The 144179-nt window shown below is 39.6% G+C and overlaps 2 protein-coding genes across 4 annotated transcripts; both read right to left on the reverse strand.

Annotated features, from left to right (window-relative positions):
• Positions 1 to 8518: 8518 nt before the first annotated feature.
• Positions 8519 to 37856, reverse strand: CLPTM1L (CLPTM1 like). The gene is made up of 17 exons (XM_065628393.1): positions 37593 to 37856; positions 36772 to 36872; positions 34694 to 34883; positions 33449 to 33591; positions 31355 to 31433; positions 28723 to 28840; positions 25951 to 26045; positions 24430 to 24514; positions 22625 to 22728; positions 19701 to 19766; positions 18534 to 18584; positions 17690 to 17772; positions 15854 to 15888; positions 15475 to 15530; positions 15349 to 15393; positions 11932 to 12047; positions 8519 to 10640 (listed from the first exon to the last, which is right to left on the reverse strand). Exons 1-17 carry the CDS (start codon positions 37776 to 37778, stop codon positions 10556 to 10558), a joined length of 1638 nt encoding a protein of 545 aa, XP_065484465.1. The 5' UTR covers positions 37779 to 37856; the 3' UTR covers positions 8519 to 10555.
• Positions 37857 to 41883: 4027 nt separating this feature from the next.
• On the reverse strand, positions 41884 to 106955 carry LPCAT1 (lysophosphatidylcholine acyltransferase 1). Of its 3 annotated transcripts, XM_065629520.1 has the most exons (15): positions 106719 to 106905; positions 99987 to 100129; positions 98267 to 98481; positions 90889 to 91001; positions 89289 to 89349; positions 86763 to 86821; positions 81240 to 81274; positions 78560 to 78614; positions 74722 to 74804; positions 64648 to 64773; positions 58202 to 58355; positions 57217 to 57315; positions 53883 to 54021; positions 48208 to 48419; positions 41884 to 46574 (listed from the first exon to the last, which is right to left on the reverse strand). In XM_065629520.1, exons 1-14 carry the CDS (start codon positions 106833 to 106835, stop codon positions 48235 to 48237), a joined length of 1584 nt encoding a protein of 527 aa, XP_065485592.1. In that variant the 5' UTR covers positions 106836 to 106905; the 3' UTR covers positions 41884 to 46574; positions 48208 to 48234. The 3 variants fall into 3 exon arrangements, with proteins under 3 accessions (XP_065485592.1, XP_065485594.1, XP_065485593.1); XM_065629522.1 differs by lacking the exon at positions 41884 to 46574 and having other exon boundaries at positions 47542 to 48419; positions 106719 to 106955; XM_065629521.1 differs by lacking the exons at positions 41884 to 46574; positions 74722 to 74804; positions 78560 to 78614 and having other exon boundaries at positions 47542 to 48419.
• Between the last annotated feature and the right edge of the window lie 37224 nt (positions 106956 to 144179).

Consider the following 144179-nt stretch of genomic DNA (forward strand, 5'->3'; position numbering starts at 1 on the left):
GAGATCCCCCAGTAGAGAGGTAACTAAAATAAAACTTGCTCTTTGCAATGCATTCGTGGCCTCTGGCTCTTCTTGCGACATGCCTGCGTTTGTGCACACACCTTCCAAGGAACCCCTTTTAGGATCAGGACTCCATATATCAGAGGTGTCAAACTCATTTTCACTGAGGCCTCATCAGCCTCCTGGTTGCCTTCAAAGGGCCAAATGTGATTTTAGGACTATATGAATGTAACTACTCCTACCTATGCTTCCCCCTGTTTCTCCAAAGGTGATGGCACCCCAAGATATAATCCAATGGTGATGTCTGATGCAGCTAGGCATGTGGCAAACACAAGGCTCACCATTTCTTGTGAGGAAGGAAGGCAGGAAGGAAGGAAGGAAGCAAGGAAGGAAGGAAGGAAGAAAGACGAGGAGGAAGAGAAAGAGCTTAGTCTTGAAAATTACAACCCAACCGTTGACTGCCACAATGGAGTCCTCCTCAGCAGCCAGTGGGTTAACACTGGAGAAGGAAATGGCATGAAGGTGAGGAGGAATGACCATCTGTGAGATCTTGATGTTTAGGGTCTCCTTGAAGAGGTGGACTTTGTTCTATGCCTTTCTATCAGTGGGTCTTCCTTCGGAGGTGCAGCCCCAGGACGAGTGTGCAAGAAAGCAATTGGATTGCGGTGGTAGTGAAGGACATTCCCACAGCTGAGAACATGCTCGTTGCAGTTGAGGTTGCAACTACTTGGCCTTAGCTCTACCGGTGGCAGATCTGTGTTCTCAAAGCTGGTTGACATTCTCGTTGCAGATGGCTGGGCTGTTGCTGCAGGCTGAATTTTGGAAAAGGTCTCTGGACCCTTTCTACCAGCCGTTGGTGAGCCTCTCACAAAGTCCCTACCTGTGCCTCTTGCTGATGTCTTCTTGATGGCAATGACCACAGCAATGGTGGAGAGGGACAGGAGGACTGCTGGGACCAAGCTGAAGGGGTCTCTTTCCTTCTGCTTCTTTGCACAGGTGCCACATGATTTTCTGTGTGTCTACCATTGGGCTGGGGAGAGAATTTAGCAGGGAGAGGGGGAATGAAGCGACATGGAAAAGGAGTAAAGCTTTTTCTTTTAGGAGGATGAATAAGGAAAATGATAGAATCATGGAGTCATAGAACAGCTGAGGCTGGAAGAGATCTATGGAGGTGTCTGTGGACTCCGTGAAAGCAAGGTCACTTAAAGCAGATTTCTCAGTGCCGTGTCTAACCAGGTTTTGAATATCCCCCAGGATGGAGACTTCGCAACCTTTCTTGGCAACCTGCTCCAGTTTTTTGTCACCCTCACAGTAAAAAGGTTTTTTGGGTTTAAGTGGAATTTCCTGCATTTTAATTTGTGCCCACTGTCTCTTGTCCTGTCACTGGATACTATTGAGAAGAGTTTGGATCCATCTTGCTTACATCAGCTATGTATACACTTTGATACAATCCACACTGAGCCTTTCCTTCTTGGAGCTAAACAGTCCCAGCTGCCTCAGCATCTCCTCATATGTCAGATGCTCCAGCTCCTTAATCATCTTAGTGTCCCTTAGCGGCAAGTTCACTGGGCTCATTCCATTATATCCATGTCATTATTATACTGGAAACCCAGGTCTGGACAAATAATGAAGTCACACTTCTCCTCAACAAAATTTCTCCTTCAATGCAGACTTAATCTTATCCCCATCCTGCTTTTTTTCCCTTCTCCACCTTTTAACTGCGTTTTCTGGGCCACTGTGTGTCCCTCGCACTGTGTGATGGTTCCTGCATGACGTGTCTCTCTTCTTACACCAGCCCCAGCCTTTCTATTTGATTCAGCTTCTCCCTACTTGCCTGTTGCTCCTTAAGACAGAGGCTCAGCCCTTCCTTCTCATACTACGTTTATCTCCTCAGAGTCATAGTCTTGATTGCATCAGACACACCCCGCGCTGGTCAAACTTTGAACTTTTCTCTTCAGTTCTGTTTAATCAATGTTCAGCACTGCTTTGCACGTGTCAGTCCCAATATTTCCTTCAAAACTCTTTGATCCTTTTCTCAGCCTCTTGGCTGACAGCCAGCCATGCCTAAGTGTGTCATACTTTGCTCTTCCTCAGGCACACTCTTCCTCGCGTTTCACACTGCCTTTCGGTATTGGAGAATTTGAGGGGAGATTAATTTTCCATGTATGCTGGTTTCAACTGGGATAGAGTTACATTCCTTCATAGTAGCTTGTATGGGTCTATGTTTTGAATTTGTGCCGAAAATAGCATGGATATCACACTAATGTTTGCATTACTACTGAGCAGGACTTACACAGTGTCAAGGCCTTTTCTGCTCCTCAGACTACCCCAACAGTGAGTAGGCTGGGGGTGCACAAGGCGTTGGAGGGGACACAGTCAGGACAGCTGATCCCAACTGACCAAAGGGATATTCCACACCGTATGATGTCATGCTCAGCAATAAAACTGGGAGGGACGTTGGTCAGGGGGCTGCTGCTCAGGAACTGGCTGGGCATCAGTCAGTTGATGGTGACCAATTGTTTTCATTTGCATCTCTTGTCTTTCTTGGGTTTTATTTTCCTCTCTCTTTGTTATTGTTTTTTTTCCTTACAGCTTTATTTTTTAAAAATTATTATTTCTTTTTAATTATTAACTCGTTTTTATCTCAACCTACAAGTTTCTTTTCATTTTTACCCTTTTCCCCGTCCCACTGGGGAGGGGGAGTGAGTGAGTGGCTGTGTGATGCTTAGTTGCCAGCCGGGGTTAAACCATGGCACTGTGGGTTCAGTCCATACTGAATTACTACTTTCTGCAAGCTCACGCTGTGTTGACATGCCTCTGTTCATGCAGATGAGACTCTTAGGTTTTGAGACCTCCATGCAAACTCATTCCCTTTGGCACAGATCTCTTCATGGCCCAGGTGTGGTCTGTCCAGTTGCTTTTGGACTCTGAGTGCTACTTCAGTGCTGAAGATGCCTGCATCATCCACCAGTTTGCATCGAAATTTACTCTGCCCAACTGCAGCATGAGAAAGGTAGAGCAGAAGATGTGTGCACAGTTGGCTTCTTAAAATTATATTTACTCAATACTTTACACCTCACTGGGTTATTTTTTTACTATGTGATTGCAGAGTCTGCAGTGGCAAAAGGTTCATAAAAAAGCAGCGCTCTTCCTGTACTGAAGGGGTGGGGAATCTGCTGGCAGTGAAGAGGTGGTGTTCATCAGACATGGTGTCCTTAGGTGGGGTTAATGCTGGAGCATTCTCTCCCTCTTCTTGTAGAGGGCTCTTTGACCGTCTTTCATGCCTTGTAATCCTCTACATTTTCACCATATATTGGAGGTTTTTCAAATGGGTTCTTTGTTTCATTTTTGTGTGCAGAACCTTGTTCTACCTGGTGTCTTGGATGGCATTCCCCACTGACCATTAATGGACTATTTGCATTTCATGTATCTGTTCTTGGGTGGTGGGAGCTCTGCTCCCAGTCCTGTGCTTGCACCCCCAGAGGGAGCCTACTATGCAAGAAATAGTAAGTGTGACTCAGCTTTAGTATCTTAACCCTGTACACTTAAATGCAAGCTTACAAACCTGTAGTATGGTGTTGCAATGAAAGAAAAGACATGTCTCGCTATATGTGGGTACGTGAGGAAAGGAGAAAGAAAACCAGCATTTCCCTGCAGACGCTGCTTGGTATCTGCCATCTACCAGGAGCACTAGCAAAAAAAATGACTTCTCAGTATCACATTTGTATGTGTGGAGTAAATGCTGCACAAGTGCTCCAGGTCTTCTTAGCTCATGTTTGTGGGTCATTGTGCCAGAAGGCAGAAGCACAGGCTGCTCGACAGCACAGTGTAAAGCACATCCTGCCCCTGTGGCAATGGGATGAGAGTCCATGTGCACTAAACCTCAGTAGAGTCCAGAAATTGTCCAGTGGTAGAAAAGCTCTGCGTGCTGAAAAATCTTATTCTTCTCATATAAACAAAGCACTTTTCTTAGCATTTACTCTTGGCCTTGGCAAACCTAGGTGTTACTATCTCACTTCAAAGATGGTTGATTATGATGCTAAATTTTCAGCTTGAGCCTAAGAAAGAGCTGGTAGTTGGCAACTTTATTAGAGAAGGGGGTATCCATTCACTTCTCTGCTGAGTCCTTCAGAGCTCTGCACCAGTACTGTGATGCCAGGATATAGTCCCAAGAAAGAACTATGAAACTACATTTAACCTGGGAAAAAGATGCTGGGGAGGAGTAATTTGAAAGAAGAAAAATATATGATCCTGCTGGTAGATGAATGGAAGAGCTGGTCAAATCTTCAGCAGAATGAAATACCTGTTTTGTGTATGAACTAAGTTAGCCTTTGTCACTGGGAGACTTTTTGTGAAAGTCTGTGCTGCCTTTAGAAACGCAGAGGCTGGCAGAAAAGAGCAGCTTTTTAAAAAAATATTGTTGCAGACCGAGAATGGCTATAGCTGATGCCAATCCTTTCTGAAATCCTGGGACAAAAAGCCAGGAAGTCTAAGGGGCTTGTTTGGCACTCCGGCTAGAGGTATTTATAACCAATCATTTAAAATCACGGCATAACCAAAGAACACTTTCTTCCTTTCCCCTTCCTTGTCCCCCCAATGGGTGAATGTGTCTCTGCTTCCTCTTTGTAAGCTACTTCTTGAAATTCTAATTCTGTAAAGTGATCAGATGAAGAAAGCAGTAGTGAAGGACATGGATGCATGCAGAGCCTTGTGTCTTCAAGTCTGCTTTTTGTTTTTCGTTCAGTGGAAGCTTTGATAATAAGCAAACCGATCCATATTGTAATGCTGATCTGTGCACATTTGGCATAGCTCAAGAGGATCAGAGGTAGCCTATATGAGGCTGCAGGGCAATGCTTACTGTGTTCCAAGGATAATGGAGTCAAGGTCTGTGGCTGGGATTTTTTCCAGATCGCCTGGTCCTCTGACACTAATCTTCTGAGACCCCCAAGTTTATGAAATCAGAGTTGGCTTGAAACTACACAAATTCCTGGTTCAAGTTATTTTTTTTTTCCCCTCATATGTATCTTTGCAACAACTTCTGGGATGGCAGAGAGGGCGAGGCTAAGCAGTTCTTTCTCAAGCAAGCTGATGAAGGGTTTGGCAGTTTTCTGAAATGAAACAGTGCTTATTCCTTTCTGTTCTCCTGGTCAGCACTAGGCAAATCACAGAATCACAGAATGTTAGGGATTGGAAGGGACCTCGAATGATCATCTGGTCCAATCCCCCCGACAGAGCAGGAGCACCTAGATGAGGTTACACAGGAAGGTGTCCAGGCGGGTTTTGAATGTCTCCAGAGAAGGAGACTCCACAACCTCCCTGGGCAGCCTGTGCCAGTGCTCTGGCACCCTCACTGGGAAGAAGTTTCTCCGCATATTTAAGTGATACCTCGTGTGTTCCAGTTTGTACCCGTTGCCCCTTGTCCTATCATTGGTTGTTACCGAGAAGAGCCTGGCTCCATCCTCGTGACACTCACCCTTTACATATTTATAAACATTAATGAGGTCGCCCCTCAGTCTCCTCCAAGCTAAAGAGACCCAGCTCCCTCAGCCTTTCCTCATAAGGGAGATGCTCCACTCCCTTCATCATCTTTGCTGCCCTGCGCTGGACTCTCTCCAGCAGTTCCCTGTCCTTCTTGAACTGAGGGGCCCAGAACTGGACACAATATTCCAGATGCGGTCTCAATGAAACACCTGCTTATGATAGAGACTAAACAGCAGGTGTAGGAAGAGCTGAGAACTTCAGTATGGGAAATGTAAATTGCTAAGTCCAGTTGGAAAAGTAGAGGCTATACTTCAGTAGATCCTGTGGAAGTCAGTCCAAACTAGGTACCTATGACAACTCTTTATGCTGAAGCTTGCAAGTGATACAGATAGGAGGCTGCAGGGCAGCAAGGAAGCAAAGTGTGCCAGACAGCCGCTGCTGGCTGGCCCTGAGCCAGACATTGAGCGTTATGTACCACTAAGCTGGAGCTGTGCCAAGCCTAGAGTCCTGAACAGAATCATAGAATCATTTTGATTGAAAAACACCCTCAAGATCATCAAGTCCAACCATAACCTAGCACTGTCACTAAACCATGTCCCTAAGAGCCTCATCTACATATCTTTTAAACACCTCCAGGGACGGTGACTCCACCACTTCCCTGGGCAGCCTGTTCCAATGCCTGACGACCCTTTCCATGAAGAAATTTTTCCTCATATCCAATCCAAACCTCCCCTGGCACAACTTGAGGCCATTCCCCTTGTCCTGTCACTTGCTACTTGGGAGAAGAGACCAACACCCTCCATGCTACAACCTCCTTTCAGGTATTTGTAGACAACGATCAGGTCTCCCCTCAGCAATGGGAGTGAAGAGCACAGCTGCAATTCCCAAGTACATGCTCACAGGCTCTTGCTTCAGCAGCTGGAGCAGAGCTTGCAGATGAACTGTGGCAGAGAAACATCTACCTGTCCCTTAGGCTGCTCAACACAGACTAACCTGTGGCTAGAGACTGCTAGAGGCAATTAATGCCTAATAAAAATGTTCATGGTGAACTCTTCAAAGTCCAAAATAAAAGTAAGATAGCCCACGAGTCTTTGCAGAAGTGCAAGACTAGGAGGAGGACAAATCATCATAAAAGCAATCATCAAAGAGCTCTGTCTTAAGTTAATAAGGATTGTGGAGCTGTGGATGACTACGGAGAATATTAGGGGCCAGAAACTGAGAGGCTGGTACATTTTATACCCAAAACAGTTTGTAAGAAGTTTTGTGGCTACCACACAGCAAGGAGTAAAAAGGACAGAGTACTGCTGAACAGAAAGCCGGGAGGAGAAGGGGAGAAGCTATGCGATCCTTTGAACTGGACACAGGAAGACAATATGAGACAGAATTCCCTTCCCAGTGTTCAAGTGTTTGTCTTTTGAATCTATAAAGTATTTTCGTCCCTTTTGATGTAGGTATACTCATCAGGGTGTGTGGGGGAGTAGGATAAAAAAACCCAAACAAACAAACAGGATTTTTAGGGACCCAACATTAAAAGGAGCACTAAGAAATAGAATTGCATAAAGGAAAAGCTCGAGTGAACTGATTAGCTCCAAATATCCTTAAGAAGCAGCAGTGGTATTTAACATAGATGGATGAAAACATGGGAGACATCACCGTTTCACCCTGTACTAAGAGAAATTCTTAAATGTGTCTGCAACCACTGGAAAACTGCCTTAAACCTCACAGACACAGGATCAAACCTCTCCTAGTGTGAGAGGGGAAGAAGTCAGAGACAGTCATTGGGCATCTGGGAAAGTCAGACTCTTTCTGGCTGTATTTCTCAACATCTATAGCTACATTTATTCACCTGGAGGGTTTTACACACGACTCTCAGGAAAGCCTGGTTAGTCTGTAAGAGGGGGAAGATGCTGTGCTGGTACTGGACAACCTCCCGAGGTCCCTTCCCACCTACACTGGTTTAGATCTTACAACATTGCAAAGCTGTAACATAAAGAGGACCAGCATGACTAATAAATTATCATGTTTCATTTCTTCAACATGAGATTTATCTTCTGCTGGAAAAACTGGAAAACGTGATGCGCACAGGCAAACTACAGAATTATCCGTCTAAACGCTTCTGGCACTGAGCTGTAGCTGACAACCACTGGAGTGTAATGCCATATGAAAAGGGAACGTACACCAGTGCTGAGTCTATGCATTAGTGGCATATACAGCACCTGCCCTAGCAGTGACAGAGGCAGAGCACAGCAGACTTCCTCAGCCCATTTTGTAACTCAGTGAGCCCCACGGCTCCAGGGAAAAAGTCGTAAGGGCAGAAGGTCACCTCTTGGAGAACGCAGTCAGCAGGTGAAGATGAGCAGGAAATTGCATTTTGTATTCCCTTCTGTCCATAGAGAATCATGATGGCTGTTATTATGCACTATTAAGTGCTGTGTAAGAGTATCTTCCAGAAGCATGTGATGATTTTCCCAATTAACTCTAAAACAGCCCCACCCAAAACTCACTGTAATCTTTTAACTTCCACAGTCACTACAAGCCTAATGAAGAATGAGAAAAGGTCACCTACTCGCTTACCACAGTTACTCCTATTAGAAGTGAGGAAGTTTTAAAGTTACTCTTGAACTCTGAAACAGATCACAGATACTGATAATCCAGCACAACCTGCAGTACATTCAATGAAATTTTATATGTCAGAAGCTTTCCTTCTGCATTAATCACATACAGAACCACACTTTCGTTTTAAGCTGATGTCATTTCCACAACTAGAAAGTTAAAACGTGTCATTTAATATCTCCAAAGTTACACTACTTACATAGTTTTTCATCACCTTTCCAACAATAAAAGGTAACTATCCTGTATGCCAAGTCTTTTATTTGGAAATGGAATGCATAAAACAATGACTTGAACAGGAAAGTCTCATTCATTGTAAAGATTTAAGATGTTCTAATTTTATATTCTTTATGTCTACAGAATAGGATATTATGAGGTCAGTGTTATCAGAAATTCAAGACAGAAGACCAATAAACTCACAGTATGTAAAGGTGCAAGAGATTTTTTTCAACAGCTACAAACAAAAATTAATGATGAAACATTAGAAACATCTCAATATAGTATTCTGGACTTTCAGAAGCTACTCTACAAGAACCAGTGACTGGATTGTTTTGAAATGGCACAAAAAGGGAATGTGCTATATGCATTATTTATATCAGGAAAAATTTTCACACATCTACATTTAGCTATTATGATGAAATAGGAGTCCCAAGTTAGTTTGCTTAACACCAAAGAGCTCCTTCCAAACAAATCCAAACCAGCTACAAGATAGAGCAAATGCAACCCCAGTTTTGCATAGATTTATTTATGTGTGTTTAATGCTAAAAAAATCAACAGTCCTCCTTAGTTACAATTAACAGTGTGAAGAGACCGTAACATGAACATGAGTAAAATACTCACTTCAAGTCTCTTTTCCATTGCCAGCAGCATGTAAGAAGGACTTCAGTATAAGAAAGACTAGTCTGTAACAAAAGAAGTTAGGCACATTTCTGTATTTTTTGGGGACTCGAGTATTTATATGTTCAGACTTCTGCAGTATCAGAACTAGATAAAATCTTCTTCATAAAGTATTACAGACTATAGGAGTAGATCTGTGTTCTTTGAGGTTATTTAATTAATATTTTCAATCAATGACAAATTGAAGTTAAAAACAGCCTTGCACAAACAGCATGGAATTTAATAAAGAAACTTAAGAATCATTAGGGTTAATTTGCAAACTTACTGACCAAAGGAAAACTGGAATTAGAAACTACAGTTCTGCCTTTTGGATTTTTTTAATTGTGTTTTTGTGCTGCTGAAAGGAATGCACTCTGTATTACACTTACCAAGAAACTTGCTTTTAAAAATCTAGAACCATGGTTTCTAGATAGAGCTGTGAAGTTTGAATTTTGGTATAATAATTCAACCTGATTATTATTACTAGTTTGAAAGAAACAGATCAAAATACTTCCCTTAATGAACTATTCCCATGGAATATGGATTTTAAATTCTGTGAAAGAAAGATACCTATTCTTCACCAGGCTGTTTTTTTTGCTCTTTATCCAGGTAGTTTGTTGAACCTGTATTGTATTCAAGAAAAATCATTCCAGTTGAATGATGTGTGTTTCATCTTATTTATAAGAATGGGGCAGGGAGGGAGAAGTGAAAGACCAAGGAATTATTCCTTTTGAAACATGAGAGAATTGGTCTAGGAGGTCACTGAGGTACCACATGGTGCAGAATTTAAGATGTGTTGAGAGACTTTCCTAGCACATAACAATGATTTGCATTATATGAATATCTGCTATGCCATGAAATCAGGTGGTTTGTCAACAATGCAGAAGGATTTATATAAACTTGGATACATATTGAAATAAATCATGTTACAGTTTTTTCACATCTTCATTCAGTTTACGACAACGGAAACCCTCTGCCATGTTGTGGGCAGAATCTGAATTTTCACAACCCCATCTGTCTCATCTGATATTTCCAATACTTTTTTTTAAGCTATGAACTTACATGCCCACATACAACTTACAACTTCAATCACAATTTCTAGAATTTCCATTATCTCCATTATCAAACAAGAACGATCTGTAATTAGCACATAATCCAATATTACACGTTTTATTTTTGACAGCCTCCAGTTTGGCAATAATGCTCAATTCTGCTGTAACACACTGGCTTGTTTTTTCAGTTTTCATAGCCTAGTGGCACAGGCACCACACTTTCAGTTGGTGAGTTGTCCTAAAAACATAGATTTGGATATTAATTACAATGGGCAGGTCACTTAGGTCTTCAGTGAAGTTTAATGTAGGAAATTTATTTAATGACATCTGGCAGACTGTGGACCTTGTGAGGACAAAAGAGGATATTGAAATAGGAGGATATCAAAACTAGATTTTGGCAATATAGATGTATTGTCCATGTAGTTCTGTCATAAGCTTTAAAAATACTCTTATTAAATAAGTTTTTCCTTCCTTAAGAACAGATAATACATGAAGCCAGTAAGAGTCCAGGGGTCAGAAACTTCTTCAATTCTGAGTTATTCTCTATGAGCTTTTTTTTTTGGCTTTTCTTCGTAAGATTCTCCATACTCATTCACTCTGCTTTTATCCACGGGATAAAGCCTGGCAGAAAAAAACCAAAAGATTAGTTACAACATTGTCTGCTACCAGAACAAATTAAGCAGTTCTGTACCACTTAATTTTAAAAGTTAATTTCTTTCTCATCATATTTTTTTATTCCCATTTGTGGCAGAAACCACAACAGTTTTAAAGATTAGCTACAGACACATGAGTTTCTTCACACTGAGACTTAACCAGTTGTCTCATAACAAGGCCTCTTAAGAGCTGTATTATCTCCCCTAAAGCTTGGCTGGAGTGTTTCCCAAGCAATCCAGGATTCCTCTCAAACTTGAAACCAGTGCCCAGCCCCTATCAGAAGTTGTTGAGCTCTTACCTTTTAGAAAAATACCTTGGAATGGGACCTATTTTACTACACTTATGTGTGATTATATAAAGCCAAAACTGAAGTCCACATTTAGTATTAATGATCAGTTAGATATACGTACCCATATATTCTGATATAATATGAACTTGGCTTAAAATTCTTGCTTGTTCATATACATATCCATTCTTCAGAACAGGAGCACACTTTCTGTAGCTTCACTTACGAGCAGTATTTCAGTGATTACTGCATATGGCCGCCTTCCCCATCTGATTTTAGTTACGTAAAGAATCTGAAACTCGCCAGATACTCAGCTTACAAGAGAAACTGATAACTGGTGTTTGAAAAAAAGATAAAGAAGCAAGCAGAGCAGGGCCATCCCTCATCAGAAAACATCCTTCACAAGTGCCTTGCAGAGCAGCTCAGATACTGAGCATATGTAGGCAAGTAGCCCCTCAGCAAGGTCTAGAAGCCCAGAACTCCTAAGTGGGTTTGTGAATACAAGATTAAGAATCGCTCTCCTTCACCCAACTTCAGGTATTCATGCCTCAGGTTATTCTTTCTGTTGTTGATGTAACTTGCAAATGTGAAACTACCTGCTGAAAAGGAGGACTGCTGTTCTGAGGAGGGAGAAGGGTTAACTGACAAAAATTATGAGAGTGCTGCTGTGAGGAGAGGAATTTCTTGACTACTCTCTTAGAATGCTAAAATGGGTCGAGGGATACTGTCGGCTACAGGAAAGCACTTTTCCTCCTATTTGTACTGAGATCTTCTTTTCAGGATCCCCTGCTCACCATTCCCTTCACTAGGCATATACACAACTACCATCTTCCAGACCATACTATATATTACCATGGTATAAAAATTCTGCTTGAACACTACCCCAAACTATTTTATAGTTCTTTATAGCAACGAGAATGCAACCACCTACAGTGTTGTAAAAACTCTGATAGATATTAAAGAAAGACATACCATCTTTGGTAAAGATAGACCAGGAACACGACATCATCTCTAAAGCACGCCAGCCTATGAGATGTTGGCATAGTGATGATAAAAGCAAATATATCATCAATAAAGGTGTTGAATGCCTACAAATAAGAGAAAAGTACACTTCAGTTGGCTGTAAAGAAAGGAAGTCATCTATCACACCAAACTACAGGAAACAGGCTTCCTAGAACTATATTTTTTCAGTAGGAACTCAGACTACATCCATATTTGTAACAATACTTAAGGGCTATGCTGAAAAACTAATTAATGCACATTTTAAAGTGTTTTCTTTTAAAGAAGACCATGCTGTCTACTACAGACCACACTATTATAGTTACAAGTAAAAAGGAAACAGGATTGCTTCAGGTAAGTGAGAGTATTGTCACGCAAGGGGAAAAACGTACATACGACTTCAGTAAAATCTTTAAAAGAAACTGGAAAATAACTTCTACTCATTCACTACTCAAATGATTTAAGATTTCCAAAATGTCAGTTCACTTTCATTTTCTGTGGGAATTTGAAATTTGTGTAAAAACTTGTTAATTTGTTGCTCTTAAGAATATCAACTTGACAGTCTTGAAGAGATTTTAAAATATTTTCAGTGTTCTCCTGGAAGTGATCATCCATCCCTTATTTGAGACATAATTTTCTACACCATTGCCACACAACTAGGCATATTATAGGTTCTGTTTCTAAAATAGTAATGAAATATTTTCTCATTACTTTTTCCTGAGTGAGGAAGTTTAAACTCCCAGACATCTGCTGGGAAAGCAACGCAAACAGTTTCTAAGCATGCAAAGGCAACAACATCTTGTCAGAGAAGGTAAAGAAAGTAAAAAGAAGGGCAACTGCTCTGGATCTGGCTCTAGCCAACAGGGAGGACTAGAAATCAACAGTGAACCCGCTCTAGTACTCACTTGGTGCAATTAACTGTTTCAGCTCACTAAAGACAGCAGGAAACAAATCCAGCAAAGAATATTCACTGCTGGGTTAAACTGAGTCAGTAGCATGGCTTCTCCTTTCAATATTAGCAAGCTGTACATTAATCCATACCATAAAAATGGGAAAAATTATGATTATTTAAGCATAAAAGGGCTCACTCTTCAAAATGAACCCATGAAACGAAGCATCAGCAGAAGATGGAGGTGTTGGAGAGGAGAGAGTTCTGATTAATTACAACAGGAAAGCTCTTTCTGGCAAGTCAAAACAAATTCATCAAACTGAAATGATCAAAGAATACGAATGGCACTTCTCAAGTCCGTGCAAAGAAGGTTTGTCATGGAACAAAAACCACCTTGCCAAGTTGGAAAAGGAGGCCATTCCAAGTCAACACCCAAGTGAGTGATCCTACAATGATGAAAGGAAGAAAAAGCTAAATGCTCCATCCTTCAGGCACTTCGGCAGTCCTCACAAGCCGCTGAAACTGAGTGCGTCAAGGCAGCCCGTTTAATAGTAGTCTAGCTAGTTTTCTTTTGAGATTAGCTCATTTGAAAGTACTCCTCATAAAAGTGTAAAGGGCATAAACGTAAAGACTACAGAAACTAGAAAGTTAGAATAATCTTCATTTTTGCCAAGGTCTTCCAAAACAGGAAAGACTTCAAATTAAGGAAAACGACAAAGCTCTTTAAACCAACAATCACAGATGAGACCTCAGACTATTCTTTTCACTCTTCAAAATGCAAAAGAGAGAAAGCAACTTTAAACATCCTCTAGGGAAAAAGTAAATTACCTCCTCCAAAGCCCAATAAGTTAAACATAATTGAAAACATCATATACTTCTTTCTACATTCACACAAGCCTTTGTTGTGGGTAACCTCTGGCATCTTAACAGGAGCCATAAATGCTCTGAAGAAAAGAGAATTCTACTGCTTTAAAGGTTACTTGCTTGAATACTTTCCCCTTGTTGTCTACTTAAGTGCTGATGTCTCTGCTCTGCTACTGTATTTTGTTGCTGAAGTAAAATTGTGAAATTACTTCACAAATTTACCTTTCAGTTCCCCCTATTAAGAAACACGCTGGTTTGCCTAGTATTGCCTGAAACACCAGATGTTTATTTTTTACTTTATTTCCATATCAAACATTGTTCAGTTGCTATTCTGCTATCAGCTACATTTCAGTCTGTTTTCCTAGATGTCGCCTGATTCCTTAAAAATATTAAGGCAGCAGAAAGTTGGGCAACTGCTGTAGGCTCACAGAATTGGAAAAGCTATGAAAAACACCTCAGGTTTTAAAATTGTAGTTCTATTCTCCCAGCTCATCTGTTCAGAATTAGATATCATGTCTTGAGCAGTTTTTAACACTGTTTCTTTTGAAGTACCGATGTACTGGAGAATTGTAATACATCGGCACAAAGGAAGAATAAATGAAAGCATTTATGAGTGGAATCAGCAGAAAAAAGGGCACATGTTGATGGCATCAAGGTCCTGATGATCCCAGCACATCCAGCCAGGGTTTCTAGGGACACAATGATCAAGAAAACAAAAGGACAATACAAAAATCCTAATGACTCAGAGAGGCTGGAAAGGATGGAGTCAAAACACTATCTTCAGGTGTACAAGAAAAAAGCGTAGTTGCAGATTGAGGAAGAATGTAGGAGACACAGGAACTCAACAGTAGGTGTCCCTTGCCCTCCATATCAGCACAAGGAACCCTGGCTGGGATAACTGGTTACATCCGTCTTGGTGCCCGAATGCTACACAAACCACTTGGGCACACAAGTGGGTGCTTGTGGGTATGCAGGTATCAAACAGTTACCAAGTTGATTTTGTTTTGAAATAAGCTCATCTTCCCCTCCTCCAAAGTCTGGTGTTAAAGCTTTGTTACGGCATCGCATTATTTCCTACAAGGGCAGCCGAGGCAGTGGGAACACCACAGTGCAGCCCCTTCCACCATCGAACAACCCACCACACAGTTGTCACTACATTGACCAGAAGCCCAGAATTACCACCCCAGCACAGAACAGTGTGTACATTACTTCAGTCTCTGGTAGCTCCTGGAACCTGCCAAAATAAGGTCTCTTAGTGGTCCTACCTGTTGCTTGAGAACTCTCCTTTGTTAATATAATCTCTCTTCCTAAAATAATGCATTAAATTGAGACTGATTATTTGCAGGACCAACATTTGCACCCACACAAGACAGCTGACAGTACAAAAAGAAGTATTATCATCAAAACTAGAACGCAGGTATTCTCATCATACGCAAGTCATTATGAAAAATGGAAATCTATGTTTTTTCTCTTTTTTGTTTGTTTTGCTTTTTTTTTTTAAAGGACAGTTGCAAACAAGTTTCATTCTTAAATAAAAACATCACTGTCAGCCTTAATCTATGTATTACTAAGGTGTTTCTTACAGAAAATTATTTCCAAAATGACTGTACTAATCTTTAAATTAGAGCTTTACTTACTTTGTATGTGAAAGCCTTCCATGGTAAGTGTGCAACAGATTTCATCTAGGAATAAAAATATCGATTTGTAATAAAGTCTGGAAGAAGAGACTAGCAAAATAGTCTTTTACCACTTTTCAATCTTACCTTGTAGTTTACAAACAGCTGGGGCAGCATAAACAGGAATCCAAAAGCATATACTCCTGAAGACAAAATAGGGAAAACTTACAGACAAATACATAACAGAAGTGCATCACACAACTATACTTTCACAAGTAGAGATTTACACTAATTTTCTTAATGGGAAAAGGTCCATGTAGTACTTTTGTTTACTTCGAGTTGATTCCGCTCCCTTTCTCAATCACTGTGATAATTTTGGAAAGTACAATCAAGTTATTCCTCTATATTACACTGATCCAGCTGATAGCAGTTAATTTTCTACTATTGACTCTCGGCCTCCATTTGAAGAAATACGAACAGAAAACCAAACCAAAGCAAACCAAACAAAACATAAGAAGGGACTCACCATTGACGAAACTGTTAATCAACCAGGAGTACCAGCTACAAACAGAGAAGACAGTCCAGTTATTTTTTCACTTCAGCCAAAAACATATATCTGTAATACATCCTCTACATGACTGTACACTGACCACTCCAAGAAACGGCTTTGTTGTGAATTACTTTAGGCAAGAACTAAATACCTCACATCTTCCTTTAACTAGGAAGGGCTTCAGAGGAGGTAGTTAAGCAAAGGATGCTTATCAGTCCACACAAGAAGCATGGAGAGCTACATCCGCTGCTTTTACACTTTTTTGGAACAATCTAAGACTTTGGCACCCAAAGTCACATCAGACAACACTGTGCACTGAACCCTGACTGTAATATGGCTTGCAAAGGTAACACTGTATTCTAAATATTAAAGAGACACTTAATACGGCACTGTAAGGACTTATAAAATTTCAAATAACAAATACCATTCCATGCAAACCACTATAGTAGGTACTTTAAAAAAAATACAAGGAATCTACATTTTTCCCTCCTTACATCTAACAACCCTTCCCAGATCTTCATTGGAGCATAATCACAGCAAAATAACAGTAGTGCTACAGATAGTGATGAAATTCCCTACTTTTAATTGTGATAGTAAGAACAGCTAATAACTGTGACGCTCAGGTTGCACTAACTTGCACTGCTGTGTTAGTGACACGTTAATAAAAACATTAGAGCTGTAGCAGCACTTCATTAATCCACAAGCATCTAAAAAAATGCACCAGAAAATGCCTGCAAGATTAAAGGATAATCCACTGTTACGATTACTGGCTCTGCCACATTTCCGTACAAACAGATTAAACAACGATAAAAATTCTATGATATGAGTTGTTTTCACTTTCTTAAGCTACAGCTCATAGAACACCTGGCATATAGTATTTTGCAGTACTGAATGAATTCAATAGTTTTGTAAGAAGAGCAGAATATTTAAATGCTGCGTATTTGTTAGCTTCTTCTTAAGACAAGAACCTTTTGAAAAAACTGTTTTTCTAATAGCCCAGAAATTGCTCCAGTTTCTAGTACAACTGCTATGGCTCATGTGTGCAGCAATAGTTCTTTCTGATGTTCTTTTAGCGACTGCTTGCTCTCCCTCTCATCCATTCTGGGCCTAAAGACTATGAAAAAAGGTATCTACATGACTGTCGCCATGCTTGTATTTGCAGATTTTTTTCTACAATGAAGTCTCATGGCTGCATACTTGCTTGCATGTCTCCAATAGAAACTGAACTAGATGTATTATTTTGAGTGAAAATTGATAAGAGTTTCACCTTTTCATGCAATACTGAGTTTTCAGCTCTTGCTGAAGTATCAATATGTTGCAGTAAGTCCGTGGCTCTAAAGGAATACAGGAGTCCTTTCTTAAAAATGCCTTTGTTTGCTTGCCACCCTAGCTATCATATTTAGGAACAGAAGAACCTTGTGGTCAGACCAAATAATTTTGGAACAGCTTTTGCTTCTCTCTGTTATTGGACTTGTTCAGCTGCTGAATTCCTCTCGTCTCTCTTGTCACCTTTCCTTCTTCCTCCTCTTCTGATTGTTAGCTTATTCATGCAGGCAAACTACTAAATTCTATATTATAGTAATAGCAGGTTACTTGCAAAATACAACAGCCTGTAGCTTACAGGCTGTTAAAAAAACCAGCTAGACTCTTCAGGTTTAGACCCTATAGAAGGAGGAAGTTTCCAATTCCTGGCTTATGAATGAAACAAACTAAAATACCCAATTTCCATAACCCATCATCTCCAATTAATTCATATAGAAAAAATTGGGAATTTTTCAATTCTGTATAAGATCATTTATGGATTTACAGTACCTTTTGTATTTGACATTCAGCAAGGAGTAACCTGCACCTCCAATACACAGTGGATAGAGCAAATATGACAAGTATTTCATAGCCTAATAGACAAGGAAAACAGTTTGTTAATTCACATTTTTCATGCAGCAGACTTTTCATGGCATTAACTAGAAGACAGTCACATGCAGTCACATGATTTTTTTTCCTATTTTTCTATTTTCTATTTTCGATTTTTCTATTCCCAAATGTCTGCTATTATTTCCAGTATGCTTTCAGTTCTAGAGAACGTGGTGAAAATTCCAGTGGCCAGTTCAGACAATCAAGCACCGTGGAGCACAGGCACCAAGAGGCAGCACGAAGATCATAGAATCATAGAATTGGTTTAGTTGGAAGAGACCCTCAGGATCATCGAGTCCAACCATAACCTAACTCTAGCACTAAAATCAGATCAGAGTTTAAGAGTAGCTCTCTACTTGACAACAATGTTGCCACCTGTATTCAACTCCTTTAAGTAATATGAAGCACACAAACAACCCTCCAATATAAATAACAAGTAGAAATATCAATTTTCAGATTTGTGAATGGCAACCCTTTAAGATATTTCTCTTCAGATAAGTCACTTGCAATATTCTGCTTCTCAGACAAATATCTCAAGCAGATCCAAAACAACAAAACAACGCTTTCACTGTTTCTTTTCATAAGTTATCAGAATGAATCTTCACTATCAGGTCATCTACATGATGGTGATCCACTTCACAACTATGAGAACATGGAAAATACACTTGTAGCAATAAAAACAGTGAATCAAGTCAGGCCATATATATAGACTTTCTAGATCAGAAGTTATAGGATTCTCTCTTACCTGGGCATCATACTCCTCAGTTTTCTTTTCAGAGTCATTGTATGTACCAAACTGCAATACATGTAAAAAGTATAATCAAGTCAGAACTGGGGAGAAAACATTTGCTGTCCGACTCCCTAAACTGAGATTTAAACTGCAAATTAAACTGCCGAGACATAAAGCCAGGTAATAGTTTGAAGTTCTTATAAGCTTCTGTACAACAGAGTCGTACAAAAGTCCTTATAACCTGCTAAATACAGGGTAGGCAAAAAGGTTTTTTTTCCCCTTCATATTTCACATCAAACATCCAGGACTTCTTTACTTTGGAAAATGCTGTTGAGACAGCAGCGTTGACAAAGCAAAAGCAAAGTCAAGTGGCTAAGAATTTGGCAGACACAAGAAGCCATTATTAAAAAACATAACCATTTTCATGCATTAAAAGGTCAGTTATGGATTATCTCCACGTCTAGAAATTGTGACTGCTTAAACACAGTTCCTTGAATGCTGAAAAAGGAACAACCAGAGCCAGCAGCCACTCAAGATGCATAAGCTTAAAGCGGCATAACCTCCCAGTACTTCTTGTGAAGTGAACACTGAAGATTAGACAACTGTTTCTCCTACCAATAAGATAAACTTTTAATGTAGATTGTACTTTAAAAGGATTACACTCATGTCAAAGTTAATTTGAATCCCTGCTGCCACTGCATGTCCCGCAAACAGTCTCAAGATTTAATTTTTACCCAAAGGTTTAGTCAAAGACTGTCCCTAGAACATGTCACCATCTACTAGTTCTGCAAGGGAGAAGTTATACCTACAGTTTCACGAAAAATTCAGTTTCTTACTTCAAATCACAATGCCAGTTAAGACTGCCTTTCCAACACAGTGGCATGAGTACAGTCCCACCTGTTAAGATTTATTATAGTGGGACTAACAGAGGAATTCTGAAATTTCTGACACCATAAATACATACAAATAGCTGCTGCTTCTACAGAACTCAAAGAAATTAAGTTTGAAAATGCTCATCCAACTTTTGAACTAAGCCATCTATAAAGAGAAGGTAAACATAGGAAACTTTTTTTTTTTTTTTTTTTTTAATCTCCGTTTCACTAAAAGCCAAGTTGCACAGTAACCTGTAAACAGATGAACAACTCAGGAGTGCAATTGTTAACAGGCCAATGTCTACTATACCTGAATTTTGGGTCTCAAGCCTTGCCACTTGATTGTCATTTTCAAAGCTTTCTTCACTTTCCAGAGCTGTGATAAGCAAAACCAAAATGTGCGCACAAAAGATTAGCCAAAGGAATGTCTTATGCAGGATTCAAGACCCCGGCATATCTATTTTAAGCACCCATTGCATAAAGCATTAACAGCCTGACTGCAGCACACTGCCTGCACCTCTACACAAACCACATGCCTTGTCACCAGACAAGCACGATACAAATGCTGCACTATTAAATCTCCTTATCAGAGGATGTACTTTAAGAGAAATAATGTAGTCCTTCCAGGACACCTGGATTGCAGCGCTTGGGTGGGGATTAGCTGCTCTCACCACCAGCACGCAGCCCAGGTCAGGCATTTAGAGAATTCTCCAGTAACCACCTGCCAGGCAAGTTTTTACGTGCCTTTGAGGTCTGCTGGCATCTGCAAGATGAAGGTGCCTCAGAACTCCTAACAGTCAGTTGAGTGGGCACTGACCTGGTCAGTACATTTCAGCAGGGGGCTACAAGCAGAAGTCAGTGAACCACTGAACTGTTTGGCTACTTAAAGTACAGCTCTAACAGCCTGACCCTAATGTAACCAAAGGTTCAGTTCACCTGAAAATTTACTCATGTACCCACCCTGCTATACAGACTCAACAACTTCAGCAATGCAGTAAGCTCACCAGGAGAGCTATGCCCCATGAAGCTTTTTGTGGACAAGGTTTGTTTGTTTAACTTTAGATACACCAATATTCCCTTTGCACCTATCACATCTTCCAAACAAAAACGGGCAATATGGCAAAGATGATACTTCACTGTCATCTTCCATGCAAGTGATAAAATTACTTATTCCAGAAGCAATGTCACTATTGGTACTGCATGAGAAACAGGTGTTAAGAACAAGTTGTGAAAAAGCCCTTCCCAGCAGACAAATTCCTTTGAGATGTATAGTCCATATGTTCATTCTCACCTTGAGACAACCACGTTCTCTCACCATCACTTGAGGTGAGAGATATGTTACTTCAACAGAACCTACAGAACATTTCCCCTCAGTTTAAGGGTCCCACAGTGTTCCTACATAATCCTTTCAACCCAGTTTCCCCAGCCTGCAGCTGGGGCCAAAAGCAGCATATTGGAAAATTGCTGCAGCCCCCAAAAGCAGCATATTGGAAAATAAGGTGCATGAGAAAGACAACAGGAGCCAAACAGTCACAGGAACTACAGATCTTGGAGAGATCTATTTAAAAGATCTTTGGGCAGCTCCAAGAAGAATCTCAGACAGACACAACAAACAAATGAGATCTGAAGCTGCCTGCTCTTGGGTAATGGCAACTGAGAAATCCACCTTTGTTCTAGAAGAGAAATGCATAATTTTCACAGTTTTAATTGCACTTAAATCCTATAGCATAGCTGATCATTCCTGTTACCCTACCACCATACATGCCTGATCTGTTTTCCACTGAAACTTCTGAAAAAAAGTTGACTTAGAGACCAGGGCTATTTCTTCTTCCCCACTACAAACAAACGCAAGCATCACTCTTCTTGACCTGATTCCCTTTGAAATTATTTGACACCTTGGAATTTCTGAAGTCTCTAGATTAATTTTTTAATTCAGTTATTTAGATTTCAAGGATCAAAATAAATAATATTCTACAAAAGAAGTAGCATATGTGTGGGGATACATATTTATCCCTGAAACTTAGTTCCAATTTCAGACAGTTCAAGAAAGTTTGAAATATAAGACTTAATTGCTATTTATAGGAACAAGGAAAATCTGATACAGAAATACATCAGACTTAAAAATATTAATTTATGAAAAAGAATGTTACAGTCAATGAAATGGTACTATTTAGGGGATCACTGCTCATTGTTTTCACAAGAGCTTAATCTGTTTTATACAATAAGCTGAAATTGAAGGACCGCTTTGTGACTTTCAACAATTTAATCACTAACTGAAAATTCTGAACTCTTTTGTTTCCACAAGGATTATCTGCAACTTTAACAGATGTGTGGATGGTGGATGGGTGAGAGTGGATGTTAAGAGCATGGGACCAGGCTCCTTTCAGTGGTGCCCAATGATAGGATGAGGGGCAACAGGCACAGACTGAAGCATAGGAGGTTCCATCTGAATATGAGGAAAAACTTCTTTACTTTGAGGGTGCCAGAGCACTGGAACAGGCTGCCCAGAGAGTTTGTGGGGTCTCCTTCTCTGGAGATATTCAAGACCTGCCTGGACACATTCCTGTGTGATCTGCTCTGGGTGAAACTGCTTTAGCAGGTGGGTTGGACTAGATGATCTCCAGAGGTTCCTTTTAACCCCTGTGATTCTGTGTAACTAGATCTGCAAGCAATGCTAGGTAGAGAGATCTCCCTGTCCCATTACTGCTGATTATGTGCTTTTTTACACATGAAGCGGGCTTCTAAGCAGTACCTGCAACCCACTGACTGGACTTCTGGAATCATGAACACAGCCAGCAGTCTCCTCCTTTCCCTCCTTCCCCAAGAACCTCAGTCATGGCCAGGAAAAAAGCTGCAGACCTGCGGCACCGTTTGACAGCGCACAGCCTGCTCTTTGATAAATGGTTCCGTGAAGGCTTGTTGACATGGTTATACATGCCTGGTCAGGAGTGACGCCTGACAGATGATGCGATAGGAAGGAACCTTAGCATAGTTTTATGTTCAGTTTCCGCAACACCAGCTGGCCCATCCCAAAAAAATCTGATACTTCCAGTTTAGTTATTTGATAAAGGGATACAATCTCCTCTACCACTGAAAGCCACTTAAACAATGCTGCTAAGATAGAATACTACTAGCAGTATTTTTCCAGTAACTAGGTTGTTTTTCTTTTACTATGATAAACTATGGATGTTGCTGTGAATACTGGTATTTGGTTCTGGAGCTTTAAGAACTCACCTCAATCACTGCGCCAATGCCTGCTGGGATCAGTACCAATAAACTTGTTTGTTCGTCCAGAAGGAAAAGAAATATTACCACTGTACTAAAGCACCGCCAAAGCACTAGACAGAAAAAATGAAAATGAAAGCCTTATTAATATTTAAATGAACAGCTGAGATGACAGAAGACTGTTGGCCTATTTACTATCATTCTGTCTTATACAATTTAAGCATGAATTTCTCCTACATACATCTTGATATATGAAATAGTCCTAGGAACAGCCAGCCTCCAGGCAAATAAGGAACAAAAACATTTTATGAAATCCTTGTCACAAAAGATGAAAGGAAATTAGAATATTTAAGGAAGACCGTGCAATTCAGCCATGTATCAGTACTATTATGAACCACGTTCATGATTCTTGTCTCGAGGAAGCTGTAATGTTGGTCTTTGAAACTCGTGCAACGAATTTAATGTTTGTAAATGTTAAGTAGTATATTTCAGGGTTATTTTTCAGGTTTTGCAAAACCTTGGATACTTATAAGTGTCTCCCAACTAATTCTTAGATTTGAATATCCACCCCCCTAAGCAGGGACAGAAAGCGAGAAGAGCTACAACACACTCAGACATCAAGGATTACACCGTGCCATTCCAAAGCAATCGCCTGCTGCACTTCTCCCTCAGGGCAAGAAGGAGATACAGGCAGAAAGGTGACTAAGGGTTGCTAAAGAGAGGATGGAACCATCAGCTACTGCAGACTGAAGATTAATACTTTGATAGTAAGGTTAAAAAACCCTTTGTCACTCAGTCTTTCCAATTTGACTCTACTCACTTTTTAAACTGGTAATTAACATTTAATTCTGAAATTCCATGGACCGTTTTCAATTTTTACTAACTTTTTGGTGTACATATGCCAACAGCAGTATAAATGCCTCACAAAACCAAATGTCCTCTGATACAGACAATAAACAGATTCTCCACATGAGAAAAACATGTTGCTGTACATCATCATCATTTAAAATGCCAATTGTTTTTTTTCCTGGTATTCCTCACGTGTTTTAATCAATCTGTAAATATGATAGAATTTGGGATAGTCTCAGAGGTCAAGTGAATCCAGGTTTACCATTTTAGTTTATAGAAAAACAAGCAGTAATTATTAGCACAATAAACAAGGCTGGGGAGTAGTGTGTTAAACATCAAGCATCCAGGGCTGGCAACTACCTTCATCTGTCACCAGGAAGGCTCGACAAGATGTCAGACCACTATGCTTCTCTCATTTTTCCTACATCCAAGTCAACTCAACTCAACCCTCCCATGCTCTTTCATCCCTTCACCCTCCACCCCAGGAGCTTCTACTGCTCCTGTTTACATCAAAGCCCAAATCGAACAACAGTGTTACACTACAGCGTCTTCCCCCGCAATATTTTCCAACCTGTAGTTACGTACAAAGGACTCACAGGACAGCATTACCCACGGCAGCATATTTTCTCCACCCACAGGATTTTTTTTCTGGTCCTCATTCTTTTCTCAAAGTATTTTCCTGTTCCTTCAGCAAGCGAAATATGGTAACTGACTTAATATTAAACTAATTCTCAATTGCAAGACAGTCAAACCTTGGAAGTGACGTGAGTGCTTAAAAGCAAGTGACACTTGAGCACAATGCTAATGAAGTTAGAACCAGCCTTTTAGCTGTCTTATTTTCATACACAAAACCATCTCATTTTGCCATCTTGGTCAATCTACAAAGCATCAACTCAGAGAAGGACTAAAAACACACAGCATATATTACACAGCACATGCACAGCACTTTGCATTCTAGCCCATACCTGCTTTTGTAGACATCCCAATCATGCTCCTCTTTTTCTTCCAAAAACTGATGTCATTTTTAAATGCAAGGAAATCAAAGAGAAGCTGCAAATAGCAAGAAATACACTCATTTACTTGAAAGGTGCAATAATTAGGGACTGGCAGCTGAACTGTTAAAAATGCATTTAAGATGGAATTCAACAAAAACCTGGTTTAGAAGCTTCAGAAAAAAAAATAAGTATCACAAAGAAAAGTTAAAAAAAACCCCCAAAACTATTTTAGAAGCCCAAGCTCTAAATGAAGTGCAAAATGACAGGATGAATTCCAAATACTACTACGACTACATTGCTGCAAAATGCAATGTCCTGTAAAGAAAGTTAATGACCCAATACAGGGTAACACATGGTAGAAGAATGATGACCCTAAGGAATTGCTCACCTCCTTGAGACACCAGGGAAAGACACACTAAATTAGATCCGAAGTACTTTGTATTGGACTGATAGTCAATAGCACCAAAGCATTTTAAAAAAATCCTACAATATAGTAAGTCAGGTTTCCTCTCTATTCCATCACTAAGAAGTTGACCTGAACTTCAGGGACATTTTAGCATTAAATTTATTTACAGTGAGTATTTTTTTCAGTATACTTTTCAGTATTTCCTTGAAGCATTCACTGTCTTAAAAAAAGCCCAGACTCAATAAATTCTTGGCCAGATAATTTTAATGAAGAAGTGTATATATATATATATATATATTTTAATTTGGACAAATGATGCACTAAATAAAAAAGTATCAGAAGAGCTAGTCCTAGTTTATAGATACCTTACAACGTGAATAACAAAATGGAAAAAATAAATTAATATGGCTGGGAAGTCTAAGGCTTTCCAACCGAATGAATTGCATGTAATGCAAGTATAAAGAAACGTAACATGAGTAGCGAGTTTTTATATCTCCCAGAATATGGGTATTGTATTGAGGCAACAAAAAAATTGTTCATTAAAAAAAGATTCATATTTAAACCAACACACACACAATGCTAAGAGAGAGACACAACAACAGATAAACATGCCTAGAACCCTAAGCTCTGCACTTCACAGCAACAATTTTTGAAGCAATTTAGATCAGCTGATCTAAATTTCTCCAAGGATTAAAAGACAGAGACTAAAACTATTATTGGTGCCTCAGCTATACCACTGCAGCAGTTCACCTTGTGACAAACCAACAAAATTTGAACCAATGTTGACCAGTGTAGGGGCTGTGGTTCAGCTACAACTAAAAAAAAAAGCGGCCGTGAAGTTAAATGTTTTATCTTTCAGTCAAGATGGTTAGTTTCTATCTAGTTATCTCGAATTTCTTATTTGTTACTTTTATATTAACTCTGTATTGGAAATACAGCTGACTTGTGCAAAAAACATTTCCACTGCTTTCCTGAAATTACTATTTCCAAGAACAGCTCTTAATAAAGGAAAGAGTTGAAATTCAGGCCCCCCTTTTTTCATTTCATATGCTGTAATTCCTGACAACCGAAGTTTCTCCACTTACATGGAATGCTGCTACGAAGAATGTCAAAGCCAGAAAGTACAGGTTAGTATCAACAAAAATTCCTTTTACTTCATCTGCATCCTTTTCTGAAAACCCTAAGAGAAAGAACAAGAAATTATGCAAGTACTAGACAGGTAATTGCTGTTATGCTGGAGTCCAGTATGACAGGAATCTTATGTCATGGCACCTGTGCATGTTTTGTTAAGGAATCATAAATCCAAAAGACAATGGCAGCTTTAAAGTCTACCTATATTTCGGTGAGTTATTTGGCTTGCCTTAAACAAAATCCATCAGTTACAAACAGACTGATGTACTTTTAACCTGTTGTATAACTCCAACCTAAGCTGAACACCTGACAGACAAATGACAAGACACAGAAGTCATTCTGGCCCGAGTGAGTAGAAAAAGGATTATTCAACTTGGCCTCTGAACTTGTATTTGATACATAAGAAAAGCAAGCTACACATTAAAACTGAAAAGTGAGAAAAGGACTACACTGTAGACGGCAACAAAGGTCAACGACAAACACGGCCATATATGCAACAGCATGGACCCCAGATCATGGATTAGGCATCAGCTCTTTTGATGGTCCTTGCAGAATTAACTTGGAACCGTCTCTTTGATAAATGGAAAAAGGCTGTAAACTGAATATATTTTCTCTACTGTTTTATCAAATCTCCTAAAGGAGGAATGTACAGGACAACCATTAGTTCAAAAAAATGCCCATGATCAATATGGTTGCCAGCATCAAACAGTGTGTTTTCCAGAAGATACACCATCCCTTCGAACTCCTTCAGCCAGTGTTAAGATGCTTCAGGGAGCAGAAAGTTCCAGCCACTGTGACTGAAGTCTACCGTTCTCAGAAAATACATGATGCTGCATTTACAGCAACCGTGTTTGTTGTGACACAGGGTGAGTTCAGTACCAATTGACTTTGTCATATCAGCTGTCCTGCATCGCAGCAAGAAGAATGTGAGCTTACCCATTTCCAAGTGATTTAGGAGTTTTGCTTCTAATCTAAGATGACCTTTTCATAAGTCATTCCCAAAGGAAAATTTAAAACCTTGTTTCACTATCTACATACTTAGATAGAACAAGCAGCATCTTAGGTGAGCTTTTCTTCCAAGCAGAGGAGGTACTCCTAGGATGATAGGTCTTGATATACGTGTCCATCACAAGACAGCCAGGACACACAACATGAAAGTTTCAATTTTGCCATTCTGAGGAGGGTCACAAAAATTTATGGAGAAATGACGGTGCTCAAATGCCACACACAAACTCTGAGCAAGCAGTTACTTGATTCTTTCAAGACAGTTATTTTAAGCAGACATACTTGTAGCTTTGATATACATTAGCCTGAGCTAAGGAGAAGTAGCTGGATTCTACCTTATTCCTTACTCATCCCTGCCTTCCCCCTCAAATAAAACACCAGGAGAAAAGCTTCAGCTGCAAAAGAAATAGAGAAAATCTAGACTCTCAGTTAAATTACACTGTATACAGCTACTGTGTCTTATAATGCTACAATGTGAAACCAGTGCTGAACCAAAACAGATTTGGTTTTTTGCCAGAGAAATCAATGCCTTAAATGTTAAGTTGTCCATCATAAAATATTAATTCAGAGATGACAGTGAATAAGCAAACCCTGTCCCTCTTACTGACCAAATTTTGGTGAACAAAGAGGAACACCGAGTAGTCTGGAAGCAGCACTACCCCTACATCTGTCTCTCAGAAACTAGTAGAACTCTGCACCTATCTGCATAAACAAACAAAACAACAACAAAAAACAACTAACCAAAAAACCCCACCAAACTGTGAAGGATTTAAGAATCATTAAAATTATACAGCACAGAAGCTTTTAAGATCTCTTGGTCTGAAAAAAGTTCAAATTGCTGTCTGAAGATCGTAAGAGAGGAATAGACAGAATCCAACATTCATATACATCAACATCGATTCCTTACTCTGGCATAAAGAAGCCAAGTACAGTCTAGTGAGAGAAAACAAACTCAGCAAAGATAAGCCTGAAAATAAGATGCAGATTTTAAGAGTGATTATTAGACTCAAAGGTGTGCATTGGTGGAACAAACATTTAAAGACGGTAAAAGCTTCGCTATACCATCACGGACACAGAGCATATGAACTTCAGAGTGAGAGTGTACACTTACTCCACTACATTTATGCAAAATGCAGAATTTAGCAGTTTCATGCATGTAAAACCTTCAGTTTATCTGAATTACCTTCTAAATTTGTAACGGAGCCAAAATGAGTGGACAGCATTTCTGAAGTGTCAGAAGCAGTATGAACAGAACCCAGATTCCTTCTTCACGCTCAGCTTGAGCCCAAAACTTTGCTGTGCCTGCCTGTATTTCACTGTAGGTATATGGCTACAGTGACCAGCTGTATATAGCTTATATCAAAGCTTATGGAACCCTGATCCAGCTTTTCTCTTCCATGGGTGACGGGAAAATTGTGGTAAAAATTCTCTCCTCTATTTTGGCCTCTTACGCTTCTACAACAGTACTATACAAATAAAATTTATTTTTAGTAAAATGGTTAATCCACCTCTGCATTCTTGTTTCCTACCACATGTCAAGATTTTATTTCCATCTTTACCTTAAGGTAAAACAATGTAAAATTTGATGCATTAAACCTTTTCATCAGCTAATCAGAAAAGAAGAAAGAGTTAAGTATCATCTACGTACTTATAAGAAAAAAAAAAAAAAGAGGCGGTGGTGGTGGTTTTTGGCCTAAAGTCATTAAAGATCAAAAACATACCAAATTGTTGGAGGGAGTACACAGCATCCTGCATGTGGATCCAAAATCGGAGTTTTCCAAGAGATATTTTGTCATATGACACTGTAAGAGGTAGCTCTGTTGTTGAACGATTTATAACCTGTATTTCAAAGAGTTTCATTTTTAATAGCAGAAAACCAGCAACAATTATTTCTATTCATAAACAAAAGTGATTATATCACACTACAATTTAATCACACAATTTGAAGAGGTCAGTTTGTTTTTTGAAACAGAATAAGATCTTAGACTTCTACACTATGTTCAAAGTCTTCGAGGTTTTTCCCAAGAAATGCTAAAGTAGCAGTTTGTTCTGTTCAAGTTCTTATAGCAACCTCACTGTCACTGTACACAAATGCCTCTGAAACATTAAGATAAAGTTCCTTCTGCTGGACTCAGTTCAAGTGGGAAAAGTGTGCCACTTGCTCTGACTGGTGAAAATACCACAGCTAACACTAAGCAAGCTACCCTGCCTGCAAACTTTGGGATATGGGGCATCACAGAAAACTTATTCCTGCCCCAAGAGAAATAAATTTCAGCTAATCCTACTATATCATCTACATTTTATAATAGTTATGATGAGAACTACCTAGGGGCCTCCTAAGCTGTGGAAAAAAAAAAACCAAAACAAACCTCTTAAATTAAAATTCTTAAATTGCCTCTGCTCCTTCCGCATGATAGTTGACTGTCTCCCGAACAGGTTTAAAACCAAGAGAAAAAATATTGTCACAGATGTTAGAATTGTTTGCAGCTACCTATGTACAAGTTGAGGTAGTATGTTTTAAACCTGCAAGGACAGCTCAAGACTACAGACAGGGAGGCGATTTGAATTGCAACAGTTCAAGATCTATTTTCCTGGCTCCTAATTACCACTCAATCATAATTCCCATCTCAGCACTGCCACTCTACACTGTATCTGTTCCTACAGTAATTAGTTACCTGACACTTATCATAAATGAATGGGCTGCTTCTGATTCTTACGTTACAGAACATGGTTTTAGCCTCCTCAGTCACATGTGGACTGGGGATTATGTTCACTCTTCCATTCATTCTTCCCTCCAGTGAGCACAAGCAATTCTCCATCTCACCACCCTCCCAAGACCCTATAAGCTTTTTAGACAGTGGCAGAATATGCAAGCATGCAAGGGAGAGAAAGGGAAGCTGAGAAAGTTTTATAACCATAACAGGGAGAAAGCTTGAGGAACTATAACAGAATGGTGCCAGGGATCTCTGAACTGTCTGGAAAAAGAAAAAAAATAAAGGTGAAACCAACATGGTCAGAGCTGATGGTAGAAAATGCTGGTGAGATTCTACAGGTGTTTACCAAAATCTACATAAACATCTTCCAAGCATCTTCTCCTTTTTAAAGGATGCCTGTTAACCCTCCATTCTGATTCCAATTTCTGAATCTATCAAATATAGCATCAACACTTCTGGGAGAAACGGAAAAGAAATTTTATCTGTGCAGGACAGATGGAAAGCAAAAATTTTGCAAAGGCACAGGCAAGTGACATGCAGCACTCTGCACAGACAAAGCACTACTAAGGAGCTAGGAGTAGTGTAGGGACAAAATAGGGTTACAGTACAAGGCAGAGATAGGAATTCTTCAACACCAAAAGCAAATTAAACGAACATATAAAGATCAGAAGAATGAACTCTTTCTCAATGAACAATTAGAAGTCAACAAGTGCTGTCTCACAAGCTAGTTGAGTGTGATGCTTGCTAAGCCTTTGAAAACTAAGAAGTTACCAAACCTCTGCCAAACAACCTTCTCTTGTAGTACAGCCTCAGAACATCACATATTACTTCTAGCACTCTATCAGTACGATAAAACAGTGCATAAACAAAGCAAATAAGTTCAGTAGTATGAATGTTAAAGTTTTCTATTTATTAAATCAGAACCCTCTGCAATCCCCAAACTCCCCAGCACTGGCAAGAACGTTTAAGAACACGAGGAACAAGTAAGTAGACTACATTACTTACCATAGAAGACCTACATCTGTGTCAAAATAACAGTCAGTTCAACATCTACACAGCCTAGCTTAAACAGGGATAATCCATCTTCAGCTCCATGACTTTAGGTTGGGCATACCAACCAGACAGCATCTGTGCCCCTATTTACAGCCAAATGCCTACTTTGCTCCACAGAAGCTATATCACCCCCTTCCCTTATTCTTTCCTGCTCTTCACTTACCCTTCATCATCTCACAGCATCCATACTATTAGACCACTCTTTCTGCAGGGCTTGAGAGCAGTTTGGCAAGTCACTGCTGAGAAGTCACATAAGCCAGCACTGAAGGGAAAGTTTGCTAGTTTTGATGAAAACGTCTTTGCAGCACTTCTCAGGATCTTTAATCACTTTAGGGCAGTGAGTTACAACAGCATTAACTGCGACATGCATGACAACTGCAGGAATGTTATTAATATCATGAGAATGCTGAGTTTATTTGTTAAACAGGGTACGTCACTTGACCAGTTAGACAGCCATTAATAGAGTGCTTTTGCAAATTCACACTTTTTCATTACAGCAAACAACCTATTAAAAAAATCTTAATTAAAACAACATTGCAATTACTATTAAAACTGTTAAATGTAATTAAAGGTGTTTAATACTCACCATCAAATCTTTCACTCTGTTGCTTAGCTGATCAATAAATAATATAGGAAGGTAATGCACTGTCTTCCCCAACTGAACCCTAGGATGTTTAAACATAGATTTTATGATTGTAGTGATCTAAAAAGAAAACTACTTTTATTCAAATTAGCAGTCATTCATCACTTTCAGATCTACCCGTGTAGATATTTCCCACCATCTTTTCAGGCACATTTTCCTTTAACATACAGCAAGAAAGACACAACTAGTCTAGAGTCTTTCCTTAAGAGATGTCTGTATAGAAAATAAGGTGTGTCATATTTCTCTTTTTAGTTTGTTTTTATGCTTCCATAGAAAGACATAGAAAAAACCAAAACCAAACAAAAAACCCCAAAACAAAACCAAACCCCCAACAAAAACCAACCAACCAAACAAAAAAATCCACACCAAAACCCAAAAATGAAATTGGCTGTGATGATGCTGAAGCTGTTGCATGACCAAGGGTAGAGGAAATGTAAAAGTTTGTCAAAGAGAAACATGCTGAATTTTACTACCATGTATTTGTATCCTTTGCCTCAAGTATCCCTCTCCTACTGCAATAATGACAACTCTCTGAGGTCCCCACTCCTCTGCTTCCCCAATGACATCTATCAGGTCAGCAAGAGCAGATGCTCTGGCTAGTGTGGGCCTGAGAACACGATGGCTGGTGCATACACCAGCAGGCCAGATACTACTGAAGAGAGCACACAAGGAGCAGAAACCTTCCCTGCCTTCTCCTTAACTGGAGCTCTCCTTTGGATCGCTCTACCACCTTACCAACCTGCATGACACCAACAGAAACATGCCAGCCTTTGGGGCCTCTACAAAATTGACCACTGGAAAGCTATTTAGCAAATTACGACCTACATGCAATCGCTTTGGCAGTATCTTAGAAAAGTATTTAGCCTAATGCCCTAAGTTCTTTAAGTTCTTCACTGGAAAGACAGTTACGTACACTGTGATGTTCTTGGTAAAAGTCTGTGTAACTAGCATAACTGAGCTTTTCAAAGCCTGAAAATTGAATTCCAGCAGTTCACAAAAGAAAAAAGTGTCCATGCATGCTAAGAAAGACTGCGTGCTAAATACACACAGGGCAACAGTAATGCAGAAAACTATTAACTCAAGGCTCAAAAATAGTTATTTAACTGAAGAGAATTAAATTTCTACATAATAACCACAGTTAAAGCTACTGCTAGTGGAATTGTAGCTGACTATTTCATATCTCAACTATTTCCTGTATAATGCAATGATAAAACAGCATTGATGCATATTTAAACATGACCAGAAAAAATATCCTTGTTCATTAACCCCAGTGCAAGCTATTCTTCTTACAAGCCTATCTTACGAGTTGCTAAGTTTATCTATTGTGGCGGGGAAGCTGCTGCTGAAGCACCTACTTCTGGATTTAACGGGATACTTGTAGAGAAAGGCATCGACATACGGTAGCACAAGCCAATACAGCACTATTTATATGGTTAACACTGGAAGTAAATTTAAGCAAGCTGTGAACAGAAGCTGCTGCCTGCATTTAGTGGCCTACAAAACTATCCCTGCTTTTTAGTATTTTCTTGAGAAAACGACGATGTAGGAACACGCATTGTTGAAGTAAAACAAAGTCAATCACAGAGGAGAAAAAAAATGTCCTAGGAGATCAGCTGTGCCACTTAAGCACTTGCAGTTTGTACAGATAATTTGCAGATGAAGGATAACTGGAAAGGTCAAGGGACAGTAATTGCTTCAAAGGCCAGGACTATGATTTGAAAATAAGGGGGTATGAAGTCTGCTGTAGCATTTTAGTTGTGTCTTTGTAGTTCTGCTTTGTCTTACAACGATAATTCCATATAAAAAAAGTATTTTAAACTCTGAGCTGCCAAGGAACAAGATCTTTCCAATAAGGTTTTCTAGTACATAACATCTTACTAATTGTCACTACCAAAATGCAAGCATTAAGAGTATCTATTTTGGTCTCCTAAGCTCCAGTTTAAACATAAAATACTAAAGGAGGCCAGGGAGGATTTTTGAAGAAATGTGCAGTAAGTTTATAACAACAAATCTAGCAAAATTAAGTCATTGACTTACATCTTCATGTAACGGTGAACATCAGCAGGGAGGGATGATCCATCAAACACAAAATCTTCCACCATAACATTTAAGGTTAATCTTGACCTCCAGTGAGAGACAGGTTCATCTAGAGCGCTCGTCTGTTTTTCTGCTTCAATTTGCTTTAAAAATACAATAAACACACATACTGTTAAACAATACACAATTTTGAATAGGATAAAAATCTAACTCACAAAAACTATGGAGTCATTAACTATATCACAAAACAGAAGCTCATTAAGAAACATTTTACCTTCATTTTGGTCAGACCAAGCATTTTGCTCAAATACGACAGAACGGATTGTAAAGGCCCACTGTAATCCGACACTGAAAAACCTGAGTGCCCGTTCACAGCCTTGTTCATTAAGAATGAATATTCAGCTAATTAAATTTAATACCGTAAGAATCGGGATACTAGTCAGATACGGTGTAAAGCAGTGCTGAAACTGAGTATCACCTGAGCAGCTTTCAGTAGATGCTCATCCCCAGGGCATTCTACTTGCTTTTCTTTGGATGAACACCACCTGTTCTGACTTTTAACGTTTGACTGTAGCCTCAACTCATCTTCAACTTTATTCTGACTGGATTTAGAAACAGGACTGCTGGCTACAGATACATTTCAGATTCCAAAGAAGAGTAGAGTGGAATTTTAAAGCTCCACTTAATATGAAGAACAACAGCCATTCACAAGTCTTTAGTTAAATAACACTATATTTTTTGCCCCGCTGGTGAATAATAATAGCCATTTATCAAAAGATACTATCTCATTCTCTTGAACTGAAGGGGAAAGTAAGAACATCCTAAAGGAAAAGAAGCAATTTGACATTGATTTTGGCATTGGTGAGTGTTCAATCTCCTATCCCTGTTCTACAAAAGCAAAGCATATTATTTCACAGGAATCCAATTCACTATGCAAAGCAGCATCCTGCTGTTACAGAATAATCTAGTATTTCTACCAAAAGCAATTAATCCTTAAAGAAGTAATTAATGTTAACTAGGGAAATGTTTTAATAGCAGTCAGTACTCTAGAGGGCTCTACCTCTGCTGTGCTGAGTGCTCTACTATTTGTGTACCAGCTGACAATCAAGAAGGGTTTTTTTTTTCCCCTAATATCATCATTAGTGTAAAGATGCAAGTACTGCAGATGCTACCACTAGAAGTCTTACCACTAAAAGAAATCACTTACTTTGCAGTTGTTGATCTGTAGACGGAAAAGTCACTTACCTGTGTGGCTGATTCCCCAGTGAGCAAATTAATCTCTTCTGGTTTAGGGACCATGTACGTGGTCAGAGGGCTTACTATATGCACCTGCTTACCATCATGCCAAGGCAAAATGCCAGCATGGTGAAGAAATATATATGCATATAATGTGCCGTTATTTCGGGTTTTCTTTGGTACAGAGACATTCACTGTCCTAAAATACAAAATAAATACATTATGAGATGACATAGCACATGTTGAAATATTTAGCTATTACATGTAAAGATCACTGAAGATGTTCCAGAAGCAGGTAAAAAAAGTTCGGGAACATAAAAAAAAAAGAAGAGACATTTGGATTGCCTAGCACAGAACAACTGGTTCTGGCTAATATGCCCTAACGAGCTATGGATGGATGGGATCAATTTATATACTCCAGTATGTCCCATAATATTTGCATTTCAAAGTTTTACCATTATCTTAAGATACTTTAATCTTTGCCCAATTCATCCTTTGTTACCCCAGATAACACAGGACTGCATCATCAGTTCTTTTGTTGTTTTCCCCTGCTGATAGATCATAATGCAAAAATTATCACAGCACTTGCAGAAAACAGCCTTCTGTGTGCTGAATATGTATTGCACACAGATTGTATACATGATACGCAGTTTAAAAAGAACATCACAAAGTTTTGCTGAGCACTTTGCATTCATAGAATATCTTCTCAGCTATGACACAACAAGCCCAGAACTCTAGATAGGAGCCTCAAATCATGAAGTCACTCCCCTTGAGTTAGCCAAGAAATCATCCTACTTGCAACCTTGCATAATGCAGCCTCTATTCCTGTAAATTTGCTCAGGTTATTTTTGGCTGAATACTTTCAGTGGCTTAGCAGACTGTGTCAGTAAAACAATTCTTATATTTTCAAGTCTGTCAGAGATGAAGTTTAATATGACCTAAACTGCAGAGCAGTGTGTTCTTGATTAAAGAAAATGCAGAACATGAAAGAACTTGGGAGACTCTGTGGCAAGACAATCAAGAATAAGGCAACTATTTAAAACAAAACAAAACAAAAGTGAGGCAGTGAATATGAAACACAAAACCAAAACTAGTAGTTCTAATCATTTTAATTGTAGACAGGCATACACAGAGTGCAGTGTTATACTCAGAAATTTGTGTAGGGGCACAATCTTATTCCATCTTAGTGCCAACATCCCTTCTGAAGATCTCAAAACACTGAATTACCAGAAAAATGTTTACTTTTACAATTTTTAGCACTGAAACAATTACAGAAATGCATGTTGCTAAAACACAGGAAAAGAGAACCCAGTTTGACTTCCAAGTTCTATTCCAGGTCTGAAGCCATGGCTATTAAAAGCAAATATCATGTTGCTACACATGTTATTAGAGGAAATTCTCAAGCATTTCCAGGACTTTGACTTAGTAAAAACAACTTTCTATTGTGAAAATCTATCATAAGCAAAGCACGCTTTTGTAAAACATTTGCCATTATGGCTGAAAGCAATATGCTGATCCAAAATCACCATTATGTAAGTTTAGTACATCATATGTACGTTACTGATCTAGCACGGCTAGTGAGATGAATGTTTAGAGTGGAATCTGAAAATTACAAGCTCATTTTACAAGCTCTGTTTTTTGCAACTGCAAGATGATTTCCAATATAAGTTTGTCTAAGAGCCTATTCCTCAGTGTCAGAACTCAGCACACCATTTGCATCAAGGTGGGCATTTTAACAATGTTTACTGCGTGAAATATTCCAGGAACCTTTAATAAAAAATATTGTTTTTATTAACAGCAGCACTTTGTCCTCAACTGTGAGGCTGAAATCCAACTAATATCTTTCCTGCCTTGACAAAGCATATATGGCTATTACTTTATGAAAACAAGTGTGAACTGAATAGCCTGCAGAGCATGCAAAAATAGCTTTAACCCAAAAAAACCCCCCACAAGAACAACAGCTCCACTCTTTCAACACAACTATCATGAACAGTCTATCCTATTTCATACATACTTCCATGCTTGTAACTACCAGTTAGGATATGTACTTCAGAATTAAACAAATAACTCATAGTTTGGATACTTACCTTTCAAATTTGGACTCAATATCAAAATCCTCCACATTCAAAACCAGATCTATATTACTCTCAGCACCAATGTTTGACCGTGTGGTAGTGTACACGCTTAGCTGAAATCGAAACACAGCACAGAGCAATCAGGGTACAGAAATACTAAGTTTATGCCTTAGTACACTTATAGCACCAATCTGTATGTACTTCAGTTTCCCTAATTTCCCAGTCACGTCATGGTTATATACATTGGAAGAGACAATAGTGTACTCAAAACCAAACCAAACCAAACCAACCAAACAAAAAAGCTAAACGAGCTGTCAGTTATCTGTTAGCTCCTTTTGGGGGCAGAAACACACTGCAACCCGGCCACTAAACACATTGTTGTAGGATGACCCACACTTGCAGTCAAAGGTTTCTGGGTAAGTTGAGCCATTTCTCCAGCCAGGCTGCTCTACACAGTGTATGCGCCAGCAGATAAACCAAACCAAAAAATAACATACGGTTCTGTCCTCCCCGTGCTTCACGCACGGGCAGTTCCCGCAAGGCAGAGGCGGCCCGCACGGAGCACCGGCGCCGAGTGCCCCCCCGGTTCCTGCCCCCCCGCCGGTGACAAGCGCAGCCCCGCGGGGGCAGAGCGCGGGCCGGGGGCAACGCGTGCCCGCAGCTGTCAGACGAGCCACCGCGGCCCTGCCCGCACCCGCAGCGCCGGCCACGGGGGAGCCAGGCCCGGCCCGGCACTACCGCTCCTGCCTCCAGGCCGGGACCGGAGCCCCGGCGGTACCGAGGTACCTCAGCCGCACGCCCGTTGTCACCGGCCGGTGCCGCGCCCCGCTCACCTGCAGCTTGGGCCTCCGCGCCAGGTAGGGCCACACGCACCCGGCCGAGCCGCCGCCCGCTCCACCCGCCGCCGCCCCGGGGCAGGGCCGCGTGTAGACGATGCCGTACATGACCCAGCACGTGTGCGCCACGTACACGGCGAACACCCCCACCACCAGGCTGGTGAACGAGCTGCGGCTCAGCATGGTGGTGGCGGCCGCCGTCCCCCCCCGCCGCGGCCCGCAGCCCCGCAGCCCCGCTCGGGATCAGCCCGGCCGCCCCGGGCCGCCCCGCCGCCGCCGCTCGCGCATCCCCCGCGCAGCCGACCGCCCCGCCCCGCCCGTCACTTCCGCCGGGCGGAGGAAGCGCCGCCCCGCTGCCTAGCAACCGGCTGCGGGGAGGTGCCCGCCCCGGGGCCGGGCCGGGCCTGCGGCGGGTGCGTCACGGGGAGACGTCAGCGGGGCGGTGACCGGCGCCGCTAGGGGGCGCTGAGGGGAGGGGCCGGCGGGCGGCGGCGGAGCTCGGAGCGGCCGCCGGCGGGGGGTGTTGGGCTGCCCGTGCGTGGCATAGTTCGACCCTCTCTCAGCGGCTGGGGGCAGGGAGTCACAGCGTCACAGGTCGTTGGGGATTGGAAGGGACCTCAAAAGATCATCTAGTCCAATCCCCCTGCCAGAGCAGGAACACCTAGATGAGGTTACACAGGAAGGCGTCCAGGCGGGTTTTGAATGTCTCCAGAGGAGACTCCACAGCCTCCCTGGGCAGCCTGTTCCAGTGCTCTGGCACCCTCACTGAGAAGAAGTTTCTTCTCATAGTTAAGTGGAACCGCCTGTGTTCCAGTTTGCACCCGTTGCCCCTTGTCCTGTCATTGGTTGTCACCGAGAAGAGTCTGGCTCCATCCTCCTGACACTCACCCTTTACATATTTATAAACGTTAATGAGGGAAAGGCCTGTGAGGTGCAGCTGACCAGCCCAGGTATGGCAAAGGGGGAGGAGGGGGGAGAGGAGGCTCCTGCGCAGCCCTGTGCCCCCAGCGCACTCCCCGGGGAGAGGAAAACAACAGAGACAGCTTGGGACTTAATACAGAATAATAGAATCATTGTGATGGGAAAAGGCCATCAAGATCATCAAATCTAAGCATAACCTAACTCCGGCTCTAAACCATGCCCTAAGAACCTCATCTACGTGTCTTTTAAACACCTCCAGGGATGATGACTCCACCACTTCCCTGGGCAGCCTGTTCCAATGCCCAACAACCCTTCTGTGAAGAAATGTTTCCCAATATCCAATCTCAACCTTCCCTGGTGCAACTTGAGGCCACTTCCTCTTGTCCTATCACTTGTTACTTGGGAGAAGAGACCAACCCCCTCCATGCTACAACCTCCTTTCAGGTGGCTGCAGACAGCGATCAGGTCTCCCCTCAGCCTCCTTTTCTCCAGGCCAAACAGCCCCAGTTCCCTCAGCCGCTCCTCATCAGACTTGTGCTCCAGACCTCTCACCAGCTTCGTTGCCCTTCTCTGAACTCCAGCACCTCAATGTCTTTACTGTAGTGAGGGGCCCATATAATAAATACCCTTCAGCAGTCTAACAAGAAATTACCTTTGACACACAGACTGAAAGGCAGCATAATATGATTTTTAAAAGTTAGGGAAAGGAAGGGAGCAGCAGGACCAAAGCTGAATGGCTCAAGCAGTCTGGGGCATTGCCACAAGCACATTGCAGGATATGTGGAACTACATGGAACTCAGAAATACCACGGGAGGGGAAGGTGAAGATGGATATCTTCTTTAAGTGAAGCAAATGGTGGAGAGCAACAGGAGAAAGGTGGGAAGATGAGAGTGGGGAAGGAGAAGCGGGCATGATATAAGGGGTCACAGCCCATGCTGCTACCTTTAGCGGAGAACAAGTCACCTGAAAAGATGCCGAAAGGAGAGCAGCGAGGCAAGGCTGGCTGCAGATTCAGACCCCACCGGCTTCCTGTTGAACCAAGCAGCACAGCCAGTGGCAGGAGCAGCAGAGGACGTGGAACCAAAGCCAGGGCTATAGCCTGTCACCTCTGGCAAGCAGCAGGGAAAAACACGGTTAAAACCAGATGGTATCAGGCAGGGTAACTTCTCCCCTTAGAAGAAAGAAATCTTGCAAGCATTTTGTGCATTTACTTATCTGTAATATTTCATTAATAATGTCAATCACTTCTACTTCATAATGAATAAGCATTTGTGAAAGTTAACTGCATTCTGATAGCATCCCTTGGCATTAATTAAAACATTGTGTATAGTAATCTGCTTCTATAAGTATAGAGCAAATAAGTTATTTGCATTTTAGAGCAGAAGAAAAAAAAATGTATTTAAGCAAAAAAAGGTTCAGGTTTTAAAGCTTTTCTTCATAAGAAAGCATGCCACGTTGCATAACTAGTAGGACTTCACTGAAAGAAGAAATAACTAGATTAAATTTTGTTTTGGACAAATATTTAGTCTTTTTTCTTACATAGAACAAAATTATATACATTTGCCATCACCTACAGATCTGTATTCTTGCACACAAATGCACACACATGACAAACCTGACTTGGGCCAAAGAACATCCTCAAAATCTGCATCCACCCCATAGAGACTAACATTAAGGAAAACATTAACAAGTCTTCCTTTGAAATCTTTGTATCATCATGAACGTATGTCATTTGTCTGATAAACTTCCCCAGTACTGCCATTGTATTCTTAAAAATGTTCATATTAATGGTTCAGCTTATATCCACTGGACCTCATTATGCCTTTCTCCATCCTCCAGTATGAATTTCTCATGTATGTAGGTATCCGGAGTACTAGATCACTTATAATCTGTTTCTTGGATAAATAAAAGTAGCCATAGCTACTTTGGTCTAATTTAGACAGACTTGTTCTCCAGACCTCTGGAACCCATTTTCTGAATTGTTTTTGATCTTTCGATATTCTTCTTTAAGCACAGAAAATAGAACTGGAGTCAATATCCCTGTCATCCTTAAGGGTAACAAAACAAAAAACCCAATAACCAAAGCAACCTCCCCCACCCCCCCAAAAAACCCCAAACACTCCAAACCCAAACAAAAACCCTTAAACCCCTGTATTTCATACTCCCAGTTTTTAGGAAAACAAACACTGTTCTAGCCACACTGCCACAGAGGACATACATCAACAAGACATGCCTGGACATACATGGACTCTTATTCACAATTATGATTTGTATCCTTTCCATTATTGTAAACACTGTTTATAAAAAACCCCTCAAATCTAAGAAAAAAATGCAGAGGAAACCAAACGATTTTTGTTTCATTTTTAATTTGGCTTCACGCTGAAAATTCAATTTACAAGCCATTCATAAGGAGAATGTCCAGTTGGGCAAAATGAGCCATGATTGTATACTGCACATCAACACTTGTGTATCATGTAGTTCCCTTTTAGTAAACCATCATAGGACTTCTATAGCATAGTTTAAGCATCCACATCATTTGGCTCAGTTCATCACATGCTATAGTCCATTTCAACCTGTCAGACAACTAACAAGAAAAGAATGCTCAATTTGAGGTATTTCCTTTAGGAATTTACTGATCACTGGTCTTCAGAGGTAATGTTAAATCATATAGTTTTAAACATTGAAAAATGTACAAAAACAAGTTCATTTTTAAAAAATATCCTTACTCTTCCATGCATGTTAATAAAAAAGATTAAAAAAATCAAATTTGTAGCACTGAAGCTATACTTTTCACTCTGCAAAAGTATTTCCACAATTGGAACCACAAGCCACAGTCATCTTCAGTACACTACTTGTTTTTGCTTTTCATTTATGAAGTATAGTCAGTTCAGTGCAAAGGTAATAGTCTATGTACACATACCATAGGAGCCATAGGAGGGAAATTTACAGCAGAAATTATGCATTCAGATCATTGTTATGTTATCCAGTAGCACAATATATTGTTACAGATTCACACTGCATATCCAAGGGCTATTATAATAGAAAGCTTGCAGCCAATATGCATCTTCAAACACGCTAGGTCTGCTTGAGCAGCCTTGAAGTCAGAAGTTGTGCCACTGATGGAACAAGCACGTAATACCTTGCAAGCTGGTTCCTGCAGAACAGCTTCCTGCTCTGTCAGCACAGGTTTGCAACTAAACGCATCCTCTTCATGGCAGTGCCTAACTTGAATTCAGTAGCGGTAGGAGAAAATTCCAAAATTTGATCATTTAAAAGGTTAAGTTTTTTGCTTTTGCATTTAAATTCTCAAGTATGTTCAAAAACATAGCAATATTTTTTTCCAAATATATATAAATTATATCCTCAATGCAAGTTTAACAATAATTCAATAGATCAAAAACATTTTTTTCCTGAATTATTTCTCAGCTTGCTGATAACTCAATTTTATTCTTCCAAAAAGATGAACTAGTACCTGCAATCAAATTAGAAATGTCTTGCACACGTGGAGAGATGCTGGGAATTACAAAAAGGTTTAAAAAGTGGTCCCGTTGATCAGATGCCAAATACTTTCAGCACAATGCCGCAACATTGAAGTTGTATAGTACATAACACAAGGTCAGCAGATGCTTAGTCTTGGTCCTCCTCTAGGAAACAAAAATCTATCACTTCTAAATAAATTTATTTCTGACTTCTATTTCTAACATTACTGATTTACATGGAGCTCTTAATACCCTTTGAGCAATTGGAGAAAACAATATAAACAAATCGCCAAACACGACTATACAGACAAGAAGCTGCCACGGTTTAGCTTTTTGTCTAAGTATATACAATTGCTAAGGAGAGATGTTTAACGTAAAGAATTCTAATCTACATATTTAAAAATACAATTTCATTTTCAGATGTTTACTTAGAAACTGCTTTTGTAGTCTGGAAAGTACAGCACCGGCTAACCTAAACCTCCCTTCTGAAATATAAGAAATATTTTGCTTGAACTTCATTATAAAAGAAAACATGGGACAAAAATATATACTTAGGGCATACAAGATCTTTACAAGTTTGTTTCTTTAGCATTTAAAATACAAAATTGCCTTCATGTTGGATAGTGAATAAAAGACATGTATTTGGGTTTTCCCCGTATACATTCATAGACTTAGAAATAACCTATCGCAGATGAATTTCATCTCCAGTACCATGGTAGGATGAAAAGTGTCTGAGCTTCAGCTTTCTTCAGTATCCACAAGGAGACTTTGTTTGCTATCACATTTATAGATGCTGCATTTGGAACTTGGAAGTAAACAGGCACACACTGAAAGTGATACAGTGAGTCAGAAGTCAATCCAATTTAAGGTTTCATTGTACTATAAATTTAATTTCTTATTCTTCACAGGAACAAGGAGAATCTCATAAGCTTTTTCATACCTGCTGTCACCTGGATTCACCTGCAACTGTTGAAGTGTGGGAAAAGAAAATGCAATCCTTTCCTTAACAGCAGGCACAAACTAAAGCAGTGCACAGGCCTTCACTTTCAGGTAGCATTACCAGAACATTACTTTAATAGTCACCTGCCGCTTATGGCTCCGGGAGAAAAGTCCACGAATGCCACTTAAGAAGCAGCGAGGTCTCCCTCAGGCTGCAGTACAACTACAAAGAATTGAGAGCACAACCAAGAGCCAGGGACAGAGAAAACTGAATTCAGCAGCCCAAGAGGCAGAAAAGATCCTTCTATACTGTGGGAAATGGCCAGGTGTGCAGTGAAAGCTCTGCTGGCATGCTGGCCTTCATGGGCTTTTCTACTGGTTCAGGACCAGAAGTTCAGCCTGATTTTTCTCCAGCTGACTCCTGGGCTCAGAAGTGGCGGTCTCAAACGACATCCCATTCATAATATCAAAACAGAGCAGTACAAAAGTCATTATGACTTTTCTCTTGCTTCTAACATTTTTGGTCAAAGTGAAAAAAATGAAACTTAACACTATATTGACAGATTATCATACAGCACCTTTTTCGAGATCCCCAAGCTAACCTCAAATGACCTCTGACGTTCATATGGCCCTGTGCAATTTAGCTCAGAATAAAGAAGCATGACAACTATGTTGGTAAAAAACAAAACCAAACCAACCAACCAAAAAAAACCCAACCACAAAAAAATCCCAAACAAACAAACCCCACCAAAACCAAACCCACAAATAAGTTAATTAACAGGAATAACTTACTCAGGTGCAAACTGTGCTAAGGTGATTCTACTGTTTCGATTCCCAGACACTGATCACTTGAGAACTGCATATACATCTTTAGCCAGTTACAGGTGGCCTCCTGCAGTCAGCCTGCACAGGAGTACCCTGCTCTGCCACTTTGCTAAAGAAAATGGAATAAGCAGCCACTACCATCACACAGCTAGTAAAATTATTTTGCTTAATGAACTTGCAAGACAATCTAGGCAGAGTGTTAACTGCTGCAAAAAGGTCTCAGCATATTTCACAGAAACAAACTCTCAATTTTATAAGCCTCTTAAATCCTCTGGTGTCTTGGTATCAGCCACTTCAGTGATAAAGCACATGCTACCATCTGGAGAAAAAGAAGCTGTTTTTTACAAAACAAATCGCCCCTCCACTTGTAAAAGTCAAATTAATTATTATCTTGATATAAATCTGAAGGGTTTCCTAGAGAAAGAAACTGTCTTAACTTGATCACAATGAGATGCAGAAAATTTTCACAGACCAAGTCCAGGCATGTCTGATGGGTGATCTCTTTGCTACTGCATTCTATCAGTAGTTTTACCTTGATATTATAGAATTTATGCATGTTTTGATCAGAATGTGTTGGTGACTAACACGCCTACCCAGTCCACTGCCATAGCTATCGCATAGAATGATCATGTTTGTTCCTCTGAGATGGAGCTGGAGGATTGTACCTTTAAGGAGGTCTTACAAAGTTCCTGGCACCGTTTGATTACTTTTTCTCAGTCTTCAAAGGAAAAAGGCAGGGAGAGCAGAGGAAATCTCACTGGCTGCACTGCCAGTGACCCAGACACCACTTGGACGCAGGATGGTGCAGTACCTTCAAGAGATCATCCTCTGACTGAAGAACAGCTGGCTTAAGTTCTGCCTAGCTGGGACTGGCAATCTCAGTCTTCCTGCTTAGCTGTGAAACAGATCTTGCAGTTTTGCTGGACTCATTAGTAATTAATAACCAATTATCAACGACACTGACAACAAATTCTTACTTTCCATTTTGAACTGTTGGATCTACTCTTCCTTCTTTTTTGGAACAGATCTAGCCATATTAAGTAAGTCATTCAAGTTTTCCAAATTAGCTGAAGTTCAGATACCTAAACAGCAACACACCGCTGGAAGCACCTGGTTCACAGGGAACTTCTGTGCTTCAATATGAGTTTAGGAGCTGAAATTAAGTTTTGCCAATGTAAAACTCTTGGCCAATGTATTTGTCATTTCTTAATTGTAGAATACTCATGAAAATGCTGCTAGAAAAACATAGGCTTCAGATGGAGCAGAATGAGACATTTCAGAAGGTCTGATGACCCACTCTGTGGGAAAATTAATCTGACTTGGTCTGAGCTTTTAATCAGATGCTAAAACTACCTGTGTTATATTAATTAATCTCAGCTTTTGTAACATTATGTGTGATCTAACAGTGTTTCCATGCAGACTGATCAGGACTTCATCCTATCATTCATCCTATTACGCCTCTACAATTCATTACAGAATCTAAGTGTGGTGTTTGGTTTTTCCTTTTTTTTTTTTTTTTTTTGTTTCGTTTTTGTTGTTTGGTTTTTGTTTGGTTGGTTTTTTAATGTTTGCTTCCACCAAGTGTACTTGCTTGCCAAGTAAACAACGCTGTGGTCACCAGCCTTCTTCATCAGCAGTAGCTCTGGACCCAGCTCACTGGCACAAATGACCTTCAGTGTCTCTTCACCACACAATGTGGTGTTTGCCTAAGGGCCCGTCTATTGCAGGCTGCAGCGCCCTTCAACCCAAACCCTCTGCACAGCTTGAGTTGCACACAAGCAGTTATTACACTCGCCACAATTAGAAAACATCTCCCTCTCATATTTAGCCAACTTCAGTCAGCTTTCCTTGTTCTTTCACAGATGTAGACAGAGGATCTCCTCCTCTGGAGCTTCTCTGTCCCTAAAGCTGCCTGTGGAACACTAAGCTTACCTTTTTCTTCTTTTCAGACATATGTCTTGGGGAACTCTATCTCACCCCCTGCACTCTGAAATGGTCAAATTCCCACGCTCACATGCGAAGAAAAATCTTAGCCAGCTTGAGCCACGTACCATAAAAAGTCTTATAGAGGAGATGCAATATGCCCAGACTACAGTTCATGTGCCTTCCGTTACATACTGACTAAAATACATATTGTATAAACACAGAAAGCAGACCTCAGGTTGTATCCCTATGACCCTGGGGCTTGATTAACAAAATCAGGAGTCTCCATCTTAGCTGCCCTGTTTTCAAAACTTCCAGTGAAGGAAGGCTCCTCACCTCACCTGGAATAACCCATTCTCCTTAGCTTAACTACATGTATTATAAAGAAATATTCCTAATCCTTAGCTTGCTTTTTGAATGAATAGCCTGTATCTATCATCCATGTGGAGAAAATACTATTCCTATCTTCTCTATAGCAACTTTTTCCACAGTTGAAGACTGTTTTCAACTCTATCCAGCTATTCCCCCTCCTTCTCAGGTGTCCCAACATGGACAGAAACTTCAGGTAAGGCCCGATCACACCTTGCTAACACAGAAACACCGCCATGCTTCTCACAGGCTACACTGTTGATGCATCCACTATAACGAGTATCTTTTCTGCAGCAATGAGTTAAGAGTGCTCAGTTTGTCATACTCTATACCATCCCTGCCCCAAGATGTTTTATGCAGTAATACCCACTCCCTTATCTGTCTGTGCAGCTGACTATTCCTACCTAAGTGTAATTCCTCCCATGCCTTATTTTTCCAAACCATTTCTATTTGTCATGATCAGCTTTAATTCAAGTCTTGACTGCCAGTCTGCTGCAGGCCTGCCAGCTTGGCATGTGTTACCTAGATAAATCAAAAATTTAATTATTACTGCCAAATGAGGACCCACCTTCACATACCCCACAGAAAGCATAATTTCTTAATTTTTTTTCCCCCATGCTTTTTGTATTAAAGCCAGTTTCAGTCTGGAGACTTGCCACATACAGTTAGGAATTTCTAAGGACAAATTCCAATACCCAAATGAGCTTTAAAACACCTCCTGCTATTTACAAAATAGTAATAAAAGCATTTGGTACGAACAGATTTCCTTCTGCTAAAATTCCTCCCTTTCAAATCTAGTTTTAAATTACTCTAACATATGGAAGATTCAAATCTCAACAGTTTTCCAAACACAATACCATCATATTTCAGCACAGCCCTACAAAATCAGTCATAGAAATGATATGAAAGTATTTTTTGTTTGTTTGGAAGTTGCCATCAGAATTATTTTGTGACAGAGTCATCGTTCTTCTTTCTTGAGGCTTTTGTCACATTTCCTAATCAGTGAAGCTCCATGATTTAAAAATATTTTTTTCTCTGACACCACCACTGGTAATTAAGGCATATGGCTTTACAAAAGGAAAGATAAGAAACATTAGTAATACGAGTCTTTTAGGTGTTTTTTTTTTTTCTTCTTCGAACAGTTCTAAACTATTTTAAGCTTCATATACATTATATGTGGTATATGTAATGTTGCTATAGAGACTTAACAAGCATTTCTTCAGGATGTTCTGCAACTTGTTGCTGGCTTGACCTCTGAAGTAACTGCAACCTTTTCAAACTTGTGCTGATACAACATAGTGTGTTCCATGCTAAGTTATCTGTATATACAGGCTTGCTACAAAAGAAACCTGTGATTCCTGATAAACCTATATTAAATACAATTGTGTAAACATCTCCCATTTAAATGTTGGGTGGACATGACTTGAATTGAGTATAAGAAAAAAGCACAAACAGTTTTGTCACGTATTTGCAAAAAGTATGTGGTATGTCAGTTTGGAAAGAATTCGTTTTTAATTGCATCCGGAAGATTACAGTAGAAAAGCATTGGGGTGAGGGATAAGGAGCCTTTCCTTTTCATTCTACCATGGAATAGACTGAAACAGTTTCATCATTCACCAATAAAAAATAATCCTTAGCAAGTTTTTGCATTATTGTTTCCAAACTGTTCACTGAAACCTACACAAAGGGCCAAAATATGTTTGTCTCGCTCAAGAGAACAAACCCACTGAAATCAACAGGACTGACTATTCAAATGTGGACAGCAAAGTTTGGCCCCAAATAAACATTCCCATAACTAGGGAAAACACTAATCACTAAAGTGCACTTAACATCATAGTAGCTACAGTTTCTTTATACATGCACAGTTTGTGCGACACTTTGTACATGAAACTAGCCAATGGAATATAAATAAGTGTGCCGCTTCCTTTTAAATATGAACATTAAGAATGAAGCACATTCACATCTTTGCCTTTCAAAGACCTTCTTGAAAAAAATAAAAGCACCTTCCTCAGAGTAACCTGGAATATGTTGTTAAATACAGCACATATGATTGAAAGAACAGTATTAAGGTAAAAGAACGTTCACACACAAAACTGGTATTTGTGGTATAATTGGAGTGACTTATGAAAATCCCACGAAAAGACAATCCTCTCACCAGGAGAAGAAGGTAACAGTTGTAGTGTTAATTCAATTTCTTCTGCAGGGGATTGTTTTTATCTTCAGCGTTTTCAGGGCTGAAGTCAGTACAGATACCATTAGGAGCCAAAAGAGATGAAGTCACCAAGCCACTCTCAGCTCCCATCTCATCAGCATAGAGATAGTCTTTTGCAAAGTGTGGGTGCAATTCAGCAAATCTGTAGAAGTCATCTAAAAAAAACGTCGTTACATAGAATCAGCTCTTTGAAACAGAAGGATGCTAAATTTGAATACTTACACATAAATAATCATATGACTTTGGAGAAAAATAGCAGCAGTTAACATACGGCTTGTTTTAGCTTCTCAGCAGAAGCCGAGATGACACACAGTGTTATCTAAGTCCTCTTAAAACACTTCAAACCAGAGCTTAGCTTGTATGGTGAAGGGGTGAACAGACTCAGATTTGCATTAAAATGCATGCGGAGCACCACATGCCCTTAGAGAGCATCTTACTGTTCACTGGGGGAAGGGCAGAAGTTGTCTGGCTGAGCAACAATGAACAGCAAGAGTAGGCATTTCTTAAAATCTGGGACGTCTTTTGGAAATATGCCCCTTAATGCTTTGCACTCATAACTCCCTTCAACATAACAGTTGTCATTGCTGCCTTCCGCTTTCAAGATTTCAGCATTTCAGAACTCCTATTATTTTAGATAATAACGCAAAGAAGAGAATTACTTTGAAACACATAAAAAAAAATGATGTTAATATCGGATACTGAAAAGACAAAAAAAAGAGCAAGATTAGTTCTTGGTGGAACGGGGAATCCTGAACATCAAGAAGTTACATTTTGTGTTAAAAATCAGACACTGAGGCCTTGTCACAATTTGCCCACATGGCTGTTACTCAGCCATGATTTGAATACGACATACTGTATGGATTCCAAGCCAAGAAGCTATTCTTATAATGTAAACTGACACTGGAAGAAGCTGGATGTGAACACTATTGCCAACTCAGTCCCCTACAGCGTATCACACATGGCCCACTCAAATTCACTGTGTATTCCCAGAAGAGCTCCCGATCAGACAACGCTGTGAGTTCGCTGGAGTGCAGTGCAGATGACAGCCATGGAGCCCTTTGCAGGACTGAAGCCCAGTTCCTCCCGCTACCATCAGGCTGCTGCAGAAGTGGGGAACTATCACAGCTCTCCCTCTCTGCCACCTGTCTCTGAGATACCGTGTTTTTCTCACTAGTGCAAAGGGCAAGGGAATGTCATTGGGCTCACGTGGGCACTGAAGTTGTAGGGCAACCCTGTCTCTGAATTGTTGCAAAGGGATAGGTGGGGAGAATGCAATAAGCATAACATCATCCTTCTGCAAACGGAAAAGTGGGTATCCTTTTTCCACAGTTTATATGGATCTAAAGTATTTTGGACCCTGTAACGTCAACAAAAGCTGATGATGTCCAGGTCATGAAAACCAAGGCTATCATCTATGTTAAAAACCTGTAAGTACAACAGGCTGATTCATCATCTAAATGATGAAGGGGGAAAAAATATCTTAAATGTCTGAAAATGTATACAGCAAAAATTTTTCTTTTGATAACATTTAAAGCAAGTTCAACTTTTTTTTTTTTTTTAATAATCTCACAGCAAAGAATGCCATGCATCTGACGTTTTCCAACAGTGGCAGTAGTTGCAATAATACATTAGAAACACATGAGTGCAAACTGATTCATCAGAATCAAAACAGTGAACCCAACAAAGTATGATATTTTTTTTGCAGTTAACAAGGAGAGAGAAAAACTAGCTATCAGCTTTAACCGGTCTAGCCTGCAGCAGGAACACGAAAACATTCCATTTTTTCATATGGACACTTTAAGCCTATCCCAAGGATCTATTTCTTTTTGTAACAATATATATCATGTGTGCATCATATTAATGGCCTTGAAGAAATAGCCTTTTCTGGGAAAGGTCATTCTGATAGTTAGCCCAACTAAGGTAAGACAAGTATAAAAATTTCAACCAACAGTACCAAAGATGCTCTTTCAATCACATTAAGCATAATCCTTTTTGGCATGGGAAAGACTAGAATATTTACTGTAGATGCTATTCTAAGTAATTCTTCCAAAAGTTACTGTATCTTTTCAGAAAATAAATTCAGAAACTCCCCCGAAGCAGTTGTTCACACAAGTACAATAGTCTATATCCAGATCAGCATCCTGACAACCAGGATCCACCCCTCAATGTTTTATCAGTACTGGATCCAAATGAAAAACCTCAGGTTCCAGAGAGGACTGAATTGAACAGGATAATGTTTCTGGTAGTTCTGAGTAAGCAGACATTTTGAGTCTTGCTGAAACAAGTCCTGAAGATATTATTAAGGAATATTTGTCAAAGTTGTACACAGCAGAGCTCAAAGAAAAGTGCCTGGGATCCCATTTGCGTAATTCATCACAAGCATGAGAAAAGGTGATATAGGAAAAACAAACTATTCCAGCATTACTTCTAACCACAGGTCTCATATTGCAGCTCAAGCTTAAAGCAACTGTGAAGCATTAAACTGGAGGAAAACATCACCTTAGTCATTTACTTGGGGAAAAAAAGTAATTTTGCTTCCTGCCCCTACTAAGAAGAAAGAGACAAAAAGGAAAGAACCCAAAGTGGAGTTCTTTAAGACCACTGTCTATATTTTTGCACTAAGTATCCATATATACTACAAGAACTTCAAGAGATTTTTCTCTTGCCTTTGCAATACCCTCATAGAATCATAGAATGTTAGGGATTGGAAGGGACCTCGAAAGATCATCTAGTCCAATCCCCCCGCCAGAGCAGGAACACCTAGATGAGGTTACGCAGGAAGGCGTCCAGGCAGATTTTGAATGTCTCCAGAGACAGAGACTCCACAACCTCCCTGGGCAGCCTGATCCAGTGTTCTGTCACCCTCACTGTAAAGAAGTTTCTTCTCATATTTAAGTGGAACCTCCTGTGTTCGTTTGTATCCATTGCCCCTTGTCCTACCATTGGTTGTCACCGAGAAGAGCCTGGCTCCATCCTTGTGACACTCACCCTTTATATATTTATAAACATTAACAAGGTCACCCCTCAGTCTCCTCCAAGCTAAAGAGACCCAGCTCTCTCAGCCTTTCCTCATAAGGGAGATGCTCCACTCCATCATCTTTGTGGCCCTGCGCTGGACTCTCTCCAGCAGTTCCCTGTCCTTCTTGAACTGAGGGGCCCAGAACTGGACACAATATTCCAGATGAGGTCTCACCAGGGCAGAGTAGAGGGGAAGGAGAACCTCTCTCGACTTACCAACCACCCCCCTTCTAATACACCCCAGGATGCCATTGGCCTTCTTGGCCGCAAGGGCACAGTGCTGGCTCATGGTCATCCTGCTGTCCACCAGGACCCCCAGGTCCCTTTCCCCTACACTGCTCTCTAACAGGTCCTTCCCCAGCTTATACTGGAACCTGGGGTTGTTCCTGCCCAGATGCAAGACTCTACACTTGCTCCCACAACTTGATGCTCCTCATGGAAGCTCTATGTTCATGAATCTCCTCTAGTTTTTGTTTCCCCTCAGATACATATTAATTTAGTGTATGGGAGCTTAATAGGATAATCCTGTGGTTAATTAGGTAAGGAATCTACATTTTAGAGAACAAATAATTCTTCCTTCTCTGAACGTTCATTCATATGGATATTCACAATACTGCAAATTCCCTCTTTCTTGTTGTTACCAGCAAGCAAGGGAGTCTTCAGAACAGTTTCACAGTCATAATTTGTTTGTCAAGAGCAGGTGGACAGATTCCTAGAATTTGCAATGCCCACTCACAGAACCTATTCAAATTCTCCAGAATCGTGTCTTAAGATTGAGAAATCTTGCCTCTCTCTAGATTACAGTGAAGGGATGAGCTTTGGATGTAAGCTGCATATAAAAAGTTAAGCTAACAGCACACTGCTTAAGAGAACTGAAACAATGAACATCTCTTTGGCAATTAGTGTATTTTTAAACACCTGACAAAAACCTCAGATTTCTAACAATTCTGATCCAACATTAACAACATTGAGATTTTATAACTACATTGATATTTGTTATTCTGTTTACCTGCAACCTGAGCTTTTGCTTTGGGATGAGATCTCTGGCTTCAAGGACTCTGCTATACATGCAGCAATTTAGGTTTGATACTTTGGGTGTTTTAATTTTTGTTCTTACAAGACTGAAGACTTAATATTCCTGCTTCACATTCTAACACCCTAGAAAGAAGGAGCTTGTGAGCAGACCCCTCTGCTCTCTGTAACCAAAGTAATGTGTCAGTACTCTTCCATCAGATACAAAGGTTTGATTTCTCAGAACTTGTCCGGACAACGCCTTCAGAAAAGCTGTAGTTTGCAAATTTTCCACCTCTCCTTTCTCAGTATTTAAGTGCAACGAATTGAGTATGTGGAAAGTTGCACATATTTTCAGGAAAGGCAAGAGACTGAATATTTATGGCACGAACTTTCAAGACAGCAATGCAATACCAAAAGTTTATTTTAACCTTCTAATTCTCTGCCACAATAAATCGGACATTTGTTCTCACTATTAGCTTTCAGATACGTTTAAAATTTCGGTGCAATGTTTACATTATAAAATGAGCACTTCTCTCAGAAAAAGATCCCAGCAAAGTTTCTAAGTGATGTAAATACCATCCTACTTTGTGTAGCCTCACAAAAGACTACTCTTGACTTCAAGAAATAGTGAAAATGAGAGCTAAGCACTTTGGTGGCCACTGCTGTGGCTCAGTGGTCCAGATTTTCTTGTGAGATGGGAACACACCATGACCATTCAGGAGTACAATGCAGATTTAAATGCAACTAAGTACTATTAAAGGTGGATATTAAAAGAATTCTTTGGTAACTCACATGAACTGGTGCGAGATCACATGTACAATATTTCAAATTTAGCTATTCTCAAACAATGAAGTATGCCAAAATTAGAGTTCTTCTAGGCTTACCAGCTTAGATTCTGGGCTGGTATTTTTGACACTGGTGATGGGGGGGTGGGGTGAAGAGCTGAGTCACGCCCCAAATGAGTTGGGAGACAAAAAGGAGCAACAGAGATAGGCAAGAAAAAGGCAACAGTGTAGGATGGAGATGGAAATGCTGGGGATGTGACAGATGAGAAGTACAGAAAGGAAAGGGGTAGGTACAGCAGGAAACAAGGAGGCAAGACATAAGAGTCAGGAAAAAAAAGTGGAGGGTAGCAGCAATGATTCTCACTCCAATAACTAAAATAGTTCTGTAGTTGAAGCTTTACATACATATTGTACGACTGAAACATAGGAGTAGTGGGGAACAGATACAAGAGACAAAACAAGAGGATAGAGCTAAGACAGCTTTCTTAAAAATACATATTCACATGACACAGAAGTCACAGAACAGAATATGCTGAAAGAGCTAATCCAGGTATTGCCTGACTTAATGTGGAAGGGAAAAACCTCTGAAAACATGTAAACATGACATTTGATATTAAAGGTGAAACTCAAATATTTGTTTTAAAATGTAAATGTACCTTTTCCTGCAGTGCTTTTACCATTATTAAAGCCAACAAGTCAACTAAAAAGGTAAAGTTTAATAAAAATAACTGGTGTGTATATCAACACGAGTTCAGACAACTTAACATTTTGTGACAGTTCAGATCCACGTAAAACACTTACCGTATGTGATATTTCCTTTTCCTTCTCCATCTACAGCTCTAAAAAGATGAGTAACATTAATCTGTGACACACCCATAGCAGTCTTCAGAATATGGGCTAAATCCTCTTCTGTTATAGCTCCATTTTCCGACTGGTACAGCTATGAATCAAGACGGCAAGATAAATCATTGCAAAGCTGAATGCTGACTCCTAGAAAGAGCACCGCGCTAAGAAGTTATAACAGATTTTAATTTTGCATTGGAAATTCAAGTCACTCTCAGATTGATGTGATCTACTAAGGATATCTGATTAGTCTGGGTAAAAGAGAACATTGATTATCAGTTCACATCCGTATGCTTAGAAAGTAAAGCTTGCTATATTCAGAAAAAAACCCATGTTTATATGCCTAACCACTGGAATTTCAGTGATATTCAGAGACAAGACTGTTTAGCACTAACATGTTTTGCAGGTATCTAACAAACTAATTTTTAGTCTCTTGAGCTACGTGTCCAAACTCCGAGAGGGTCTGTGGAATCAGGAGATGTATTTAGGTCAGCCTAAAGCAGATATCGTTTCTATTTGGTCAGATGTAAAACTCAAGATTCCTTTGACCAACATCCAACTAATTCAACAGCCAGTTTCCATAAAATACCTACATCTAAATGGCGGTATATTAATCAGGAGAATCCTACCCTCTAAAGTGATGGGCCTATAATTTTCTACAAATACTTATTCTAAGAAAGAATAATTTGAATATTCTGAAGTCATGAAGCAGAGTTTCATCACAGAAAGAGTTAGATTTACTACTGACAGGAGACTGATAACTAAAAATAATTCTTCATAGTCTATTCTATCTTTGTATATGTACAGAGCTTTCCCAAGAAAAGAACCCAAATATTTCAAAACATCTGTAACCAATACAACTTCATTAAACTTTCTACAATAACTGAACTTTCCTGTGAAATGGAAATTAAGACAGACTATGTGAAATGTTGCACTTTATTCCTGAAAAAAAATGGCAAACTGCTTTGCAAAAAGCAACACAGGGCAGAGGACAGCATCTGTTCAAAGTCACACATTCATGAACTGGCTCCCAATAAGCTGTGTGAATATCTTACTGTACACAAACCCAGGATAACAGGGAAGAAAGGACTGAAGGGAAAGAAAAAAAAAAAAAAAAGGTTCTTTCCCTTTGTTTTCTAGAATACTGTGAGCAAAATTTCTTCAACTTGAGACTTTTTTTAACCCTTCCAACCATCACTAGCAGGACAAAAATGAGCCATACCTGCTTCCCTTTGCTGAGTACTTCCCCTTCTTCGTACATGCACAGAACTGCTTTGCAGTTCTACAGTTAACTTTATATTTTGCAATTAACCAGAGGACTCAAAATTATGTATTATGAGTTGAAGAACAGAGCAGATAGTGAATAACAGAATTTTTCCAACTTTCTTATTTTAAGTTAGGTGCTTCCAAAAAGAAAATAACTGCCCAATCTGAGCTTTTCTTCCTCTAAAATCGCAAAAGTATATTGTACATCATGCATCATGACAGCTAAATTTCACTGAAATACTGCCCAAAACCCACCTTCAAGTTTACTTTAAGCTTGTTCATTTTCGTATGAATGGACAGAGCTGACCAAACAGCACCTGACTGTTTCTCTATGCCATCATATAGATCAAATGGAATCAGCAAGGACAGAAACCTTTCTGCTTTTCCCACAGAAGTAGCAGTAACAGCAGCTATTAGAGGCGGATCTCTCCCCACACTCATAGGAACTAAATTATTTTTGTTCCTTCCTTCTTTGTCAAATTTGTTTGATACTGGCTAAAGGGTAAGAATGAGAGATGTCAACACTAAACATTCACAAGATCCTCATTTCTTTAGCAAAACATAGTTAAGATAATAACACAGGTATGCTAAAAAACCTGAAGACAACTACTCAGAAAATAAGGGTGCCATGTATTATAGTACCAGGAAAACAAATGTCCTTAACTCCGTGCATTCATCCGTGACGACAGCATCAAGAGTTAGCACTCTTTAGCTTCGGTAACGCTAAAGGCCATGTGAGTTTGAGGCAAAGGAAAATATGATGCCGATGCAGCAGCGTTTATGTGTTGAAATAGCAATATTACAGAAATTAATTAAAAAGTAATAAATTGAGGTGTTAGGCAAACCCATTGGAATGGCAAGTATTAAGTGTTGTTGCTGTCGCTTTCCCAAAAAGTCTGCACTGACCACCTGTGCTGATGCTACAACAAACCACTGAGACTAGAGCAGCATCAGGAGCACTTCTGGGAAGCAAGAAGTCTGGGCAGAGACTGCAGCACCAACACAAAACCACAGCAAGACTAAGAGGGAAGAAAATCTTATCTAGAAGAGGGGGTAAAAACAATCTCTATTAACACGTAGGAAAGTTTTAAAATATTTTATTAACTACAACTCATTAGCCTTTAGTTTAGAGGAACCAATACGAAGGACTTCAGGTGTGAGACTCAATGTGCTGTAAAAGATTCTACCAGAGTTCCACTGTTACAGGGAACTAACAATTAAAGGGTTAACCATGTAGCAAGGGCCTAGAGTTTTGTGTATTATGTTAAGACACAGAGCCTCATTGAATGCACAGATAAGAAGTTTTACAGAACCCAGATGTAACCTGGAGGAGACGAGACAACAAAGATTTACAGCAGAAAGGAGGGCATCAATCTGGTTTCAACTGACTTGGCAGTTTAGGTTTAAGTCAATTCAGCATACCAAACCAAAGGTAAAAAGTTCACAGTGACGAAGCTGAAGGAGCCTTCATCCAAAGACCCCTCCTCAAGACCACCAGCTGACACTGCGCAGGCGCAACAGGGAGGGGTCAAGGAGGGGACTATGGAAATGATTTCCTGGGACTCACTTTAATAAGAAACGCCTTCTCGGGGAAAGGTTATGAATATGTATAGCTGTACCTGGGTTTACTATGAATATGTAACACCTTGCTGTATATAAGCACACCTTCTATTGTTAGAAGGTGCGTGCAAGATTAAAGGAATGATCCTTCACGCGCCTGACATTGAATAAACATACCGCTTTATAACCTTGTGAGTTGTAAAGTTTTATGACTTTATAGGTTGTAAAGTTGTTTCTGCACGTCACCACAGAGAACAATTTCAAACTGCAAACTTCCATAGTTTTACACAACTTAAACCTGCAGTGCATTCCCTCCGAAGATGATCTCTAACCTTCCGTTAATGTTATTTTAAAATGTAATTATGTATTAAAAGGTCATGTAAAACAAACTTGTTAAGTCCAATGGCAGTATTAATCATTTCTTTAAAAAACGGTAAACTACATAGAGGAAGAAAATGCTGCTTACCTGAAATGCCAACTGAATTGTTTCCAGAGTTTTGGATGGCTTACAGACAACTGACAGAGCAACGACAAATTCCCGAATGTCAATTCTGCCCTCTTCATTCTGTGAAGCAAAACCTCACCTCAAAATACTGCAATTTGTCTCAGAACTTTCATAAATTACCAACAGTTGCCAAAGACATGGAATATGCAGAAAGATCATTACGTATGCCACTGCAAAAAAAATTGAATTAATTCAGGGCAAGAACCTGGGTCATCAAAGCTCTGCAGGCCCTTTTCAGAGTCTCAGTCAGAAGTCTCAATTCAAAGATTCTTGGAAGACAGTGCTGCTACTGTCACTTTTCACTTGCATATTTAAGATTTTTATGTTAAACCATTTGAATTACCAGGTTGAAATTAAAATCGGAGAACCAGAAGGCAAGGTAGCCTAATATAAGCCCTGAATACATGACATCTGCTCTTTGGTCTATGAGAGAACACTGTGGTCATCTCCATCTCCTGGTGCAAACAGTACCTCATCCAGACAAAGACAACAGTCATGTCCCCATCCTGACTGATTGCCAGAGGAATGAAAACCTGCCTTATTTGCCAGTTACTAGGTCCTTCAGGTTTCAGGCATCCTAGAAGAACTAGTGATTTATTTACAAGGTAAGCGAAATATCAGCTAGCAGGCATGGCATTCAGTTTCAACTAGCTGCAGCAGAGGTTTAGCCTGAACCTTTCTTCCTCTTCATATTTTGCGTCTAGAAAGAAAGTCAGTTTTGTCCGACTGATACTCCTTTTAACTTCTACCTGAATGCTTTCTTTAGTTGACAATAGGTGCTCTTACCTTGCTGAAAGGGAAATGCGGTAGGCATATACAGTGGTGAAATGCTCAATAGCAATTAGCACTGGCCCAAATTGGAGCTCAGTGAATTAAACTGGAACAGAACTAGGCCAAAGCAGAGTATACCAAAAGCAGTACAATTTTTAAACATGATGTTTCTTACCTCATCAAAAAGGGCAAACATACTTTCTAATGTGTGAGAAACTGGAAATCCCAAGTATGCTGAAAATGCTTTAAGATTAACTTTTCCTTTTTTCATTTTCATTGCCCTTGCAGCATATTTATCAAGATCATCTTCAAGTGTTTCTGGCTTCAGCCTAGAAAGCATATTATTTTTGCACATTTTAAAAATAAAACCAGTTTTACAATACAAATTTCAATATGTCAAATGAAGCAATGGATGATAATGGTGTAAACCATTACAAAATCTGGAATCAGAATTACTACGCAACTTTATTATAAAATAACATACTCCTGTAATCTTAAGGCTACCATTAGTTCTTGAACTGTATTAGAAATCACTGCAAGAGCTTAGGAACCCTGGTCATAAACTAATGTCCTCTATTTTACCTTGATTATAAGCTGTATGTATAAGCAGTTCAACATGAACAAGAAACACAGGCTAGAACTAGCTAATAGGAAATACCAGGCATGGGGAACTAGGTGGGATTTAGGTCACCTGAATATGACCATGTTGTAGGACAGTAACATAAACCAATTACGATTCCAAATTTACTAATGTCACCAAACAGGAAAGACCTGATGCATCTTGCCTAAAAGAAATAGGGGATTACATAATAGCGATTATACTGTTAATCCTGTTTGTCAGTCCTCATTTTTCACGTTCAGTCTGGAGCTGGACACGATCATGAGGTGACTCAAACAAAGTTATATCAGTTAATACTGCTAAAGAAGTTCCCTCAGTCCTTCCAACTGCAAGACTAGATTTTGACTGATGAATGAGCAGCTTTATATCTATGCAAATATCTACTGCATGGTTGTGTGGGGTTTTTTTGTGTGGGTTTGTTTTTTTGGTTCTTTTTGGTTTGGTTTGTTTGTTTTGTTTTTCTTCCCTCTTCCCCTAAGTCAAGCTTCCTGTTTTTGCTTAGCAAAAACAAGTCTTACTATGAATACAGTAAATGGTGCTCTGGTATGTGAGGAAAAGTAAATTCCCCCCCTAATACAACAACCACCAAATCTTGATCAGGAAGTTTGCTCTGAACTGATTTAGAGTAACACAGGCAAACTTTCCAGTCTGAAGACAAAAGAAGCCAACAAAGTCTTCTACAATATTATTCTGCAGCTGTCTGGTTTGCTGTTTGCTGCTGCAGACAATGAAAAGCAGTTATTTACAGAATTCACAAACTCACACAAGAATTGTTCCTAGACTACAGCTGGGACTCCTCAGCAGCTTCCTGTGACAAGAATGAATAAAATACTTAATATCAGCATTCTCAGGAGCTTCTGAAGAAATTAAGAACATCTCTGTATCTGGTACGTCAGCTCCAGACCTTGATTGCTTGCTGAAATGACTCTTCTGAAAAATCACTGCTTTTAAGTAAAAACACAACAACTGTGCTGTCTGCCATTACCTAAACTGACTTACCAAAAATGTACTAACTAAACAATGCCAAGCCCTATATTTCTCAATGAAAAGACCTGAATACGCATGAATTCTCCCAGAGGCCCGCAGCCCCTACAGAACATTCATATGTTCTCCATCCTGGCATTAAAGCTCCTCTCTTAAGTTTTGGTCCTAGACAGCATAAAAAGAAGAGCGAAACGCTGCTCTGCAAACATTTTGTTTCCATGATCAAGTGGAAAAGTAGCAGGAACACTGACAAAGAAATCCATGGAGGATTTGAGATGCACACATAACTCAGCTTCTCACATACGGGATTACATATAAGAAGTGTCCAGAGTTAATACATCCCCATTGTAGCAGCCGAAGTGGATTTTAAGTGTAGGAGGAGGACAGCTGGCATCCGAATCTTTCCTTGAGATAAGCCCTCGCTGACACAAAATACGCAGCCTAACATCTGCCTTGACATCAGAGAGATTTGATTTGCAATGAATTGACTCAAAATTCACCTTCTAGAACCAAGCAAGTACTCCTTTGTCGAGCAGTATTAGAGACTTGTGAGATCTTCTCTTCGCCAGTCAATTAAGTCCAAAAAGCTAAAAAGTTTGAAGGCAAAACTTTGTACAGAAAGTAGCATGGCTTACTACAAATCTTAGGATGTGAGCCAATCTCCAAAACAGTACGTGATTCAGTGAGGCAAATTTATGCCTTTAGCCTGAGCATGAATGCATTGTACTTCTGGTAATCCAAGGTGTGCTTACTTCCCTCTGGCCCTTTCAGAATCAGAAAGTAATTGATGTGTGGATGACCATGACCTACTATGCTGAAGTATTTTGAAGCCAAGCGTTCCAAATCCTGCAATGGGTTCTGAATCAAAGTGAAATAGTTTGAATGTTTTAATTACTTTAAAATTGTTACTTTTCTCCCAATGGAGGATATAAAAGCTAGAAAGCCAACAGTGGATGGCTTTGCTCATAAAATCATGCTTGTTTGCCTAATGGCTTCTTTGCATGATACATAATAAAAGCAGCTTTACGATACATAATGTTATTTGCTGTTGTGGCATTTTGCTTCATTTTTTAGGCCAGTGTGCACTAAAGAGAACAAAAAGTCATTCCCAAGTCCCTGAAGATGGAAAGGACATTTTCAAGATTAACAGCTCTGCACATTAAATCCTTCACAGCAGACTTCACAAGGAAAACCAGATCCCTGAAGGTAGGATATTTTCAGCATAATTACCACTATTTTTAGCAAGTGAGATATCTTGCCTCCTTAAAGCTAGTTTTAGCTGCATTTGACGATTTGAAAACAAACTCCTTTCTTGCATGGTGGGAACCTGCCAAAAAACTTCTAGTGTCTCACAATGATGGAAGTTGCATTAGAACAGCTGTACCCTGTAAGCTCGCTACTGTAAACTGCAAACATGCCGAAAGCCAGAAAAGCACGATACATTCAGTTTTATGTCTGCTGATGTACTTCTGTGCAAGTTCTTGTCATAATGGAGAAAGGATACTGAACAGCTGCAAATCTGACCTTCTGAGTCCACAAGGCAGGGGCCATCATGGCTGGCGTTAGCTATGTTAAGCCTGATCTGTGATCAACTCCTGTAACGGACAGTATTGTTTTTATCATGAATGTAGATGGACAACATCATCCAGAGTCTTTTTTTCTTGTTATAGATGATCCCTAAACACTCTGAAGTCATGGCACTGTTAGTTAGCTGTGAGGGGTTATTACTTTGGGGATGCAAATCTCCACCTACAGTCTGGACGACTATTTCAGGCACAGAGGGACAGTAGAAGTTTGCATTGTAGTCTGGACGGTAAGTGCTGTTGAGCAAGAGGCACCAGGATTATGAGGTAGTTATCTCCTCCTTGCAGATCTCGTGAGCCTATAGGGGCATTGCCTGGTACGATCCTTATGGCCAACTGGATAAAGTAGATGAAAAACTTAAATTTTAAAGAATAGTTGCCAAGAAGACTGCAAATGCATAAGAAAAATCAGGAAGTAGAAAACAGTGACTAAACCAGAAGGGTGTGAGACACATACACCCTTGCCAGATCTGGGGTTTTAAAAGTAAAAGATTTGAGAAAAATAACCAGAAAGCGATTAAGTAAATAATGCTGTAGCAGAGTACTGAATGTTAACAAATTGAAGGGCAGACAGAAAGCAAGAGAAAAAAGATCAGTTAAAAAAAAAAAAAAATCAAGCACAGGATAAGCAGACAGATGATCCTTAATCCGGCTAAAAGTTTGATAAGGTTTTTTTTTTTTCCTCTCCTCTTTCTGCCAAAAAGATGCAATGTGCCTGGATCATTGGAATTACTTGAACAAAATTTCAGGTTACATCCAGACCTTACTTTATAAAGCCTCATCTAATAGCAAGCAGAACACAGTCATTAACAAGAAATTTCTATTTTAGATTGCAGTATGTGCTACATTTGCCTTTTTTTTTTTTTTTGGAAGAGAGGAGAGGTGTGTCTAATTTTCGGGAAATAAAGCAATTAAAACTGAGAGTAATCACAACTAAAAAGAATTAGAAAATAATTTGACTGAAAACTGAGAATTCTGTATGGAGCTCCTAATGGCCAAAAAGCCATAGTTCCATAAGAAAGGGGAACAACAATTAAGGCTAAACAGTCCTCCTCCTTCATGAGCAAAATTAATGCAGGAATTAGAACGAACAGAAGCTTGAGACAATAATAGGAAATCAATTCAAATCAGAACCTAAGGATGTCCTTGCAGGCAACTACACTAAAGCAGATCATAAAAAGCATCTCATAAAAAGATGAAGACTTAATTATACTTTATTAATACTTTCTGAAGGAGAAGATATCTGAAGAGGTCTTTAATAAGGCACAAAATCCAAACAAGCTGCAAAGTCTACAACATGGTAATTGATCCAGTCAAAGTACAAATAGAGAATCACTTCAAACAGTGGGGCAAGTAATTGTGGAACAATTCATCAAATGAAGCAGTGGATTTACAATGTATGAAAGCTGCAATAAAGACTGCAAATAGCTCACTGGTCAGACACAGATTATCAGGCTCAAAAGAAGCATAACTGCTTGAGGACTAATGAGTGCAGAATTTGAGAAGATGAGACTATGGATCAATTCACCTTGTTGATACAGCTGTCTTTTTGCTACAGAGTTCAGCATGAGGCAGCTGAGTTTCAGCAAGTTGTGACCTGGTAGCTGTACAGCTGTGTTAACAGAGCCCAAGCTCTTCATTAGATGAAGCATGAGAACTCGCTACTCTGGCTTCATGGCTTCTGGATTGGATCCCATCCAGCCAAGCACAGACTAAGCAAATTTTACAGACAACATCAATGAATCCTGTAGATACATAATGTGAACAGAAACAACTCCGCAGTGAAGCAAACTAAGGTATAACTTGATTTCATACAATCTAACCCCAAACCGACCTTACGATCAAAATCTTGCACTTAAAACTGGATGTTACCTTGAAGATATGTTATTGTTCAAAAACAAGTATTAAGGCTGGATACAAAAATGCATTGGATGAAATTTACTGTTCCAGGTATTTAGGTATGGAACTGGATGATCTTAATGCCTCTCTGGCCTCAAAACCTTTGAATAAATAGCAAAATGACTGCATCGCCAAACATGAATTAGAGATGAAGTCATATTACAATCTTCATCCAATTGTGCCAGAAAAATACCATTGTAATAGCCTTCTTACTGGCACACACCCAAATCGAGACAGGATAATATTTCACCGGTATACAATTGCTCAAACCAGACAGAGAACTTTTGGGTTGTGGGGAACCTCACTCACAAATGCACATAATTGTTTTAGAGGCCAAAACATAAACCCAGAAAAGCCTAATTTGAAAGAACAGCTTTAAATTGAACAGACAGAATTCAGACAATTTAACAAGAGGATTAAACTGAATCCTGGGATTAACAATGGCATAATAAGAGAGGTGGGCTTTTTTTTTTTTTCTTAGTACTGTAAATTCAGAGCCTTTAGAATAAAGCCAGAATCTCTGCTTCCTCTTAAAAGTCTTTCCTATCCTACTGGAATGCTTTTCAGATGGAGGTACCAACAATGAATTAATATATACTTGTCAATGCACGATGTATGCTGTCCTACACTCCTTAACCTCCAATACATGTTTGTCTTTTTTTTTTTTTTTTCATTTATGTAAACGAGTTGGAAGATGAAGCAAATATTAGTGAAAGTAAAATATAGAATGAAAACATGAAACTATGTTCTATATATTTAGAGGAAGTGACAAAAACGGAGAAGGATGTTTATTGATTAAAACAGCTAATAGGATGAGGCTATAAATTTAGTTTGTGGTTGTTCAGTAGGATGCGAGGAGAAACAAGAGAAAAATTTGAAAACAGCAGCAACAAGTACTTCTTCCTGGATTAGGTGATTTTTTTCACTGTTTGCTGAAGCTTTTCTGAAAGGTAAACCCAGAGGGAACTGCAGCTGTGAGAAGAGAGATGTGCCGAACCACACTGCATATACTAAGCTATGGTTTCATTAGAAAGTCCACCTAGCACTAACCTACCCAAAAGATCAACCATTTCTTTGTGCTTCCTGGGAAAGGGTGACCCCTCTGCCCTCACTATTATAACATTAATCCAGCCACAAGACTGCTGTGGAAGTTCTATTCTCCCTTCACAGATGTCACAAGAAAGGGCAATTGACTCTTAACTGTATCAAATATTAGGAACCCCACAGTGTTCGTGACCCTCCTCAGGAAGTATCTTCTAGTTTCTTTCAGGAATGAACACTTCAGACACACTCTGCTCACTTGTTGGAGTGCAAAAATATGAGTTTTACAACCTGCACTACTCATTAGGATCCAGGGGTGCTGCTTGCAAGTGGGGAACAGTATTGGTTTAATTTTATATTAGTGTTTCCCTGATTGTAATATGACAACATGCCATGTATGTTCATAACTGCAATATTGTTATACGAGGGGAAAACTATACAAACATAGATATATAATATAGATGCACCTTACATATAAATATTGTATATGCTCACCCAAGGCTTCTCACAAGCTTTGCAAATTCCAAAAGACATGTGTCTGAAGGCAGACGAAGTTGTCCTTCAGCCAAAGCTAGCTGGCAGTCTTCAAACGTGTAGTCCGTCACTGGAACTCCCAGCGCCCTTGAATAAACCAAAGAAACACAGTAAGCAAGATACTGTAAGAAAACTGACAAGAATCATCACTCTTATTTTTAGTAAAAAGAAATCCAATTATCCTCTCTATTCTGAAGAATTACAAGGAAAAAGCCCATAAAAGAAAGTGCACATACAAAGAATGAAATATGGTGCTCTACTCATTGCAGAACATCTGTTTTGATTTTACAAGTATATGAAAATATACAAGAACACAAGGGAAAAATTAGGTAGAGCATAGACTTTCAAATTCCTTAATATTTTCATAGAAATGAACACCAAATGTTTCAAAACTATTATTCTAAAATAAAAACACATCTTTATTAATAATTATGCTAAACATTTAATTATTATTACACTAAAATATTACTAAATCAATAATCACCTAAGCAGAACAACTGTTACTTTCAGGTAATATAAAAAAATATACACAACAGGCAACATTTCTCTGTAAAGAATGGCTAGAACAGAAAGTATAAAAGCAAGTAGAGTTAAACTCCAAGGAAACACAAGATACTTTTAAGTGTATGACATCAAGAAAGATAGAAGAAAAAATACTCCCAAGTTTTTATATGCAAAATAATTAAGAACTCATTTTTGCTTTACTCTTAACTTGATGCTCTGTAGTAAAAGCAACACAAAGACACTTCAAGGAAATCCTGATATTGTAGTTGTACTGCATTTGCTGTGCCAAAGTTGAGAGAAACACAGTTTGGTTTGGAAAAGGCCTTTAAGAATTCAGTGTACAAACATAAAACACAGCTTCAAAAGCAAACCCAGCTCCATGTAAGTTATTCATCCGCCATGTTTTCCATTACACTTGATTTTATTTACATTAGGATGCAATGTTATCTCTTTTGTGCAGCCTTTTCTAGATTGATGAAGTTCTCACAGAATTTTTGCTTGACTTACCTTCATTCTTTTCATCTTTTCTACCTTACTACTAGCCACCTTTTCCATCTGTGAAGTTAATATACGGTAATGGCAAGATTCATACAAACCCCTTAGGCATGCCAGTCATTTTGGCTTCGACGAAAACTCTGCATTCGATTCTATGCTTTATTATAGACATTACAGACATAGTAATGACAGTTCCCTCTCATGCAATAACCACTTAATTTCTTTTAAGTAGCCTCTTCCCCAGAATCTTGTTACAAGGCTTTAGAATGCCAACGTAAATAACATAAGCCAGTTCTTATTCACCATTCAATTGTCAAACTTCAGGAATTCTATTATAATACATTAGTGGGACATGCCTCTAACATTAAAGCTACTGATCCAGGTTTCTTCCCTGTAAGGCTGAGAAAGTCAAATATTCAGGAAGAACACCTCACTAATAGATACTCAAGCTCAAAAGTACCAAATATGTAAAAAAATTAGATATTATTTATAAGCTACTTATGAATAAGACAAGGACATACAGCGTAGTGATTCTGGATGACCAGCCCCCTCCTTGCAAAAAGGAACAACAAATAGGCAGGAACAAAAGGACAAAGGCAACTAAACCAAAAAGATACAGGTACATAGAACAGGTACAGGTTCCTCCAAATTTCTTACTTCCTGATTCATCACTCTATTCCTCCTGTGAAGAGTGTCCCAGTAGTATGTGCAAATTAGTAAGCCACCTCAATGGAATGGACAAGAGGTTCTTGTGATACCATGTTTCATCCCATAGACCCACAGTTAACATAGTAACAACAGTTATGTAAAATCCAGATGAATAACTCCCCCATGCCGTGGGGACTTAAGTCCATTTCCAAGTTCCACCTGACTTAGAGGTCAGGTATTGCACACCTTGTCAATACTTATTCAATATAGGGTTGCATTACACAACATGAAATCACTGGTATTATACAAGAAGAAAAGGGGAAGGATGAAAGGAGGAGAGTCTATCCTGCCAGTTTAGATTACTTCCTACTCTTTTTTTTTTACTGTGTGCAAATTAGATCATTCTTATGAACGTCTCTGTCAACTGACAGTGAAAGAGCAGAACTCCTAGGGCAGCAAGGACACACTATAAGCAGTGCTATCCAGAGCAGCTTACATAAAAAGAATGCAGTAATAACCAAAGATTTTGTCCAGCCAGGCACATTACACCAAATTTCATCAGATCTTAAGGCAACAGTTGGTATAGCACAAAACAGAAATACAGAAATTTACGGGCGATCAGGTGAAGCCTAGGGTAACTAGACAGAAAAGGGGAAATAGGTTAAAAATAAGTTAAAATAAGAAACTGAAAGGGTAAAGTGTTCATTTGTGGTACGAAATGACAGACCATATTAGGGAATCAGGAGAAGTGACAAGACGCTTACTAAAAAGATTCTGAAAGGACAAAAAAAACCCCCACCAAATCCAGTCTGACTCAGCAACAGATTAAAGGTGGCAACTAAAATGAAAAGACTGGTTTGTTGTTTTGGTTTTGTTGTTTGTTTTTGTTGTTGTTGTGGGTTTTTGTGTGGTTTTTTTAAATAAGAAAAACCTGTCTCAAGGAAAAATAGAGAAGACACAGACAAGTTACAGCATAACCATAAGGTGGCAAGCCAAAGCAAGAAAAAATAACTTGTTAAAACTAAAAGCTAGAAGCTTTTTGAACACATCAAAAGCCACATGATGAAGAAAGATCAGGCCACTCAACCTGGGGGGAGGGTAGAAGCCTGACTGACTGCCATCCCAGAATCAACACCAGATTTAAATAACTTCTCGTAAATAATGGTCCACCAACATTGTGAAGGAGTCTATCTAAAGAGGAATAAACCCAACCAAACAAAAAACCCCACAAACACCAAACACACAAAACCAAACCACCACAGAACCAACCAAACAACAAAACCAACCTTATGATACAGAACAGATTCCAAACAAAAGCAGGGATCATCTCAGACTCAGCCAAACCATAAAGGTAAAACACAACATGCATCTTTTTACAGCTGTGTGTACCTCTTACAGAAGGAGCAGTATTTGGGCCAGACTTATAGTGCTATCAGTACAGGAAAATTCCCACTACAATTAATGCCTGCAGGTATGCCCAGTGCCAACACATACACAAAACAGGATTGAGAAGAATGAAAGCATCTTATCTGGCACATCTGTTGGCAATTTTCCAGCCTTTGGACTTACAAAAAAAAGGCAAAAGGAACTGAAACAGTACGTTTATGGATACATGTGGACTTTCAGAATTACAAAAACCAGAAGTATATCAGGGGAAGAAACAACTTTTGCTCACAGTAAAGTTCAGTCACAGGATCAATCAAGGCCAGACAGAGTTCAAGGGGCTCTTGAGTTCAGAAAATAAATCACAAGCTGTAAAGGGCTAGCAGTTTAACCCAAAAGGACCTTGATTTCAGCTCAGAATGCTGAATAGACTGAGGCTGGCAAACATATAAAGTTAAGTATTTGTGCTAAGATTTGTGAATTTTTGAACTTCTTAGAATAAAGACTGGCATATTACAGTTCACTGTAAAGCCTGCAACTCACAGGATTTTCTACAGAACTGGTTACCAAACCATTCCAACTCATCTCCAGGGCAATCTTTCTCTACTTCAACTGCCGGGGAAAACAAAACAAAACAAGACCATTTTGATTTGAGATGCAAATTGCAAGTGCAACAAGAGCAAGTGCTGGATTTTGCACCTGGGACACGGCAACCCTGGCTGTACATACAGACTGGGGGATGAGATGCTGGAAAGCAGCTCCATGGAGAGGGATCTGGGGGTTCTGGTCGACGGCAAGTTGAACATGAGCCAACAGTGTCCCTGGCAGCCAACAGCCGTGTCCTGAGTGCATCCAGCACAGCATTGCCAGCTGGGTGAGGGAGGTGATTGTCCCACTCTGCTCTGCACTGGTGCAGCCTCACCTGGCGCACTGTGTGCAGCTCTGGGTGCCACAGGATAAAAAAAGATATAAAGCTACTGCAGAGTGTCCAGAAGAGGGCTACGAAGGTGGTGAAGGGTTTGGAGGGGAAGCCATATGAGGAGTGGCTAAAGTCACTTGGTTTGTTCAGCCTGGAGAAGAGGAGACTAAGAGGAGACCTCATCATGGTCTACAGCTTCCTCACAAGGGGAGGAAGGGGGGCAGGCGCTGATCTTTTCTCTCTGGTGACCAGTGACAGAACCCGAGGGAATGGCAGGAAGATGTGCCAGGGGAGGTTTAGGTTGGACATGAGGAAAAGATTCTTCACCCAGAGGATGGTGGAGCACTGGAACAGGCTCCCCAGGGAGGTGTCACAGCCCAAGCCTGACAGTGTTCAAAAGGAGACTGGACAACACCCTCAGACACATGGTGTGAACTGTGGGGTTGTCACATGCAGGGACAGGAGTTGGACTCAATGATCCTTGTGGGTCCCTTCCAACTCAGGACATTCTATGATTCTATGCTTTTAATAGACCAGGAATATAACAGCTTTTTCAGTATCTTCATTTGGAAGCATTTTTTTCCTCTTCATACTACCTCTGCTTCCACAGTCAGTTAACCTAAGTCTGGCCTTTTTAATGTTCGGCAATTTTAAATGGCCAGATGTGCTCTTCTGGCTTGACATACCTTGAGACCTTCTCCCTCCATTCGTTCTCTGAAATGCTGGCTATTTTTACTTTTTATATCACGCTACATAAAATTCCAAAGTTAGCAAGTCATTTCAAAATAATAAAACCAAACCAAAACCAAACAAGAATCCAAAAGCCTTCTTGCAAACCCAATCTGTCACATGCAACATTTGTACTTGTTATATCCTGACTTCCCAACATCAAACAGCTCCCTGTCTAACACTTGTGCAGTCATAATATAAAAATAAATTATCAACTTTCTCATTTTCTGCATACCAATCCACTACAGATACAAAATTCTGAACACAAAACAGAATGTGACTGCTGTAATATTATGCAAAGTGAGAGAAAGTTGTACAGGCAATATTGTGACATTTTGAATCTACACTTGAACAAAAACATTTCCAAAATGTTTTGCACTGTTAATAACCAGAACTGTGACTAATCTAAAAAATATTCCACGGGCTGCTAAAAAAAACCAACAACCCTTTGAATTGGCTATAATCTTCATAGGGTGCTGAAGACGTTAAAAGGATAGCAAATTTGGTATTTGACTTCACTATCAGATGTTTAGGAAAAAGACACACAAAACAGCATTGAAAAAAAATCACCCAAGCTTCTAGGAGTCATCTGTATAGGAACTTCCTGAACCAGAGATTATTTTGTATCACTGTGGTTTAGAATCATTGATGCACCAATCTTTTTTACAGTATATCTCAACTCTGATGAATTCATTTTATGCATCTGGTAGAGAATGTCACAATTTTGTACACATTTTAAAGAGGTTTTAAAATTTATTTTTAGGTGATCTACTGTTGCCTGCTTTCTATCTCTTCTGCTATGGAAAGTAACCGACTTGCCTTACTGTGCACTTCCATAACACCCATGATTTTACTGACCTTCAAAACAATCCTCCACTTTTTTTTTTTTTTTCTTTCTTTCTTTGTAAGATGAAGAGCTCTTACCTATTTAGTCTTGGAAGGCCAGGGGAGATAGCCCCTTTTCTCTCCTCGGACTACTCCTACTTTGTGACATTCTCCAACCAAATGACGGTCCAGTCATAAGAGTCTGGAGTTCACATCAAGAATAAAGTTCTCATGATTGTTTAACTTTTAGACAGAAAAAAGAAGCTGCTAACAGCTGCATTTATCCCTTGTGCTAAGAAAATGGGTCCTGTAATTGTTGGTCTGGATAAGATCTTGTAGTCTTGTACATCACAAATCTTCAAAGGGTGAAAAATGAAGCAGGTTCTCTTTGTGTTGTCAGCATTCAAAAATCTAGTTCATACCAGGCTGTTGCAAAATAATACTTAACTTTTAAAAACTTTATTTCTTTCTTGAAAAAATAAACTTTGCAAGAAGCTGCATAGAGTTAACCCTGTTCAGTAACTACGTTTACCTAATCGCCACACTTACAGCATAAATAGAGTGCACAATGTAGTTCTCATCTCCACGTTTGTATATGGCCTGAAACCTAAACAAATAGATGTTTCTTATCTCCAGCATTTCGATGATGCCACTTATACTTATCCTCATGCCTTTGACAGTATAAAAATAAAAAGAAGTCTTGAATTTAAAAGTTGAGTGCTGAGCATTGAACTAGCGCTTCTGCAGAAGAGAAATATAAAACTTCAGGCAGCATAGGCACAGAGCACAGCAGTTTTTCCAAAGTTAGATTTAATTGGCCACTGAAAATACAACAAACCACCACGTGATAGGTCAGTAAGCTACTGTAAACCCAGATCCTCAAGGCTATTCCTTCAGCAACTAGCATTACCGTATCACATAGAGTGGCAGAGATCACATTCTGATGCTGTCAAAACCTGCAAGAAAAAAAATCTGATTTTGCCTACGTAGAAGATGACAAAGGCCGGAAATCAATACAGAAGATTATCTGTGATATCTTTTGCCTTCACCAGCATGCTGGAAAAAAGGATTAATTTCTCAAAAGCAAAAACATAACCCTTATATGTCAAGCTGATAAGAGTTACTTCTTTAACAGTATGACATGCTCTGACAAGGGGAACGTGATCCCAGCAAGGACTTGACAGAGCAAACATAACGAAGACAGATGTTTCCAAGTTCCATGTTTAACACTCTCCACTTTGACTTGAGCATCTACTGTAAATATAAAACCATGTCTTTAAATGTTTGTGTAAGTGGAGAAGAAAAAGTTATTGGAAAAATACAAACCAGACTATGACATTTTGATATTCCTACGGAAGGCCTGCCTTTCTGCGCTCGCCATGAGAGAAACTTCAGAACTCCTGGTCAATGTCATGTATGTAGATATAATGCTGAGTTCTAACACCAGAAAGATCAGAGAAATGAAATGCTCAAATCAGGAATGCTGAAAGAACTTCATTTCTGAGGTGTTTACGGTTTTGAAAAACAAAAGGGCAAAAGTGTCCAGTTTCCATCAGGTCTTAACCTAAATATCTGCCATATGCATAAAAACAATTAACAAAGTTGCAAAATTTTAACATGCAAATTTATTCCAAATTGTACCATCTAAACCATATTCTTGCCTATTTTGAAGACAGTTTCTGTAGAAGGAACTAAGAAACTAAAGCAAGACAAATTGCATTTATATGTTAATAAGTGTCCAACAGGTCTGTGTACAATTATCTAAACAACTTACATCTCTAATAATGGGCAAGGTTCCTTTAGACTTGCACAAAATTAATAGTGTTAAGTACATACAACCAATTAGAAGCCGAGCTACTGACGTACTCCTTTAAAATATATTTGAACCCTAATGGATAGTAATGTAACAAAATAAGAAATTTTGTTTTGCAAAGTGGGAGTGGAAGAGTTATTATACCTACTTGTTCTTTAAAGCAATATTTCTATACCCTAAACAGTACTTTAATTAGTTCACAACAATCAGATCTCTTCCAGAATAAAAGTGTCAATGAAAATTGGGTGTTCAAGAATCTATTCAACAGGCAAAAGGCTACAGTCCCACAATAAAGAGAGACAATTAATATTTTCTTAAGGGGAAAAACCAACCAACCCAACCAAACCACCCACAAAAACACCAAACAAACAAACCAACCACAAAACAAACAAACTTGAAATGGGTATCAGTAAATTAGAAACTAAGATGCATAAAAGCAATATGGAAAAATAAAGACACAGAAAAAGTTGCAATTGATGCAGCTAAGAAGCATAAGACTATTTTTAAAGCATAAGGAAAAAATATAAAGAGTGACATATCATATTACTAGCTGAGGATAGTAAAATTGCCAAGAGCCAAAAAAAGCCATCATATGCAATAGATACTTTACATTAGGAAATGACATCCTGTCAAGTGCTTCATTCACCACTTATAGAAGCTGTTCACAAGACAAGATTATGATGAAGGCAAACAGATTTGTGGAGTGGAAATTGTACCTATTGTTGCACTCAATAAGTTCTATCAACTCCCCTTGGAATCAGTGGCAAGATACAAGGTTTTATGTGGCACTGGTTCTAGACTCACAAATACATTATGATCTGGGACTGCCACCTCCACTGCTGTAAAATATCCAGTATATCATCTTCCAGTAAAATATGATGGAGAGGAAGTGGAAAGCACACATCTAAATAGATCCTGAAGTGACCTCTTGACATCTAAATGATACACTGTCACCGATCCAATCTTCCAAAAAAGGAGACAAATCTAGATGAAGCAGTAATACTGTCCTTTATTCAGCAAGGCAGAGTGCAATGCTAGCACCAAATAGCACCTGAGGTGCTAGTGTGGCAACTGCTACAGCTCCAGAGCAGATTGACAGCATCTGAGCTGACATCCCCTATAACAAAAGTCAGATGAATGACCTGCGAGAGCCTGAAGAACTGCCGCTACGAGTAAGCATCTGGAAGTGGTCAGAAATAAACAACTTTTTGCTACGTTGTTGTTACTTTAACTGGTCTACAGTGGTGTCCAGGCATCAGAATTCTGTTTTATTCCCATCTGCATTTTAACTTCAGAACTTTAATATCCAAACACAGTTATTTTCCCTTCATATCAACACAGCATCTACAGCCCCTTCTTCATCTCAAAGCAAGCCATACACATTCTGATGATCTTCCCTCTAGACCTACGTTCCATTTCTGTTACCCCAAATGCCTAATTCTTCAGGGGTGGGAGGGAGAAATAAAGCATGAAGAAAATCATCTCTCTCCTCCTACGCACACATAGAAGGGAAGGCTTTCAACATGCAGGTCTTTGTAAACTTATGTAGGCTTTCAAAATTTCTCCTTGTACCACACAATCCCTGTCAGCTGACTAGAGTAGAGTTCAGAATGAAGGTTTCAATAACATGGCCTTCTAGCCACAGGCTGAGGACAACACTTACGTAGTGCCAACAAACTGTCTTAAATTATCGACAAAAGTCTTTGAGGCCACTGGAACTCTAAAAAGCTTGATTCACATGGATCATTTTGTTCTTTCTTTTGTGAGAAATGTCCTTTGGTACAATAGATTGAGTATTATCTACTGTTATATTATAGGCCCAACATCCTTAAGGAAACTCGGAGAACTGGGTTCTGCTTATAAACCTGAGAAGAATTACCAGTTTCTATCTACAAACAGGCCTTTGGTTGAAACTGGTAACTTAGAAACGGAAGAGAAGTTACACAAAGGAAATTGAGATTCCACAAGTTCTTTCAAAATTAGGAATAGAAAGGTTCATAAGTCCTTCAAGAGTTATTAACGATCTCAGACCTAAGGGTTCTCTGTAAATACTGAAAATACTGACTAATAGAAGATTTACTGAAATGACAAAAAAATGAATGAAGAAGAGAGGTTAATTAAAAATAAAACAAAAGAGAATGAAGGTCTGCGTATTCAATGTTAGCTTTATTATACACTACAGACAAGTGTTTTAAGTGTCCTCACATTAACATTCAACTTCAATTAGTTGTTTGCATTGTATTAGTGCTCTATTTCCAACAGAAACAGCTTTCCTGTGCTTTACTATTTGAAATAACCACAGGCTAACAAGGAATACATGAAACTATTCTTAACCTCATAAAAAAGTCAGAGCTTGAAATGCAACCTCAATAGCACAAAATCCAGTTACATTAACTTTCATAAAATTCAAGTATACCTTTCTCTATAGAAGACTAAATGCCCACACCAGCAAATAGAACTGACTTGTTATATGAAGACATGCGAAAAAAAAAAAAACCACCAACCAAACCACCAACTCCTACAGTTCCTGCTGTATTTGTTGCTCCCTGGGCTCCTCAGAGAAGGTGGCAACTGTTGTATAAACGGTTTTGTATAAACTACTGCAGACTCCAAGCTTCTTTGCAAGGAGGCAACTCTACTGAATTGATTTGATTGCATTTTGTTGATCCTAAAATTAAAATCACGTATCTATTTTTATTCCATATTAAAACATACTTACTGTGCCATTACAAGTCTGACGTTATTGGCATACAACACTGGATTTTTTCTTTCTTCTTCTGAAGGAACATACACAGGTAGAAACTGCATATAGAGAACTGAATTATACCAAGAATATTTAACATTTTAAACAATATTACAGCACTATGGTGAAAAATGTATATAGTTCGTTGCTACTTAAAAAAATCTATTTACAAAATGACTATAAAAAAATAAAAATTGAACTCTTAAATGTTTAAGGATGCATCACACTTCTAGAAATTCACGTAAAAGTGACTCTGCTCATGTCTTACCTCACAGAACCCAAGTAGAGTTTTATCTTCCTTTCTTAAATGGGAGCAGGAATTTTTAAATCATTTAAAAGTATTAGCATTTTCTTGCACAATTTTTTCTTTTGCATCCTGTATTGTTCATCTCTTTCCAGATAATCTGCTACATTAATATTGCTCTAAAGCTTAAATATTAAGAATTCAAATTCTCAGGACATGAGGTATTTACTGTTCCCCCTGCACATTTTGAAATTATATGACTGCTTAATGTACATATCAGAAAAGTTTTTATCTCCTGTTGTTGAAGGTTTTGAAAAATTTCTCCTTATTAGTAGTCAATTGAAAGAAAAATTCTAAGTAAATACAGATGGCCACAGAGGCACAGAACAGTTGAGGTTGGATGGTGAAAATTAAACCAGAACTGCTAGAGACAGCGTTTAGAATGGGATGGCCTATATTAGAAGACCTTACAGCTTTTGGCTGTGTTTTTAAATGTTCATTGAAATACGATGTAAGCCTCAAGCATAGCATCAGTCTCATCTATAAAAACTCTCAAAATATCCCAATTTATGCACTAAGTGAACAAAATGTTCATAATCCTGTGGAAAGCTCTGAAGTAGAAATGGAAGTTGAAATAAGCTTAGCTATATTTCATATTGTTACGTATGGGTTGCACAAAATGGGAATTATGATCCAGAAATCTCACTCTGGTCTTTAAAAAAATAAAATAACAACTTGGGATAAATATAAAGTTTATCATTTAAGGAAATGCTTCTCAATAACTATGAAGTTAACTGCATTTTCAGAATCACATAATGGTATGATCAGCAGTACCCACAATGCTGCCATTAGAGTTTTGTTTAACTGTTTCTCAGAAGTATTCAGTGAGGGACAACTCTTTATTTTTGATTTTGCTACAGTTTTTCCTATATGCACCACTGCAACTGAAAACCTGCCTTCTAGGTTTACAAGCAGGTACGTCAACCTGATGTGATGTCATATAAAAAAGGACAAACACTGAAGCTACCAGAGATGGAAAAATTGTTCCTTCAACTTCTAAGCCCTGTTCTATTTCTTTGAGTTGCAAATTGCTATCAAGTTATAGAATCATAGAATCATTTCGGTTGGAAGAGACCCTCAGGATCATTGAGTCCAACCATAACCTAACCTAACTCCAGCACTAAACCATGTCCCTAAGAACCTTGTCTAAACACGTTTTAAACACCTCCATGGATGGTGACTCCACCACTGCCCTGGGCAGCCTGTTCCAGTGCCTGACAACCCTTTCTGTGAAGAATTTTTTCCTAATGTCCAATCTAAACCTCCCCTTGCACAAATTGAGGCCATTTCCTCTTGTCCTATCACTTGTTACTTGGGAGAAGAGACCAACACTCTCCATGCTACAACCTCCTTTCAGGTAGTTGTAGACAGCAATAAGGTCTCCCCTCAGCCTCCTTTTCTCCAGGCTAAACAGCCCCAGTTCCCTCAACCACTCCTCTTAAGTCATTCATGCAAACACAGGACAAGTTTGAATACGAGGCGATTTCTGAGGTGTTCTACATGCCTGTGTCTAACTGGGCAGAAATAGCACGATCGTTTCAGCACCACTGACACAACCAAGAGAAGAACTCTCAGCTGCTGCAGGCTGTGATGGATGTACGAACACTGACAGGCCAGCAAACCAAACTGACGTGAGTCAAAACAAACGACACATGCAGATGATCATATATCCTTTCTTCTTCACCAGACTGCTTGCATGCCAGTTCCAAGTACAGGATACATGAATGGGCAGGCTGATATTTATCATAATTTATAAAATCTACATAGATGCTTGCTTCTCAGTTTACATGCTGGATGATATGTATGGTATGCCAGAACATACATTATATGCAGAGAAGCCCAGACTAACAAACTTTGGATCCTGATCACTGGCTATCATTTAATCAAAAGCATACTGAAGTTGTGTTATTTTTTGTACATCTCCCCGAGTTATTGGGTCTTCAACAGTAATTGTGGTATCAAGGCTGGTTGGTATTTGCCAGGATCCCTGTGCTGATTGAACAAAGCGGGAATAAAAGCTAACGAACTTTGGAGACCAGGGGGAAAAACATGACTCAGAAAACAGAACAACTCATTTTTCCTCTATGTTGCTAAATCTGCTGCACTTCCTTACAAAAACAGATTCAAAAAGTAGCTCTCAGGTACTTTGCCTCATACAGCTCCTACTATAGTATAGCATATTTCAGAAAGTCACTAGCTTTTTTTTTTTTTAAGACAACCAAAGATAATAACTTGTCCTTATGAGAAAGATGTACAAGTAACAGAAACACAGCATCTGCTAGCAGCTGCTGGGTGGGGAAGAAAAAAAAAAATCATCAAGAAAGCTCAGTAGTGTTTCCTTCTGTGTGAAAGAACCCATTTTACTTGCCTAGGGCAGAAAACCATGTTCCTGGGACAGAGTAAAATCCTGCCAATCAGCTGGTTTGTCTTATCCCAGAGTGAGGCTGTTACTTCCTGGCTTTTCTACCAAAAACAAGCCACTATTTTGGAAATAAGGCTTTTTTTTAATATACTATTAATAGCTGAAAACATTCAACGAAAGCGGTAACACAAAACATAAATTTCTACAACAGATACAACTGTTCAGTGGCTGGTATTTTGTGCATTTGTTATTTTTGAGAAGAACTTATAGCATAAATAAGTGAACACCCAGCATAGCAACAATGAATACTGTGATTAGCATACATTATATGTTATAATAGTAACATATGTGTATGTAAATATATAATAGTTCTTCCTACTAATTTACCCTGTCATTAGTTCTATCAGAGAGAAATAATTGCTCCATTATTAAAAAAGCAAAAGAATTGCAGAACATCTGTCAAATATTCTATATAATACCTTTAAAATACCATACTTCTCCACAAAAACATAATTACTCTCTGTAAAATGCATAAGGACAGCAATTTAAAAGGAAAGGCTTTAATTGTTTTCACATTTTCACGACAATAGTCTTCAGCCTTAAGATTCTATAGCGTTTTCCTCAAAACAAAGTTAAGAATATCCATGGACTTTTTTTTCTTGTGTTTTCCAATTTCACATTCTGAACAGTGCAGCCTAATTAAAAAAAAAGCCAGACATATTAAATAAGCTATCTGGCCTTTATGGAAACACCTACAATGACTTCTTCTCTAATTTGTACATCATCAGTCACACACTTGGATATGTAACATACACAGATGGTATACTAGTTGGAATAGCAATCAGGACACTTAAAGACAATAAATTTCTTCACAAAAAATTCTAAACGGTCAGAAGTCTATCTACTCAATTTAAATGAACAAGAAAGTAAAGTCTTAAGCCAAGTGAAAAACTGTATTTTTTTTATTCCATATTTAGGCTACATTTTCAGGTACAGAAGCCAATTGTCTAAAATATAAGTTGTATTTTAACCTGTTTTTACAGACTGTGTTAACATATGAAGTTTGAGTAACACCTTTTACTGCAGAATTAAGTACAATATTATGTATTCTGATACTGCTCAGAATACACTAGGTTTTTTTTACTGACCTCAATTTCCACAGAATTGTGAAATTGACACAAAGTAAGCCACAGAATTTCTAACCTAAAAGGGGAAAAAAAAGGAAAAGCATGGAGGAAAAATTTTTTGTAATGAAACGATAGTACATTATGCTCTGAAGTCTTCAAGTAACATTCCTACTTGTAGGTATAATCATATTCAGATAAAATCTTAACAGAAAAGGTCTTCAAGAGTACTTCTATAAGTTACATTCTGTAATGTGGACTAAAAGCAATTTACACTGAAGTTGCCTCTTAAAAGATACCCAAAAGCAGGAAGATAAATAGTAATACGATCTATAGGTACTAATACAGTAAGATATGATGCATCCATAGTGTGCAAAGAAAAAATAAGACTGTTTCCGGAAAATGGTGTATTCAGCATAGTGTTGGCAAGGTTAATTATAACTACTAAGATTTTCTTATTACCTTGGCTTGGAATTAAAATTCATTATACTTCAGAAGTCTGTTAATTAAATGCAGTACATGTGCTTTAGTAGCCTAAGACACAAGATACTGGAATCAACTTGACCTTAGCAAGCAGGAAAATTCAAATCCAGGAAAGGATTTAGTAAACCTAAATCAGGGAGCAGCATTAGTAGGCACATTTTATTCAGTATCTAGGTAGTTACAGCAGTCAGTCATTGTGAGGGGAGGGCTGGTTAAAATACTCTTAGGTAGATAAAGTGCAGATCCTAGAAGCAACACCATACTCTTTCTCCACACCCCTCCCCGCTTCTTCGCTACTGAACTTCAAACACATTAAGGGAAAGAAAAGGAGCAAGAACAACAATGGAACTTGTGATCTCGAGTTTACGTCACTGATGTAAACGCGACAAGCCTGGTTTCTAGATCCTTGCCTAAGAGCATTAAAAAACCCCAATAAGTTACAAGTTAACTTTTCGCTCAGACAACTCTCTGTAATCCTCAAAGGCTAAACCTTAAATTATAAATATCAATTTAAAAAACTGGTAGAACCTGTATCTAACTCAAGTTAGATGTAGAGAAAATTTAAGTTGTATGCTATACTCAATCTCTGTCTTCAAGGTAGAATCAGTTGATACGCTCTGAATACTGTCAAACTAGTAAAAACATTACTTTCCGTAAGTGGAAGAACGTGTATAGTTTCCATGTGACAAGTTTTCAACTCATTTTAAAGGCTACATCAATGTTGAACAAACAGAATACACCTGAACACAGTAGCATTTCCAGATTAAGTTTTGGCTAACACTATGACAGAAGAAGAGAGACAGTTGCTGAGAAAGTGAAGACTATCAGTCTTAACAGTACTTTCTGCTAAGACATCAGAAATACATTTTAGGTCACTCAGGAGAATTAATCCCAATTAAGTAAAGCTGTAATTTAAACTGACCTGGTGGATTTGCATAACATCAAATGCTGCCTCAGATTCTGATTCAGTTTTAATTTAATTTACTTTATCAGCAGAGGTCAGCACTTCTGAATATGGGTTTTGTACCCGTTAGAGTGATTTGAGGCAATACACCTGCAAGTTCCTTCCCTCTTCTCCCTCCTTCTAGATGTTCTTGACTCCTCAGGTAGGACACTAAGCTGGAAGTAAGCTACTCACCCTGCTCCACCCTGGCTGAGTTAATGTGCTAGATGAACTGCAGTGCAAATGCAAGGGACAAGGTAGGAGCTCACAAGGAGAGCACAGAAATCCCTGCATGCAGTAAATGCTGCAGTACCTGCTTCCTTTAGACACCATCATGGATTCATCTACCTCCAATGTGATGATTTAATTGAAAGCTGAACCTTTAAAAGTAATCAAGTCTCCAAATCTAGACATGTCCTTAATTGGACCTGGTTCCCAGTCCATTTGAAGGTGCAAAATTAATTGACAGAATTCTAAATCACCTGAGTCTTGGCTAATCCCAATGGTTGCTTCGCTAGTACTAAAATATAGTATCTCAGGTGGGACATTCAAAACAACAGCTCCCAAGGAAGACGTTAATGGCAAGCCATTAACCATAGGATCTCACTTCCCATTACCTAGGGTTCAAAACTTCTTGTTTTGATCTTCATCTAAACATTTTAGAAATTCTACTCCAATCCCAATACGAAAATAATGCTAAAAAATTTAAACAATCAAAACCTGCTTCATTTAGTATGTTACATTACATGAATTTGCTAAGGAACCTCTAGAATAACGTATTGTTTAAAAAAAATAGAAGTTAGGCAAGATAATGGAAATGGTATCTCCAAACTCCCTGAGTGGGTTGACAGTTTCCATGGGACTAGACCAACTTCAAACAATAGCCATACAGCTTTTATACAGAAACAGAGCAAATTGATTTGCAGGCAATAAAAAAAAAAATGCAGAGCAGAAGCAATTTGTTTTACTTCAGATACCAGGCTAAAACGTATATATACAAAAATACACACACACACACCCCGATAAAATTTGAAATAAAAACCTAAAATCCATTCTGCAAACCACTGAAATCATAGCAGAAGTACACTGTTTACACCTGGATTTCTCTAACTGAGTATTATCATAATTGGGGAGTAACAGATAAAAGACACAAATCCACCCCAAAGAATAATCTGATAACCAGCAAATACTACTTGACAACATATGCCTGTAAGTTATGTAAATGGAAACTAATGAAGGAAAGCAATCATGATACAAGCAATAAAACATAAAACTTACGCTCCTGGCCCTTGCCATGTCCATGTGATTGTATCCTAAGAAAAGAAGCATGACAGTTGCAATTAGTTATTGTACTTTAAACTTGTTACATTATAGATAGTATAACTGCTGACATATGACTAAAATGTTTTCATGGAAACTTCAATGCACTCTTCGTAGAAGTACTTAGCCCCAAGATGAATCAGCCCATCTTTCACATAGCTAGGAAATATGCAGTAACCCATCCCTTAAACGCATAATATCTATATTCAGAAAACACTTAAAGATCCAGGGATTCTTCAAATGCTGTTAGCCTTGGAAAATAAAGTTATTTACTTTAAGCTGATGTTCCTTGATATGCACAGTCCACATGTATTTTCCTAACCCACCCTGCTTGACAGGGTGTCACTCAAGTGTTCACTTTACTTGGACCTCCCAGCAATAGAAATGAACACTAACTCTTCTGAAGGGTTTGGGACCTGTAGAGATGACCAAAGGGAAGTCTGCTCAACTGACATGAAGCAGCAGAACAAGACCTTATGTCTTACCTCAAACAGTATTTTTCCCATTGCCTTTACTCACAGACAGCATACATCCACCTGCCTGATCCAAATATCAACAGGTACGTTATACCCTGTTTCCCTGAAAGTAAGACCTACCCTGAAAATAAGCCCTAGCACGATGTTCCAGGATTTTTGAGGATGCTCCCTACTGCAAAAACAAGCTCTAGTTACAGTTCATAAAAAAAGTCAATTTAAATAGTGTCCAGGTAGCTATACATGTAAAAAAGTAATAAGTTTTAGAGCAAAAATTAATATAAGACCCTGACGTATTTTCAGGGAAACAGGGTAAGACATCTAAACCCACCAATTTACTCTTGGGCAAGACCAGCAGTACTTACAGATGACCAAGATAAACAGTGTGTAAAACACTGAGGACAAATAGTAGTGAAACAAGTGAACAAGATGCAAATAAGCAAAAAGGGAACAGAAACCTGGAAAGGAATATATAACAGGTAACAAGAAGGAATATGATGGTAAAGGTCACCACATTTTAACTATAAGACTAAGAAACAGCATAGGAAAAAACCTGCAATACTTGGAGACGAGATCTAAGCATAGCAGTACGAATCTGAAAACCTGAAAATTAGTTCCAAGCTACTGTTCTGACCAACTGGGAAAAATATACAAGTCATTAATGGAAAGACAAGAGGACTCAGTAAATTCAGGTTTCTAAAAAACCAGATCAGAAAGGTATCCCTATCAACCTACTGAAAATGCCTCAGTTCAGTTTCATGCTACCATCCAAACCCATTTATAGAGGTTATGTGATCACATGTTCCATGATCTTGAAAAAAGTCAGATCAAACTCACATTGTAATTACCATTTAGAGCAAAAGGCTGTCACAAGTGAAAAGAAAGGAACACACCCATAAAAGGTGAAAAATGTGACTAATGCGATAGATCAACAGCTTGGAATAAGGTCAATATATCTTGATGGACTACTATAAATTTAAATCTTGACTTCCAACAGTTATTTTAAATAAAACAAAATATGATAAAGAACAATTCTATCTCTAAAATTCAGCATACGTGCACAAAAATAGGATTTTCTATGTAGTGAGCTTGTAGAACTTTAATATCTATAGTTTTACTGTTAAACTATTTCTGGCAATTTTGATGTCTCTGATAATACTGCAAGTAAACACATTATGGGGTTTGTTTTTTCCACAAGGAACTTCCACTTACAAACCCTGACCATAGCAATGTAGACAGCTGATAGTTTCTCTAATCAGATACTAGACCTGCCATACAGAACAAGAATACACAGCACTACACATGTCCAACTCAGCTCTTTCAATTGCAACGGTGCAGAAGGAGACAAAGAAAAAAGGTAGCTCTATAAAGGTACCTTGCCTGGGCAATGGATCACTGAATTGCAAATAGGTATTTTCAGAAAACAGCCATTGTGCTAGCTAGCTGGCACAACAAACTCAAATAAACCACGTATCTCTCAACAATCCTGTGAAAAATTCCCAATGTGAATGTCACAGCAAACATGCATGCTTTTGCTCTTGCAGAACACCTGGATGCAGCAGGATGATGGCTATAAATGTTACGTAGTGGAAAACAAGATTCTGGTCTGCAAGAAGCAGACGTATTTTGTAGGAGACTCTTGCCAGCATTACCAATATTTTTATGATAAGAACAGCAAGCAGAAGACAGGAAGTGGTATTTTCCACATCTAGTTTAGATACCTTTTATATTTATCATAGCTATCAACATTCACTTTGATAGCATTCTGAATACACTTTGAAACTCTTGTATCTAGATAATGAAGCCTTTGAATTGTGTGGAAGTACATCTCCCATATAATAAGAAGAGCCTGCACAAGAAGATATTGAGAATCATGTCAAGCTTCAAACAGCAGATTCGCCGTATTTTCACATGCTCAGTCAACTCTGATACACCAAAGCTGCACAAGAGACACTGCCGAACCTCTTATCAAATAGCACAGTTACCCGTGGAAGACACTTGGACATAATAATACATTTAAAATAGCTCTGTGGTATTTCAGCAGGTATATAGTGTTTCATAATTACTGGCACCCTGATAGAAAACTTGAATGAAGGGAAAGCTGTATATGCAAAGAAAGTGAGTGTAAAAATGAATTGCAAAAAGGATTGCTGTAGAACCTATAGATGGAGACGTTAGAGCATTTATTTTAATTAGAATATAGGTAATAGCTGTTAAGCATCCAATAGGCAAAATACTACGAAACTAGAGGAACAGAAGCAAATGTTGAATTTCAGGTCTAAACAACATTTTAAGCCTTCCAATTTCTTTCTGCTCATGCATCAAGAGGAGCAACATGCTAACATACTACTCCTAAAGAAACATTGATACAGGACCAGAGGCATCGTCTACTGCAAACAATCACAAGCCTGAAGATGAAAGGTATTCAGCAGAAAACCCTGACTAGAAAGGGAGTTCTTTGCACAACCAGAACTAGATTTATTTGCTAGAAAATAACTGAATTTAAATCATCACTGTTGCCACATGTTTTAGTCCACTGCAGAACAGCAGTACTTTACCTGGTTCTTGAATAGAGTACAAGGAAAGAAACATGTAAGAGTGCACACACCCACTACCTTCACCTCAGGCTCTGACCTCAAAAAGCCTCTCTCAGCCAGGTGGGCTCAAGTCCAAGACTGTTCTCATCTGTACTGTGGAACTCAGAGCTCTGAAGGTAGATCAGAGCAGGTAGTTCAAGCTAAAAGCAGTGGGGCGACTGCACACAATGCATTTCTGGAATACACTGCCTAAACAAAGATCTTAATAAGAAATTCCTTTCTAAACCTAAAATTACAGTATGCAGTGGTCAAATAATACAACAAATAGGAAACCAGAGACAAAGTTTGCTAGAAATGCTGTCATATTGTATGAAAAACAATGTTCTCTCTGTTGTTCTTACTTGCTACCTAACTCTTAACTGCATCCTAACCCCAAATAAACCTCATCTTCATGTATCACATCACATTTCCCTTTCTCCTTATTCCAACTTTGCTGCAACTTTTCTGCAGCACCCAAGCTAATCTAAAAATCAAACAGAAATAGCAATTACCCCCACCGTCCCTCCATTGATACTTAGTGAAAGTAGACCTTAGGAGGTTAAATAACTCAGGCACCAAAACCTCAGTGTTTTACAGCAATCAGAAGTAGTAGGAAAAAGTTCTATACACAGATTCAGGCCAACTCTGATGGATAGCTATATAAATATTTTCAGTTTCTTTTTTGACATTTTGCAATAATATAAGAAATATGAAAAATTTCATTCAAATTTATATTGATTTACTTCAATGTAAAAACCCCACAATTTCTTTTAATAGAGTATTAAGAAAATATTAGTTTACAAACATTGCATATTATGTACTACAGGCAATATGGACATTTCAGTATGAAAATGGATTTTTGAAGATATTTGCAAATTAACATTTGATAGCTTTATATTGTTATAAATAAGCTTAATATTAACCAAAAGTAACAAGGTATATTAAGTATGACATAAGGCATGTGCATATTTGCAATTCAGACTGGCAGTGCAATAAAAGTTAAAGAATATTTTTAGAAAAGAATCTTTCTTCCTGAAAATAAAACAATTATGTAATGAAAATTCCCAGGCAACCTGCTACAATGCACTTAATACTATGCGAGCATAACAGGCTGCTATACTTGTCACAGCATCCGCAAAGACAATTTTTGGGTTTGTTATTGCAAACCAGTTGACTGTCACCACACCATGTCTCAGTCAAGAGCAAATGGTGAACTATGTATATTAACTTTGTTTAGGTCCTTTTATTTTTCTTAATCAATCATATGTTGTATATCAGCCCGTAAACGGATAGAAAGAACAATGGATGGAAACTTACAATACATAACCACTCAGGTACCAAGAGGAAATGAAATCCTTTCTTCGATCAAAAGGTTTTTAATGGGCTCGTCAAAGAGAGATGACACGAGGTCATCTGATGTGACATGTATCAGCAAAGAGGAAAGGTAGACCTTATTTTACTTCTGACAGTCCTCCCACCCTCCCCTAAATAACTTCTATTTTAGAAGGGGACAGACTGGAACTGAAAACAGTCCCAGAGGGCTCAAAAAGAAGCTTCAAGTATAAAAGCTAGCAAAGTTCACTAGGAAGCATCTTCTAATTAACCGAGGAATGCAGACAGACAGGATTCTAGCTGCAGTAGGCCAAGAAAGTATCTGCATGAGGTAAACTGATTTAAAAAAAAAAAAAAAAAAGAAATCAATCCCTCTTCTCCACTTCCTTTTCTAAGTGAGTGAAGTCAGCATTGTTTTAAATTGTTTGCCCATATTTTTACAAGCATTTGTAAAAATTGTTCTAGATATTTTAAATAAACACTATAATTTGCATTTTACCTGAATCCAATTTATACTGAAGGACTACTCCAAATTACCTAGTGTCTAGCATTGCCTTGCGAAGTGCACACTGAATGTAAAACACAGACAAGACCACAACTCATAAAGGTGCCAAGTTCCTCAACACATTATTCTATTATTATTTAGCTAGTTGCATTAATTTGTGACTAACACCCTCACAGTCAGGAGGTGCAGAAGCATCTTCCAGCAATATATGACATTAAGAAAACCCTCCAGCACACACTGCTGTAACAGGGAGCACCTGGGAACACAGATCCTAGGCAGAAATTGACATGTGTATAGTACTTCTTGTAACAACCATTTGTATAGTACTTCAACACTCATTTGTATAGTACTTCTTGTAACAACCTGAATAACTTTCAGAGCAATGTCTTAAAGGAGTAACCTAATAAAAGTAGAAACATTTAAACTGTCTCAGTTGAGACTATATATATCGCTAGAGGCTTAAGGAATACATATGTGGCCAAACAGCACTTATTAACGCTTCCCAAATTTCTAAACCTAATTAACTGAAAAGATTACAGAAGTGCCAATGCGGAAAATGCCCCATATTTCCAACTACCCTGAAAGCTGAACTTACCAGTTTGTTTGGATAACGTAAAACGACCGGCTGTACAGGAACTCCAGGAATAAATGCTCCTAGAAGGCACATGCGACACATAATCACTTTATAGTACGTTTTAGTACAGATGAAATTTATTGCAGCAAATTAAAAAAATATACAGTGAATGGGTTGATGTGCATAGGAATCAGTCCATAGTGAAAAAACAATAACCCAAAAGTAGTCTTCAAAAGTAATCTAAACAGCATGTACTGGAGAATGACAATGTATACCTGCCTTTTCAGCAGATAAGAATGCTTGCTTACGTTCTCTAAATTATCCTCAGCCATTTAGATAAATTGTCATGTACACAAGTCAATGCCCAGTACCAAATTCAGCTTGATAAATGATTAAAAAAATATGAGTATGTGCTAGATAGTTAAATTAACATATTCCCTGTGGTCAGCAGTATCTTTTGGTGAAGAATCTAAGCTTTCTTATGCAAAAGAAGCTTTCTATTTTTAGCTGAGCAACATTGATTTATAGGAAATTTATCATACCTGAAATAACAGAATTAATGTAACTTCTATCCTGTAGCTATGGAAAATCTTTTAGTTAGAAATCATTGAAGTGGAGCTATTGTACAGAATTATTGCTTCATTCTACACGAGAATTACAATTCTGATAAATAAGCAGCACAAGATCTCTAAGTGCCACTTGCTAATCATTTTCTTGGTTTCTAGCAGAAAGATTGGGTAAGCATTACAACTATCTTGCTCAACATTTCTCTAACATCTTTTTCTCATATAAACAATTAATAAAGACAGCTTCACTCAAAATACGTTATTTACAGCAATTTACTAAGTTCTGCCTAAAATTTTGATTAAAATTAAGAATGAACGATGAAAGTATATGGTATTCGTAGCATTACATTTGCTTTCCAGAATAATTGCCCAGAAGTAATTGTTAATGGAGTATAAACATCTTTAAACTAAGGTTGTATGAATGGGATCCTACAGAAATTTGGTTCTTGGCCCAGTGGTACTTTCTATTCAGTCTCCAAGAACAACAGCCTAAGCAACTTTTGAAAGAATCCAAAGATGACAAAATCTGAGTGGTAGATGACACCACCTATTATTTAAACAACACTAGACTACCTTGCCCTATGACTAGTCTGTACAAACACAAAACTAAAAAACTGTGCAATAAGAGCAAGGAGTGTAGGCCACATGGGTAGAACAGAGAAAGGCATCCTGAAAGCAGTTACTTGAACTGACACCTGGAGTCATTTCATGTAAGTGATGAATTTTGAGGCAAAGGATTTCTGGGAGGCTGGAAGCAGGTTCCAGTAGGAAAAGTGAGACAGGCAAGAGGCAGACAACAGTATGTAGTAGACCAGAGGAGAGGAAGAAAGAGTGCGGATTTGAGGCTGAAAGTACATGGTGCCTGGAATGTCTACGGCACAGAGAGAGGGCAGGAAACCAGGGCTTTAATGAAGGATTCAGGCTGGTTTTCAGGGCATGGCCAGGATTCAGGTGGAGAGAGAGCAAAAAGGAGAGTAAAGAGCGAAAGAAGTGGATGTTCTCCTAACCACCACTCATTCATCTAAAAAGGTAAGAGCTGAGAAGGAAGAAAAGCTTTTTGAATGTTTGCTCAGGAGACAATACTGAGATTCCTTCAATCAAATAAATCAGTGCAAGGAATCACAATGCTGACTCATTGCATGATATTTTAATAGCAATATGTAAGTTGTAAGCAACACAAGGTAAGATACGCAGTAAGACCAGAACATGATGAAGTAGACAGAAACCTAGGAAGAGTCAAAAAACACGTTCACAACTGCCTCACTCACTGCAGCCTCCTCATTCGCCATCTCCCTACCTACATCTTAAAGGCAAGTTTACATTGAACTTCGGTGGTTCACTGCAGTGTTGGCATTTCTTCCTATTGTAACTGCAGTTTAAAGCTGCAACAACGTTCAGTGTTATACCCTCTAATCTGATAGGCTGCAAGAGCGATACTAACTGAAAAGAGCTTTGAATGTGAATGTTAAAAAAAAAAAGTATTGTAAAAAATGACAGCCTCTGTAACAGTGCTATACTGGGAAGATTCCTGTGCCATCTTCACCAGAATGCAACTCCACAGAAGAGCTGGAAAGGAATCAACCACATACAGCAACAAATGCTGCAGCAGCCTGAAATAGATACACACTGTTGCCTCTTAAGCTTTATAGTGTATCTAAAGGCTACATGACAGACTCAAAATAGAGTTGGAGGGGGCAAGAAAAAAACCCAACCACAAACAAAAAAAATCAGTAAGAAACAAAAGTCTCCCAGCTCATAGGCATCTCAGAAGCCACAAAAAAATCTGAATTATCTAAAATGTTTTGCTTAACAGTGGAACTACAATCCTTTCATAGCATAGGAAAAATTCTGTTCTAATTCCACCCTGCTGCAAGATTTTTAACTTCTGCAACAGCAAGTAAATTACAATGCAAGTGGTATTTCAGAAAATGAAGATACAAGAACATTCGGTAAAGAAGAGAGAAATGAGCATCATACCTACCAGGCTTGAATGTAATTAGACAGGATCGGTTTGTGCAAGTGCCCTCTGGGAATATCATAATCTTGAAGTAAAAAAAAAAAAATAATTACTTTTAAGAAATATTTCAATGTTGATTTATTTATAAACACATCTTTTCAAAGCTAACATTAACTGATTACAGTAAATAAAGTTTTCATGGAAAACCAGTTCAGTTAGAATAAAAAAAGTGCTCAATAAAGAAGTCAAGTAAAGTTCTGTCTTAATAGTAAACATTTTTTTCTTTTATGTGAATCTGCCTCTTTCTTGACCTCCAGTAATAATTCTACTTGACTGGAACATTGACAGTGACCAGAAACACTTGTGAGTACGAGAGAATTTTCACAAAAGGTTTTGGTGCTGGTAAAAATATCATGCTCTGTTTTGCACCAAAACAAAATTCCTGATCCCAAGCTACCTGCTTACAGGCTAAGGAAGACTGATTTTCTTTTTGCATTTATTACTTGACATGTGCACAGATTTCAGAAAGACAGAGGCTGAAAATATCTAACCAGAATTCTAACAAGGCAAAAAATGGTCAAGCTGACCTGAATTGAGAGCTAGAGGTTAGATTGTTAAAAAAAAAAAAAAAAAAAAAAAAGTTGCAGACAGCATAAAGACAAGAAGTGCTGAAATGTTGTTCAGTTACAAAACAAGATATTTAAAGGAAATAAATACATATCATACGGGGACAAAGCAATGGACTAGAATTAACATTATTAGTTCTACTGCCCACTCTGGTACTAGCTTGCTAGACATTCTGGAAATCACTCAGCTCTACAACTCAGTTTCTTCATCTGTAAGTAAGAATATTTACTTTTTAAAGTGCTTCAAAAGCTATTGATGAAAGTCACGATGTGATTGTTTGTAATTGTTTATTGCTTATAATGCTTCTGTAGTCCAGCATATGAATGTAGCCACTGCAGTAGTAACAATGCCATGAAAGACATACTGTATCTTAATCTCAAAAATTCACAAAAATGCTTCAAATTTTCAAAATTATCACATGCCACTAGAAATTTGAGACCTTAGGTAGTTATCTCCTCCTTCCCACTACTCTCTTCCAGGACACATTACAAATAGTCACATTTCAGGTGCAGAAAAAACCCTGAATCACATATTTTAGCAACGTCTTCATTGTGCGGTCCAACAGAGGTGTACTCTGGATATTAGAACATTTGTATTGCTTGGGCTGCCTTGGCCAGTATTGCATCTCCAACAATGACAGCATGCCCATATCTTGAGAAGGGCAAGAACACACAATACTCCCCCAGGCAATCTACTGAGCACCTGGTTATTTTCTTCTTAGATGACCCTCTAAATCTGCTGTGGTCTGTCCATTTGGTATCACTTAACAGAGTTGTCTTCCCATATACTTACCCAGTCTCCCCTTGAAACACACTGCAATGAAAAGCTAGTGTTCTGTACAAATAAAATTAGCTTATATCTTCCAGAAAGAAGGGGGAGTGGGAAATCCCATCCTCCACAAGCGATGTAAAGTATCCAAAAATGAAAAAAGCAATCTGCATATCCAAAGTCTGGAAATACCTAATACCGTCTGTCAAACAGTAGTAGTATACAGTACCTGTGGCCATTTACCATCAGACTGAGCACGTCTCTTTATCTCTTCAACAGTTTTCTTGCGAGAATCCTGGTCTGACCGAGATACAAATACTGGCCGGATGTATTTGATTAGAGCTGAAGAGGAAGGAAAACAAAGCAGCCTTTATTTCCCCTTTGTTTATAAAATATTCCCCCCACCTCTTATAGTCCTCTGGACAAAAATTTTGGTACAAGTACATAACTACTTCACTATATTACACTGCACACTCAAATACTCAGCTGAATTATTGCAGTTTTATTGAAATATTTTAATGAATTTCTGTGAGGAAAACCATTTTCACAATTTTGGTACTTTGTACTTGTTAAATTTTTAATAGACCAATATACATACATCACAGATAATTTAAAACATGATCGTACATATTATGCATAGTTTTCTGTGACAAAGCAGCTGCAGGTGACTATAAGCCATTTCCTCCTACCACAAAAATCACAAAATCTACAGCCACCCCCACCTCAGCAAAGTGGCAGGAATCTCCCTATGCAAGTACTTCCAAAGACAACCTGTGGGTCAAACAGCCACTGTCTTTAGAGCTTTTCCCTTCTATGACAGCTTGGCTTGCTTCACTGAAGGTACACCAAAGATATTCCATACACTGATTACGTTATCTTTTCTGGGGAATCAGCACCCTCAAAAAAACAACAATGCTTATTTTCTGAGCTGTCACCTGTTTGCCTGTTCCTCATCCTAGATGAATTAGATATCAGGCCCACTCTTCCTGACTCAGTGGGAAACCTCTTCTACAGAGCCAGACACAAAATGCGCATGAGCAAGAATCAGAAATCAAACCACAATGTCCTCTCCATGCACGTGTGTCACAAGAAAACTGAGGCCCAAAATACTTACAAAATAACAAGTAGTATACATAACTCTTTTGCAGTGTCAAAAAGCACAAAAGAAGCATCTTCAAATATACTACTTCGTGCTTTTATTTAAGCAGGTTGTCTTCAAACACCGTTTTATTATTTTTGCATCTTGTAATCTTATTTGAAGGTTTGAGAGTCACTAAATCATTAGCTATTCTATACACCTAAAATACAAATATAAAATAAAATATGGTATGCTGAAAAAGAACAGCGACAACTGAAAGCTTGGTTTCCTATGGATTTGTCCTGCCTGTTGAATTATGATACAGAACAGGCTGCAAGGTAAGTTCATTTCTTTTCTTGTGGTTCTGACACTATTTTCATGCAATTTGCAGAACTTAATATCTTTTAAACCATCAGATTTCTTTCAAGTACGTGTGACACCATCACATCAAACATTATCCTAATAGGCAGGGTGATCACATTAAGTCTTACTTCTTAGAGATCAGACTAAAAAGCTGACGGAATTCTTGTTTTAACATTAAACAGCAACTTAAGATCCTGTATGATGCCAACTACCAGGCACTTAGTGGCTAAGTTCAACAATTTAAGTGAAATTGAAATTCTTAGTCATCAGTAAAAAGCCGAAAGTATATACTAAGGGAAGACTAGCTCTATACTTGCCTTTCCTCATACACTCTTTTCATAACCACTTTTGAAAACAGAGCACAAGGCTACACAGACCTTTACTTTGACCATATATTTTGATGCTCAGTAAACAGAGAGGAATCTGAAAATTCAAAGGCTGTGTCAAGTTGATCTGAGTAAGAAATAGCCAGGAGCAGGGCCAAAGGTCTGTAAAGTGAAGCTGAGAAACATACCAAATAGGTGGGCAAGATGAGACTGCGGTCAGAAGTCAAGTTGAAACACAGGGAAGCCTGGAAACAGTACTGTAAGGTAGTATTATATATGAGTCAAGGAATAGGCAGGACTAGAGCAAAGTCAGGGCAGGAACAATAAGCGGCATTCATTAAAATGCTTCAGACACTGGCATACTGAGCAACTAAAAGAAATAAGCAGAACTGTGCAATATGCTTAATTAACAGAACATAGTCTTAACCCTCTCTGCTCATCAGCTTAACTCTCCAAGACCAATTGTAACCAGGTAGCGCAGACCACAGCTCAAGTATTCAGAGATGCTGATAGATGTACTTGCCCATCTCCTCTCATTTGATTAAAACCATGCTTAAATCATAAATTTTAGTGGGCAATCGCAGACGATCTCTCAATTCACAAAATTGACCTTGCCAGTATCATTATTCCAGCTTTTGCTCTAGCACTGTCAGTCCTACTTGATGTAGTCACTCTCACCTCCAATTTCTGCTCATTACAAGCAGTACTGAAGACAGGTGACACATGCTGTACTCCACCCTCTTAGGCAGGTGCCTGCAATTTAAACAGTTCTGCCAGTAATGCATCACAACCTTCACCCTTCAGGGCAGTCAGAATGCCACAGATATGCCAACCAACAGAAAGCTGTTCTAGCACAAAACAGCCTTTTTTAAGACAGCCTGCAAAAATTCAGTATTGCTTTAATTAACTGCAGCCATGGCACTCTGTGAGACTTGTAAAGTTAGTGGTAGTATTCTATGAGAGAAACAATTACACATAGAAATACACAATTTTTTGCCCCAAGCCTCAACCAATCACTAAAGCTGAATAGGTGTCTAGAACAACTTATCTGAGTTTGACTAAACGCTTGGCAGATGGACCACCTGACAGAACAGGTAACAAGTATCCCAGGTACAGAGGCAGTGTTAACAGGAAAGTTCTCCCCATTTCCAAAGGGAAAGGCAGGAAACATGCAGTCTGTAGGACAAGGAGAGGTCAGGAATGGGAGGTAAATAATCAGTGTTCTCTTTAGCTTTAACAGTAAATTCCATGGTATTTAGATTGGTCTTTCAAAGTGTGATCTATTTCCTTGAAGGGCTTCTTGAAGGACAAAGACCCTTTTCATATCACAAAGATTGCTGTTTGCTCTCACACCTGCGGTACCTGTATAAGGGCATGGCTCTATGTTTTAGCTTTCTGCTGCCAGTCTAAAAAGTATTTTATGAAGGCAGTTGTGTTGGTTTGCAAGTTTCCTATATACTATCGTTTCTAACTTTCATAAATGCTATTAACTAGGATGCTTAAAAAGAAAAGTAATGGTGGTTTATGCATTCCAGCAGCAGTTTAAATGAGAAGTAACTGTTACTGAATTTAGGGTGAAAAAAACCAATCCAACTAGGATTCCAACCCAAACAATAAAAGCTGTAACACACAGGTGACAGTGCAACTATTTTAAGTCTCTCCAAGAGAGCTCCTGTGAGGACTGAAATATTGCAGGACCATCTGGATGCCCACAGCCAGAAGGAAACATTGAATTTTTAAATGGAAGTTTTTTTTAAAGGAGAGGATGAAATGAATAAGTTTGGCAGTAACTTCAAGATGCTTCTCAGCATTCAGGAGCTCGGTTGTGTACTCAAGGCAGGCTACCATGCCAACATAGCATAGGATGTCGGCATTCAAGTTGGTGACCTTAACATTGTTTAAGCTGTTGATTTACAGCATATAAAGAGATGAAATCTCTGACAACTTCAGCTTACAGCAGGTTTTTCCAAAAGGGACTTCACAGATACCAACTTTATTTCAGAGGCTGAGGTTACAGATGTTGAGAAGTAGCTTAAAGTTTAAATTAGCTTACCACCTTATATTTAGTTTTTAAAAGTTCAGACCACAGATGTTCGAATCACAAAAGTTGTCCAACAAAATCCCCACCAAATCATATTTACTGACAAATTCCTTTTCCTTTGTATTTCTGCAGTAGCACTGACCGCTTCAGCAGTGAAAAAATAACTTATCCAGGTTGCTTCGCGAGCCAAAAATAAGGCTGTGAACCACCCAGAATTTATGCAAAGAGCTTGTCCTGACTTGAAGTGGGGTCCAGTACACAAAGCAGGAAAGTTTAAGGACCTGTGCTGATGAATCAACTAATCTAACTTCTTGAGCCACTGTAAGGTGCAACAGATTCGTCAGTATCATCTTCCCTAGGCTGCACACTTTACACTAAAGTGGTCCAGCAAACTTCATATCTCCAACCTACCAAAACTCTGGAAAGCCATTGTGCAGAAGTACATGTTGCTCTTCAGCATCGTGGTGATGTGCTCTGTCTGTTCTGGCATTCTCTACTTATCAGATACTTATTTTTTTGATGATCATGAAATCTTGTTTGTGTTTGGACAAGCGGTTCCTCCCCAGAGTTTGTTAACCTAGTGTGTGCGCCAAGTGGGTAATTTTCTCCACTACTGACCACTAACCGAAGAGGTTATAACTCTTCTGTCAGAGCAAAGGAGCATTTTTTAATTTGTTTTTTCTTTGTTTTCCTAAAAAGAAGGAAGTTGTCTTGCAAGAGTCACAAGACCTAAGTCTGCTTCTGAAATTGGACTCTGTGGTTCTGGAGAACTGCCTTAAAGTCAGAAAGCAATAAAACACTCATACACACAAACACACTTGTGGAATACTTCCAACCCCATAAAGCAGGCTTTTAATCTGGACTTAAAAGTGGACCAAAAGCATAATATTCCATGACTGGCAAACTAAGGGTACAATAATACAGGCAGCTGCTCCAAAAACCTATTTAAATACTTTCAGAACCAATCTTTGTAACCAGTTAGCAAACAGATATTTTTGTGACTGCTAAAGCACCTGATCCCTCTAGTATCTAACATACAATGTCCTGATAAACATTGTCATTACATCAAAAGGCCAATTTATTTATATCATATTGGGATATTTGGGATGAAGATCTATTCTTTACCCAAAGTCCTCATCCTTAGAAATAGTTGAATTTCCTCTGCTGCTTCATTTTTTACATGCTGAAGTCTGCTCACAGAGTTACATGAATATACTTTATTCAAAACTTCCCATAAGATTCTGAATTACCATTAACAAGACTCAACAGATAGCAAGGGCAGGATTACCACTAGTTGCCTCTAAAACTTCACTGGAGATGGTACAAGTTTACAAGACTTAGAAAACTGAAAAAAACAATTCTGACCTCTCTGGGATAAATTCTAGATTAATGTCTAGAGTGTTGACCATTCACTGCACAATCCAAGAAAAACATGACCACCTTTTTACAGCATAAGCATAAGAAAAATACCAGTGGTCCAAAGACACAAAATACATTTTGTATGTGTGTATGTACAGAAGCGTAAATAATATTGGAATTAAAATACTAGATCAAAGGAGAAGATAGTACCATCTGCGTCACAGAAAACCTCTTTCAAGCAGTAAAAGAAAAGAAGTCCCAATCTCACTGGAAAGTTTTCACTAAATTTTTAGCCAAACTAATCATTACAGTGACTACTTATCTCTCAGTTAAGGTCCATTTAATTCAATAACAAAAACTGCTGTAATTAATGTTGTTCATATAAAAGTAGTCCTCTTTAAAAAAAAAAAAAAAGGGGGGGGGGGGCTTGAACTCTGAATCCCAGTTATGTATGAGCTTTGCCATGCCTTGTTTCTGTGGCATTTTTCTGAATACTTCATCAAGGACTACATAATTTTCATGGCCGCATGACATAAAGTGAATGCAGCTATAGAGGACAAAATACTCGTTTACTTGACTGCACTGTACATTCCAGTAATATTCCATCAAATCAGTATACAGAATTTTCTGAGTTGTTTTTCTGTAACTGCTTTTGCTCACGCATGAACAAAATTGAATGATTTTTTAAAATTAATTGCAATAAGTATAGACTTTCAATTGAATCCTTTAAAATTTACCTTAAAATTAAATTAGGTATATAGGAAATAGTTTGAACTACTTGATATGCATTATTTTTGCTACATTTAGTGTAACCACAACCTTCATATCCCTACAGATTCTCTTCAGGCTTTCCCACTAGTCTCCACTCAATCTATTACGTGGGATAGGTAAGCAGCTACTAAGCATTCTGTTAAATGCCATTTCAACACATTTCAGTAAAACAAGGCTCTGAGTTACCCCGTCTAGTTTGGGTCCTCTAAACAGTTCAGCTGCAAGTAAAGGAGAGCTCCACACAGACTATAATACTTTATTTTGTTGAGCTAGCAATTAATAAACAGTCAATTGAGTCAGCTGAGAAAGAAGATAAATATGCCCCTGCTTCTATGGCTGGACTGCTGCTAAAGTGCACGTTGGCCTGGATACACCTCATACTGTATAGGAGTATCAACATACCATCTCACAATATCATCTTCTTTCAGTATTGGACAAGGTAGTTCGATTTCTTCTTGTTTTCACACTATGCTTGTTTGTATAAATTTGTTTTTAAAAACATATGCTTACACCCTTTTTGCTCAAAGCATCTATTCATTTCTACACAGATTTTTCACTACCACAAACTTTTACGAAACTCTATTAATCAGATAGTCAACAAAATCAAGATACAGCTACACTTCTGGCTTGAACCTTACCTGAGAGAGACCTTTATACCAAGAGATTCCCTACATGAAGCTTCCAGATGTAACCTCTCACGATTTGTGGCCATGTCTCAGCATCTGGTTTTGAACATGTTGTTAAAACCACATTGTCTAAGGAAATTTTAAGAGGATGTCAACACCAACAGCCTGATTCCACTTATTTGTGAAGGAACTCAAAGCTTTTGTTTAGACTTTAAATTAAAGAGTCTCCACCCAAGGCCAAAGTAAAATCTTTTGTCCTTTTTATACTACCCTTAAAATCTGCACAATGACACATGAGAAGATTCTTTGAACTTTGCTGGTCCCTAAACACAACATAGTGTTTTTTTCCAAAATTCTTCCACACAGACGTTGGTTAGAAGTCTACGAGCCTAAAAGCTTACACATTTTTTTGGCACAACTGCACCAAAAATCACCTCTCTCAAGACTTCATAAGAATCTACATTGATAATTCCAAAGATAGCATTCAGACACTACTGACTTGGACTTCTGCATTTCTTCTGATTAAACCTAAGTGCACAACAATCTGCTCTCACTCATCTCTCACGCCCTGCCTGAAACAAAGTTATTGATGCATGAAGGATTAGCAGCACTCCCTCAAGGCAGGGTACTGTTCAGAGCAGACAACATTCCTAACAGACATTTCTGAGATGGCACTCCAACTGACACCAAGAAGGTTTTGGTGGACTTTCTCTACAGCCTCACCCTTTGCTTCTGCAGCCCCATTCTAACTTGCTTTTCTATTTGTTGGGTCTTAAAACGGTGAAATTTCACCACAAATTTAACTGTGAGTTTTGTAGGATTGTTTTGACTTTCTACAATGATCCAACTTTGGAGAAAGGGGGGGAAAAAACCCACATCCTCCACAATTTTTTGACAATCAGAATAGACCAGTAAAATAAAAATCTCACCATATACTATAAAAAAATTTTCTTTGTGTTTTCAGCCTTCTCATATACAACCAACCAACTTTCTAAGTAATAACTTTTAATTGTTCTTGAAAAATTAAGTATTTGCCAACTTACTTCCCCAAATAGGAATATCTTTGCTTTCTGCTTTCATCACAATGGAGGCGAAGGTCATAGTTACTGGAATGGCATCGAAGTAGGAAGAATGAGGAGCCACTGTTAATATTGCTGCTTCTGCTGGCAATGCCCGTGTGCCTTTTACATTTATCCAGTGGAATCCACCAGCAAGCCACATCATTCTCATGATCGCTTTCAGCAAAATATCCACTATCCTGTGAAGAGTTGAGAAAACAGTTATACTGCCACAGGAATACCTTAACATAATGAAAGGAAAAACATTACATAAAAACTTTGCAAGCATGACAAAAGTACAGATAGGATATACTGCCTAAACAGAGCAGGAACACTGCGTAGACCTTTTGTTTTTCTCAGCAGATTTAGGACGACTTTGCAAGGTAAGATACCATCCAATTTAGTCTCATGCCTGATTATTAATGCTTTTTAATCACAGTAAGATTGGCATTTATTTTATCACTAAATTATTTTTGATTCAGACTATGACTGTTTAGTTTCTTCTATACAATGTCTAGTAATGCTTTCCAGTAACGCCAAAAAAAGCTCTAATAAACTGAGTCCTGAAAAATGCTATTAAGATATTGTTAGAATACAACAACCCTGATTCCTGGGCTTGAGCTTACTCAAACAAAACAGTGGAGAAATGTAGAGCAGAGATTCTCAAACACAGGGTTGCCCACAGAACACATCTGGGAGCTTTGGAGGTATTTTACTTTCTTTCCTTTTCCCCATCTCCTCCTAAAGTGTTTTTTGTTTGGTTGGCTTTTTTTGTGGCTTTTTTTTTCTGGGGTTTTGTTTGCTTGTTTTTTAAACTGTCTGACAGTCATGAAAAGAGAAACATTTACTTTGAACCAACAGAGTGCCAAAAACCAAACACCACAAATTGTTATACTCACAGGAACTGGAGGCTGGAGAGCAGGGTGACACTGAAAACTGGATGAAATGGGGGAGGGACAATCTAAAAAGCTTCAAAATAACTGCATGCAAGATTGAAGACAGTCAATTTTTCCTTTAGTTATACAGGTACCATTCCAAATGAAATGTAAACTGGTGATGTGAAAATAGAATCAACTTCCCTCATGCTAGTGCCAGCTCCTAATTTTAAAATTCTCTACAGAAGACGTGATACACTCCTCCTTCCTTGCTCCTCAAATGGTAGTTTTCATGGGTGGGTGAACACTGTCTTCCATTCTACCCTAATTAGCATTCCAGTATCAAAGCAAGCACAGACTTTTATTAATAAACACCAAAGCATGGGGCAAGCGCTCAGAGAACCAACAGAAGCTGTCAATCCATCATAGGGTAGCAAACAACGGAGTGAAGCAGTTTAAAACAACAATTTAGAATATGACGTCTGGGCACATTCGCAGTGTCATTCTTTGTAACAAGAAGTTGACATTACAAGAATGATTGAAATTGAGGGATGTCACAATGAAGCTTCACACTCCATCCTCAATAAAGATCACAGACCAGAGATGATCAGTTTTTCTCCCTGTAATTCTTGGGTCACCTGGTAAATCAAACAGTTGGTGTATTTTTAGTCTCCCATCTGAGGAATGTGTTTAAACAACAATCTTTACATTTGTCTTTTGAAGAGAAAAGCAGGTCTGTGAGACAGGCATCAGGTATTTCCAATCTTCTCATTTCAAACTGCTGAACTAAATAATGATTCTCTCAGTATTTCACCACATCAGTAACTCACTTTCGCCACCAGGAGAGGGGCTTTTCAAGGTCTTGCTCATCAGATCCCATCGAAGCAATGAATGCAAAAGGCCAGGCCAGCAACATCATAAAAGCAGCAAAAAAGAGTCGGATAGGAAACAGAGTCAAGGTCATGATGGCAATCTGCAAAATCCAAAACAAACGCGTTATTCTAACACAATCTCAGACCAAAAAAGTCAGTGATTCCTGGAAACAGATCTGAAGTCCTAGCTTAAAAATAACTAACATTAAAATGAGCAGAATACGTTTCAATTCCAAACAAATAATTGTGGTGTATGCGTAATGATTTTGTATTCACCAATTTAACTGTATCTGAAACACAGCACACTTTAAAGCTAATGCAGTCTTTGCTTTCCACACTTCTTCAGACCCAATGTTGAGCAGTGAATACATCCGCATGCTCTTTTCCCTTTGTGCAGCCTCACATTAAGTAAATATTTAGCATGGGTGTATTGTAAATCTTACTGCACTACAGAGAAGTCAGTCCATCACAGCAGCTCACAGCCAGTGATGTGCACTACTTCGACAGGGTGCATTCACACGCCAATACAAGGCCCAGCCTGGAAACCTCCTCCAGGACTGGGCAGGCACAGGTTCCTCTGTAGTACATCTCTGGAAGCAGAAGCTGTGGGGAACCACAGTGGGGAACACTGTGCAAAGACACATCTGGACAAACATCAAGACATGAGTTTATGTTCCAGGCTTGTGCTAATGGGCACAACACCCTGGAAAGCAAAGGTTTTCAGGAAGTTGTCCTGCCCTGCAAAGTCACAGTGAACCTAGTTGCTTCTGCAGCTCCTTCCAGTACTCTAGTTCTCGGAGAGCTCATTTCCAACCAGCCAGCCCTCTGCCTTCAACTTTGGTGGAAAACATGTTATGGTGGAACTTCTCCTAGCCTTCTGAAGAATTCTCCCAAAAGTAGCATCTTTCCCTAGCTGTTTGGAGTTGTTCCCAATTGTCCTCTAGAAAACACAATTCAGCAGCTATGTGTGCAATGATCCACCTGCTACAGGAAACAGTTCCAGGAGCCAGAGTCCCATCTTCCTCACTCAAAGGACAGGAAAAATAAACAAGCTCTTAAAGTGAAGGAGGGTGCAGCTTCAGATGACTGCCTAAGTAAGAGAGAGAGGGAACTGAAAACTGTTTGAAGGTGACTGTGGTAGCACCAATGCTCCTCAAGCTGTACAAAGGTGGGTAGCAGAAGATGGAGGAGAAACTATGAAACAGAAGGGCCATGTAAAGAAATAGAATTCAACAGGAAATATGCTACATATTCACAGGTACACTAGATGAGGTAGAAAAGCACTTCTCAGTATCACAATGGCTGGGCATGCATGAGTAATGAGGCATAAGGTGCTGTCTGATGTTTTGCTTAATCTAATGTATCTCCAGGCTGCTGTGGAAAGCATTATTCATATTCTTCTCTTCCCTGACATAGATCTAGTCATCATGCAGCTCAGTTTTCCATTGATCAGTTCCTGCTTCCTCTCACTTCCCAAAACAGCTCAATAACCAACTCACCAAACACAAATCTGTAGATCTAGGGCAGATGCAGGGAACACACAGCAGGAGAAAACCCTAAGCTACCAGCCCACCGCAACACCAGATTTTACACTGGTGGTTCCGACTGGCACCATCATCTTATAACAACCATAGTCTCACTCTCCAAAACAGGATTCCAGTCCCTGGGTGCAAGTTTGCAGAATCAGAAGAAAGAAGATTTTTTTTTTCCTTAGATAGGTTAATTTCCCAGATGAATGAGTTCAACTTCCTAAACTGGCAATGGTCAGATGAGCACTGAAGTCCTACTGACTCATGCAATTCTGTATCCAGAGACCACAAGACCACCATGTCTGGCAACAACCAGGGGAGCATTCACCTGCAAAGTGGAGAAGAGAGAGCACCTGCCTTCTAAGCTCCTAAGAGGAGAAGGACCAGCTGTCAAGAAAAAAGGGAAACAAAATGCAGATGATGACACAGTCCTCTGGGATTCACACCCTCTCCCTCCCACTCCTCAAAGTCTCTTCCTATACCAGGGCAAAGCAGAATGGCAGGTGACTGGTGATGAGCTATTCAGGCCTTTGCATCTGTGTAGCAATCTTCTGTATCAAGATCACTTTAGTCAAATCACAGAACAGAAGCAGTAGTTGTATCTATAAGGTTGTGAAAGATGGCATAAATGTGTAGAAAAGGCCTCTCGATCTTATATGTCCAGAAACAGTAGTGGTGGAAATGGCCACCAAGAAGCAGTTCCAAGTACACAGGTATACATGGTCTGGCTGTGACATCAGCCTCTTTTTCAGCAGTATCTGTTCACACAAGAAATTTGGTAGAAGAGAGAAGTATGTTCGGCCCATGAAGAAGGTTAGGATATCTTTGTTGATACAAAGACAGTAACACTTGAAATGAAGTTCAGTCTACATCTACATTCAGACACCTTCCTGGGTAAGAAAGCTTTATCCTGTAAAATCCATGTACAATAGTAGTGTACGTGTCAGACAAAAAAAGGGAGAAGATCCCGCAGCACTGGCCGCTGTCAGAAATCAGAATGCAGGAGACACGCACTCCTGGTCTGACTTTGTAGAGACATCTGATTTTAGTGATCATATTTCTACATACTTAGGACATTCACTCAGACATGTTTTCTAGTAAAATTACAAATGCTATCTGGTAAAAAGTTATATGTAAACACCCGTGTTTTGAGACACATTTTAAAAACCCAAAAGGTCTATCTGGAGCTGTACCTTGGGAGGTTCAGCTCATGACCAGTTTTCTCAGAGGGGTTTGACTAAAGCTCATTTAATACTTCCTGGTCTACAGGCCTCTACTTAGTTTTTCAGGAGTTGAAATGTATGTTGTAAAAGACTCACGGACAGCAAAAAGGGGGAAGATGGTCTTACAGCTCACAACAGAAGGCTGCCGTGGGAAACCATACTCTTCCATCAGAAGGGCTTCAGTTTGATGCAAGGCAAATCACTTTAAATAGTTATCACAGGTTCTCCTCATTTAGAGACCCTGCATTCAGACTTGTGTATGAACTTACGTCCTTTTTAAGTTCTCCAAAACATCCCACATATCTAAGCACTGAGCAAGGCAATCACAGAGTTCCCTTGTTTCTCCTTCTGTATGTCTCTGTTTCTTGTCTTGAAAGTATCCCAGAGAAGCTGCAAAAACGCATCTTTGCAATTAGCGATACAGAGAGAAACATAGTTTAAAAAGTTTATTCACGACAAAATTTCCATGACTAATTACAATGTGATCATCATAGATTGAACAAAAAATGGAATAATGAACAGCACATTTAACATGGTAGAGGGTCTGATTTTTATTTTAAACATATCAGATAGAGACTACACCTTGCCCCACACTTTCATTTCTTCACTATTATCATCTCTACAGCCTCGATTCACCAAAGATGGCACTGAGAGAGCTAGAAATTAATCCCTGAACAATTCTCTTACTACCCGCTTTCCCACTCTGCAAGTTCCCTGATTGACACAATCATGGAGATAAATACAGGAGTAGAAATTTTCATGTGTAACTAAGCCAATTTAACAGATCATTGCTGCTAAAGAAGGTGGTCCTGTTCACTTTCCCCTCAATCTTTCCCTTGAGTCAGCTCTAGCACTTACCTGAGCTTGCAATGAGCCAATGCAACTTATCTGAGTGAAAAAAAGCAATCCCAACAAAATAAAACAATCAGATTACAGAAAAACACAATAAACTGATGGTTTAGTGAGAGAAATCAGCTCACCAAGGCACCAAAGGAACTCCAGCACTGGTGCAATAAAAGGGCCAGAAACACTGGAAGCAAGGAAAATGGTATTGTAATGTGTTTTTAAGTGGCAAGAAAACAAAGCTACTAATATTTTGTGACAGTTCCAGTAATGCCTCTGCCTGTTCTGCAGAGGTAACCAGAATCAAGAGTTTTGACTTACGTGACAGGTGCCCAGAGGATGTTAGGATAAGCAAGGTTAATGAAATCATGTCTGCCTTTTTCCCAGAAAGGATCTTGTTATTATAGGTACTGAAATAAAACAGGTAGCTTCAAGAATGACCCCCACTGTCACCCTCAAATCAGAGAGAAATAAACATTTCTACAGGACGCATGAAACTCAGTTTTAAGTAGCCTTACTGCTTTTACACTCCTGTTACCTCCCAGTTTTATAAAGCAAATAAAAGAAGATGTGAACAATTCCTTGGCATTCAAATGGATTTTTGCTGTTGTTCTTCCTCTTTGCAGTTGTTATGTCCTCTTAGTTTCTACTTTTTTTACTCCCACAGCCTCAGGCTGAAATGTTCTAAAATGCATTTACTTTGAGCCATATTAATGAGCAAAAGAAGCTAATCTAACCTCTTGCAGAGTGCAGGATGAGTCAGAGATGAGGTACTGGTGAAGATAATGGGGCTATCTGACAGACCACCAGCAACAGAAAACTGATCATCAGACGAAGCAGTCTCACCTCCCACTCTCTGTGCTCACTGACTTCTTCATGTACCTCCAGTTCCCACACATTCCTAACCTTCCTCAACAGGCTTTGCAATCCCAGAACTCACCCCATTAGATTCACAGGACAGACAGAAAAATCCGTGACACAATATGCACCTCCAGTTGAACAGGAAGTGAGCTCAGCAGCAATACTCACACCGAACCCTCAGTAACAGGCTAGGATTGCATGGAAGAGAATGCACACTGCTGTAATTGACTGGAAAGCAGCCTCTCCATTCAAGAAGTCTCCCTTCCTGGGAGAGCGGCATGTCTCATAAGCGCAACAGTTCCACAGCTCTTTTTTAACAGCCTCTATCTCAAGCACGACTTTTCTTTTAATCAGCGAAGAGGTTAGGAGAGCATGACTAAGGCAAAGCAGAAAAACTATCACAGTTCTCTATGTTGGCTTGTGTGCTTTTTCCTCTTGTAAAACTGCATAAATAATACAGCGAGAAAAGCTGGGTTAAAGAACTCTGTGCCGCTGTACATCAATAAAAGATTGTTCACTTAAAAACCAAGACCAAGCTACACTCTCTGGTGAGGCTATTCCTTTGGTCTGCACACTGTAAAAAACTACAGAGCTTTAAACACATCTCTCAGTTTTCACTGAAAATAATAAATCCTTGAAATCCAGTGGCAAAGCTCATGTCTCATACAGATGCACAGGGCAGCCCATGCAGAAAGCAAGTATCTTTTACAACCAGTCACTTCACTAGCGAAGCGGCTAAAGGTCTGTTAGGACTAACAGCAGACCAGTAATGCCATAGCTCATATGAGACCCAATACTGCAAGAACTGTGAAACTGGTACTCTGCCCTCCCCATGGTATTTTTAAAATTCTCTATAAATAACCAAGTAGAAAACAACACTTAAAAGACACATGAACACTGCAAAATAAAACATTGTTATAATTAGACAGAATCCTAGTCCATATGAAAACATGCTGTTTGTTTCTCTCTGCCCCCTTAAAGTCTTCTATCTCATTACTTACACAGAAAACATGACTTAAGGAAATAGGATTACATGGAAAAGAAATCATTACGACTGTGCAATTTATTGAGGAAGCTCTAGGTATAAACTGAATGAGGCAAATGGCACAAACATTTTCTCCCTTTTCCCATTCAAACAACAATTTAATCAGTAATCACTGAATTCAGCATTTAACTGTATCATCGTCAGAAATTTGATTTAAAAAAGTAAAAAACTTTTACACTGGAGTGCATTATGAATTCCTTGGCTGCCAGATACTCAACATGAGGCACATTTTGATATTTTGTAAATCAGGCCATGCATGTCTTGTGTCAAGCATCTGGACAGCAACAGGGCAACACAACAATGAACTTTGCTCAGTATGTAAATTAAATTAAAGTTGGATCTAAATCACTTTGATCCAAGAGGTTCTGTATTAGTGGATTGTAATTTCTATGTTGATAGGTACTGTTGGCTGTTAGGCCCCCAGAACAACAGCTTTAAGGAACTGAAGTATTACTGTGATTAAAGAAATAGAAATGGCCAACTCCTTACTAGATGAGCCTTCGACAGTATTTCTTCATCCAGCAAGTGACCCAGATCTTCCCAAAAGCCTAAGACAAGGGCCATGCACTCTGAATATCCAACCACCTACTGCTCACTGTGTGAGGTGAGTGAGGCAGTAGCACGGAGGGGAAAAAAAAAAAACCCCACACAAATACAACTGCAAATTTTCATTTTAATACCGACTATTGTCATCTCATGCTACCTGTACAATGTGTAAATTATGCTGCAGGGATTATTTACCCAGGGGCCAAACTTGGGATGCACGGGATGCCTCGGCCCAGACACACCTTAACTTGATGCTGTAAAGAGTGCCTCCGCAGGACTACTCCCCTACCCCCATTAAAAAAAAAAATCCATTTTTCGTAAAACGATTATTTTTTTTAAGAAAGCAGCGGTGGAGAAGTTGCGGAACACGCCCGCCGAGCGGCGGCCACTACCGACCCCTGGCCTCACGGCCGCCCCCCGCCCGCCCGGGCACCGCGCCGCCCCCGCAAGCCCGGCTTTGCGCACACATCCACACGCACCGGTTTTCCGCGGTCCCGCCGCCCCCGGCGGCTCACAAAGCGCCGGCGGCTGGGCACCCCGCCCGCCGCAGGACGCGGCCCTCCAGCCGGTGCGCGGCGGGGTACGCGGGGAAGGAGGCGGCGGAGGGAAGAGAGCGGGGAGGCCGGGCCCTGCACGCCCCTACCTTGGCTTTCTGCAGGGGGCTGAGGCGCAGCTGGTGCACGAAGGGGCTCCGCGGCGGCGGCCCGCGCTCCCGGCTGCCGGCCACGCAGCATCCCCGGCCGCGGCTGCTCAACTTCATGGCGGGGCAGGGCTAGGCGCGGCCCAGCTGGAAGAGGGCGCGGGCGCTGCGCAGCGACCGCTAGCTCCGGAGTAGCGGCGCCGACAGGCGGGCGGGCTCCGGCGGCCAGCTCCCTCGCCACTAGACGCCGGCCCCCGCCCTCCCCGGGGCCCGCGCATGCGCCCTGCGCGCCGGTTACAGCGGCTCAGGCTGGGCGCCGGTTTCCGCGTCGGTTGTGGCGGCGGGGAGGGGGAGAGGGGCGCGCGCCTGCCCTCCTCCCATTCGGCGCCTGCCACCGCCGCGCGCGCGCTCGCGCGCCCACCCACCAACCGCCCCAACCGTTCCCCTCGGGGCATGCTGGGAGGGCGGCCGCGTTCCCCCTGTCACCCATGGAGACCGAGGCGGGCGTCGCGGGCGGCGGGGCTGAGGGTGCACCAGGGGCTGGGGAGACGATGGGGATCTGTCGCCGCCGTTCAGGTGCGCCCCGGGGCCGGGGCTGGCGCCGCGCTCGGGCCACAGAGCGGAGGTGCTGCTGGGCGTGCGGGAGGCGAGGGGGGAATTTTAAGAAAACCGTGAAACAGAAGGGATGAGGTGAATCTCTCTGAGGTGGTGACGAGTCTTAGATGCTATACAAGTAACGACACAAGCGATGGATAATACTGAATTGAACATCCCTACCGTACCTGGAAGAAGCAAGATGTTGTGCTGGCATCCCATGGTGAGGTGTTTATCAAGTCTACAGGGAATCTTCTGTTGCAAGCAAACCTAGACGTTTTTTAATGAAGCGTCTGGCTAATTTGCACCCTGTGATCTTGACAGAGCTGGCTAAGGAAGTCTCCAAGTTTGGGCTTTAACAAATCTTTAAATATAAAATAAGTTCTCGAGAATCACAGAATCGCAGAATGGTTGGAGTTGGAAGGGACCTCTGGAGATCATCCAGTCCAACCCACCTGCTAAAGCACATTCACCCAGAGCAGATCACACAGGAATGTGTCCAGGTGGGTCTTCAATGTCTCCAGAGCAGACTCCACAACCTCTCTGGGCAGCCTGTTCCAGTGCTCTGGCACCCTCAAAGTAAAGAAGTTCCTCCTCATATTCAGATAAAACCTCCTGTGCTTCTGTCTGTGCCCATTGCCCCTCATCCTATTGTTGGGCCCCACTGAAAGGAGTCTTGTAAAGCAATTGTGATAGCCTTCTTTGGCGAGATTTGAGGGTAAACGGATAGAAGTATCTGCAAAACCCTCATGACTCTACAGTTCCTAAGCATTAGGCTTAGAACTGCAAAATGGCCTCTGAGTCCTATGGTTAATACCATATATACTTCTAATGGCCAATGCTATTAAACAGTTAATGTGGTAAACAGATAAATAGTTTTTCACTTTCGAAAGATCAGAAAAAATTTCAGAGATTAGTCTTCACTGTGTTGGGGTTTGCAAGGTTCTGCAGGCTCAGTGTCTTTCAAGATTTTTACCAAAGATCTAAAATAAACTCAATAAAATCCATAGATGTGCTAAATGGTAACTTGAGAAACTACCGTGAGAGCAACTGCAATATCATCCGGACTGCTTAGTAAAATTAACGCTTTGAAACAGGTTTTTACAGCCAAATGTGTATACATTTTCCAAGAATGTGAGCTATGCCTCTGGAACGAGAGCTTGGGTCTTGGAAAAGATTGTCTAAAAATAAGTTCAAGCAAACTATTACAGATAAGGTCCCAGTGCAATGGTTCCAGTATTACATGTACTACCAGGATTAGTGTGCAAGAAATGAATTACTGTGTCTGTCAATGAGACTGATACTGGAATGGGGTGTGTAGCTCTGACATTAAAGATCAGGTGGTGTGGAAAAGACTTGCCAAAATATTGCAGGAAATTTCTTATAACAGTACATTTAAAAGGCTACATCAATTTGATTTGTCAGAAAGAACTGCAAGAGTTGGCTTTACTGCAGTGTACAAATACCTTCATACGGAAAAAGTACCACATGCTAAAGCTTCTTAAAATGATAGAAAAAAAGTAGCAGAACAATCAGTAGTCAGGAGCAGAGACAACTAACTGCAAATTTAACTGTTGTGATCACAAACAAGCTCCTTGGCTCAGTCTGGGACTAGTGATAAGACTCACTGGCCCATGGTCAGAGTATGTGATCCAATGATCCCTTTTAACCTTATACTCCCTAAAGTATTTTAGCTGCATTCCAAATGATTTGGCTGCCCTCTCCTTTGCTTCCTGTCCAATGACTTCAAGCCAGTGATTAGTTCAGCTGTACCAGGCTGATTTCAATAATTTATGACAGATTTCTTGAAGAACGAAGCAGAGAGTCCCTCTAACAGGGCCTGCACACCTCGTGGCCAGGGAGGACTTCATTGCAGCTCCTCACAGGGACCTGCCCACCTTGAGAGCAGGTAGAAACTGTCCCATCAGGTCAGTGGGCCAGAGGCGGTGGCTACCCGTTCTCTGTCTGGTAGGTGTGGGACGCAAGATGCGATGGGGGTATTGGAAGAGATTCAGCTGTGAGATGCAAGCAATTCTTTAGTTCTGCTAGTTGTGTTTTGTTAGTTTTCTAAAGCCAGCTTCCAAAAATGATCTAATAGTATTATTAGTTGCATTAGGGTTTTTGGTATTCATAGCATCTTCCACAATTGTAAAATCTAGTGGAGTATTAGGCAGTGCCTGTTCCTTTAGCTCTTAAACCTTCACTTTTGGGCACCTGTTCTGTATTACTGAGTGCACAAGGAGTATTATAACTTTTTATTACTGCTTTCATGGGTTTAGTCTATTATTCTCTGATTACCACATCAGTTCCACCTGAAAGAGTTTCCAAGAGACTTTGTAGTTTTATAGAACTCATTTGTTGGGTAGGAATAATGTTCCAGCTGATGGCCATCTTCTAGGTTAAGAGTCTATATGAACATATATGAACTATGTGTTACGGTTAAGAGGTTAAGAGGTGCTTCCTTGGATCTTGGTTCTCATTTCTTTAAAATTCATCTGTGATCAGTATAACTTAAGATGGATAATTTAAAATGTACAGTCTAGCTTTCTTAAATTTGCAGGACTGTGTTTCCCCATCTCTGTAGCCCCTTTAAGATTAAAAGTGTAAAAAGAAAGGTCTAAGCCCTGTTTCTTGTGAAAGAAAATTTGCCCAGTGAAGGAGCTGAGCATGAGCCCTGGAACAGGGGCAATCCCATGGCAGGGCTGGAATGGGAAATGCAGGCTGGGAGTCTGCAAGCAAACCAGTTTGGCATGAGGGGAGAAAGGACCACCCCATGTGGTATGGCAGAATAAGCCACACTTAGATGATGCTGCTGCTTTCTGTGCAGTCAACTGGGAAGTTTATTTGGATCCTTTCAGAGATACATGGTGAAATTTGCTCCTGGAGTGTTATTATACAACCCTGAGAAGATAGGGGTAAGACTTTGCAAGTATGTCTAAGAAAGGGCAGTATTTTATACCTATATAGCATAATATAATTATTTTAAAACAAGTATTGTTCTTTTTGTTAATTAATTCAGAGATTGAATAAAGTATGTCTGTAGTATTGGGGATTGATGCTTTTTTGTGCAAATCACTAAAGAGCTGTAACTATGATGTTGCTGCCAAGGCTGGCACATGCTACATAGCTCATCTAATAAGGACTTATAAGAACACAAAAAAAAGGTGACGAATTTATTGCAGGATTTATGGAATCTACCTTGCTTCTCAAGAGGAGAAAATGTGTGATACATTATGTTGGATGTAAATGTATTATGATACAATTGGAAAAGGAAATGTTGGAGCTGACTATCATAAGAATAAATTGCAGTAAGCTCTCAAATAATCTCCTCAGGGAAACTGTGGAACCCGAAACCATTGAAATGAGACTGCACAATCATGTAAGTGCCATTCTACCCTGGTGCACAAAAACTCTAATTGGTCCTTGCTGTCATTCATTGATATGATTTATAGGGAGCTGTACAAATAAGAGGACTTACGTATAAAAAGCATGCAAATATTAATTATGAAATATGCTTCTGTGAGCCCTGAAGTAGGGAAAGAAGTATTCAGTATTTAACAGCTAAGCTGAAGTGGTTTTCTCCAAAGTAAATCAAATAAATGTTCATAAAAACAAATATACTGATCACAGCACTGAACTTTATTTTTGAAAAAAATAAAATATTTTCTTGCTTAGGAGAAGTCCTTGCTTTGATTTTTATGATGGTCCTTGACCTTGATGGCCATTTGGTAGAATCAGCTGATACCTATTCAAGCACAATTCAAATACACCTCCACCCTTAAAACAACTTTTCTACAGTTGATTTCACATGTTCCACAAGGTTTTTTTTCCTTTTTTTCCCTTTCTTATTTTTTCCCTCATGGCTTCCATTGCAAATCTACTCAGTGTTTAAACCAGGAAATGTTTTAAAAATACTTGAAATAAAATGTATTATCTGAATAGAAAAATCAATTAAGTAAATGTTGAATTACTAGCAGTAATACAACTTTTGCAATGAAAATGTGCTCACATTTTTCTTTTGATCTGTTAAGAAGTGCGGAATCCATCTGACTTTCTTGAATCAGGAAAGGAATGGCTGAAGTTAATGGCAGGTCTGTGAGAAGAATAGCAATTTCTTTTTCATAATGTTGTATCATCTTCGATGTGTCAGACTGAAGAAATGAGGCCTGTGTGACCAAAAAAAACCCAACCAACCAACCAATCCTGAGACCTCATTCAGGAACTATTAGGAAAAATAGGAAAAACAGGGTTTTCAAGAAATAATTGGTCACTTACTTTAGTATGTACTTTAATATGTATTCACGTCAGGATTCCCAGTGTTATGATTCACACATGGCCTTGGCTTCAGCAATTGGGAACAAACTCATCAGCTCCTAATCTGATGGTGGCCTCTCAGGAGTGAAGTAGAAGTCACACATGTTGGGTGTCACAGAGCCTTGGCCAGGTGCTGAGCACCCCACGCTCATTGCACAAACCCTGCACACCACTGGAAATACTTGGCATTATGAGGGTGAGTGAGCCCAAGGAGCACTGTTTGCTCATTCAGCCCTTCCCTGGTTGATGAAAAGAAATTTTGGGCAGCTGGAGCCTTGCTCAGCTCTCTCAAAGGCTGATCCAAGACTGTAGAACAAATTGCTCTGCCTCATACTTGATCACTTGATCAAGACTATCCCAAGTGTCTTGTGTATTTTATTTCTCCTTGTTGTTCTTAGACCGAAACTCAGAAGAAAGAGGCTGTAGCAGTTCTGGTAATATTTCACTGAACTTTTAATGTCTTGGTTCTTAGATATGACTCAGATCTAGACTGAATTCCTCTCAGTTGTTACTTGAAAAACCACATCCTTGTAAACAGCATTGCACACAAGGTATATGAAGATGAAAATAGAGCACAGATAAAGTGGACTGCAAACCAACTAAAGTAGCAATGTCTGCAGTGCTTTTACTGTGCTTGTAGCCCTCTGTGTCTGTGTTCTTTTCTTTTTCATCTTAGTATACCTTCTTCCTCTTCTTTCTCTGAATATCTTAACCAAAACCACTTTGTGTTTCTAGTCCTAACAGGGAAGAGCAATCCTAAGGAAATGAAGCAGTTCTCTCTCCCTGACATAAGATAATCTTGGAAGATAGGGAAGGAAATCCTTAAATTCTTTCCTGTGACTTTTCAGCTACATCTGTGGTTTGCAAGTAGAGTATGCATGCTCAGCAAATTCTACAGATGCACTTATGCTCAAAAGAAGCCATTTTTCTCTGCTCATATTTAAGGCCTGTGCCCAGGTAATACAGCAGCTAAAGTTCCATATGACTACCATGGTAATTTCTGCAAGCTGGAATACTAAACTGAGTCAATATTATCCATCTTCCAGATCACATTATATAAAGGAGATAAGAACATCTTAAGCTTTCTGTAATCTTCACACTTGTATCCTTGTGCAAATATTGCAATATCTTATGAAAACACCTTTTGAATGCCAACACGTTTGAACTTTCAGTTTGCATATGTTCTCTTCCGCTTGATTCCTGTGATTTTTCATTTCTAAGTTACTGTATGTGTTTACAGAGGTTATGTATTAAGCAACCTTTCTTTGAAGAGCACTAAATCAATATTGTTCAGGAGAAGAGTAAAGCAGTAGCCACAAGATTTGTTTTAGGAAGCTTCATGCGTTATTCATATAACCAAATAATCATGGAGATTGCTGATAAGGTACATCAGATTAATGTAAAAGAATTCACCAGAAGCAGTCTTGGTGAAATTAATACCACGATCCAATCACATCCAACACCACTTCAGAATCACATGAAATGCTTCATTTAGTTTTTCTGAAGTAGTAAAGTTTACTATTGAGTATGTTTTAAGTATTTATTTACTGCAAGATAGCAACACTGGTTAAATATGCAAAACATAACATACAAACATTTTATGCTTTTGGAAGTGCAAATAGGATGAGCTGCCAAAAGATCCCTGGGCAAGAAAGTCCAGATTCAATCTGTTGCCTTGGGAGGCAGATTATAGGGAGGCAAAATCACAGCCTGTAGTGAAAAAGAGACCATATGGGACTCACAGTGGTGCCAGTGGCTTTATGCCCAGCTCATGCCCCTGCCTATGCCAACCCCCTGGCAAATGAAACAGGGCAAGGCAGAAAGAGGCATCCACATCTTTCATACCTGTGTACCCCTCCCAAATCTGCTGGGGGAAGAGGGAGATAATATGTGTGTACATGTTGGTGGGGAGAATAGGGATACACTGACTGCTCTCCAAGTACACGTGGATGCACAGGTCTTTCCTGGGATCAGTAAAATGCAGAGATCATGTGAAAATCCAAATATGGCTGTGCAACAGTAAGTGGTTTATTCCAGTTGTATTTGATTTCGACAAATAAGAACCGCCAAGGGCTGCACCTGTATATCTGCCAGTCAGGATAACCCAGATGCAGGACAGGACTCAGGGAGAGCAGACAGTGTAGCCAGTAGAGCAGAGTAAGATGAGAAAGAACTGCCAAATAGAGATATGTTGCTTCAGGATGCGTCATTGGCTGCGTCATGCAGTGGAATAACCCATCTAAATCTAAGCATATTAAGTTCTACAGTGAGTTTAATAATGTGGGCTAACACCATCTGTTTGTGGACGCAGGGCATTTTATCTCTCATTAATACGATACAGCAGTTAAATTTAGATAGGCTCTTGTATGAGCTGAATATTATTTTGCTGTTCTTCATGCTCTGATTTCTAGGCACTTGAGAATGGAGTAGTTAACTAATGTGACTAATTATACCAGCTTTTCTAGAGCTTTTCTTAAATTCAAGATCATCTAGCCAATAAAAAGACAGTTCCTTGAATACAATATTTGGTGTTAGTAACATTTCAATGGAAATCACAGAATCACACAGAATCACAGGTTGTTGGGGATTGGAAGGGACCTCAAAAGATCATCTGGTCCAATCCCCCCGCCAGAGCAGGAACACACAGATGAGGTTACACAGGAGGTCATCCAGGCGGGTTTTGAATGTCTCCAGAGAAGGAGACTCCACAACCTCCCTGGGCAGATCGTTCCAGCGTTCTGTCACCCTCACTGTGAAGAAGTTTCTTCTCATATTTAAGTGGAACCTCCTGTGTTCGTTTGTACCCATTGCCCCTTGTCCTATCATTGGTTGTCACCGAGAAGAGCCTGGCTCCATCCTCATGACACTCACCCTTTACATATTTATAAACATTAATGAGGTCACCCCTCAGTCTCCTCCAAGCTAAAGAGACCCAGCTCCCTCAGCCTTTCCTCATAAGGGAGATGCTCCACTCCCTTCATCATCTTTGTTGCCCTGCGCTGGACTCTCTCCAGCAGTTCCCTGTCCTTCTTGAACTGAGGGGCCCAGAACTAGACACAATATTCCAGATGAGGTCTCACCAGGGCAGAGTAGAGGGGAAGGAGAACCTCTCTTGACCTACTAACCACCCCCTTCTAATACACCCCAGGATGCCATTGGCCTTCCTGGCCACAAGGGCACAGTGCTGGCTCATGGTCATCCTGCTGTCCACCAGGACCCCCAGGTCCCTTTCCCCTACACTGCTCTCTAACAGGTTGTTCCCCAACTTATACTGGAACCTGGGGTTGTTCCTGCCCAGATGCAAGACTCTACACTTGTCCTTGTTATATTTCATTAAATTTTTCCCCGCCCAACTCTCCAGCCTGTCTAGGTCTCGCTGGATGGCAGCACAGCCTTCTGGTGTGTCAGCCACTCCTCCCAGTTTGGTGTCATCCTCTCTGAGGAAGGAGCACTAAGCAGCAGTCCTGACTGAAAAGCAACATGCCAACATAACAGAGGGGGTTCATAGGAGAACACAAGACATTGTGGGTTACTTGACCTGTATCTTTTGCAGAGGGATATAAAGCTACAGTTTTTGTATGTGGTCTATGGCAACAAATATTTTACAACAGTAAGCCATGATGACAAACAATAAGGATGGTGAAACAGAATGCATTAATGTGAAAGTTTAAAACCTTATTGAGTAGTAATAATTACTTTGAATCATTCAGTTATAAATTGCATAGCCCTTTTCCGTACTAATCTTGTACTCAGATTTTAACACCTTTTCATTGGCTTTTGCCAAAGATAATTGATTTTTTTAATGTCAGTTGTGTAAGGTGGAAAAAGATGGTACTAGGTAGGCAATTACTAGTTAGAAGGAGCTCCCTGCAACTGACTCTTACTTCGTTCATAGTGTGCTATTGCTGTCTGGATCAGATTGTTTTCCTAAAGCTTTGACAAGGATGAACAGATCTCAGAAGATCTTCTCAGTGGCAGAGAAGAATAGTCATGCAGATGCTCTGGTCTATTGAACAGCCCCATGTCAAACAAAATGTCTTACATGAGGTTTAAGCTCATCTGTGTGACTCCACACAACTCCACTCACAGCCACTGGGCATCACAGGTGAGCCAGCAGAGGATTCGCCAAGGGAGCAGGGGAGATTATTGTCTCTGTGCATTGCTAGCAATACAGAGCCACTTGCATGCTGTACATGGGATGCAGTGGTAGTTGCATGAGTTGCACGAGTTGCATGCCTGCATGGTGCTTGCAACTCCTCAGTGAAGCAGCCCTATCTGTGTCCTGTACTCCATGTGCAGTAGTTCTCTGGCTCACATCACAGTGAGCCAGAGAGAAGGAAAACACTGCTCAGAGATGATGAATTGATTAGAAGGGCAAGGGGATCATCAGCCCAGCATTAGCTGATCCTCCCAACACAACGTTCAGGCTCCCACTCATGTCATAAGCATGCAATAACATGGCTCTTCTGTCTGGATTGAGCACATCTGCCCTGGCAGTCCTTTGCTTGCTGCATAACTGAGATTGCTACCAGAGTATCACATCCTCCCTTCAGAAATGATACCAGCCTTTCAGTGAGGTTTCAGCCAGAACACAATAAAATAATCCACAATCTGGAAAAAAAACAGCTGGTGAGAAATTTGAAGTCTGATGTACTCTGTGGGATTCATAATTACATACACTTAAAGAGATTTCTGGTAGTAGATGACTCTAACTCTGCAGAAAACAATATCATAACAAGATTCAGTGACTGTAAGTAGAAGCTAAAAGCATCCATCTTAGAATTAAACTGGAGAAGAGGGGATTTGAGGAAGGGCTAGTGAAAAGAAAATAATTAAACATTCAAAGACTTCCTTTCAGATGCTTACATCTCTCCCACTAGAAGTTTTTAGTAAAAATTTGATGTCTTTCCAAGAAGAAATAGAAATTAATGCAAAAGTTACTGTCTGAGACTAAGGGCAGAAATTACAGAGATCAATTTAGGTGGTCATGTGGTGTTCTTCTTGAATGGCCATTGCTCCAGAAGAGATGAACTTCACCTCTTTGACTAGTAAGTTAAGCTACTGAACTGTGTAGGAGATCTATCAGCAGGCAGGGATTCTGGCAATGGTCACAGTCAGCATCAGAGAGAAAAAGCAAAATGTGACAGGTAGCCCAGTTGAAAAATATTTGCATGCTCAACTGCCCTAAAAATCTCAAGTTCTTTATGTGTAGCATTGGTGAGGCAGTTGTTGTCACATGAAATGTTTGTGAAGTCAGGGAATGACAATGACTTAAAAGAAGGTTTTTTCTTCAGATGAATGGCTGCTTTTTTTCTCCCTCCTTTTTGACTGCTTTTTGAGATTCTTCAGAAAGCATGGGAAAACTTTATTCCCATAACTTTGCCTCTTTTGTGCCATCAGTTCTTTGCCTTCTGACATCTGACATGATAAGGAGTATCCTCTATACTTCTTTTCCAAGAATGAACCATGCCAGAATCCATGTGCGAGGAACACCCTCTTTGGTCAGCCCTCTCCCTTGTGATGAATGTTAAATTCCTAGTCATCAGCTTATTCTCTGACTTGCAAGTAATATAACTTGCTAGCCTCCCAGTTCAGCAGAAACTTTTCAACTGCACCATATTTATAAAAATATAATATATAATAATAATTTATGTATATTCATGCACACATAGGCATACACCATACTTTCAGTTCTTCATGTCATGTCATTTACCATATAGTAACTGGTTACATACAGGTAGTTTGTTGCTGTAGACCGCATACAAAAACTGTAGTTTTATGTCCCTCTGCAAAAGATACAAGTCAAGTAACCCACAATGTCTTGTGTTGTTCTGTGAACCCCCTCTGTTATGCTGGCATGTTGCTTTTCAGTCAGGACTGCTGCTTAGTGCTCCTTCCTCACAGAGAAGAACCCAAAGAGGATGAGCTTAATTGTATTTTGCAATAAAGATGGATTGACAAATTGTACAATAGGCATTTGCTTTATTGTGTATTTTGTTAGACAGTCTTTGTATTCCACCCTGTTTAATTGCAGGTCATGGAGTGTGCAGCTGTTGGTTTCAAGATTTCTTCTTTGGAGACTGAATTTTTTTACACACACAAATCTGTTGGTAGGATAGATAGAATTTGATTTTTATTGCACCAAGTTCAACAAGTTTCAAAATCCTTGGTATTTCTTGATGTATAACCTTGTTCCTGTGTGATTTCCAGGCAGAGAGCTTACATATAGGTAGCCCAGACAGATAGATAAATCTCAACAATTTTTACTCACCACCATTTAAGTTGGGGCAGGGTCATTCTGCAGCAATGGACAAAGGAGCTGAATTCTACAACTGCACGTGGAAACTCCTGAAAGGAGGAGATTCCAACAAGTGTAGCAGCAGGGCATATCTGTCCATCTTTGACAGATTTCAAGTAACTAGCAATTCCAGTTATCTGGCAGCTGTCACTGAAGAGGCTGCAAACCTGCTTACATTGACCTAGTAGTCATGTATCTGTGAGCATGGGGGAAGCCGCCTGACCCCTACAAGGGTCTTCAAGTTCAGGAAAGCAAGATAAGTGTGTGCTAAATTTTCCTCACAAGCTTCTCAGACCAGTGTGAGTCAATCTACCAGGTACCTGTCTGGTGGAAGAAGACGCATCAGAGAGCCTGATGGCTTTGCAGGTAATGGAGTGAGCCTGAGGGCTTCTGCTGTGGAATAGAAACCAATGCCATCACAAATCCCTGGTGAAGAGAGGTTGAGCATGAGACCCTCAGTGTTTGCCGCAATGAAAAGTGTTTGTCTGCCATCTCTGCAACCAGAAATACACTGTGGCAACAGTGGCTTCAAAACCTCTTCGTTCTGTGGGACTGGAGAGGGCAGCCTGACTGCTGCTGTGAGAGAGTCAGTCTTGAGAGGACATCAGGACCACCCTGAGCCCTGCTACCACATGTCCCTTCCTCTCCTGGTGCTCTACAGGGTAGCACTGGGGCAGGGGAAAAGACAGACCAAGGAGGAGATACTCAGTAGTGAGGGCTATGAATCTGTGAGAGATAGTATCGGTATTTTTTTCTTTGGGTGTTGTTCTGAGTGCTCAGTGTCCATGAAGTTTCCCTTCAAGGACACAGCTTTACTAGGCGCACAGGCAGGCAATCTGCAGCGTGGAGTCAAGGCTCAAAGTGGTGGGGCAAAGTGAGCACCCTCATCAGTCTCAGTGCTTCATAGAAGGGACATCTGCAGTTCAAACTTGAAGCAGCAATGTCTGTGCCATTCTTCTATGCATCTCGCTCACCCAGAAGAGGCTAAATGGATCTGTCAGCCTCAACCTCAGATTTCTTCATTTGTCTGTCAGTGCAAATTTCACTGTCAGTCAGCCTAGGGCCAAGTTCAGCCATTCTTCTCTTCTAGCAAAGTAATTACTAAAGGGATTTGAAGCCTGGAGAAGAAAACAAACCACTTTTCCCTATTAAGAGTGACAAACCAGTCTTACTGTAACTACAGACTTCTCTGTAACTCTGACAAACAGCAGAGAAATATTCTTCCCATGAATAAACTCATTGTGTTAGGTTCATGAACCTCACCAGCAACCCAATGCTATTTCCAAATGCTTTGCAACACTGGGTACCGCTCCTTCATGATGGCAGCGTGTACTACTGTCATAACAACCAATTTATCAACAGTGCTCTGGTTACAGCAATCATAAATGCTGGTCTTCTGCATGTAAGAGGAAAATCTCACATCCCAAAGAGAAGCAGCACACTTCTAAGACAGAAATTTTGCTGGTGCTGTCAGGTGTTGGTCTGTTCCATGAACCAGTGGTAGCTGTTTGAGCCAAAGACAGGCAGTCCTTGCAAAAAAAGAACAACAAAACCAAACCAAACCAAACAAAAAAACCCCCAAAACCAAAACAAACAAAACCAACCAACCAACCAACCAGTAGCAGCAGCAGCAACGACAACAACACCTCCCCCCACCCCCCGAAAAAACCCCAAACCCAACAAAACCCTCAAACAAACAAACAAAACCCCAACTCTTTGGGAATACTTCATATAGATGTATCTGCTCAGTTTTAGCTTTTTTCCACCTCGCAAATCTATGCCATCAGCCATTCAGACAGTTCCACAACCTGAGTTTTACAGCAGCTCTTACCAGGTTTGTGCATGTCTGGAAATCCTCAGTATGATTGTGGCAAGTGTGCATGGTGGCTGTACACAACAGGGTGCTTTCAGTGAGCACCCGGTCTGTTTGCAGCACCAGATTGTTCTGCCTCAGCCCAGCAAGTGCAGTGTTCCCAGGAACCAGCTGCAGTTGTTCTTCGTGCACCCAAATAGCATGAGGCAGCCCCAAATGCATGTGCACCAACTCTGCTGAACACAGATAATGTGTCAGACTCAACTAACCCTACATTTTTTTGTTTTGCACTAATTTGTACCTTTCTTTTTCCATCTTGGGACTTGATGATGCTTAAGCAATTTTAAAGTGGACAGACTTGGACTTTATATCTCTGACTGGGAGATACTTTTTGCCATCTTCAGTCATTTTTGCAGCTCATCTCTGAAATGTATCCAGTATTTCAACATCCTTCTTATGTATGTTAATGGTACCAGGTAGACTGATGAAAGAGCTGCTCAGATGGAAGGGAGTAGGGGAAGGAATTGGCAGATATTACCCATGAATTCAAGGAAATTAATACTTTTTGGGGGATCCAATCTGTGCTACTGTGTCTGCCAATGGAACAGCAAAAGTGAGTGGCTGTGTGGAACATTATTTAGGGAAGGTGTGGGGGGGTTTTTTTACCTGTCAAAAAAGAAGAAGATGGTAACACCTTACGGCACTAGTGGAGGAGGTAAAAATAACAGCAGCAAGAATGAAGATGACCAGATTAAAAAAGCTACACAAGATATGTCTATACGTATTTTTTTCTAAAGTGGCTTTCTGAGAGATAGTGTTTCTGCGTGAGCCTGCTTTGCAGAAGACATCTCAGAGGCATTCTACAGGCTGTGTGAAATCCTGCATTTGAAGTAAGGCATGAGGCAAGGAGGCCAGTCCCTGCTGTGGGAAGGCTGGAGCACGGGCTCAGCAGGATTGTACCCATCAGCTGTGGCCAGTGGGCACTTGTGCTGCTTGGCCAAGGCATGCTGCCAGCTTGTAGCTAGGGACATGGCATGGAGCTGAGGGTTACCGGGAGGAGAAGTTGTAGAAAAAGGAGAATAAAATTGAAAATTTCATGCTTGTGAGTTCTTAGGAAACACGAGGAAAGAGCAAAATTACTGCAGCCTGGGAATCTGGGAAGGTGAATTGAGATCTGCAGGAAGCCACTTGACTTTTGTTGGTTCACCAGTCCATGAAACAACTTGTTCCCCGCCTTGCACTGCAGCAGGTTAATCTGGTCATGGCTTTGCTAAAGCCAGGAGCACCATCTAGCGGAAACCTATCCTGGTCCAGCAAATAATTTGAACCGTTTCTGGTGGGTAACAGAGATTTTGTCTTTACACTAGAAGTGTATACGTTTCCTTTTATCTCTATTTACAAACCCAGGAGAATAGTTTAACTCTAGCATTACAAATCAAATGAATTACAGAAGTGTTTAAATTCTATCGTCATTCCTATTCAGCCACTGTTACTATCAATTTTCGTGGCCATTGTAAAAGTACAGCATATCCCTTTACACAGTCCTTTCTTTATAAGTGCTGTGGATTCTCCACTACTATACTTAATGTTTGGTGTTTTCACATTCATATTACAGCACCCAGTGTCCTAACGTGCTCCCTTAGATTCAATTTATGTGCCCGTAAATGTCTGAACAAGGACAGAGGGGTGAAGAAGAGTCTGGTGCAAGTGTAGTCTGTATTCAGTGAAAAAACAGCGCAACAGAAGACCATAAAAGGAAGTGCAAATAATAGAAATATAGAAATAAGTGTTCATTAAATTCCTATGCCTTTTCCGTAATAGATTTGACATTAAACTCTCAAAGCTACTTCCTAAGATATGCATTTTCTAACATTTTATGAAAATAATTTTGTGCTGAGTTATAAATAAATATAAATAAGTGCTTCAGGCTAGAAAATAGCTGTATGAATGTATGAGAAAGAATATGATAAAGATCCCTTACCTTTTAAGTATTTTCTAGGCATGTGGCAAGTAGAGCTCTTTCAATGAAGGTGCCAAGTGGCATATTTAAAGTAACTAAGGTGGAATGCCTTTAGACACATTTTATTTACAAAGTTTAGAATCCATTGTTACAAGATGTTGTAGAGATGGGAAACAGGTTAAAAAAAACAGAGACTGGGCATATTTTTGAACACAGCAGTTTAGCTCCAGCCTTGGAAATCTCCCAGCAGCTGCTAACTGGAAGCTGGTAGGATTTATCAGTCTTAAAAGCAGAGGAATGGCTGTGCTGGTATGGGTCTTGGGCCAACTAATCCATTATCCCATCTCCAACAGTGTCCAAGAGCAGATGGCTTGGGAACAATAAAAGCAAATCTATAAAATACTTCCCTTTTCAAACTTCCCTGGCTGAGGGTATTTCTTGAGTCTTCTGTGATCTCTTTTATAACACTCAGGATCTTTTAAGAGCTCCTGCAGCCTCCCTTTGAGCCCCACCAGACTTCTTGCAGCTGTGGCCTCTTGGGTGAGGAGTTTCTCAGCTCCCCTGTCTGGTGAGTTGCTTCCTTCTCTTTGTTTTGAACGTGGCTGCTACTAAACTGACTTGATGGTTTTTGCAGCTTGTACAGGATGAGACAGGGAACATTCAGTCCCTTCGCCATTCAGGATATTGCAAAATCACTCACTGTGAGCCCTTGCTGTCCTCATATGTTACTGGAGTGCTGCTCCCAAGCTCTTACTCTCCCTGGTGCACGGGAACATGATGAAATTTCAGTGGATTCAGGAGGCGTTTCCACTGTGACATAAGGCAGAGTGCTCGGGGCTGCTGTGGTCCTTTTCTGTCCCCCACCTCTTCCCTGACCCTGCTCCTGGCCGTGGGCTCCTGCCTCCTGGTACCCTTGTGCCAGCATCCATGCAATTCAACATCTGCGCCTATAACAGCACCAGGATGCTTTGAGCTGCGCTATCTGGAATTTCTGGTTCTGGAAATGTGGTGCAAGGATCCCTGGGCTGGATTTTCCCAGACTGGGCTGAGACGAAACCAAATGGGCTTGGGAAAAAAAAAATGCACACAGGTTGCCCAGGATTGTGACTCAGCTCATAAACTCACTACGATCTGAGCTGGCTCTGCAGGTGTTTTGTCTTCCCACCACAAACCCCACCAAATGTGGGGTCCCAGGGAGAGGTCTGGGGTTGTGTGGGCTGCCAGAAGGGCAGAGCATCTCAATGGCTCAGAGCATGTTCCTGGGGGCAGTTAAAATAAATCTGCCTGTTGAGCTGGACTCAGCCATCTCAGACTTAAACAAACATGATGGTACTACATGTCTCTGCTGCATGTCTCTATTTTGACATTTTTAATAGATTTGGTAACTACCACTGTTAACTAAATTAGGGTTTCCTCACCCAGAAAAGCTTCTAGACCAAGCAGTTTGCTTGAGACAGATTGGCAACCTCAGCACCAATATTTATGTAATCCGTTTTTTTTTTTTCCAGACTCTTTCTTTCTGTAGCTTTGTCTCACTTGCATTTTTTTCCTTCCAGCCTTATGGATTTGCCTTGCTGTTATGTACACAACAGAAAAGAGTATGTTAAGGAGAGGATAGTCTATGTTTTGGTGAATTTGGTATATCCAGGTCACTGATATTGTTGCAGCTGAGTTGGCTGTCTTGGGAATGGAGTAGTGCCATTTGAAACAGCAGCTGCTCCTGTCTGAGCCTCCAACCTTGTAAGTATGAATTGTGCCTGTGGCAGCAAAATTAATGGCTAACATAAAAGGAGAATTATAATAGAAAGCAGGTGGCCTCTTGAAAAAGCAGCCAGAGCTCCAGGACCACATTTGTCCTGCAGCGCACATCGTCAGCCATGCGTTTTCTTTATCCAAAGTATTTTCTGTAACCCTTTTCTGTAACCTTACTCCTTACTTGACCCTTAGTCCTCCCAGAGGCCCATCCATCAGCCTTCGAAACTTGATATCAAAGTATAATTAAAATGAATGCATCCAGGCCCCAGTAAAAAGACTGCAAATCCCAGCAATGTTGCACGTGTCTATTCATTTATATTTTCTGTTCAGATGCTTTTATTTGTAAAAGCAATCAAGTTGTGAACATCCTTCTCCTCAAAGAATGTAATGCCATCACGCAAGGCAGCATGTAGTTGAAGTCTGCATCTTCCTTTCTGCTTAACAGAGAGTGATGCGTCTTTGTTGATTCAACTCCATGTTTCACTGAACTTGATCAAAAACACTTAAAATTCATTTTTCAGAGATGAGCTTGAGGCACAGAGATCAGGCAGGGCTATGACTCTACCTTTGTAACATCTGAGTTTTTTTACAGATCTGTGATCTGATCCACTATACCAGAAGATCGTTCCCTAACAGTGGCACAAAATGTGCACCTTATATTTTAAAGGCCTATTTAAAAAAGCTGCCTTTTAAGATAGGTGAGGTGAGCTACCTAGGGGTACTTATATGAGTAAAAGCTGTCAGACTGGGCGATCCATCTGAATGGGTAATTAATTCACATAAGTCTACATTATGAGATACACAACGATATTACAGAACAAATTATTTGTAACATTTTGTAAGTACTAAAATTAATGTTGTATGAATTTGTCATTTCAACAAAAAAGTTATGGATTGTGTGTATTATAATTTCATCTTGTTAATGTAAAAGTAGGAATTTTGCTTTCCCTGGCCTCTTGGGAAGCAAAAAACCCAGTGTATCTAATTATCCGAACACTCAGGAACACAAAAGAATAGCAAGTGGTGAAATTATAAATCTATTGGAACAACTCCATGTTTTCTGATTAAACTCTATTTCTGGTGGCTCTCAGCAATCATGTTCCTCCTATGTTCATAGTAATTGCATGTGTCAAAGCTGAGGCCTTGTGTAAACTGTACCAAATGAGTTACAATTTTAATTTAGAAGGAGATAACTGTATTTGCCCCTGCAGGCAGATTGCATCGGGTCAGGAGTATAAAAATGAATAAGAAAGAGAGTAGGGAGGAGGCTGGAGGGCCTCCAGGTTAATAATAAGTAGCAAATCTAATAGGGCTTACATTACAACCGTTGAATTTTCGGGGAGGGAGAGGAAGAAAAAATGTAATTTGCAAACATGAAGCCAAACTGTTACTTACATCCGATCCCTGTGTATGAGAGCACATTACTATATGCATGTGGGTGTATCTGGCTTTGGTACAGAACTATGTCTGTATTTTATAGTTGAAGGCTTCAGCACGTTTTACCCCTAGTACTACACTGATGAAAAAAATTTTTAAAAAAGTTTTCAAAAACTTAGAAGTTCTCAAAACCTGAGTATTTTCACTATTTAAAAATACCTATTCACTCCCTATAGTTGTGTTACATTTCAGATTTTTTCTGGTTTAAACAATACACTAGATGACTGTCTTAATGTTACATTGCATTTTGAAAAGGTTAGTGTCCTCACAAAGAATAAAATACTTCTTTCTGAATCTAAAATCTTGGTTTTTATTTGAAATTTTAATTAAGACTGTTAGAAATATGTCCAACTATCGCTATGAATCTACAGTAATTTTGTGTATATTTGAAAACAATCACTTTAGCGATGACCAGATGCTGTCAGTAATTTTGCTTAGAACTCTGGGCTGTGAAAATTGTTTCTGCCTGACCTTCTGTACAGAAGACCAGCAAAACCAAGAGTTGTTTGAAAAGACTGAGCTGGTACTACTGCTTATAATTAAGACTTATTTTAGTTTGCCTACAACCTAGCAAAATTTCCCCTTTAAGGAGCCTGCTTCAAGCTGATTCTGTGTTTGTGCATGTTTGATTTTCACCTGAAAGAGTCCAGTCATTTCCCAGAGTGAGATTACAAGAAGCAGCCTGTTTCGTACCTGTTAACATTTTCTTTATAATTGCTTCATTAAGAAGCCATAATCCCTTTGTGATTTAGTGCAGGACAGTTAATTTGAAGACCATGAGAGACGGATAATCTGCTACTTCCTCTATTATCATGTTTCAGAAGTAAACTACCCTCCCCATTACAATATTCTGCCTCCTTAACAATGTGAATATGTCAGGCTTTAGCTTTCAGCCTTTAGTTCTTGTTGCACTTTCTGCTGCTGGTTTGGAAAGCTACTTAATACCAGTATTAGTATTTTTCCCTCATGGAGATAACTATACTGTGTAATCGTTGCTCCTCCTAGTCTTCTCTTTAATGGGTTAAAGAGACTGAGGTCTTAAACTCTATCTCATTCTTAGAGGCATTTTATGCAGTTTTTTAATATTTTTTCAACCTTTGAACCATCTCCAAATTATTCACTGCAAATGACAGTGACATGCTTTGACTACATTTCTTTATTTAAAAGGAAAGGTGCTCCTTGTGATTTTTTTACAATCCATTGTATTAATTTATTCCGAAATGTTTTCTGCTCTGACTTCAGTTTGAGATCAGTTCCCCCCAAATAATGGATCTCCCTGATTTTTGTCAGCACCGACACAAACAACTTGCCTTTTCTATGAGGCCCAGTTCTTCCATGAAGACTGTAGATGCATCTCTCATCTGTATTGGACCCACTGCTCTCTGACAGTATTTGTGCATTCAAAGCTCTGAACTGAGACATTCAGTCAAGACATATAGCATTACTTTAAGAACTTCAAGACAGAACTGATGTGTTTGGTTTGGGGGGAGTTTTTGGTTTTGTCGTGGTCGGATTTTTCTTTTTCTTTTTCTTTTTTTATTTTTCTTTCTTACTATTGCCTTGTATTAATTTTTCATTCTTTTGATAGTGTAACCCAAATAATCTTCTGCACATGCATGAACACAATATGTATGAACCAGAATCTGCAAAAACAGGAAGGTGGAGTAAGAGTACAGGAAACATCATTCTTCTTTCCACAAATGACCTTCATGCATCTTCTTTTTTGGATAGGGTGCAGGCTGGGGACTCAAGGGGAGTACACACAATAATGGGGAGATTTCCTTTTGTAAAAAATCAGTTCTGCATTATAGTTAAGTCAGGGCTTTCATGTGCTGAATATGAAACTTTAAAAAATTTGTTATATCAGTAATTATTCCAACAATGTTACAACAATTCCAGAGAACTAGTATATATAATCTAAATTATAATCTTCTTTAGAGATTTCTTTGACTTTACATATTCCGGCCATGATTACAGACTTCAAAAAGCCTAATGAAAGTTGATAACTGAGCGCATTTTCTACCAGCATATTTACATATGTACATCGCAACACATTTATTCATCTTGCCTATTTGTTTTTTGGTTTTGTGTGTAATTTTTGAGCAGGATGACCTAACAGTCCATCAAGAATACTAAAGTCTATAGCTTAATAGTCTGAAATTGATTATGGTACTTATTTAATATTTGAAGAAGGACAACAAGACAGTAAACAATGTGGGCAGAAGTCAAATCTTTTTCAGAGAGAATCTTTAATGTAGTTTTGTGCCAAAATGAACCACAGATGTAAATGTGCTCATGCGTTTTAGGTAAAGTAGTAGTCAGACAACGGGGAGTAAAATCAATTATAGGTTATATATTATTTAGCAAACAGTTCTATCATTTCCATTACAATCTCCTATAAAAAAATTCTTAGGGTAACTTCTGAATGGCTGAAGGCACATGGAAATAGTTTAGTCTTTGGGAAAACAAAACTAGTTCATGGTAGAGTCACCTGCAGTGTTTTGTAGAGTGATATTTGCAAAGCCATGTTGGTTCCACAGAAATACTCTCACTCCTCATTTCTAAAGAGAAAATCTTTCTCTGTCCTGTATTACTTGAAAGCAAAAATGCCTTTACCATGGGAGCCAATGTGAGTTTATATAATCAGTTTACTGTGAAGTATTCAAAACCAGAATAACATGACAAATTACAGCTTAGCTGATCCTCTTGGAGTTTCAAAATGACATAATTAAATGTTTATCCTGTTCCATGTGGTTTGTTAGCAAACATATTTCCATTGGATATGGACCTTGCATTTTCTCAGAAATAAGTAATTGTCTAGTATTGGGAGATGTTTAATAACAAGTGTAAATAAGTGACTAGAAGAAGCCTTCTTTCTGTGGAGTGTAGTTTTCATTTACACATTGGAAAAAAAAATACAGAATAATCACCTGCATGAAAGCTTCTTGTATGCAGGCAGTTACTGTTTATTTCAATACTGGTAGCTTTGCAAATGAAAATTTGGATTAATATCCATGAGATGTAAATTCTGAGAAAGGAAGATGGCCTAAATTTTATTCTCTACTATTGTCTAATGTGAGTGACTATATTAAAGCCATTGAAGATACTGCAGATTTACATCAGCATTAAAGAACCTTGTTCAAAGTAATGTAATGAGTTCCTTCATCCTGCTTTATCCTCTTTCACTGCAGCAGCTACTGCAGCTCTCATGCCATTAATTACTGTTAGTGAAGCAAACTTGACTTCAATTGCTCCTCACAGCCCCAGTTCCTGATTCTAAGTGACTTTGTATGGAGTGGAGATCTTTTCTGATTAACAACAAACAAAACATTATACCATATCTACTTCAATTACTACCTTAGACTGTTAGTTGTTTCTTTTAAAGTTGAACTTCTGTTTGTTTACAGGTTTATTTTTCTGGAAAACTGTCGTAGAGCTTCATTCTTTGCATGAGTAAAAGTCAACTTTTTTTTTTTTTCCCCAATATAACATAAAATTTAAATTAAAAAAGATAGCTGAACCTTAAAAATATTCAAGTTTTCCATTTTCATATTTTCTGTTTGGTTGGTCTTTTTTGTTTCTTTGGTTGGTGTTTTTGTTTGTGGTTTTGCTTTGTTCATTTGATTGTTTTTTCTTTTAGAAAGAAAATATATTTGTTAGTACAGCTTTGTATAGTATAATTACATCTATTTCTAACATTTGAAATCTTCATGATATAACCACAATATACTATAATATTACAAGCTAGGAATTTGAAAGGCTTATTATTCTTTTGATGTGCACTTGAGTTTTGCTGTTTTGCCATCCTTTTATTACTGATAGCTCTGCCCTACTTATGAGACTTCCTGATTTCTTTCTACGAGCCAGAAGAGGATCTCTGTCCTCTTCATCCAAACATCCTTCTTTGAGATTTGAGTCCATCACCAAGGTAAAATGTTACTGATTTGAGACCTTTCAGAAATATCAGCCCTTGAAGTTGAGATGGAAGTGGTAATAAAGGAGAAAAAGAGGCCTTTTTTGTTCAGCCCGTCCCTTCTATGCATACCCAGAGCCACCCTGAAAGCTGCCACCCTTTCGCCTACACCGTTCCTCCAGGCTCTAGCAAGAAGCCAAACCCTCTCCCTGTCTTTTGCTTGGGAGAGCTCCAACGAGCCAGACATGCTGTTGCTACAAACTCAGAGCCAGAAAAAATGTTCACAGTTTATACATAACCCTTTTCTCCTTGCCTGTGTTCCCCCATCTGACTGAGCAATGGTCCCTGCTGTGTAAGTGACCATTCCTTTTCACTGCTGATTGATCTTTGGGCTCCCTGCACAGTCGTAATCTGCCTGTATTTTCCTTCAAAGTTGACATGGAAATATTGAGGAATATTGTCCTGACAGATGACCCCTGGGAGACTTTATAAAGAAAACGCTTATTATCGATGAGTTCTCATTAATAATTATATCTGGAAAACCATCATTTAGCCATTTTACAAGCAGTCTAATGTGAATAATGATTTCTATAGTGATTTTTTTCTTAAAATACTGCGCATTACTAAACAGAAACCTTCAGGGGCAAAGCTTGTTTTCACAGCTGTGCTTAACACTCATACTTGTAAAAATATAATGAAATTCAATACAGATTGAAATTGGACACAATCAATGTGTTACAATGACAGTGTAAAGGAATTTCTCAACATACTTTTTGTCATGAAGTCATCAGTCCCTGAAATCCGATCTGTTGACCCTGGAGTGAGTCACCAAGATATACAATTTGTGACCACAGGGATTCTATCTTTTTATAAGAAAGTCCTCACTCAAAATTGCACTGCTATACATGCAACACAAATATAATTTCATCATGCATGCTAAATATCAAAGTGAAGGCTAATCCATTTTCTTGGCAAATCTTCACAATGAAGATTTGTCCTGATCCGAAGGGGACTCATGCCACTCATTCAGATTTACCCCAAGACCAAAATTAACAGCCCAGAGTCAATCACAGTGTTTATAACAGTGATGAGGTTGGCAAAAAGCCCTCCTTTTCTTTTTTTTTTTTTTTTTTCCTTCCCCTAAGACTCTTCAAATGCAGATTCCAAAGAGGATAGTATTGAAGAATACCATTGTTGGGTTTTTCATAACATATATCCCCCACATTATCGAGGTTTAACATACGCAAGAGCCTCTGTGCCCAAAAACCTATAATTTTTTTCCAAATATGAATTGTTCTAATAAAGGATGATTACAGATCTTGCCGTGCTAACGTCCTTCAACCATCAGAACTACCATAGCACCAACTTACTGTATGTGCTGAGGTAGAGCATTATGTCTGTAAAGAAAGGTCGTACAGCTAGCTTTTGTCTTTCAGTAACTGGCATTATCAACAGATACATACCTCTTTTTCAGAAGATCTTAGCACCAGTTTTCACAATTTTGAAGACTTTTTTGTGATAATTCCCTTTGAGAACCAGTGAGCCCCACAATGGAGCCCTCTCACTTTTTGCTCTTAATTTTAATTAAATAATTATGAAAGTCTTCAAGGTTTAATGCAACAGATGATAAGGCAATTAGCACAGATTGAAACATACAGTAAAACACTCTCTTTGGAATAAGCAGCATCCTGATGGATAATGCAATGACACTTTCTCCAGAAGCTTTCAGCAAAGCAGCAAAATCTTTGTGCATATCAATTATGCCACACACCTTCTCTGTGAAAGAACTAACTCATCTGCATCAATGTAATCTAATATTTTCACTAATTGTCATAGCTTCATCATATTTCTTTCAGTCCTATGTTGGAATTCCCTCCAGCAGTAGGGAATGGCACTAATATCGCTGAGGGTTCATTGGGAGAGGGAGTTGACTCAACTTACAGCAACCAGGTTTTTTTTGGTGTAGGTATTGCTCCCTCCTTAGTGGCTTCAGTGTAGAAAGCCCTTGCCCATCCCCCTTGCATGGCTGAGAGTACTACAGTAATTCCAAAATTAGGCCAAGAGAAGTATGGTCCCATGCACTACTGAGATAAAACTGTAATTTTCTGATAGTTTTCATGATGTGTTTCATTCTCCCTGGGAAGGTTTTGGCCCCCCTCTGGCCTTGTAGAACATGTCTGGGTTTCTTTTTTGGGCTTATGGTCCCTCAGACTGCTGGAGTAGGTTGACAAAATGTTTATTTTGCTCATAAATCAGTCAACCAGCTTTGTGTCTTCTTTCACCAAAGTAGGTTAGACAGCTAGTCTGCAAACTGATATCAAGGGGAGGATTCCTAAACCTTTCTAGGTACCTACATTAGCAAGGACTGAGAAAAATACCCTTGTTTCAGTCTGTGCCTAGCTCAAGTTTAGAAATATTTTGTTCTTATCTTAGTCATAAGATTGAATGAGCAAAAGCAGCCTGAGAACCTGATTGTAACAGACATAGCAAGGAAACTCTTCACCCAGACAACCAACTGCAATAGCACCATGTATTTCCCGCCAGGAATGGTCTTTTTTACAAAAGGGGCATGAAGAGACAGGAATAGTTTGCTGTCATATCAATCAAAACTATAAGTTTAGGTGCAAACCCATCATTTCTAAATTTTGAACTGGGGTAGTGTGCCTGATCTATACTAATACAATACAGATAAACATAGAAGGCAGAGTTTTTTTAGTAAAGGTTGATATTTATGAATTCCTGGTTGGGGTTGTTAATTTGAATGTATGAGATATAATAATTGAGATGTATGGCAGTAGCTGAGCACTGATGTTTCAATATAAGATCATCAAGGATTATGTTTAGTTACATATCTCTGCTTCTGTTGCCCTTGGTTTGCCTCAGGAAATGGAACCTTATGAACAATTTTAATGAACAAACAAACAAAAAAATCCAATCTAGGTCGAATGACATTTGTTTTGGGTTCAGTATTTCTGAGGTTAAATTCTTTAGTCAGGCAGTGGTGTTTATTGCAATACAGAATTGATTGGGTCATGTAGGGCACAGAGTACAAATAACAGTGTCATTCACCAATAGGTATCACAATTTCCTCCAACATGTACTGAACTCCTACTGGTCTTTCCAGCACCAGTGGAAGAGAAACAGGAGAGAGTAGCAGTAAAACACACTTCGTTTTCATTTCTATATCTTAAATAAGCCTTCAGGCTAAAGCTCAAATGAGTGACAGCCTGACTTATGTTGTTTTAGTCTACAAAAGTGTTTTATCAAATCGCTAGTGCTGTGTGTCAGTCATATGTGACCTCTGTATGGAAAATGTTTACACGATATTATTAACTGTTTTGCTCCAGGGTTTCCTCATGAATCTGTGATATTGTCTGCATTAACAACATGAATATCTGTTATGTTTCTGCAACCAAGCATCCCTGACCTCCAAGCAACTTTCTAGAAACAACTGTTCAAAAATACACCTCTACATACACCCAGAGTCTGATCTAGCACCTTTATTAAGCCATTTTGGGAAAAAGTTATTACAAAATTTCAAACTGAGATTTCTGTGTTGCTTGATGGACTTTCAGGCACTGAATATATCATCAGTTCCCAGTTCAGTCACCCCTACATAACAGTATATCAAATAAAAAGCAAAGAAAGATGATTATCCACCACGATGATATAAATATGGTATTCCCTACTGTATTATTTTTATAAATATGGCCTTTTCACAAAAGACATATCATTTGCCCAAATGAATTCTGCATGGTGTCAACTTTTTCTAGGAAAATTATTTTTCTATCAAGACACTTTCCAACTCCTTTTTTAAACACGCACATTCCTCTCTCCTTTTGGAACTCCACATACACCACGTCTTTGCTCTAAGTTACATTTTTCTCTCTACTTTCTGTCTTATAAGACATGTTTTACTTTGGCAAGGTTACTTCTCCAGACCCAGAAATAACAGTTTCATGAGTGACCAGTGATCTACTATTCCCCAGCCCAGGAAGGACTTGTATTTGAAAGATACACCTGATTCGTCATACCCTTAAAGAGAAGACAAGGTATTTCAGGCAGAGTCTTACTGTCTGACTTGTCTCACATTTTCAAATAAAACAGACTCTGCAGTCTCGTGGCTGAATAATGGAGTCAAATCTGTTCATGTAGACAGGGGTGGTTCTACCAGTGTCACCTGTTTTACTCATAAAAGTTTTTTTTATGATCCTGACCTACAACTCAGTTATATCAGGGAAGCTGTGTTCCCACTAATTGTGATTTGTGGGAGGCAACACACTGCTGTTCCTCAAACAACAAATTGATCCTTGTACTGGTAAGTTTTGTTCCTTTGTTTGCTCCAGTGCTCTGGTTCCTCGATGGCTCATGCTGCATACATACTAGAACAGTAGCATCCCTATCTGTAGCCTATCAGACAGGTTTACCTGGTGGAAAACCCAGGCAGGCTTGAAGAATAGTTCAATGAACTATTTCTGCACCCTACACAAAACAGAGACATAGATGTAGAAAAATTTTTAAAATGGTCCTCTAGCACCATGTCACTTTAATCACTTGCATCTCACTTTGACAGTATCCCATACAACCTCACAAACATGCCCCAACATACTCCTGACAGACTTTCCACCACCTGGTATAAGGATGCAACCATTATAGCATGTCAGTTACTTCTTATGATTTTAGGTACCTGGCTCATTTTCAGTTTCTGCCTTTTTATTAAATCTTGGCTCACGGGATCATTTAAAGAAATCAGGACTATCAGAGTCATCTGCTTGAGTGACCAGGTCATTTACAGGAAGGAGTACTTCATACTTCACAGTCTTGCAGGTTTGGGGCCAGTGCTCCATACTAAGGTTTGGAGGAGTCTGACCTATGTTTTGATCCTCTTGGCCCCTGAAGGAGGAGATAAGGATGGAGAAGGAACATTGTCTTCTGGGTATGCCTTATCAACCTGCCTTTCCTGTCATCAAGTCTGGAGGGATTAGAGGGACACTTGGAGTGAAGAAATGCCTCTGGTGCATGTTCTTTGTCAACACTTTGTTCATGCTTACAGAAGACCTTTTCTCTCCATTCATCCCCACCCATCCCCATCCCCAGCCTCCTGCACCCCACAACTCTGAATCATTGGAAGGACACTTCCACATAGACACTAGCTATGTCATCACTCAGGTTTCTGCTAATCAAAAAACTTATTAAAAAGTCACTCCCTTCCCAGACAGACCTAGATGGTCAGCCTGGTGCCACCACACACTAACACACATACATCTTCACCTCAGTCTCCCAAAACAGATCAAATGCCTGAGCACTACTTCCATTCTTGTAGCTGTGAGACTACAAGCTCATGCAGACAGAGTACAGATATATGCTGAGAACTTCTGCACTCCTCAAGTCATGAACTTTGGTGATTTATTTCTTTTTGTCTTACCAAATTCTTCTCAGACTTGCCAGAAATATGAAGTGGTGCAAAAAGAATTTTTCCTGGCTTGTTTTCCCCAGGGAAATGCAGGATGCCAGGCTAAATCAATACATTCACATGCCAAAATGATTAAAAGAATAGTTCTGGCTTGCTGTGCGCGAGTCGGGATATGCCTGATTTACAGTTACTTTTTAGCTTTCATTTCAGCTCTCTTGCCCTTCTGACCTGTACAGTATATGACATGGGAGTCATTCAGGAGAAGTTGCACATACTCACATATAATAAATCTGGTTTATTTTTCTCTGGAATAATAACCACTATTGCCTTATTCTTTGGTACAAAGTCTCTGCCACAAACCTTCTGATTTGTACATAAAAGTCTTTGGATTATTTGTTACTTGTTAAAGCAGAACTTGTAATTACAAATGTGCACACATACTAAATAACAATGGAATTTCCTCTCAATTAATTCTTGGTTGTTAAAAGACCAATATGTTACCTTAAATACTGGGTTACAGGCTGCAGACACATTGTGGATTTGAAGTCCCTGTGTCAGTGGCCACATAAAGTCAGATGGCAAGATTCAGCAGGGCTGATATGAGCTAAAGACTTAACCTGTTAACAGCAATAATGATGAGTGGAAAGGCTTATTGAAGTCTTGCACTGAGCGAGAAATTGGAAGCTGAGCAGGAGATACCTATAGACAAGCAATCTGATATATGAAAGAATCTGGTGTGCTGAACATATCCTGTAGTTGTCTGCTGAGAAGTCAGGAAAACACCCCAATGCCATGCTTTATGCAAAACAAGCAACGTTTTGAGCCAATTGGAAAAAAATGCATATGGCATTGAGCAGTCACCTGGAGATGTGCTTATTGAGGAGTCTGGCAAAGCCCGTGCAGGCTGGCCAAGTCTGCCAGCGAGGCTCCTTGTCCTCCTCCTGGCACCCTGGACTTTCACTGCAGCAGGTGAATCTTTGCTGAAGCAAGACCCTGATGAGCTCAAAGCACTGCTGGAGGAGGAGGTTCAAGATTGGAAATATTGCTTTCAGTCCTCCATGCATCCAACCTTGGGAACATTCATGGTGCAGAGAAGACAGGTCTTGTTTATGAAATGCCAGCTAATAGCCATCACTGAGAAATGAGGAATAAATTGCTGCTCATAGTGTTGGTTGTTCGGCTTGTGTAGTTGGAGTTTGGGGTGGTTTGGGGCAGGCTATGTTTCCTATGTGTGTCCTGAGCCTGAGCAGGTGGAAAGAGGGGCAGGGTGAGGCAGGCAGCAGCCCTGAGGGGGAGACCTGCTCTACGAGGCTTCAGGGCCTGGTTAAGTACTTGTATCTCAGAATTTACATAATTCAGTTAATAAGAATTCTCTACTTGACAAATTATAACGCACCAATATTTTATGCTGAGTTCTAATAAATCCTGATTTAAAAGCTGGAGGCAGATGGTATCTTCTGGTTTGCTCACTGCAGAGAAATGTGGAGCAGTTCCACCTCAAGGCTCTGGTTGATTCAGTCCCACCATCAGTACTGAGCAGGGCAAACCACTTCAAACTGCACCAGGTGAAACTTCTAGGGAAGACTGTCCATCTGGGTAGAACTGATGAATGAAAACAGTTTGGGATCCGTAGAGGAAAGGATTTGCACTTGGAAAAAGGAAAAGCTAAGTGCCTGCCTATCTTGTACACTGAAAATAAAAATACCTAGACTGACAGTGCCGTCTGCAGGGTGTTTGTCTGAGGTTCAGATGCTCAGATACCTTCTGAGGAAGTAAAAGTGTCACTGGGGTTAACAATGCAACTTCTATGGTAAATATTCATGCTTAAATTTTCTTATCATCTCACACTCCAGTCAGTAGGCAAGGAGAGCTACTGTTTGCTGGAAAGTAAGATTTTGTCAGTCAGCAATGACGAAGAATGTTTTAAGTGAGATATTCCATCTTTGGCAGGAAACAAACTCAAAAATAAGATTCGAGTTTGGTGCAAACAAAACTGCCAACAGTTTGCATCCTGCTGGATTCACCTAAGAGGATGAAATATCACCATGAACCTATCACAGACACATTTTTTGTCCAGCTTCGAGAATTAAGTATCAATTCTTAAACCAGGTTGTTATGTCAATAAGTGTTTTTTTGCTTATTGAAGTAGGGATTCTGATGGGAATATGTTTGCAGCAGTCCAACAAAACAAAAGGATGGCAGTTGTGGTAGCCAAACAAACTGATGCTTGCAAACCCTGGATACTTTTCAGCTTTTCTTGGCCCAGAAAGGCACAGCCAGTCAAATCTTTCATTTTGTGCAATTATCTTGTATTTTGGTGATGAGCACATGTAAGAATACTGACTTTTTCTTATATTGACCATTAAACATTTATTCTGTAAAATCTGCACTTTTTAATTACAGTTTTGGAATCGTTAGAACTACAAAAGAAATTTTGATTTCAAAAAGTGTCTCCTACATACAGCTGAAAATCTGTAACTTCTGAAAATTAGTCACTCACAGATAGAAAGCCAAATTTCTCAATCCTTTTCAAGTGATAAAACCGTAACTGTAATTAAAGATAGTGCCATGATGCATATGCTGACATAGATTCAGCCTTGGAAAGGTTTGGTGTTCAGTTGCCATTGCCTGATAATCTCAAAATTATCCTGGTATCAAAAATATGACTAGTGGGTATGGTGATGTTTAACAGTTTGTACCTTAATAAAGGTTAAGGAGACATTATGAGGCAGTAGAAGGGCACTCCTTTGGCCTAATAGCTCTCCCCCGAACATAAAAAGTCTGCTAGAGATGAAACAGTTTCTAGTGAAAAAATAGAAAAATATTCCTCTTAAATATTTAAGAAGTGCTGTGTCTAAGGTTTGCAGTTTTATCTTTGTGTTGAAGTGCAGGCTGAATTTAGGAACCTAACACAATGATTTATGATACAGCTTACAATCACACCTTTTTCCCCACAGTGTCACTGCCTCATCCACTGCACAAAAGTGATAGCTCTAGCTGACTAAAGCCGCTTATCAAATATATTTTTATTTTATTAGTCAACAGATGGGCCCTCAATTTCCTTTTTGATTGACATCTAGTAACCAAACGAGGATGCTAACCTGGCTTGCCAAGGAAATGAGCTGTGGGTGTTACCAGTGTGTGTGCCCATTTCTGTGTCCCAGGGACCAGCTCTTACCCCCTGCAGCGACATTCAGTGATGTAATTGGTCAGCGTCTCTGGATGTTGAGAGTTAAGTATCTTCAGCAGAACACCTCTAGCATGGCTACATAGCAGAAAAAAAAAAAGTGTGAAAATATGGAGATGGCCCAGTTCTCCTCTGCTGCTTGTCACAGATCTGAGGAAAGAGGTGACCTTCTGGCTGTAGGTCATAGCAGCTACAAGTAGCCCTGATAGCATATAATTCAATAATTCAATAAATATTTTAAAAATATTTGTTTTGAAAGTATTCATGGCTGCAGTTTGTTGCTTTTTAAACATTTGTTCACTATTTTTCCTCTATGATTTTTTAGACACAAATACAATCACCTAAAAATTCTATTTTTGCCTATGTGTCAGAGTGGCACCCAACAGAAGTCCTTGCAGGCAGCTGCCCAAGGTAGAAAAAAGGGCATGCAAACCTGTTTGTAGTTTGATTTATTTAACCACAAACACTAGTTCAGGACCAGTGGTGAGTAAATAGCACGTTGGAAAATGCTTTGTTTCAGAAATCTTAGATTCACATGAATGTGTGGTTCCCAGGGAACAACTCTTCCTTAAGAGACCAAAGCAGGCAAAACATTCCTACTTCTAGTTCCTTAAAGTCTTTGTACAGTCTAAGCTAGCTGCCACCGATTATGCCAAGCCTCAACTAGCTCTTAGTTAAAAAAAAAAAAGGTAGGTTGTATATAAACACCTTTTCAGCATATTCCCTTAATCTTAGCAAATACCAGGCCAAATTCACTAATCCACTAGCATCTGAGGGAAAACGGGACACCTTGACAGAAGAGAAATATTGCTAGCTGTGAATATGTAACAATTCACTTTTCTACCTGGAATTTCTCAAGCTGTGATTTCTAAAACAGTGCTTATATAAATGGAGAATGGATTATAAAATTTATCAGTGTAAACACTAAAGAATATGTTTCTTCTGGCAGAATAATTTCTCTTAAAAGACCTTAGACATCTGCTCCAATAAGTCACAAGCCTCTCATGACCTTCGCTCTTATGTCAGTAGTGTTGGTCACCTGCAAGTGCTGCCATCTGCACCTAAATAAAAGGAGTCTGAAACATTAGCTGAGGAAGGAATGGGAGGGAGATTTCTCTTAAATTCTTTTCTCATTCAAACCATTCAACCTTTTGGCAGTACCTAGCAGAAAACTCCAGAAAGCAGCACCCACCTCCAAGACACTGTTGCAGAAAAAGAGAACTATAAAATACTGTGTCTGCTGCAGTCTGGGGAATTACCCAGATCTGTGCTGCTTCTGCTTTATCTATTTTCTCTGTCCTGGAAATCCCCTCCTTGTAGCTGGTTGCTTTAGGTAAGGTTTCCCATTTAGAAATATGCTATACATTGTAGTTTTATGTGCTTTGAGATCCCTTGCATCTTCCATCCATTTTTGAATGCACCACTTGGTTCCTACTGAAGAGCTTTGGTATGACCCTGTAGTAGCAGAGGACTTGATGTTACACGGTGCGTCTCTCTTGCGTAGAATGCACCATAACCCACTTGGTACCAACAAGGCTGATGTATACACCAAAGTTGTTACTTTTCACTGCTAGAATCTTGGTCTGCTGGAAATACTGCCTTTTCTTGCCTTTTATATCAAACAGTTTGCTATTGCACTCTTTCCAGAGCATTTCAGAGCAGTAACTGCAAGTATAGGGCTTCTTTGTGTATGTTGAGGGGACTAGACAACAGCGAGACTCCTTCCCAGCTCTCTGCAGAGATGGCTGAGGGTGGAAAAACAAGACTTGAAATTTTACTGTAACACAACGTACCGTGACATGAACTTCTGCAGCCTTTCCTTTGCCCCTGGCAGTGTTCTTAAAACAATTTGCTGATTTTTCCAACATGTATCATGGGGACATGTAGACAGCTATTCTGTGCCACATGCAAGCTGCCTACTTCCAGACTTGTGATACACAACACACAGGTTAAGCATTCACAGAAACACTCTGCGGGAGTGGAAATGTAAGTCACAAAGTGGTGGCAATAATGATCTCTCAGCAATCATTTTGTTCTTTGGAATCGTTTTGGAATTTCTTATGTTTTGGTCAGTGCTTCCATATCTATTTTAATCACAGGATCTAAATACAGAGCTGAATATTTGTTCTGCTTTAAAGACTTTTCTGTGGCTTTACCTGTTTTGCTCACTGAATCCCCAGTGCATGGTCACAAAACTTAACTGCTGTAAAAGGATAGTTGGAGGCTGTATGCTATGCCGAGTATAGGAGGGAGCAAAGGGAGTAGGAAGTAGGTGCCTACCTTAGGACTTAGGCAGTCCTCATTCATATGAACAATTTTGTTGCTTATTATAAAGAAATACCTAATTGTTACTGAAACTGATGAGAGAGGTTTCCTTTTCATTTCTTTGAACATGAGTTGTTGTAGCTGAACCTGCTTTTGTAATCTGCTGGTGTTAACATTTTCCAACTTTTTCTGAAATATAATTGACAAAACCACAGATGACTGACACAAGCCATTTCTCCTGAAAGGAAATACCTCACTAAGAGTACAACAGCAGAAGACATCTCAGTTAATATATATATAGTTAACATATGATATACAAATGCATGCCTGAGTTTCCTACCCTAGCTCCGAAGAGGTACTGTACTATCAAACATGAAAAGACATCTTCATCTGCTGAACTTTACGTCTATTTTAAACAGATAATTTAGGGAAGGTAACTGTACCTGAACTGGATGTGAGCACTGCTTTTATTAAGATAATTACCTATTCTGTCTCTATTAAGAACACGGACTACTCATAAACAGAAGTAACAACCAAAATACTCATACGATAACTCACACACTTCTGATGTTTGAACTGTGCAGTATAGGCAGTACTAGTTGTCTGATGCCCCCTTGTGAAAAACCTCTGTTTTAGTGGCTTACCATCTTTCTGGGATTGTGTTTACACTCTTCCTCTGTGCCCAGCTGGGCTTCATAGCCTTCCCTTATGAAGCCTGCTTTGCTGGAGTGTTTCTCCATAACCAGCCCAGGCTGCTCTGCCAGCTCATGCTCTCCTGGCTTCACAACCTCTTTGTTTTATAGCTCCAGAGCTGAGTGGCCTCAGCTCCCTGCTTCCAGAGTGAGCTAAAAGTTTGGAGCTAGCAATGGGTGGGCATAGATGGCAACAGAGCAAAAGACCAAGAAAAGGATGCTGAGGTGCTCTTTGTCTAAAAGGGGGGACTCATGCCCTGCAAGAGAATTCCTCTGCTGTATCCTCCACTGCCCTATGTGCACGGCCACAGAGTGTGGCCTGCAGTAGTGGTGCTGATGGCCATACTGCATGGTTTTGTGGGATAAAACCTAATAGATAATGTGGTGCTTGGGGGTGAGAAAATTCAGATTTTATGTAGGGGTGATCAGGGCATTAAAGTGGCACTTTAGTTTTCCCCAGCATAGCAAAGATGCACTCTTGACACAGTGGAGGAACCTCAGAGTCCAAAGTAAAAAGTATGATATTAAAAATAAGCTTGAAAAATAGTCAAAGACACCTAATCTGTACACAAAGAGATTCAGCTCACCCTGGAAAAAGGCACCCTGATCTCAATTCAGGTGCACTCACCCTGTACAAATGGATGCTGGCTGTTTGTCCCATGTGGGTTGTCAGGCACAAGCACAGACCTAGGGAAACAGTGGTTCAGACCAAAAGTAGTGGTTTGAGTCAGGCAATGACCTTTGCAGGGCTGAAGAACAGTTCATGGGACTGTGTGTGTTATGGCTGCACAAGACCAAGGGCTAGGATAGTTTTACGTGGTATGGTGAGATGGGTGGTGCTAAAGTTGCCCTGTGCATCACAAAGCATACCCTAGAGTTTTAGTTCATTAAACACGACACCTTTTTTCTATTTGTATAGACAAGTTAGTAAAGCAAAGATTATAACCAAAGTAAAAAGTACTGGATTACAAATAAGTTACGAAATGTAGAATACAGATTTGATTTATAATTCAAAAGCTCAAGCCATAGATCAGTTCAATGACTCTTAAATGAATGTAATAGTATGGGAAGTGGCATGACTTATAAATCATGTTCAGACTTCATACATCAACTAGCTGGGATGTAAATCCATTATTTGACAAGGTATGTCAACAATTCAAACCATAAATAGTATCATAAGCATATTCTGATAGAGGTCGTCTTGGTTGTAGCCAGTACTCTGTAGTGAGTAGGAAAGAACAGGTGTGTTGTTTCTGCATTTCCTTCATAGAAGAGGCTGAGATAAGAGCTTATTTGGCCACCTTGAAAAGACGGTGCAGCCACCTCTGTGGGGAAGGCCAGTCTTGCACAGCGGGAATCAGTGCAAAGATGTCTCTGCTAGCCCTGATCCTGCTAGTCTGGGGGACATCAGTCACGCATGTGCAATGCTGAGCTGAGCTAGTTCCCTTGTAGAATCATAGAATAGAATCATATATTAGTTTGGGGTGGAAGGGACCTTTAAACACCTTCTAGTCCAACCCCCTGCAATGAGCAGGGACATCTTCAACTAGATCAGGTTGCTCAGAGCCCCATCCAGCCTGACCATGAATGTCTCCAGGGATGGGGCATCCAGCACCTCTCTGGGCAACATATGCCAGTGTTTCACCACCCTCATTGTAAAACATTTCTTCCTCATGTCTAGCCTAAATCTCCCCTTTTTTAGTTTAAAACCGTTACCCTTTGTCCTATTGCAACAGGCCCTGCTAAAAAGTCTGTCCTCGTCTTTCTTATAGACCCCTTTTAAGTACTGAAAGGCCGCAATAAGGTCTCCCCAGAGCCTTTTCTTCTGCAGGCTGAACAACCCCAACTCTCAGCTATGTGCTTGAACATGGCAGGGGATTTCAGGTTTGTATTTTTGTACTGTGCTCCTCTGTTTCATGTAGGTGTGCTGGCTCCCTCCCAGCCAGATGGGTATCTCTGACGCTGCAGTGTTGCGCTGTGTACACATGCAATCTGCCAGCTGCATATCCATTACAAGTTCTTGTGGAAATGCCAGGACAGCTTAACAGTCTGGGTAAATAAATCATGACTGAATGACAGAGCCCAGCGTGACTGGGAGCTGGGAAGCAGGGCTGGACCCGGGTGGCTGGGCAGGATGTGGTACCTCTGGGGTGCAGGGTAATCTCTTGCTGTAACTGAGTGCAATGTTTAATGTTTTCTTAGATTTATTAGACCATCAAAGAAACAATTTTTCACTGCCATACTTAGCTGCTCTGGAGTGACTCGCTTCATTACAAAATGACCTAAAATACAAGACTTGTCAAAAAACTTAACAGTTCAATAAATTTATATTGTATTCAACAGTGCACATAAAAAATTTCAACATTTAAAATCCAAAAGTCATTGTTACCTGCTTTTTCCACTTTTTTTTTCTTTTCAGTTTTGAGGACTTTTATCCTTTCTCTTTAGAAAGATAAATGAGATTTATATAAGCATCCATATCCCCTCTGCTTTTCCACCTATTTTACTTTTCAAAATCTGAATGAGCTAAATTTTACTTTCGCTTTTTTTTTTTAAAGATGAAGTTTTCAAAGTCACACAGAGCAATGTGAAACTTGTCTGGGGCTACTCACAGCTACCAGCTGAAAAAAACCCCAGAACTTCTTTAGAAAAGCAGAAGTTTCTTAGGAAGTTGTGGCTATTGGCTATCACAGCAAAATACTTCTTTCACTGTTTCAGCAGAGGAGGCCGAGCAGCTTCCAGGTTCATCCTTAGTTGTCACCTGCTGAAACTGAGCACATGTATTCTGAAGTAAGTGGGGCAGTGAGTATCCAGACCAAATTGATCTTGAGGACCACAATATGATGATTAGCATTCCTGGGACGTAAATAAGCACTGGATGGGTCCTACCATCCTCTCGTGATTGATGGGTTCTCAGAGGAATGGGTGCAAGGACCAGCTGGAGGCTGCTGTGAGGTCCCAGGACAAGGTAGCAGAAACATTGCTGAGCAGGTCTGTAGGCTGAGCTGGCCACCAGATCAGTAGCCCTTGCTGTACATCCCTGTGCACACTCGTGGTGGTCTTGGTTGGGAAAGGCCCAAAGCAGAGACAAAATGAACCTGAGGCTCTGGCCGGAGCAGGGCACAGATATGGGGACACAAATGTTGTTCCTGCCAGTCTCTGCAGTGAAGGCACTGGTAAGGATGGGGGCAAGCTAACGAGAAGTACATGTTTTAATACCTGGTGTTGGTGGCAGACTTTTGGATTTTGTCAGTGGTAAGATCCTCCAAAAGCTGAGAAGCAAAGATAAGAGTCTGTCTCACACAAAAACGCACACAAAACAAGTGGGCAATTTCACATATCAACTTGTTAATCTAATGGGAAGAGCTTTAAAACAGGATAAGGAACAGGTGCAATAAGCCTCTTAGGAAATAAGATTATAAGTGAGGCAGACAAGTACTTAAAACTTTTAAGGTGTATATTTATTTTAATAGCATAGTAGAAGGAATACAGAAGGACAGTGAATCATCTTAAGATATTTGTAAACAAATGTAAGTAATCTGACAAATCAATAAAAATAGTGGAAATTTTAATAACACCCAAAATGATTATTTACTTAGTGTGAGAGTTGCTAGAATAATTCACGTGTTTAGAACTGGATCCAGCTGACTCCCTGGTAGTATAGGGCCAAATCTTATTTTGTTATTCGCAAGGACAACACAAGGTAACATTTTTTTCCTTATTCATGGGGGTTAACAAAAGTCAAATTTATGAAAGCATCAGACTAAATTTTTCCCTGACACTGTCTTCCCTGAGCTGTAAGGTCCCTGAAGGACAGCCCAAC

Source organism: Caloenas nicobarica, chromosome 2, assembly GCF_036013445.1.
Source record: "Caloenas nicobarica isolate bCalNic1 chromosome 2, bCalNic1.hap1, whole genome shotgun sequence".
NCBI classification, from domain to species: Eukaryota; Metazoa; Chordata; class Aves; order Columbiformes; family Columbidae; genus Caloenas; species Caloenas nicobarica.

Coding starts and splice junctions, on each gene's coding strand:
- LPCAT1 (XM_065629520.1), bottom strand. CDS start 106,835: ATGAAGTTGAGCAGCCGCGGCCGGGGATGCTGCGTGGCCGGCAGCCGG. Junction 98,482..99,986: donor CCCCTCTCCTGGTGGCGAAA/GTGAGTTACTGA, acceptor AACTCTTCACAG/GATAGTGGATATTTTGCTGA. Junction 81,275..86,762: donor TACGTTATCCAAACAAACTG/GTAAGTTCAGCT, acceptor TTCTTTTCTTAG/GATACAATCACATGGACATG.
- CLPTM1L (XM_065628393.1), bottom strand. CDS start 37,778: ATGCTGAGCCGCAGCTCGTTCACCAGCCTGGTGGTGGGGGTGTTCGCC. Junction 22,729..24,429: donor TGGGATGTCTACAAAAGCAG/GTATGGGCTAGA, acceptor TTTTCTGTCTAG/TGCTTTGGCGGTGCTTTAGT. Junction 15,531..15,853: donor GATTAACAGTTTCGTCAATG/GTGAGTCCCTTC, acceptor TTTTGTCTTCAG/GAGTATATGCTTTTGGATTC.